Here is a 132,551-nt window from a genome sequence, read left to right on the forward strand (position 1 = left end):
GACGTGTGTGGAGAGATGTATGCGTTTGCGCAAAGAATGGATCAGGGCGGCAGGTCATTGTAAAAAAAAACTCGTCTATAGCGGCATACGCGTGTGCTGCCGCGGAGACCTGTGCAGCAGGTATATCTGCCTTAGTCCTTCAGAGGCGGAGGAGGCAAAATACTCTGGCGGGCGGCATTCCGGCGCACAGGCGCAAAAACGGTGGCGCGTACTGGATTCATGTTTTGTTGAGTCGCTTTCTTTGAACTTGTATTCTCGCGGTATATAGATGTTTTTCGCCGCGAAAGTAGCTGTGCGAGTTCTCATGATCAGCCATTTCAGTTTCCCGTTTCCAAGTGGGGTGGGGGGCGCCTTCACGTTGCTTTCCTGTTCCGTGTGCGTTCAATGGTGGTGCATGCAGGGCCGTCAGCTGGGGCGCGGCGGCGCCTCTGTTGGCTCCTCGACTTCCAGTCCCCCGGCCTAGGATCGGCGCAGAGAGCGTGCGGCCGAAAGTGCACATGCGTCTCTGCCAGCCTGCGGCGAGAGCCTGCGGGTGGGAAACGAGAAGGCCGAGTCGGTTTGCGGATGTCCGTGCCTGGTCTTTCGAGTTTCTGCCGCTTTGTTGATTCGGAGAAGACACAAGGCCTGACAGGTCCTGCACGCAGGTCTGTCGTCCGTTTTTATGTATATGGGAATTTGGGTGCCGCACACACATGTGGGACTCGGGGATTTGCAGGCTTGGGTGGTGTGTTGGAGGCGACAGGGTTTTTCTCTCTGAGGCTGTCGTGTTTTTCCGGCACCGTGGGTGTGTTGTTTTCGCCGAGCGGCTCGCCTCTCACGTGCCTTTCCACAGGAACGGGTTTACTGGCAGTTCGCTCCGCCCGCCGCGTTTCATCTCGGCCCTCGCGATCCTTGCATCCGCGAACTCCTTCCTTCTGGCCCGCTCCCAGCAGCCGTCTGATTGCCAGCAAGTGTGTGAACGTGTTTGCAGAAAAAGACGTTTCTCATTTCGTTCACGTTTCTCTCTCGGTGGCCGCGTTTTGACCTTCCAGGCACGCACGGCTACCGGGGTTTCTGCATGTGTGCGAACGGGACGCGCAGGAGACACTGGCGCATGCCTTTGCGCACGACGCCCCCTCGGGACTAGGGGGGAAGGTAGTTAAGGGTTCGGCGCGCCTGGCTGGTGCCGCGTTTCTTTTTTATGTGTATGTGCGAATGTGAATGTATATGTGCATGGGAAGGGAACCGCGTCCACGCGAGGAGTAGCTACAGTCGAGGAAAGCCCCTCCCAGCAGGCGGTACCCTGCGGGGCACCAAGGGGAGGTTGCGAGCAGAGGTTCAGTGGATTCGTCTCCTCGCCGCTGGCTTTTTTCGTTTCAGCGCTGTGTGTTTTTTCTGTGAGGTGTGCCAAACGACCGTCCCGCACAGGCCCTCTCTCCGCTCCGTGTGTGTCTCCGCCCTGTCGCCGTGTTTCCGTCCATCTCGCGTCTTGCGCTCCCTCCTTAGTGGAACGCCCCGCCTGCTGCCGGTCGTGATCAGGGACAGGCGACGCCTCGTGGCGAGCGAGGCGCGTCGGAGCCGAGGGGGCCACACAAGAAAAAGGAAGAGAGCGAGCGGGAAGGGGACGAGACCGGCGGAGAGGGCGAGAGGCGCGACCAGGAGAGGGCGAGAGAGTTCGTCGGTTTCCGCTTTTCCACGCGAACCATGAGGGAGAACAGAACTGCCGATCGGAACACCCACCCAAGATCAAGGCTGACACAGCACACCGTCGCGGGTTCTGGGAGGTGGCCGAGACCGCACTCGGAGGCGCTTGAGGGCGACAGACACACAGGGACACACGCGCGTCTTTCCCTCTTGCTTTCGTTTGACGCCTGTGAGGCGCCTAGGTTGCGCCTCGCAGTCTCACCGCCTCTCTGCCGTGTCGTCCAGCATGCGCCAGTCACAGAGAAGGAGTCACCTCTCTCGGACGTGGCCTTTTCTATGGAGACACAACCGCACACGCACCGGCACGCACTGCTGCGGGGGTCGGACGTCGACAGTTTTCGCCTTCACGTGGATGCGACTCTAGCCTCGCTCTCGAAAACTTTGTCAAAACAAGCGCGCTTGGCCACACGCGAGAGCGTGGCGTCCTCGCTTTGGTGAGAAGCGCGGAACGCAAGCAACGCACATACCGAACGGCTTCAGTCTCGAGGGGGGAACTCGCCCCGGCACGGGTTTCAGTTTTCACGACAGCGGCGTCACGCACCAATGTAGTAGAGGTTGCCAGCCTTGCGTTGCACGATATTGCGACCGCTGGAGGAGGCATTCTGCGCAATCGCGCGTCTTCACACAAGAAAAGGCTGAGCTCTGCTCCCTGTAGAGCCGCTGCATGCGTTTGGGGTCGCAACTTGAAAGAAGAAGGGATGTTCACGCTCTGCGCGCTGCAGGAAGCCGTAAGTGCTTCCTGTCTGCCTAGGACGCCGGCGACACAGGTTCGTCTCTCTACAGCGTTGCTTCCACTTCCGCGCTCTCCTGCCGTGCAGTCTAAAACCTACATCAACCTATAGGTATATATCTATGTATCTGACGCCTATACAGCTCAAACTCTATGTAAAGAACTATGTGCATGTATTTTGGCGCACCTCTTGCCTCCCCCCCCTCCTGCAGAGCCTGCGGATCAGTGAGCGTGCACTGCAGGATCCATCGGGCGCAGGGCCTTTGTGTTCGTGTGCCCGTCGAATCGACCTAGATGTGAGGGTAATCGAAAACCGAAACGATTTGATACAGAAGACCACATCGAAGTCTGCGGGAGCCTGTCTGCTAGCGAGAGAGACATCCAATGACGTGGCGCCGAGAACGCCCAGTCGCCTCGTTGTCACACGCACACAAATTCGGTTGCACATTCCCGTTCAACACCATCGGCAGCAGCCTCATCCGGCTGCTTGCCTTGCGTGTGTCTCCTCGCCCCTCCCGCCTTCCCCGTTTCGGGGCGAGTCTCGGCACTGCGGCGCCCGGTAACGAGACACAAGGAGAGCAACGGAAAACTAGGACGAAGTGAAGCGGCGAGGAAAGGAAGGAAAAGAATCGGATGGCGGCAACAAATGGGAGAAGCGCGAGTCGCAATTCACACGCGAGAGGCACGCCCGCTAGAGTCAGATAGATCTGCCACAAGACACGCCGCAGCGAGGACGAAAACCGAAAGGCCTCAGCCTTCCATCGTTTCGCCTTCTGCGTTGAACACGCTTCCATGCATCGACCGTCCCTCGGTTCTCTTTGGACTTGATCATCTTTTCTAAGGACACACTCGCGACGTTCAATCTCCCGCCTTCCCGTTCTCTTCGCCTTCCTTGAACGCCGAGAAGATAGACGAGACGCGCAAGGGACGAACGCGGTCGCGACAGACACGTGCAGAGTCGGGCGTAAGCAGGGGCGGGTGTCCTTGAAAGGCTCGGCAATTCTCCCATGCTGTCGAGTGAAAGCCGCGTCATCGTTCGGGGCTTGTGAAACAGGAGACGGATCGTCTTCGCCTCTCGTCGCCCTGTATCGCTCTTTCCCCACAGGAATTCCCGGGCCGTTTTCGTTCGCCTTATCTGTCCTCGAGTCCTGTCTCTTATCGTTTGCCTTATCTCTCGACCACAACACGACTGGAAAGCGCAGGACCTCGTTTACCGTCCTGGTTTTTCGTTTGCGCCTTGGCGTCGTTCTTTCACCATCTTGCGTCTGTCGTTTTTCCATATTTTGCGCGCTTCTTCCTGTTCGCCGCATGCGTGCGCCGTGCAAAAAGGTCGCGTCTGAAGAGGCGCTCGCGCGCCTTCTTCTCCACCTTGAGCCTGTCTCTCTGACATTTAGGCCATGTGGATCGGCTTATCGTAGCACGCCATGCAGGCTTCCTTGACAGCCTCCGACAGCGTCGGATGCGACACACAGGTGCGCCCGAGGTCCTCCGCTGCAGCGCCGTACTCCATTCCCAAAACCAACTGCCCGATCAACTCGCCTGAAAACAGTTTCCACAACACAAGAAAACACGCGCCTTACAAGACAAAAAGTGCTACACTGCCACACACAAATGCATGTATACCTATGCGTATCGAGACACGTTGTCAGCAGGCGTCAAAATACGTGCATGCTTGCATGCACACACATACACGTATATATATATATATATATATATATATATAGGTATGTATCCCCATCTGTCTATATATCGATTCAGTCGTGTGCCAAGTGGATGATACAATGGGGAAAAGGTTTGCCGTTAGTAGAGCATGGCCGGCATTTCTTGATTCGGAAACCCGGGGGGTTTGTGGGACTTTCGGTGACGGCGCGAGAGTTGCGGGGACAAGCATCGAAGGAGAGCACGGTGCAGTCGCGGCGATTTGGCCGCTTTCCATGCCCGCATATGCAAGTATAAGCCGAATGGATTTGATGAAAAGAGAGTTTCTCCCAGAGTGACGCACCTGCCTCGGGACCCATGATCCACGCGCCAAGGATTTTGTCCGATTCCTTGTGCGCCAAGACTTTGACGAAGCCTAGAAAAAGAAGACGAACGCATAAGATCATGGAATATAACCGCGTGCGCCTGAATGTAACGGTACAGGCTATAAACAAAGGACTGCTTAACTTAAAATGAGGAGTCAAGTACGTACAAAAACCGTCCAACGAGGAATTATGTCCATCTGTGCATCTAGGTTGATACTCGGTTATATGTTGTAGATGCAAACTTCCCGGCTAAACTTTGAGCTATGACACCAGCCTGGGAACCGCAGAGTCAAACCAAAAAAAGACATGGAAACGCATTTTAAAGATGGAGAATCCCTAACGAAGAATCTGAGAAAGGACAGAAAGAAGTGGAAGCGAGAAGGACAGGAACGAGGAGAGACACGAATGGAAGAGAGATAAACAACACGGAAGCGGAAAAAGATTCACAAGAAGAGCGACAGTGCTCACAGAGAGATAGCGCAGACGCGTGAATGTGTGCAGGGAGAGATCACGACAAAAGCACCGATGCGAACGCGACGAAGAGAAGACACCGAGACAGAAGAGAGGGATGAGGATGCTTCAGCCACAGGGAAGAGAGGGGGTGCCGGAAAAGAGAAGAATGCGGGGAAGAAAACAACCGACAACACGATTTCGCACCTGTGGCGACGTCGTTGGCTCGTGCGCGGCTGTTTGCTGCGAAGGGGAAGGCGCCCTTGTTGTAGGGAACTCCGCTGGCCTTAAGCTGACACAAAACACACAGGCGTGCTTCTCTGGTGTACATACACCGAACGCGCTTCCACTGCTCAGTCCACAACTGGCGAAACTTGGTTCACATCCGGTTCACGAGAAGCACAGTTTGGGAGCCAGAACTGCCAAACTCGCGAGATTGGGGAAGGACACGCGCTCGGCCGCTCCTGGTGGAAAATCGTGTGGACCGGTCGTCAAAACGCGAGGCATTTGCGATGTCCGTTTCAAACTCAACACGCACACCCCCATCCCGTGTGCTCCAAAAACTCAGAAACACAGGAGGGAGCCGGGGACGCGCCTGCCACTGACGAAGAGAACGACTTTCGGTTAATTTAAAAAGACAACTAAGACGGCGGTTTTCACCTTGGGACAAAGAAAGCGCTACCCGAGAAGAGGATGTGTCCCAAAAAAAGCTGCAGAAGACTTTGAAACGTTCTCCTTTTCTTTGCGGCACAGGGCAGAGACACCTTTCCGGGCGCAGCAGCCGATCCGGTTTGCCCCTGCTTTCCCCCGCGGTCGCCTCACTTCTTCTTCGGTTTTCCCAACCCCAGCAATTTCGGGATGCGTGTAAATCACGGAGGGGATGGTGTCGTAGTTCACGTGGCCCTCGCCGACGCCAGCAATCATCTCAACGCATGCAATGCCTTCTTCTTCGGCTTTGTGAGCGAGCATAGGCTGCGCGAAAAGCGACAGAAAACGGCGGTTTCCGCTGTCGCTCAAACGCTCGACCGCGAGGCGGAGCAGCGATAGACCGCAGCCAGGCAGAAAAAAAGAAGAGAAAAGGTGCGCGGACTGCAGAGCACGGATGCGCCCAGTGACGGACAGCCTCGCCAGGAACCGCGAGAAAGAGAGAGAAGGAGAAAGAGAAGGACAGAAGAAAAAGAGAAGGAGAGAAGGCAGCGGAGGAATAGAGAGAGAATGCGAGAGGGATGGAGAGAAAGGAGAGCGCAGCAGATGCGGAAAACGTGAGAGAAGCGGGACAAAAAGCGAGCGAATGAGAGAGAACGAGAACGAGAGAGAACAAGAATGAGGCAGGAAGCGAATGAGAGACCAGGAGAGAACGAATCAACGAGACAAAAAAGGGAAGAAATGGGGAAGACGCAAAGCCGGTAGGAGAGAGGTACAAACAGGGGAACAGTCGAGAGTCCTTGAGAGACGAAAAAGGTCGCGACCGATAATCGCCTGACGCTTTACCAACAAAACCTGAGTGTGACGCACAACGGCCACAAGGTCTACGAACGAGTCGACAAACCTCTGCATCGCCGCGAAAGGGATTACACACGCCCACACCCAATGCATGCAGGTATATGTACATACATGTATGCATGTAAATGTGTATATTTAAGGAGACAAACGGTTTCCGAATCTTACGCCTCTGATGATATCGCCGATCGCGCGGATGTTGGGGTAATTTGGGACGCAGAAGTGATCATCGACAACAACTCGGCCAACCTGCAGCAGGACAAAGCGCGCGAGATAGAGAATCTCATAGGCTCAGCAAGACAGGATACATGCACAGAGATTGAAACGTGCATACCCATATGCGCATTTCGTTCTGGCCTACACGTAATATGTATGTATATATACATATATATATGAATGTAGAGTTACAGATGCACACAAAGAACAGCATAGACCAGACCCCAATGGAACAAGTATGTACGTGGCCGTTTCGCTGGATCGGGGAAAAACGTTCAGATGCATGCGCCTGAGCGAGTTTTCGCTCCCATCGCCGTCTTCACTTCTGCCCACGTTCCAGGTTCCTTTCCATTTGAAGATTCCCCTGAACGAAGTCATCCTGCCCTGAAACCCACGAAGACATTCGTCGAAATCTCTCCCTATCTCTGCCTCTAGCTTCATTTTTTTATATCTCCAAAACAAGCTACACATAGACATATAAGCTTAAACAAATGAATGCGCGTGTACCTGTGTGTAAACCCCAGACAGCGATGTGCAGGTGTATGCACACCCGATTTTAAAATCGATAAAGACACAGAAATACATATATACATATATATAGAGAGAGTACACAGAGAGAATACACAGATATATATATATATATATATATATATATATATATCATAGAGAGGGAAAAAAAGTGACACAAAGCAAAGACATACGCGATCGGTTTCAATTCCGAGTTCCTCCAAGCCGAGGTTTTTCGTGTACGGGCGCCGGCCAACGGCAACGAGGACAACGTCCGCTTCCATCTGAAAACCCATGAGAAAAAGGAACCAGTCTTGCCTCTCCGAAGAGAACAGCCAAAAGCAATCCCTGCGATATCGTTTCATCTAAAAAGGCTTTGTGCATAAGCTAACGTCGCCAGTTGCATTCATACAGCCATGCACACACCCTGTATGTATCAGGCACAGATATAGCATATATATATATATATATATATGCATATGTAGGAATGGACGAGCATCTTTGTTTCTTTGTTGCAAACGAAGAACAGTCAAGAAACACAGATGAAGGTAAATTGCTGCCTATCTATCTACCTATGTACCTTCATGTGTATACCTATCTCCATCTATGAATATATATATATATATATATATACACGGGTGTGTGTATCGATGGCAGACGAGAGGAAGAGAGACTCACGTCGAAGGGATTGCCTCCTTTTGCCGGCTCTGAAGGAGAAGGGAAAAAGATACAGCAAAACAGATATGAAGAACAGGACATGCACAACAAAGACGTTCCACCATTCCACAAGACGATATACGCTTCGTACTCGCACTGCCCGCTTTGTCATGTCGGTTTCCAGTGATACATAAATACCTTTACCGATATCTATCTCTGTGTACGTACATAGAGACATACACGTATATATGCGTATGACTATATAAATATATATGTGAAAGCACCTCGAAACAAATTTGTCTGGAAAAAGCCGAGGTTTGCTCTGTCTCACCAACGTGAAGAGTTGCAGAAGACTCGCGCACGTCGGCGCCGACAACTTTCGTCCCTAGTTGAAATTTGATTCCCGTTTTTTCCATCTCCTTCTGGAAGGCCTTCGCCACCTCTCCGTCCTACGCGAAACGCACCGGCTTGACAAAATGAGACATGTTTCACGTGCTTCGATTCCGGTACACACCAGAAAGAAAAAATGTGCACAGATCCGCATAATGAATACCTAGATATATAAATTTACAGATATAAAGAGACACAATGTCCACATATGCCTAGAAATACAAGTATATATATGCACGTATATACACATGCATGCTGGACTATCCTTGGCTCCTTGCCCACGCAGATATGTACAACAAAATGTAATTTTAACTATGGCTCCACGGACATAGATCTGCTTCTCTAAATATAAAAGCGATATGCATATACATATATATATGTGTATATGTATATATCTATGTATGGTGAAGCGCGTTGACGGTATGTGAAGTCGAGAGGCTTACAACGGGGGGAAGGAGGCGGTCGAGGAACTCGACGACGGTCACTTCTGCGCCTAGGTTTCGCCACACAGAGCCGAGCTCGAGGCCAATGACCCCACCGCCAATCACAGCCATCCGCTTCGGGACGCTCTCCAGGGCGAGGGCTCCTGGGAAAACCAGTTGCAAAACCCGATATAAAAATGCACATGCGAATCGACAAGAGCATATACGCATGCAGGGCAACACAGAAAAGAGCCGCAATATATATATATATATATATATATATACATACATCCATACATACATACATACAAACATACATGTGAGTGCCCAAACACAGGCAACTACGCACACATCAAACTGCAAGAAAATGGAGATAGTATATAGACGCGCAGTCGAGGAAGTCCATGATTGTCCTTTGTATGTGGGTAGGCGGCTAGACATGTGGACGCCACGTGCAGCAGCTGTGGAGAGTGCTTCAGTCGCCTTTGAGACCAGGAGGCGAAATCGACAGAGACACGGAGACACAGGTTTGCACGCAGGAGGAACCGAGAAAGACAGATGCCTATGTTTAGAAAGACAGAGAAAGGTTGCAGGCGGTATCTATGTAGAGCTGCGGAGACGGAGAGAGCTAGGTAGAAGACGGTGAAGCACAGTGCTGAGGTATGGGTCTGAGTGTGTGTCGCCTTGCCTGTGGAACTGATGATGACTTTCTCGTCGATGGGCACGACATTTCCTGGGAGCGGCGAGGCTTCGGAGCCTGTCGCGAGGATGATGTGTCCGGCGTCGAGAGTTCGTTTCTCGGATTTGTCGTTCGGCGTCACGACGACGGCATTGCTTCCGTCCAGCTTTCCTTCTCCCTGAAATGTGGACAAAGAGAAAAGGGGGGGGGGGGGTTACACCCGCGCACGCGTCACAGAAAGAGGCGAAGGCCACACGTTCAAAGGAAGCGACTGCTCGGCTCTCGACCTCGTAGCCTCACTGAAGCAGAGACACACACGAAAACGCCCAGAACCTCATTGCCTACAAATCTACTTGATCTCAGAGGAAGACAGGAAGAGAGGGGGAGAAACAGAGAGAAAGAAAGGGGGAAAGAGAAAGAAAGGGAGAAAGAGAAAGAAAGGGAGAAAGAGAAAGAAAGGGAGAAAAAGAAAGAAAGGGAGAAAAAGAAAGGGGGAGAAAACGAAAGAAAGGGAGAAAAAGAAAGAGGGAGAAAAAGAAAGAAAGGGAGGAAGAGAAAGAAAGGGAGAAAGAGAAAGACAGGGAGAGAGAAAGACAGGTAGGGAGGAGAGAAGCGAGAGGGATAAACAGAGGTAGAGAGAAGGAGAGACGAGAGAGGGAGAAACAGAGGTAGAGAGAAGGAGAGAAGAGAGAGGGGGACCGGCAGGTGAAAGTGACGGCCCATTCTCCCTTTCTGTCCTCGTTGGTTGCGGGTTTTGCGTACCACGTAGTAGTCGACGCCATTTCTGCGGAAGAGATGCTCAATGCCTTGCGTGAGCGTGGAGACGACTTTCTGCTTTTGTTTTTGCATCTTGCCCACGTCGACGCTCAAGCCGTCGATCTTGATTCCGAGTTTCTCAAAGTGGTCGCGTGCGTCCTAGAGAAGAAAGACATACGCGAGAGCACGGTGAGGCACGAGCCACGGGGGAAGTGCGGAAGAGCGTCTGGCCAGTTGGAGGAAACTAAGGGAGGCGCAGGAGACCAAAGGAGAAAGTACAGCAGACACACAGCGGAGAAGAAGAGACAGCTGAGGCGCGAACAAAAAACGCGGCTGTTCCTCGAAAGGAAGTTCCAAAGGAAAGTTTATGGCTTCGCAGATCCATTTCTTCCGCATGTGTCCAAGTCTGTCGAGATCCGCTTCTTCGTTTCCCTGTGTGTGTTTCCCAGTCCGTCTTCTCTCCGCTCTCAGGCTTGCTCGATTTCGCAGCGCCCAATTCTTCTCTCGCCTGGCGCCTTTCTTCCACTGTCTCCACTCCCCTCCAGCTCTCGTCGCCCCTCTTTGCCCCAGACTTTGGACGCAGGAACGGCTGTCTCTCTTCCAGTCTCCCCCGCGACCTCGCTCTCCACCTCTACAGTCTCTCGTCCCTGTCGTCTTCTCTTCTAGTCGTGCCCGTTTCCTTCTTCTCTGCGGCGTGAACCTGTGGACCTACGACGTATTTGTTGCTGATGTTTAGGACTGCCTTGGAGGGGATGCAGCCGACGTTGAGGCACGTTCCGCCAAGAGTGCCGCGCTTTTCCACGCATGCAGTTTTCAGCCCCAACTGCGCGGCTTTAATCGCAGCCACGTAGCCGCCTGGGCCGCCACCGACAACGACGACATCGTACTTCCCGCCGGAAGTTCCAAAGCCTCTTCGCTGCGAAGCGAGGGGCGCCTGCGAGGCTGCAGAGAAGAGAGCAAGAGTTCCGTTTTTCTGGAAGGGAAGAACGGGCGAGCCAGCAGACTGCCTCCAGGCAGAGGCCAGAAACCGGGACACAGCAATCTGCTTCATGGTGCTTCGCTGAGAGAGACAAAAACAAGTGGAGGACGGGAAAGAGAGGCGAAACGGGAAAAAGCCAAGAGACGGACAGAGAGGAAGTCGAGAAGCGAACTGGAGCGAAGAAAGGCGGTGTACGGACGGCGGCAAGAGAGGGCCGATGAGTGCAGTGGAGAGAGGAGGGAGAGGCCGTTGGCGGGAGAAGCTGGGGACGAAGTGGACACCAAACGTGTTTCACGGAAAAGAATCTCGATTTGAAAATTTTGAAACGCGCGTTTCCTGGCCTTACGAGACAGTGCCCTGGGAGAGGCTCAAGCTGTCGCACAGTCAACGCTCGCCGTTGTGACCTGTGCCGCAATGTCGAGCAGCTGTCGAAAAAGCCTAGCGCACAGCATGGAGAGCGAGACGGGAACAGGACTCGCACATAACGGCTCTGCACATACACGGCTCTTACACACCTCTATACTTTGCGGCGCATATGCTGAAAGGCGGCGTTGTACACGCCAAAGCGCGTGCACAGTCGCTTCACTACAGTCAAAGATAAAGTGTGCATTTGCAAGAATTCACGCGCAGATACTTTTTTCAGGCACGGTTTTTGTTCACTTGAGGCAGGTCGAGAAAAACCGGCGCATGTGCGCATCCGAGGGAGGTAGGGAGGCCAGCTGCGGCGTCTTTTCGCAGAAAAGGCTGGCGGCTTTGCGGCGCAAACGCTGGTGGAGTTGCCTGGTTGAGAAAACCGGGCGGCAGCGAGATACACATGTCAACGCCCAACGATCCCGGGGGAAGCAAAGAAGCAAGCGACATGCGGCCTATCGATGCGGATGATGAATTTGGTTTTGTTCACTTAACAGTGAAATGCGGACAAGCAAGGCACCAACCGACGCGAGGCAGATTCCTCAGGCGGGAGACGAAAACACGCGAGTTCATTGTCAGCCGGGATTGTTTGCCCGGCCTTCTTGAGTCTTTTCGGCCTCCCTTTCCCGACGGAAAGACACTTTCGAGGCAGGAGAAAGAGAATTTCGGGATACATGCCCTGAGGGTTATCTGGGCGACAGACGTTTGAAAGGTCCAGTTGCGTTTTGCCTCGCGCTGAGCGTCCTGACAACACGGACAGGCGGGCGAAAAGCCATCAAGGAAGAGACAGCGCGGGAAAATCCTCGTTTTCTTCCAAGGCTCTTCCAACGGGGATTGGTGATCGCTTGGACTCCAAGGCCGGCAAATCTGTGCCAACGCAACCGTTTTTCGGCGGCACGCGGTGTATGTGCACCTGAGAAGTCGGTGCTCCGACTGTGCGCACCAAAGCAGGGGAGTGGGAAGCCTTCTCAAAGGCAACGTGAGGCGGTTTGTTTGTGCTTTTCGTTTGCTTTTCTCTCCTTTTCCGCGTTTCTGTTCTTTGGCCTTCTCGGATGCTTTGTACGCCATGGCGTCCTCCGGTCTCGCGCTCCTGGCCGCGTCGCGAGCAGCCAAGGCTCCGTCGGTCTTCTCGACGACTCGATTCTTTTCCTCCTGTCTTCCCCGGCCGTTGCCTTCCTCTCTCGCTTCCCGAGCGTCTCCCTCTTTTTCTGGAATCTCTCCTCTCTCAAGATGCAGTCTCGTCTCTCCCGGCCTCGCAAGAAGCATCTCGCCGTGCTTCTCAATGCAAAGGCGCTTCCTCGGCAACAGAGCCACCGGACCGCAATTCGATCTCCTCCACCCCAAAAGCATAAATGTGCGGAAAACCCCGAGCAACGCCAGCTACGCGTACATCCATACGTACATAACAGAGTATCAACTTAGATGCGCAGACAGCCGTAATCAATCTTTGCTGGGCTTGTTCCTCCTGGGTAGCCACAGGGGAGTAAGGTGTGAACAGTCCAGTCTGTTCTCTCTACGCAGTTGTATAGTACATATATATATATATATATATATATAGTTGCAGGGAATGCAGGAGAGCATCTGTCTGTGCAAATATGGATCTTCACCACGCGCCCTTTTGCATGCAGATGTATGCATATTTGCTCCACGGTTGCTGTTCCGCATGCTTTGCATGTTTCCATGTGGGTGTGCTGAGCGTATTGAGCAGCGTCAACATGCTCACTGCTCGCTCACCACCTGCGCGACTGCAACAGTGGACGGGGGAACTTTCCGCCGTTTCTGCATGTTTTTTTCTTTCGTGCCGTCGCTTTTTTGCTCGGTTTTCTCCTGGCTTCCGACAAGCGTTCGCTTCGGCTGTCCGTTTGTCTTCAGCTGCGGGAGGAGGCGCGCTTCTGTTGTCGACTGTTCTCCGTCCCGGCCTTGAACTACCTCGACTTCAAGCAAGGCTGCTGCTCTCTGCGCGTCTTTCTCTTTCTCGGCATGCTCGCCGGCGTTTCTCTCGATCTGCTGCTCGTCCATCCGCCGAGGTCGTCCTTCTGGAGCAGGTAAAAACTCACGTGCAGCCGACGGCTTGCTGCATCTCGCCCTCGAGGTGGACCCCCAGGAATCGATAGCCAACACGGGATCAACTCCAGAGAAGTTCAGCTCTACGAAAGCATATATATATATATATATAAATGCACCTATATGTGGCTTAGCGCGCTTGTACACATAGCACAAGATGGACATATATATAGTTTTACGATATATATATATATATATATATATATATATATATATATATAGGTACAGATATAGATACTGTATGTACTTGCGTCTGTCTATGGATATATATATATATATATATATATATGTTTGCCTCTCTCTGGAATACATGAATGAAACGTCTTGTGACACTAGTGCCTCATGGTTCTCGAAAAAAAATACCGTGTACCCCCGTACGCGTACGTCTGCTGACATCCATCTATGTACACCATCGACAGAAATCTATATATATATATGTATTTATATATATATATATATATATATATATATTATTTGATGGGGTATGTATCGGCGCATGTGTAGGTAGTTCTTTTTATGGGATATGTTTTTGTTTTTAGGTTTCACGTCCACCGCTGGCCTCTGAACGCCGAGCGTATGTTGTTTCCCGGAAAAGGCAGCGTCTTTGATTACACGAAAGAAGGCGAAAGAGTGAACCCGCAAACGGGCTGCGTCCAAACAGAAGCCTGCGCCTCCTTCTTGAAGCTGATGTACGACGTTGACGCGTAGACGATCCGCAGAGAGGAAAAAGGCGATGAAAAGAGAGACAAGAACACCGGCGAAGATTGAAGATGCGCCGTTCAAAGGACAGGTGGAGAGAGAGGCAGCGTCTCGACGACGGTCTGCGACGGGGCGAGAAAGAAAATCAGCAGTCGCGACGTGGCGTGGAACGGGCAGGGAGCGAAGGCAAACGAGAAAACGTGCAAGACGAACTCGAGAGCCGAGAAGCAGACCCACGAAAAGAGAATAAACAGACGGGGAAAAGGCTAAAAGGAACGCAAATGTGGAGTAACGGGGAGGCGAGACAGAGCGATCCGAATTTGTGGATGTGGCGGGTGCGATAAATGCTTGCGATTTCAGAATCACTTTTCCCTTTTCCTCTAACAGAATCTCGTTTTGTTCGGCAAATTGCGCTACAACAACAGCGGCGACTGATCGCGTTTTGTCGTTCTTTCCCTAGGCTGTCCTGTGTCTCATCTTCTCTGACGGCCTAAACGTGAGGCCCTCGGCTGCGATTGGGCTGCAGCTTTCTATGCACATCGAAAAAAAAACTTTCACTTGTTTCTCCAGGAATCCGGCAGTCCGCCGTCTCGACATCGTGCACACGGGCAGTTGCGCGAATGTACAAATACGTTTGTACGTCTATATTGTTATCTGTTCCGACGCCGAGTATCTGCTTTCCCAGCATCAAGTGGCGCTTTGCATTTGTGGATATTTTAAAGTCATCTCAGGCCCACACTAGGGAACCTAGGATAGAGATGCAACCCATTGCTAGAATCATAGATTGGCCACTGAAGACCGCTCTGCATGAATACATAGAGTTTGGGGAGAGACATCCTAGACAACTGTTCACTCTCTGTAGGCTGAACTGTGGGGATACAAAGAGAAAGGCAGAAAAGACGATCCGGTCAGGCTGTCTGTTCTTCGAAGCAGATTGAAAAGTCTTAAAACGCCTGCGGCGACACATCCGTTCACGTTATGGCCTCAGGTCAGTCGTTGTCTCGGCGCCCAAGCCGCGAGGAAAGAGAGAGACCGAGAGAACACGAGAGTCAAGCATGAAGCACGAGACCAGAACTAGATAACACCCTCTGTCCTTCGGGTGTCTCCTTCTCTCGTCTCGTCTGTTTGTGCTCTAGAGGAAGGGGCGTAGTCTAGAGGTTGTGTACAGCGTTTCCTCTGCCATGGCACGTTTTCGAATACTTTTTGCCGCACCCACTGGCTCTGTCCGAGAGGCGATCTGCGCCAGAGACAGCTTGCCAGATTTGGCGACGTCTGCAGACTTCCAGGGCCTTGCTGCTGCCCACGCAGGTTCCACGGGGTTCTGCCCGTTTCAGAGTCTACCAGGTTTTCTCCTAATATAAGACGAACCTGTGTGGAAGCGTCGCGAAGAGCGGTGAGTGTACGGTTTCCTGTTTTCTTGCTCGACTGCTGTCGGCCCAGACACACTCAGATGTGTTTTTGCGTGTGTTAAGACATTTAAGAACGCAGGTCCGCTGACAACAAAAAACTGTCAAACAGCCCGCTTCAAATCTTTCCCTGACCGTCACACACTGGGGCTGAGGCGAGAGGCGAGGCGGCAAGCTCTCGCCTCTGTTCTCTCTGCGTTTGTCTAACGACCTTTCGCTTTGTGTTTCACGAAACGCAGGACTACCGAGAAGTCAGAACAGAGACTGTCTAGGGAGCCTGCGACTTCGCTAGGCTCGTTCGCGCACGCTTCGCTGCTGCGCGCTTTCTCCTGTCTGTTTTGGTTGATCCCCGCAGACGACGGCGACGCTCTCTCGGGGCCGCCTCTCGCCGCTCTGCGCCCCGACGGCGTAGTCGCTCGCTCGCGTTTGCTGTCGATTCTGCGACACTCGCGTCGGCGGCATTGCGTCGCTCAGTCGTTCAGCAGCGAGCCGACCAGGAGCCCCGTCGCCAAGCCGGCTCCGGCTAGAAGCATGACGTCGCCGATGCCGGCGCCCGGTCTGCCGCGGGCCTCTGCGCCGGCAGGCAGCGCCTTCCGACGGCGGCGAATCTGTCTCCCGAGCACTTTGTTCTGGTTTGGGATGACGTCCGCCAGGCTACAAGACAGAGAGAAGTCAGACAGCAGAGAAAAGGGCGTGGGGACAGGCACGGTGGAGCGACACGCGAGGGGGGGACGGGGGGGGACGGGGGGTGGCGGGGACTGTCCCCGGGCGAAACAGCAAGCAGACGAGGCGGCACAGACGAGACAGCAAGCAAACAGCAGACATTCGGCTTATAGTCGGAGACAAAGGCAACCCTTTACAGGCGGTCTCTCACTTGAAGGGCCTGTTGAAGTCGAATTTCTGAGACGACGTCAGTTGGGGCCGCTGCGACAAGCCTCGGGCGACCATGCTGTCGGTGAGTCCCTGAGACGCCGAAAGCCAGAGAAATGCGGGAAGGCAACAGCAGGCGCGGAATAGAGGCGGTGCACGAGATGGGGAGAACTGGGAGCGCACGCAGGAGGGAAGAAAACGGGCACGGCACAGAAACGAGTGAACAGAGAGTCTGCGCGCTGCGTGAGGAGGTGAGAACCAGACAGGATCAAGAAGAACGAGATTGGCGATTCAAAAGGGAAGAAAGCGAAAGTGCCAATCGGCAAGGGAAGAACACAGAGAGAAACTGGGTGTGGAAAAGGCCGAAACGATGAAGCGACATGCAAAGAACAAGCCAGGCCGAAGCAAGCCAGAGCACAGTATGTCGAGAGACGAATGTTCACGCGTCCTTTTATCTCGGCCGGGCGCACGCCGCCCGCCTTCCACGTAGAGAGAAGCCGACCCCGGCAAAGCAGTCTGTCGCTTCTATCCAGCGCACAGCGCGGAGCTTCTGTCTGCCTCGTCCCGCTTCGTTTCGGTTGCTTTTCGGCTCGTCTGTCTCTTGCACACCTGCATTAAAGAGGGGTAAGAATGGCCAAAGGGCCTGAGAGTCAGCACGGCAATGAACGCCGTGGTCATCGCACCTCCCGGCGCGCGGTCTTCGTGGCCAGCCAAGTCTGCGGAAGTCTGGTCGTCTTGGCACCTGAAAAAGCGCCACGGAAAAGTGTGGGATAGTCGCGTCGCCTCGCCAAAACCGAGACGCAAAACTGTAATTGGGTACGCTAGCTCCCCTGGGACTCGGCGAGGGAGGCGAGAGACAGTCCACATGCGGCCAGGCCACGCTTGGTTCTCTTTGTAAGGATGCCGTAAATATAGGCCAGGGGAGAACCCGCGTCGAAGAAGGAAGAAATGGGCCGTTTACAATGACGAAAAACGCGACGGATCCGGAGTCACGGCACCCCAACGGGAAGCACGAGAATGTCGCCAGTACCCACTGGCCGCTGATCTACCGTGGATGCGCTCAAGGCGATGATGGTTTCCGTCTCAAGCTCAGAATCCAACACACGATCGACAGGACGCCGCGAAACACACGCAATCGCTCCTTGCCATTCCAAACCATTCTATCAACATCCACCACATGAATAGATATATGTATATATATATGTATATAGTATATTCTCTTGGCATACATACACATATTCATATATATGCACAAATGCATGCGTAATCAGTCATACGTCTACGTGTGTATACAACGACAAGTACCTATCTCTAGACGTATACACCTATATATATACATATTTAAAGATGTGTACAAGTATATGCACATATAGATTTGAATCCGCGTATACATACGTTGGGTGTGATTACCCGGAAAACATCTGGACGTCTCCGAGGACGTAGAACGGATTCGTTTCTTCTTCCCACCGCCACTTGGGAGTGTTCCAGGTGAAGGGGAGGTCGAGGCCAGTGCCGCTATGGCAACAATCCATCACAGCCGTCAGCCTGCAGCCGCTCTGCAGCGGTTGGACCAGAAACGCGTGCAGCTGCAAGCGCGCAACAGGGAAAAAGAGGAGATTTCAGGGACAGAGGAGAAGAGCAGGGCGAACGGAGACAAAGAAGGGGACGAGAAAAAGAGACAAAGAAAGAGAGTGAAATCGGACAGAAGGGGCGAGAGCCACCTCTAGTCACCAGGCACACGTGATCGAGCGCGGTACACCCAAACACAACAAAAGAGAAAACCAGAAAGAGGACCGACAAATTCTTCAAAGATCTATCGACCAATGCACATCACGTGTATATATATATATATATATGTATACAGAGCCTAGGTTGTTTGACAGAGTTTCTGTGGTTAGGGATGTGTGTAGACATATGGCTTTCGATGTCTAACTCTAACGGGGTCATAACGAACCTCGTCGTCGAGGATTTGTCCCGCAGTGTCGAAATCGACAGGAAGAATCGTTTCGTCGTAGCCGTCTTCTTCAATGCCGCTCCGATCGATTTGTCTCCCGCCATGTCCAGAGTAATGGAAAAAAAGAGAGTCGCCTGGTCGGTTATCGATCGTCAGCCATCGCATCGCCTACGTACAAAACAGAAAAAATAGCGAACCTTGTAGCCTCACCCAGTGTCCCAACGTATACAGTATCGAACTTTATATATATATATATATATACATATACGTATGCAATACGTAATTGACATGTCACTCAGCATCTATATATAAACTTGATAAGCGCACACATCTACAACTTGAAACAAAATATGCATTTATAATCATTCACGTATATATACGTATGATTGTGCACATGGATATGAGATCTACCTCGCAAATGGCGTCAAGGCTCGATTTCTTGTCTCCACAAGAACCGCCTCGCCACAGGCATCCACAGGTTCCTGGCCCCCCCATCCACATGTTGTTGCCTGCGCATCAGCCGCTCTTTCTCCACAAGAAAAGGTACATAAATAAGTAGATATGCACGGATATATATATACGCATGCTTAGATATGTGTACAGATATGGAGAGATGTACAGACAGACGAAACACTTAAAATGTTTCTTCATCGATAGGCAGAGAGCTCGTGCAAGCAGGTAGATCTCAGGAGATACCAGTACACGGAGATTCGCCACCTGGCGTAGGTGTCGGGAGCCTAGAGGTCCAGTGCAACTAGAATCAAATTGGTATTTGCCTGTGTTTCCACCTGGAGGTTCGAACCTTTAGGATGTTGTTGCGGGTAGGGCGGTACAGGCTGTTTGGGTTGTCGTCTGTAAGCGCCACGAGAGTCGTTGAGGAGTCGTGGAAACCGTAAACCGCGCAGAGCAAAGTTCTCATCCGGTAAACGTCGTTCACGCAGCCGCGGAGTTCCGCCCGCGTCGCTCGGTAGTTAATGCCAATCAGCAGAGCCTTTCGGCGACCTAAACAGCGAAGAATGGGCAAAGGCCTACATACAGCATACAATACGTAGGTATCTCGGATACGTATATATATATATATACATATACATATACATATATGGATATATATACGGTTGGAGCGTTCGGGCGTGAAGCGAGACAGAGCGTTCGTGCCGGTAAAAAGCATCTTTTGATTTTTTCAGTGCTCTACAGAGAGGGGTTTGCCTCTTTGTGCACCCACCCTTGAGTGTAGATACACACAAAGGAAAAGCATCCGAAACCACACAGGTGGCGCTCTCTCTACAACTGAGGTCGCCGAGCCTGGCTATGGCAACACGTGTTGAGTGCCGGACCCCGAATGCGTTCGCCAGTCAAACGCCTCTGAGATTTCTGTCGCCCTTTTCCCCCGAGAACGGGTTTCTTCAACTCCACCACACAGCTTTGGAACCAGGCGACCGCCCAAACGGCCCTTTTTTTTTACCTTCCCGCTCTAAAAAAACTAACATCTGATGCAAATAATCATGTATACTCTGTGTCCATACGCATACCCGCAACTACATATACATACATATACATGTAGATGTATATATATACATATATGTACATATATATACATATATATACATATATATATATATATATATATATATATATATGTATACAAATGTGTATGTGGATGTGCCCGAGGGTGTTTTGCTGTGTATTGCGGAAATGGATTCGTTTTTTGGTGCTTGCCTGATGAAGGTATTTTCCCGACTTGCGAGTACAAGGGTGCAGGCGTGAATCCAAACTGCTGCGGGGCCTGCGGGGGCGGCGCCGCAGGCAACATTGCGCCTGCCAGAGGCGCTGCGTGGGGCGCTGGAGCTGTCGAATACTGAGTCCAGGAGACGGCAGGTTGGGCTGCCTCAGCTGCCTCAAGAAAAAAAACAAAATAAAAACACAAGACAGACGCATTGGGCGCCTCAGACTCAGGGGCGAGAAATGCTTCTGACCGTCGTGTGTTAGTCTCGCTTGTCGCCTTACCTGGTGCTCGAGCTCGTGTACTTGGTTCTCATTTTCCTCCGCTGAATGCGCCACCAAACGCTTCAGGAGAATGTCAACAGCTTTCTCCCTGTCGCCGCCTGCCTCGGACAAGGCCCTGGAAAAGACGCGGAAACCCGCACATGCCACAGCAAAGTGCAGAGCCTTCTACGTGGGAAACTCGCAGGGTGGAAGCTGGGAACGTCCACGCCAAAATAGCCCTCCATTTCTCACACCGTGCAGAGAAGCGACAGTGGGAACAAATGATACATATATCTATGCATGTATCTACCTATATATATATATATCAATATGCCTATCTAAATGTATGTATGTATGTATGTATGTATGTATCTATATATATATATATATATATATATATATATATTGGAGAGATGGAAGGAGACGTGTTGACTGGTTGACGTCGCGGCACGGTCGAAGTTGGCAGACTGCGGCGCGGAACACGTTTTCGCTCAAACTGTTGAAGTCAATCGCGTGGCAAGAATGTGTGAGCGCATGCATCTCGGCGGACGGCGCGCTTCGGCGCCTACCCTTCAATTTCTTTTCGGGAACACTGCGGGAGGATGTTTTTTATATACTTGATCGCCTCCTCGTCCCAGTGCCCCGACGGCGTCACCGAAGCTGCGTGGAGAAACGCAAAGAGGTAAGCGCCAGAGTGCGGATGAGAGACGGTCCAAGCACGTGCACGCACCAGGTGATCTACAGAGAGGGAGGAGGATGCGCATAGGACGAAGCTGGAGAGCGCAGAGAGAACGAGAAACGGGAGACGGCCGCCCTGCGTTTCAACGGCTCTTGCAACTGGCGTCTCTCTGTCTCCATTCAGAAAAGCTTTCCATATCACCATCGGGTGTGGGAGATGCTTCCTCTGTCTCATGATCCCTTCCGGTCCTCGGTCTTGTTTTCGTTCAAGTTCCGGTCTCTTTCGAGGGGACTTCCGCGGATCGCGTCCTCTCGCTCTACCTACGCAGTCGCCTTTCCTCTGCTTCGCATTTTCGCCTCTATGCCTCTCATTCCCTTTTTCAACTGTGTCTTTTCTACGCGTCGTGTCACCTTCCACCTGTCATCTCTCTTCTTCCTGTCTTTATCACGCCTTTTCCTTTCGCCCCTCTCTCTCTCTCCGTTCCTGTCTCTCGTCTTCGGTTCGCTTCTCTCACCCTGTTGCTGCTGAGGCGGCGGGGCCTGCGGGAGCACAGGCACGCACACGGGCTGTTGCGGAGTTGCCCATCCGTACTGAGGAGGGTAGGCGTGTCCGGGTGCGCTTTGCGCCGCGCTGTACGGCGCGTGAGGCGCTGGAAACCCCGCGTTCGGCGTGTACGCCGGGTAGGCCTGCGGCTGCGGCAAGGCGTTGGCGACGCCTCCTGCATTCGGGGGAGCGCCCGAGGGCGCGCCAGGGTAGTACGGGTAGTTCGGGTACGCCCCTGGAGCCGCCGGATGCGCCTGCGTCGGCGGCGACGGGGCTGTGGGGCAGGTGGGACCGTACCCGGCGCAGGGCGGGGGGGACGGCGCGTAGCCAGGCGCTGCGTACGGCGGCGGGGAAGAGACAGACGGAGGCGGCCGGCCAGCCAGGAGTCGCTGCTCCAGCACTGTTTGCTGTCGCTCGAATTCCCGTTTCTTCCGCTGCTCGTCTGCGTGTTGCTGCAGCCGGCGCTGGAGCTCGGCGTTGCTCGCCGCCTGGTCGAAACTTTGCGCCTGCAGCGCCAGAACGAGGACTGGAGCCGCGCCGAGACGCCGACCTTCAGGAACCAGGGGAAAGGAGAACTGAGCGCTGCCTGTCTGCATTCAAACCGGAACGAGACACGGAGACCGAGGAAGGAGAGAGTGATGGAGACAGGAAGAGAGGAAGCCGACACAGAAACAGAGGCAGCGAGAGAGAAGGGACAAAGAGAGACAGAGAGAGAGACAGAGAGAGAGACAGAGAGAGAGACAGAGAGAGAGACAGAGAGAGAGGCAGAGAGAGAGAGACACAGAGAGAGAGACAGAGAAAGAGACAGAGAGAGAGACAGAGAGAGAGACAGAGAGAGAGACAGAGAGAGAGACAGAGAGAGAGAGAGCGACAGCAGGAGACAGCAAGAGAAGCGAAACCGAGAACGACGCAGCACGTCCATGGAGGCTAGCGACGCGAGGTGAGCAGGGAGACACACAAACCTAGCGCACCGAGGCACACATGCGCCCACGCTCATGTCGGATGAGAAGCTGGCACCGTGAAAAGAACAAACAGTTTCAACTTTGCGGCACGAGAAGCGGCGGCAGGTCCCCTCGCCGAAGGGCCAGGGTCAAGAGACAGAGACCACGCCCACGCCCCTGTGTGGTGTTTTCTGTCCTCTAACGCTGTTCGCGATCGGTGCCTCGCCTGTGTCCGTCTCCTGCTTTTCGCTGTGTCGTGATTTTCTCTCTTTGCGCGTTTTACCGTTGGGGCCTTTGTCAAGTCGACGGTTGTCTCGGCAATCTTTTTGTGGGAGAACGTGGAGGTGGACCAAAGCTGGACGACGAGGGAGTTGGGGTCTACGTCGCTCTCGAAGGGGAGGATGGCGGTGAAGGCAAACTGCATACGGCTGCCTTCGCGTTTCTTCGGCTCCGTTTTGTATTTTTCGCCCCGCCAGCGGAACTTTACGTAGCAGCCTTGGTTGGCGCTGAGCCCCGCGCCGTCAAGACCTTCGACGCACAAGACGTTGATTTTCAGACGCTGTTTGAGATGCGACATTTCCGCTTGACAGGATGGAGGGGCAGAAGCGAACAGTCCGGGAGAGAAGAAAGCGAACAGTCAGGTAGAGAAGAAAGCGAACAGTCAGGGAGAGAAGAAAGCGAACAGTCAGGGAGAGAAGAAAGCGAACAGTCAGGGAGAGAAGAAAGCGAACAGTCAGGGAGAGAAGAAAGCGACGAAGGCGAAAGAAGAAAGCGACGAAAGGGAGAGAAACAGTGGAAGAGGTTCCTGCGGAGAGGAAAGGATTTTTAAGGCGAGCACGCGGGAAGGCGAGAGAGAAAGAGAGGGGAGTACTAATATGTGAAGGGAGAGAGAGAGTTTGAAACCGAGACACGGGCGGAGAGCAGAGACGAGCGGGAACACAAGCAAGAAAGGAAGAGGAGGAAAAGGAGGGGAAGGAGGCCGAGGTAAAAGGAGAAAGAACAAACGCAGAGAACGTGAAGAAAAGAGCGTGAAGATTGATGCGGCAGACGGCTCAGTGCGGAGAACAAATGGGGAAGAGAGGGTGAGACCCGGAGAGACAGCAGCGAGCTTGGCAGTCATGGATGAAGAGAGGCGGAGAAAGGAACAGCAAGGAAACGATGGAAATGGAGAACGGGAAGGAAACAAAAGTGGAAACACAAGGGAATGCGGCAGATCTACCAGACCGAGTGTGAGCACGGAGGAGCGAAGAGGCGGATAAGAGGCCCGAGGCCGGGCTGCGGACACGGAGGTGACACGGGTAAAAAAGAGAGGAGAAAAGCACGATATCTCTGGGAGGCAGAGAAAAACCATCGAAATTCCCCAAAGACTTGGTCTTGAAAAGACGATCAAACGCGTATAGGGCTGCGTGTATATACAGTGGGATCTACAACAGGACACGGGAGACACGGGAAAAGCTGCGCGGGGCGGCAACGCGAGAGTCGAGTTGAAACTAGCAGCCGGGAGAAAGAAGAGGAGACCCGCGACAGCAGGATATTTCTGACAAGCTCATCTAAAGATTCCGTTTCTTCCGGCAGCTTTTGAGAGAAACACACGCCCGGTGTTCCCGAGACAAACCGGGCGCTGCGCTCGCCGTGGTGAGAAAAAAGGCGCTTCAACCAGGTATGTCCACGAAAAGAGAGGCGGCACAGAGACAAACGCGCAGAATCCTAACAACAACGGAGAAAGACTTTCCGGTGAACGGTCCTCCTCTCTTTGGAGTTCACGGAAAACCCCCCAAGTTGGGAGTCGCCTCAAAGGCCAACGGGGAAAACGTTGTTCGCACTAGCCAGGCTCGTTTTGCACGGGACAGAGGGCGAACGCCTGCAAAAAAAGACAGCAAAACGCGGAAAGCCTCCTTTCCTCTCCGTCTTCGGAGACGGTTTGGGCGAGGCATCGACGCCGACCTAAAGGATCAGCAAGTTGAAAGAGAAGAACGCGCAGAGGAAACGAAATCGCCGTGTCTCTCCACGGAGGAGCGGTTGACGGTCGCCTCTCCGACGGGGCTCCTCTCGGGAACGCGTCCATGCAGGTCTGTCTGGCTGTCGGAAAAGTCGGATATATGCCTTTCTGCCCAACAGTTCCTGTTTTTCGCGCGTTGGAGGGACATCCTCTTGACCCGAGAGAAAGAGCAGAGAAAACACCACGAAAATCCGAATCAACACATCGCGGTAGGTTCACGGTACTCCCCCGGTTCGAGCGGAAGTCGGGAGGGGGTTGCGGATTTTCAGACGACAGAAAGACGACGAACCGTCTCCGCCTTTTTGCCACACGCAAGAAGAGGAACAACACGTGCCTGTTTCCCAAACTACAGGCCAGACGCTTGTGCAGTACCGCACACAGTTCCCCGGTACGACAGTTCTGTATAGGGACAGGGTACCCCCTGCCGCGTAAGACAATGTGTACAGGTCAGAATGATTCCACGGATTTCGTTAAACGCGTTATGTGGTCACCGGTAGCTTTTTTCGTCCGTCCAGATTCCGCAAGTTTCCCATAGCCCGCAGTTGGAGGGAAACGCCGTTGTTAGCCACGCGACACGCGCAGCCCAGCAAAGCATCTTGGCAGCCGAGTAGCCCGTTTTCAGGATCTTACCGTATAACCACATGTCAGCTTCGAAACCGCAGGCCTCAGTCAAAATGTTAACGCATTTCGTTTCCGAAAGTTTAACGAAAAGAGGGCGAGGACTGCTGGCAAATCAGCCGGTCGCCTGCGGAACTGCAAATCTCAAGTTTCTGAGATTCAGCCTCCAGATACATCAAGCCGTTGACACCAAACAAGCCGTACATCTGCGTCGGTACTCCCCATGTATCGGCAGAGATCCTGTGTTTTTGACTAGATTCACAAAAAACCGCGACACCCGCAGCCGGTTTCGGAACACTCAAGGTGATATAGAGCGGGTCTGTGGAAAGCAGTCATACAGTCAAGCGCCACGGGGAGAGAAGCTTCTCTACAGGCACGTTCCACTTTTTTCGGAAAGCTTCACTCTTCCACGATTTGTTTCTGATGCTGCTTGAAGGACTGCGCTACGATTCTTTGTCGGTGTCCCCGCACAGTGATTTTCCCCTCAGATACGATGCGCCTGGAGAAGCGCAGTATCTTGCAGAAGAATCTGCTATCGAGAGTGTGGGTGTGGGGAACATGCCGCGATAAGTCTCCTCAAAAACGATACTCGGAGCGGCAATCTACGCTGGCTGGTACGGGAATTGCCCGGACGGGCGTGACGGAATTACGGGGGAAAGCTGTGCTGCAGAGAAACAGAATGGTTTGGCAAGTCGCGTCGGGCCACTCAGACAAAGGAAAGGCGGCCTTGGGATGTGACGGTATCGGACTAAGAGTGTTCTTGCGCCGATTCTATCAATACAGAACCACCAAAGTTCTGTACGTTGCACGATTCTCCTGAACATTTCGTAGCTACGTGGAACCCCGCCAAAAGAAGAAACCAGCTGTGCAGGCCGACACACATTCCTCGCCAGCAGCGTATACAAATGGGTGAAAAAAGGGTGTCCCCAAATACCTTTCTGTCTACCTATGCATAGACACGCATGTCTGTGCGCGTGTAACAGAGACATTCCTACGCACTGCGCCAGCAGAGTCTCCGTCTTCAAGGGGAATGGATCAAAGCCGAGACTTAATTCTTCCTAAGGGGGCCTGGAGCGACAGACGATGCCGCGATAAGTATTGACGCTGGACTTCTCTGCTGGAGACAAGCTAGGCCCAGCCGTCGGACAGAACGGTCACGAACGTCGAGCCGACGGCGAAATGACGCAGTCGCAGCGACTCGGCAGAATGGAAGAATAGATAAAGGCACACAATGAAGCGAAGACGGGAAAACCTGCGGAAAGGAAGAAGGAAAAGCGCCAACCTGAAAGCGGAACAGAGATTTCCACTGTGGACAAAATTTGCGAGTTCAAAAGAGGTGTGCGCATGCAGCTGTACCCGTTTTCGCCGGCTTTTCATGCAGGACTCAATTCGCGCGACTGAACAACATGAGAAAACGACGGCCGCCTGAGCACAACCAAATGCATTTGCCTTTCCCCCTTCCTCATTTCGTTAGCTCCGTTTTCTCTGGTGATAGTTCACCATGATGCAGGCCGTCGAGGCAATGGTGTTGCCGTTGTGTCAGCCGATCGCCCTTCTTCCCTCAGACCCGCCGATCGCATGCAGTCCGTCGGCTTCCATTCGCTCGGCTTTCCGCGATTCGACACACAAAACGCAAGACCTCTGACTTCTTCCTTCCTGTTTCGCAGAACTCTCCTCTCTTCAACTGCGCCGCTCCCAAAAAGGGTGGTACGGGGCTGAAGGTTTTTCTTGTCCTTTTCCTGGAAATCTCTGTTGCGGAATGGCCGGAGTCAAGTCCGTTCACGCGTGCCGTCGCGCGGCCTTAACCCTTTTCCTCTCCGTGCGCAAAGGCCTGGAGCCAGTGCTTGTGCGTGAACTGCGAACGTCTCCGTCCCTGCGAGATCTGTGCGGAGGGGGTAACGAACCCGCGTCGAGAGACTCAGACTCTCAGGACAGACGGACACTCTCCAAAGGAGCACACTCTCCGCAAACCGCAGACACAAGGCGCGTCAGACTGCAGCGCGTCCAGGGAGGCGTGGTGGTTTATGGAGCAGACTGGGAAGTTGCGTCCCGGGTGTGTACGTACACCCGAATTGCCGAGACTGTTTGGCTCCGACTCGCGCACTCCGGCGGCTGCACTTCGGAAGAGCGCCTGGAAAACGCCCTTAAGAAAGTCAAGTGGAAAGAGGTAAGTCTCCCCACTTCGCAGCGGACCCACCAGACATTCAGTTACACAAATACATATATATATATATATATGTATACGTATATACGCTTGTGCGCATATGTGCGTGTACGTTGAGTGTGAACGCGCTGACGAGGGAAGGGCGTTTCTTGTCACTTACAATTCGTGCAGATTCCACTGTTTTGAGTGTGTGAATGCAGATAGGGACGTCACGTCCAACCTCAGTACGTCTTTTTGCCCGTCGTGTATCCATGTGCCGGTGTCGCGGCTGGATGTGCGATGTGCGTCTTCTCATTCCTTCTCTTTGTCTCTGCTGTACCCGTAATATCTCTTCGAGCCCAGTTTTTCCCAGATCTGTCTCTCCTACCTTTGGTTCCCCTACGCGTCGCTTCCTTCTCGTCCACCCTCTGCAATGAGAGGCGCATTCGCCAGGTCGTCGAGAATGCACTTCAGAGTGTGATAGCGGACCAGACCCCAAAAGCTAGCGAGAACAAGGAAATCCCGACCTCGCAAGCAGGCGCAGCTTCTTTTCTCGCTCCTCCCTCCGCCCAGTCAGACTTTGTGAAGGCAATGGAGCCTGCACGGCGTTTGCTGGAGGCGCTCAATTTCCGCCTTTCACTTGCGCTGGCCTCAGACTCGCTCTTTGTCGACGTACAGCTCTCCCCTCGGCTCAGCCCGCGCCCGTACCTTTACCTTTCCCGCTTTATCTCTGCGTCTCCGAATTGGTTCGCTTCTTCGCATTTGCCTTCTCTCGCGTTTCCCCCCTCATTCTCAGCGAATCCTCTCGGGGATCCCCCGTCGCTAGCGCCGAGCACGTGTGCCGACGCAGTGGAAAACGAGGCTGAAAAGGACGACGGGACGCCGAGCGATTCCCCGGTACACTTTGCCCGCGACGCGCGGTCTCGCGCGCCTTCGGACTCCTTTCCAAGCCGCTCTGAACAGTCGCCTCCGCGCCCCTCCGCCTTTCCTGTCCTGGCGGAGCTGCTGCGCGAGAATCGAAGTCCACCTTCTGGCGACGTCTGTGGCGTCGGAAGTCCAGAACAATATCCAGCTTGTTCAGGGTCTTCTGATTCGGCTTCTCCGTCCACGCTTTCGTCCTCTTCCCCGTCGTCTGTCTTTTTTCCCTGGTCGCTTGCGGAAACGTCTCGGGCCATTAGGCAGGAAGCGAAGCTTCGTCTATTGCGCGAACGCTTCGCCTCTGAACAGAACCGGGGAGAGGAAGAAGCAGACAGCAAACGCATGTCAGCTGAGGCCTTCGACGAGAACGAAGTTGCCTCTGCCTCGGACGCTTGCTCTGTACTTCCGTGGGCAGGAAAGATGCCTGACGTGAGAGTCAGCGAGGCTAGAAGGGAGATGCAGAGACGCGGCGCTGCCTGGCAACCTTCAGCGCGACGCCCGGCGCACGCAGCGAGCGCACCAGCCAGCAAACCGCGGTGGCAAAGAAGTGCATTTGAGAAACTTTTGGACTCAGTCGCAAAGGCGGAGGAGATGGCGAAGGCCACTGCACAGCGACAGGAGACGCAAGGCGCCGAGAGCGCAGAGACCGACGACACAGTGAAGAACGAGGAGAAACCCCACAGCTCTCCTCAGGCCGGTCAGGCGTTCAATAGAGCAGACGAGTCGTGCGGAACCCCTCAGCGTAGAGATGGAAGCCCTGCACAGAACACGCCTTCCGCATTCTCGCGGTCTCCTTATGCTCAGTCTGTCTCTTCCTCTGCTCCGGCATCTTCGTCTTCTTCGCCTTCACCTTTTTCGCCGTCCCTTAACTCTGCATCTTCGTCGTTGTCTTCGACTTCACCCCTGTCGTCGACGCCCAGCCTGCCTCTCCGCCTGCCTGTCGAGGTGGAGCTTTTGCGACTTCAGCAGCTTCACTTCGGGAGACGCCGAGCAGGTGTCCAGGCTGCGGGTCTCCTGCCGCCTTCCGCGCTTCCGTCCTCGGCCGGCCTCGTCGAGGCCTTTGAGTCTGACGACGCCATGGCTGCTGCCGTGGCGCTGGCGAGTGGAATCAAGCGCGCATGCAAGCGAGAGAAAGACGTCGTGGTAAGCTCGCCACTGCGCAGATTCCGCAAGAGACAAAGGAGAAAACGAACGCGAAATATCAAGACGAAGGCCTGAGAAGAAGAAAGAACCCACTCGAACCATACACAGGTGGACGAAACGGAGGACTCATCTATATGTATGTATATATATATAGAGAGAGAGAGGGAGAGAAATAGATCAATAGAAAGGTATAAAGGTGGAAGGATAGACGTGTAAAGGAGGTGTTTCTGGTTCTTTGAGACGCCGTTTGAAAGTTACGATTGGGGCGCGGGCGTCAGCGAGAGAGGCATCTGCAGACTACTCGCTCGACTTCCTCACCCTCGAGGATTCGTCGCTCGGCTATATGGCCGTCGCCGGCTCTTTCTTTGTGAGCAAAACAACTGCTGCCTGTACCACCACAAACGGGAACGGAAGGGTTCAATCTTAAGAACACCCAGCGGCGTTTGATGGCTTTCCTTGTCTAGCGCAAGGCCCCATCCCTTCTCTGGTGGCTTCGATGGCCTAAACGGCTGGAAGCTGGGGCAGGCGCCGCTGGGAGAGCTCCTTGCGCGTTCGTCTCTTCTTCGCAAAGGTGTGCGCTTCTTCTGTTTTCCCCACGTTCCTCCGTCGACACCGCGTTTTGTCCTCGCGTGTTGCTTCTCTCTTTCGCGTGCGCTGCAGATCTGGGATCCCTTCTGCGGCGACGGCGGTCTCCTGCTCGAAGTGGCGCTCTTAATAAAAGACGATTTCCCTGTGTGTCCGTCTCACATTCCTTCTCCTCTCTCGCTCCTCTCACGGGTGCACGAGGCGGAACCTGCGCATCCTTCAAGTTCTTCCTTTCCTCCCTCATCGCCTTCGTCCTCCCCTTTGTCTTCTCTCGCTTCCTCGTTGCCGACTGGTTCTAGCCACGCCCCAGGTGTCGTTACATTGGTGGGGTCGGACGAGCGGGCGTTGCTCCTGCGAGCTGCGCGACAGAGGCTGGGCAGTTTTCACTCCTTTTACTCTCGGTCTGAGAGCCGTGCCGTTCAGCGGTCTTTGGGAAGCGAAAGCGAGGAAGAAGCGCAGCGACCCGAGTCGTTGCCAGAGCGAGAGAGACCAACCGAAGCGGGCGGGGACGGTGAAGGCGCGAGACGCAGAGATCGCGGCCAACTCCGGGTGGGTCAGCGTGGCACTGGGGACGGCATCGGAGGCGCGGAGTCGCGCATTTGCGGAGCAACCGAGGGAGAAAAGCTCGAACCGAAAGACACACTACGCGCGACAGGCCCAGACAGTGGAACGGAAGAGGTGCACAGAGAAGAAGACAGCGAAGAAGACAGCGACAAAGACAGCGAAGAAGACGCCATCACAGCTGTTCGCCGTCGCGCGTCGCTCCCGATGTTCACTGTCGGCCCTCAAATTGTGAGTCCCTCGTCGCCTGCGTCGCCGCTTCGTCCCCAGCTGGACGGAGAAGCGCGGCGAACGTTCTCGTTCGACGAGCTCATGCATGGGGCCCGAGACAGACACTCGGATGAGGAGCGAGACACGCGAGGCCGCTCGCAAACGCCCACCGCCTACCCCGACAGGCAGACAGAGACTGAAACAAAAGGAGCGAAGAAGGAAGAGGAGAGAGCGGGCGATGAACACGTGAACGAAGGACGAAGGCAGACGCGCGGAGACGTAGAAAATGCGATACTGACAGAGAAGATTTACGTCCCCGATGAGGGCACAAATTGGGGAACCGCGTGAGTCTTCTGTCACGAATCGCAGGCGGCAGGCCGAGGCACGGTGGTGCAGTTGCTCAGCAGCTCGAGCCTTGAGATGCCTAACGGAGGAGAGATGAAAAGCCGTGAAAGGACAGGGCAGTGAGCAAACAGCAAAGCAGACTCGGATACGCTGACACGCGTGCGGTCGAAATCGAAAGTGTAACTCGATACGCATATATATATATATATATATATATATTCATATTCATTCAGTTCTCGTTAGGCATAGATAGACGAGAGGGAGAGATGTACAGCGACGCAGGTAGATGTACAAAGATTTCGTTTTCGTGTAGTTAGGTATAGATGTAGAGAAATGCAGATCGGTAGATATAAATAGCTGTAGAGAGATAGATACATGTCAATAGATGCAGGTGGAGAGTATCCGTGATCGCATTTGGGTGACACCATTGTCGTTTCGTTTATAGACCGTGATGTGCGGCAGAGTCTTCTGTTCCACTCATTATACATGCGTGTGCGTGTCTCGACTTCCTGAACGCGAACGCGTCGAATGCATCCAGAGAGTGGTGTGCTCCGCACTGCACGTCTCTACCGCCTGCTTTCCTTTTTATGGCTTCAGGGCCCTCCCTTTCCGGGTCGCCCTTCTTCACGCTGCTCACCACCACGTCGCGCCTTTCCTGCGAGGCGCCTTTGTGTTGACGAGAATGCCGGGACGGCGCGAAGGCGAGGTCCGTCGAATCTTAGATTCGTCTTTAGGGGGGACAGGTCTCGCTTGCGCAGTGTGAGCGTCTGTTGTGTCCACACGCCTGGGTTCGCGTTTCCCGTCCTCTTCTCTTGAAGCGTTACGCTGTTCGTGTTTTTTTCTGTGGAGTCGGCCTTCCACGGCGGGCCAGGTAGGTGGGGGTTTGTGTGTCGCAAGGAGCGTTTCAACGTGGTGGCTTGAGGCAAATCGAGCGTGGCGAGATTGGGAGTTTTACTCGACAGCCCAGAGCTTACGATACGAACACATGCTCTGTGCGTTTCACGGGCCACCGGCTAGAAAGCAAAACCGCATGCGACTGACAACTTTGCACCCGCCGGTTTCGGGCTCTCCTGCTGGTTGCGCCAATGTCTGTTGTCCCTTTCTCTTTTTCGTGTTTTCAGTTCATGGGTTCCGCGCACAAGAAGGCCGTTCTGCTGTACGAACGCTTCGGTCACCTCATCGCCTCTCGCGACGACTGGCGAGCTGTCTACGTCTTGACAAAGGTCCGTATACGAGAAGAAAGAAGCAAAGCCGGAGGAAAGAGACAGAAAACACTCTAGATGTCGCCCCTCGTGCCCCAGCGCCTTGTGTGTCTCGGACAGCAGACGGACCCTCTCGGTGGGCGTCGCGAGCTCTTTGGACTGGCACGGGGCGGCGTGGGATTTTGTCGTCTCTGTGTCCCGGCAGCAGTTGTCCTGAAGCCGTCGGTGTGGTCAAAATTTAAGTGCTTCTTCTAGTTTCGGGTATGTGCTTGCAGTGGCCTTTGCATTCCAAAGGTATTCACAGGGATCGCTCTAGCGTCGGGACACACTTTAGAAGCATCTTGTGATTTTGCGTTCACTGCTGGAGACGTATCATACTCAACCGGTTGTTCACCGCGAGGGACTGGACCTAGGCGGAGGCTACGATGGTTGGCACGGGGATGGGCGCCGCGGAGGCCTGTGGCTTCGCCGGACGCCGCGCGTTCTGTGTGTGGATCGTTTTGTCCTTCCGCATTTCGCCTCGGGTGATAATATGTGGACGGTTTCCCATCTCCCGACGAGTTCAGAGCATTGGGCGTGTTCGTCAATTACATTCTGCCGCAGGGATCGGCCTTCCAGCACTACTCTCGACTAGACTGGGAGCGAGTCATCACTTGGCGAGATGTCAGTGACCAGCCGCTCCAACTGCTGAGGTGGGCAGCCGCGGGGTAGTCTGCTTCTCAGGGTCTCGACAAAAATACAAATGGAAGCACATTTCGTGCAGACACAAATACATGCATACCTATACGTACATGCACATACACATACATACATACACACATACATATACATGCATATACATATATATATATATATATATATCATGTACACGATCGCAGCTGTCTGCGGACGCGTTTATGTCGGTGTAATAGAAATGAGCGGAAAACACGGGAGGACTGGTATTTCTTTATGGCGACTGCTGTGCGAAACCTTAGCGTCTCGAAGTCGCTGAAAACTTCAAACAAGGCATGTTACGCCTGGCAACAATCCCTGTCGCTCTTCGGTTCACGTTTGTAGATATGCATAAAAGTGATGGGATATCCGAATTTTCGAATAAGCATTTTGTAGAGATGCAACATCTGTTTGGTTTTCTCGGCATCGCCTCCGTTATGCACCAGCGACGGCCCGCGTGTAATTCCCTCTTTTTCGCAGGACGCAGTGGTGTTCGCTGGTCACCTTTTCTTCTGTCCCTGTGTTTTACCTGCCTCAGGTGGACAGGAAGAAAGCGAGCGCTGTACGCGTCCACAACGAAAGCGGAGAGGGAGAGCGCTCTGGAGGAAATCGACATGCGTCTAGATGCGGCAGAAGCGTGAAGAATCGTTTTCTGTCGTCATTTTTTCAAAGGCGCCCACGGATGTCCCCGCAAAAGTGGATGGGGATTTAGTTAGCCATCGCTTTTTAAAAACACGTCACACGCTCAGAGCGGTGATGAATATGTGTTCTCATAGTCCATATGCGCACAAAACACATACATGCACTGTTTCATACGCATGCATATCTAGGTGCATGCACCTACATGAATGTTATTTGACAGCCTGCTGCTCGCTTCTTCGTTTATGCGCTCTGGGACGGTTAAGGGACCTCGGGTTCGGTGCGGAGTCTCGACGGCGACAGTTCTGTTGCAGGCAAGCTGGAACGGCAGATGTTGCTGGAATGGGGGATCAAGAGAGGCAGCCAAGAGAGTAGGTAACATTATAGGAGATAACACCCAGAAAGGAAGGGGAAAAGAGGGAAGATGGGACAAAAACCGAATTGTTGGAGCTAGAAGAGCCAGAGAGGCTGGTCAGTTGGCGCATCGCCGGAGGGACGCTCTCGAAAGAAGGGAGTGGTTTTAACCATCCATGAATCAAGAGACCCCGCGAACTTTTGCGCTGCTGCGAAACAGGGAATTCGTTTTCCACGCACGTCACGTCTGACAGACGACGGAAAACGTTGTAATGTCACGGCGCCAGGAACCTTCATTCCAAAGAGAAACACGGAAATCGTCTCTCCACGGGTTCAAGCAGGATTGCGAAAGCCAATCTTATTCGCCTGCAAAACAAAAGGAACACTCATTTTGCTCAGGGGTTTGAGTAGCATGGCCGAGCGACCAGAACACAAAAGCCAAGTGATTTCATTTCTGTCCTCTCTCCTCGTTGTGGTGACTTCCCTCCCAATCCACCAGCTCTGTGTGACACACTCCGTCATTCCCTCTTCTTGTCCATGGTTTCGTACTCCCCGCCTCTCCTCTCTTTTTTCTGTCTTTAGCCCCTCTAGTTCTTTGGCAAGCCCTGTCGACTTTTGCCGCTTAGCTCCCTGACGGGGCGACCAGCTGGCCCCCCACCACTCACTGAAGGAGCCGCCCCGGAAAATAGAGAAGATATTGACCGCACACGGACTGTGCTCGAGAGTACACTGCCTATCTGGATGTTCAAAACCCGTGCGGAACCTCTGTATACATACACTCGTTCCTACGTACACTGTGTTTCCTTACCAAATTTTGTATGCATATATCGAGATACAGCACGCACACGCGAAGCCATTCGAATGATGAATCTGGACAACACGATATAGGACGTTGAGGCAAAAGACAGATGCGAACTGCATGCGCGTTTGTCCGTTCCGTGTACCCCAGCTTCGTCCACAGATTTAGTGCCTATGTGGTTCGTAAAAGAGTCTTAACAGCGCCTCGGAAGGCCTCGGACACTTGGGCGAAGGAACGGAGTGGAACGGTCCTCGCGTAGCTTGGTGGACCTTGGCGGTAAGACGTCGGTAACATGCATCCAACTGCCGATTTAACCGGCGGCGCAGTCGACCGTTGGAGTCAAATTGCCGGCCGCTGGAAACACCAGGAACAGCAAAGCAGCACATGCCCCCAGGGCGATGCCCTTTTTACGCTCCATGACTCCCCATGTTCTTCAACAGCAGTACAGACTAGCTCCAACCGGCTAAATCCAGCAGCTCGTAGGGTGCAGTCAACGCCGTTGTCTGAGTGTACCGCTCGGCGATTACACACACGGAGGGAGGTTCCCATCGCGACACGGAGGATCCCAGGGCTTCTTTGATGTTGAGCACACTGTCAGACGGCAGCTTCACCCTTCTGCCAACGTTTCCTCGCTGCCTGAAAAGAACGTTGCTGCGGTGGTTCAGGCCTTATACATAGACAGGAGCTACCCCCGCGCTCGCGTCAGTTTGCAAACGAGTACCAACGCAACAGTCGACTTCACACAGACACCGCCTGCGCAGACTAATTTCAAGAAAACAGAGCAGTGTGCGCGTTGGTTCCGGGTTTGTGGGATAGCAACACTCATGTGTATGCGCCCCCCCTGGCAGAATTGTGGTCTTGCCCTGTCTGTCCCACAGAGAAGACCTCAATCTCCTCAGACAGGGCCGCGTGGCACCACCTGTACGTTTCAGTATTGCGTCCGTTCCTTCCTGTTGACTCGCTTTTCCGGCACACTAAACACGCTCGCTGAAAATCAGATTTTCAAACACGAGAAAGGGAACCTAACTTAGTGTGCTTTCTCAAAAAATAAAAAATAGGTTCAGATGGCCCGACGATAAGACTGCTCACATGAAGGATTCGGCCCGTCCGTGATTTGCAGTTTCGGTTACAGACACACGCCACCCGCTGAGTCGGCGTTTTTTCCCGAGTTGCCATTTCCGGTTTCTGCCGTTTCGTCATATGACCTGTCCACTGGGAACATCCCAGCGGCCGTCGAGAGACACTCAGTCTCGCGTGCGCAACTACTCTCACGGACACGTCGCAGTACAGCTCTCCCACGAATGAATCGACTCGTTTGACCCCGACACCCCAGAAGCGCGCCTCTCACTGAGACGTGGAGCGGCAAATTGCCAATACCATTTCTGATTCCTGTCAAGCCCCCGGCAGCGTACACCGTATCCAAGGTCGATGGACTGGTTCACCCTGAATACGAGACACCGTCGCTCGGTCACCCTTGTGGTTTCCCGATATCCGTCCCAAAGGGAAACCCGCAGTTTAGAAACAACACCTCGGGAACGGATGAGAGCGCCGCATTAAAATCAACCGGTTGATGCTCAGGTGGACAGTCGGCAGGATCTACGATGTGACCATCGGCCTCATGCGAAAATTCCAGAGCGCGTATTGCGAACCAGCCGTGCCACTAACCGGGTGCGTCACGTTTCATGATTTGAGAGATCAGTGGAAAGGAAAATGTGATGTCGCTTTGTTACGTGATGAGCCTACACATGGTTTCTATATAAACGGACTTGTACGGCGGTGGATAGGGACCGACACAGCAGCTAGGAGCGCCAGTGTCGCAGCGATCAGCTGTGACCGGATGCGATCCGACACCGCAGAGAAAAGGTGTGAAGACAAGGTATCGAACCTGTGCTTCCTCGGAAGTGTTTGCCATCTCCACAAATATTTCACAGTGCTTGATTATCTCCAGAATTTTCTGTGAATCCCCGCGCCGCGAACAGCGCGGGAAATCCAGTCTCACGTGAAAGGTTGCTGCGGTTTCGGAATCCTCGACAAGGTTCAAACGCTTGGAGGTTCTCTGCCGCTTGAATAATCAGCAGATAGCAGGGAATGGGAAACTGAAGCTCTTGGGCATAACTGAACAGCACACACGGTGTCACGAGCTGGACCCGTACAAAGAAGGGACGACTACTTTTCAGGAGGAACGGAGGAAGAGACGAACACAAAAAGGGAAGCAGACAGGATAACCAACGTGACGGCAAAACGGGAAAGCGACTTCGCTTTCACGAGGAAGACAAAGCATCCACAAAGACACCTGAAAAATGATACCTAATCTGGGATAAAGAGAAAGTACCCAAATACTTCCCGCGATCGCCATTGCCTTCACAGTGGATTCTTTTGCTGTGTACTGAACGAAATCACCGACACAATGTTTACATTAAAAGTGCACTACGACTTGTCGCATCACGTCATGTGGAAGGGCCGCAAGCACCTCTTTCTCAACTGCCAAAAAAAAGATGAACGGCTTCGCGTACAAACGCCCGAGCAGGCGTACGTATACTCGAATTCATCTACAAATCACATTGCTGCAGTTTTGTGAAACAACGGGAAAAACAGACATCCGGTTTCTCCGAGCCACCGTCTCTCCCTACTCCGTCCTCGGCACGCCTCACCGTGTCGCGAAGGCTAAATTTAGATCTTACGCACAACTCTATATACATAATATATGCATAATATATATATATATATATGTATATATATGTATATATGTATATATATAACAAATCAACCATCATAAGCGGTTCCGCCTCGTTGTATGCCCGCGGTCACAAGCTGCGTCGAAACGGGTGACGGAGAGAGGAGACAGTGTGTCCTCTCCCCCTGGGACTCTAAGCGTCGCACAGACCCCGAAACAGAGCTGCGTGGCGCTTTAGCCCTGCTACGGAAATCTCTCCAGGTACCGAGATACACACCTAGCCGGACGAATGACCAACCACCACTTTGCAAAAACAGACTTTCTTGCTGCATTCGATTCCGAGCCTTTTGCATTTGCTGCACGAGGACCCGGCGCGAACTAGAGAACCAAGTTCCAAATGTTCCGCCCACTTCCTTTTCTGCATTCGCTCCGTTGCCTTCTTCCTCTGCTTCACCCTTTCTTCTCACTCTGCCGGACCCACACGTCATGCCGCAGCCACCGGAGCGGTCGGCTGTATGACGGCCGGGGTCGCCGACGCCCCAGCAGCCACTGGTGCCGGCGCGCCGGGAGAGACGGCCTGCGGGGACGGAGGCTGAGAGGCAACTGCAGGCTGAGCAGCAGGCGCTTGGAAGTTCGCCGCCGCAGCGACCACACGAGGCACTCCCGACACAGTCGCCTGCACAAGGGGCGACTCCGACAGCTCACCGCCTGCCGGTGCAGTCGCGGCAAGGCCAGCCTGAAACGCCGGAGACAGCGCGAGAGGAGCAGCCGCAGACACCGGAGCAGCCAGCGCGGGACTTGGCGCAGACACCGGAGCAGCCGCAGACACCGGCGCAGCCGCAGACACCGGAGCAGCCGCAGACACCGGAGCAGCCGCAGACACCGGAGCAGCCGCAGGCACCGGAGCAGCCGCAGACACCGGAGCAGCCGCAGGCACCGGAGCAGCCGCAGGCACCGGAGCAGCCGCAGACACCGGAGCAGCCAGCGCGGGACTTGGCGCTGCAGAGACGCCGCTGACACTCGACAGGCCTGGTGCGGCGACACCTACGCCGAGTCCAGGAACCTGCTCGGGAATCTGCGGAACTGCGGCAACAGCAACCGGAGAAGCCGCAACGGGAGACGCCGCGACGGCGGGCGACGCGGCAACGGGAGACGCCGCGACGGCGGGCGGCGCGTTGGGGGCGGTCGTTGCGGGCACAGAGATGGCCTGATTTGCCGCTATGGTGCGCGAAGACGAGCCGAGGTAAGGCGACGAAGGGACAGAAGCCACGGCCGGCGCCGCCACGTACTCGACGGGTCGGATGGCCTGGCCCGGCGCAGCGCCCCAGCTGGGAACAGTTGAGGCAGGAGTGCTTGCATTTGACGGGGGCTCTGCGCGGAGTTGGTTCCTCAGCTCAGCTTGCCGTTGGAGGAGCGCCTGTTCTCTCCATCGCAGGGTGTCGAGGGTTCTCTTGAACGCCAGCGGATCGGCCGCGTGGTGGAGCGAAGAGGGCGAGCGCAGGCGGCCCTGCACGCCCTGAGGCGACGGCAGCCCGTGGGTCGTGGCGCCGAGCGCAGACACTGCGGCGACCGGAAAGGCCCCGGAGCTCGCGCCTTTGCCGCCTCCCACGTCCCGGATGCCCCTGCGCTGCGGCGCCAACCAGGTGTTGAAGATCGTCGTGGGCCGAGTGCCGTACTGCTTCATCGCGTCCAGGCGCTGCTTCAGGAGCTGCGCACGCTGCGCGATGGTCTGCAATTCCAGGCGCGTGAGCCGGGCTTCGAGGAGCGACTTTTCCTGCTCCAGGCGTCGCTGCTTGGCGCTCTGGCGAAGGCGGAGTTCCTCCGTCTCAGCCGCGGAGGCGTCCTCGAGATCGGCCGCGCGCGCCGCCTGATCAGGTTCCTGCGCCGCGCCGGCGGCTCCAGCTGCCGCCGCAGACGGCGGCGCCTCCTCGCTGGTGGGAGGGACCGCTGCGAGGGTGGGCGGGATGCTCGGCTGACCGACACTCGGCTGCTCCGGAGAGACAAGCGGCACGGCGTCCATCTCGGCTTCGCGGATGGAACCGCATACTTCTTCTGCCTTCGCGATGGTGCTCGTGCGAATGCTGCACGACTCAGCGCGGGTGTAACTCAGCCAGAGTGGAGAGGCCGCAGCCGCAGTGGGCGGCGCAGACCCCGACGAATTCAGCTTTGCGCCGAGCTTCTCCAGAATGACGCGACGCGCCTCATCCGGATCCGTGAAAAAATTGTCGACGACAATCCTAAAGAACACGGAACGGGGTGAGAAGAGATTCCAGACAACATCTAACACTTGAAACGCACATTCGAGGATTCGAATCGGAAGCAAACCTTCGCACCTGCGCGACATGTTCCCGTCGAGAAAACAGCCCCACTTCATCTCTCTGTCTCTACACATCGCCTCTGCGAAGGAGGCTCAAAACTGGCCGTAATGATATTTCGTTTTTCGTCGTGTTGCCTCCGCGCATGTCTTACCTCTTCCCATCCGCTGCAGCCTTTTGGTCTTCTTCGCATCGCTCGAGGATGTGGGGCATGATTTGCTTGGCGAGAGGCAAGAACTCGATAGGGACGTCGCCTTCTTCCGCCTGGCCTTCGACATCGGACACGATTTCCGTGATTTCCAGTCCAGGTGTCTCCGTGGGTTCCTGGGATCTTCCCTTTCGATTCTTCGACGCGGAAGGCTCCGCGACAGCTGCACTGGGCGCCTGCGAGTGTCCTTCCGCTTTTCGGCTGCCGAGTACGGGCTTCGCGTGCTCACTCTGAGTCGAAATGCGTGCGTCGACCTGAATCAGGGAGAGCGCCTCTTCGTCGTCGCCGAGGGTGAAGATGGGGGATGCGAAATCCGTCTTGATTCGGTTGCTTTTGAACACATTGTGAGACCCAAGAAGACTGCCGTAGCTCCGGCGCTCGTTCACAGGAGCCTTCGCTCCCCTCGACTCTTCCCCAACTCCCAGGAGAGACACGACCCGTCCCGCCAGGTGCTCGGCTTCTGCGCCGTCCTTGTGCGACGAACCTAACGACGACGCACTCGATGTCCTGGTCTGATCCCCCGTCTTTGCTTGCCCCTTGACATTCGCGGACGAGGAAGAAGATTCCGAAGTCTCCGTTTCCCTTTGAGAGCGGCCGTCGTGCTTAGCGACAGCCCGCGGCACAACCGCCGGCGTCAGCGTAGACAGAGAAGGCGACTGACGTACCTCGGCCGAAGCCGAGGCGGACGAAGACAGACTGGGAAGGGAACAGCGACTAGGCAAGGCCGCAGAAGACAGCGGCTGGTTCTCTGTCGCCCTCGTGGATCCAGAGGCAGCCTCCGCGCTCGGCGTGTTGCCTTCAATCTGCATGCAGAGGAAACGAGGAACCAAACAGACATATCCGCGAATCGGTGGGAGCAGCAGGGGCGGGAAAACCACGGACAAAGAAAGCAGAGACAGACGTTGCAACGAGAAAGACAGTAAGAGTTCCAGGAGGGGAGACTCCGACGCTTTCTGCGGCATTCGCCAGAGGACCTCAAGAGACTACACAACGGTGCGAGACTGAGAGACAGCGACAGAGAACTAGAAAGAGTTAATTCATAAAAGCATTGCTGCAACGTAAACAAATGTCCCTCGACGTTTCTGTCTCATCTGCTTAGACAGATATATATATATATATATACACATGTAGACGTATGGACATTCGCATACAGGATACAGCTGCGGACATATTTTAAAAGACAAATAGCGACACTGCAAATCTTTTCAAAGTGATGGTCGCCCCGTCGCTCCAGCTAAAGGGGCCCGGACCGGCAGTCAGAGAGACAAACGAAACATTTTCGTACCTTGACGGCGATGCGTTTTCGGTTCGCGCGGTCGACCAACGCATTCATGTAGTGCTTGAGAATCGCGGGACAGTTGAGGAACTGCTCCGTAGCCAACCTCGCGAGCTGAATGCCAAACCGGAAACAAAAGGAAACAAAACGTGAAAGCACAGTGACGCCCCCATATATATAAACACATAGGACGAGACATTTTCAAACAGATGGACACACAAAATAACATATATATATATTTAATATACAGGGGTGCGTGCCCGTTCTACGGATGTGCGATTCTGGCAATTGCCATCGCGTTACGGGCTGTGCGCAGGGGAGTTGTTTCCCCTCACTCTCGGGAGGCAGACAGGCGCGTCACTCTTTTTCGTCTCTCTTTTCTAAGAAGAATACACAGACGCATTGAGACGCACACCGAAGGAGCGACAGAGAAGCTGACATCAGACGGTCCGAAGTGAAACACAAGGCGATGGCAACTGGAAAAATGGGAAAAAACCTCCTTTACCTGCTCTCGAATGAAGCAGAAGTTGCGCGAAGCAATTTGGGATGTCACCCTGAAGAGAACAGACGGACACCAAGACAGCTGTTAGGAAAAGGGTTCGCCACAAAGAAGAGGAGGGAATCCCCTAGAGCGCGAATCCCAACAGAAATGCTGGCAAGCGTGTCGACGAGTCGAAAACGAACAGCCGCAAGTTGGAGATAGACCACCGCATGTGTTTGCATAACATGCGTCGTTCCAACGTCTTCCTCATTCGAAACTAGGGAACCGTACGCCTGCTGGAGACTCTGTCTTGCGGAAAAGGAAACCACATGCCTCATTCTAGAGTTCGATCTCAAGACCCCTACAAGAAACGTAGTCTCAACCGCCAGTCAGACTGGCTCGGTCGCGCGTCCACGAAGAAAAGAGAGGCAAGACCCTCTGCATTTACATACCTATTCTTTTTCACTGGACTGCAGTCTTTCACTGTGTTGAACAGATCTAGTACGCAAAAGGTACAAATAGATCTAGAGTTTACGGGTTCTACATATATATATATATATACGTATATATATATATATATGTATATCTACGTATATGTGTATATCTACGTATACGTATATATGCATATGCAAACGCGCCTGTGTGTTTATGACGTGAAGATAATGCATGGGGGCGCCTCGGAAAGAACGGCTGGGAAGTCTCTCTCGCTGTCTTACTCGCCAAAGTAGTCGCTGAAGCTCGTGGCACTTCTGTGGAACTTGCTGCTGCTGAGCCAGCGGAGACGCTCCAGGAAAGTTTCGGTGGTCATGGAAGTTCCGATGTTGTCTTGCATCTCGGCTAAGAAGGCACATACGTGCCTCTCGAGTTCATCGGGTTTCCGTTTCGAGCCCTGAAGACGAGAAGCAGAGACGCACCTCAGAGCACCCCAGCGCCATCACGAAACGCTCTGAAAAAAGCGACGAAACCCGCGACCCATTTACACAAAAGAGCTTTTGCATGCGTTCCTCGCGGCTTCGTCCTCTTTCAGTGGGGTACGGGTTCGCGGTTGCGTCGAAAACTTGAACGCGCCCCCGAGCGAAGCACGGCAATGGGGGGGTGCACGAAGCGTGTGCGACTCTCCAAGGGACCGGTGTATGTGTGCGTGTATGTGTGTGTGTGAGGGGAGTCCCATCCTAGCAACGGAGAAATAAACTTGTCTGCTTGGCGTTTCGCTCTCATTTCCCCGTTGTTTGTTCCGCTCTGCCTCGCCCTGTTATCTTTTTTTCTGATCTTGAGCCTCCCCATTTCTTCCCTTCTCACTTGGACGATCGTGGCGAGGGTCATCGCTGGGGGGACTTCGCGGACAGCTGCTGCGGCGACATAGCCGTCCATCCAGTGCGTGCGGATGGTGTCGAAGAAAGGCGAACTTATCACTTCTCCAATCAGGGAATAAATGACCATTTCCATCATGTCCGGTGGCGGATGTGTCACGTAGAGAGACACGTACGCGTTCGTTGCGTCTTCTGGAATAGGGTTCGGAAACCGAATCTCAATGTCCTCCGCGACATTCAAGATCTGAGAGAAAACACACGCAAGGCAGACGCGCATACATGCATATACACACCATAGAGACACAGCCAGGATGATGGCCGCCTCGTCGCAAACGCTCTTCGCAAACTGGAACTTTCACAGTCTACACAGACGCATCTCGACACACTCAAAGCAGAGACGTAGGACAAGAAACTCAAAGCAGAGACGTAGGACAAGAAACGTTTCGCCTCCTTGGCACCTCTCTTGAAAAACGGACATGTCGCCGACACGTCCCGAACAGACGTCGCCAGAAGGCATACTTCCCTCCCCGTGTCGCTGTCTCCTTTGGCCCTTCCCTCTCTGTCTCTCGCTCGTTGTTTCTTCATGTTGCTTCCCGTCCCCCTTCCGCCTCGTTTGTCTCGTTTGTTTTCCCCGTCCTTCCCTCTTTCTTCCTCGCCCCAGAGCGTCTCTCTGCCTCCCCGCTCGTTTCCTCTCTTGCGCTGTTTCCCCCGGCCTTTGCTGTTCGTCCCGTGCACCTTCTCCGCTGGGACAGCGCACCTCGTTGCCTGCGCTCTGGGCGAAGGGCAGCGGCTGCTCGGACAAGGCAGCTCGGAATTCCTCCGCAAGTTCCCGCGCGGCATCGTAGTCGATGTCGCCCATGATGAAGACATCCAGAGCGTTTCTCGTCAAGGCGTTTCGAACAAAGTTCTGGAACTCCTCGAACTGCGACGCGGAAGAGGACTCTGTCGCGGCACGCCGCAAGTCCAACTGAGAGAACCGGTTTCGGCGGATGACGCTGAGGGCGACATCCATCGCCATTTCGAATGGGGTGACGGCGGAGAAGTCGGAGAGTTGCAGTTCCAGCTGGAAAGAGGAGACAAAAGGCAGCGGCGGCGACAAGGCAGCGTGAATCAACAAGGGGGTGTCTTTGCGTGCAGACAAGATGCAAGGACCAGCGACGAAGGCGAACGAAAAAGCACCCAAAAGAGACAAAAACGAGAGAAGAGACCAAGACCAAAAGAAGAAACCTTGACCACGAGAACAGCAAGAGCGGCTGAGAACCAGAACCCAACCCGCGGACCCACCGTATTGAAAACCTTGGTGAAGTCCGCCTCTTTCACGCTTTCTCGTGTCTCCTTCAACACGGCGATCAGCTGCTGCAAGACCGACGCGAAGAGTTCCGAGAAGGCCTGCGAAGAGAAATGCAGCAAAATGCAGCACCCATTTTACAACACACTCAATCGAACCCGCGTGTCGACGCAAGGCAGTTGCCGACGAAAAACGACCGCTACTCATATACGGAGCTGTAACAGTACGCAAAAAGCTCAACTGCATATCCGCAATCACAGACGCACGTCCAAACGTGAAAAACGCATGCATGTGCATGCGTGTAAAAACTGATAAATTCATATGCATGCAAATCGTTTCGTGAAAACCCTACGGGAATCGATTTGTGGGAGGGCGTTATGTGTTCTCGGCAAGAACGCGGAACGCTGAGCGGTCCCCGCATGCACACGCTTCCAGGAGTCTCCGCAGTCAGCTCCAGCCGTAACTCCAATCTCGCCACCCCATATAGCCCCTTTTAAATCGCCGACCTTACACTCACTGTCTAAATCCCCAACCGGATACAGTTTGAACGTTAAATAACAGCGGTTGTTTGTGAAACTATAAAGTTTCCATGGACACTCGAAACGTCTCTTTCCTTGCCTGTATCTCCAGAACGAGGGCGCCGTTTGTGAAGGACATGAGAAGGTCCACGCCGCATCCTTCGAAGGTGGCGAGAGCGGTGCGCGCGCGTTCGCCTGCGATCGTCGTGAAGATTTTTCCGTACAGGGTGTTTTTGCCTGTCGCGTCTTCCGCCGAGATCCGCAGTTTGAAGTACGCCCTGACGACAGGCTTGTTGAAAGGCTCGGCGTTCTTCCAGAAGACCGAGAAGCTCTCCTCCGTCACCAACACACAGGGCGGTCCGGAGGCTTCCAGTTTCTTTTGTTCGTTATCATCGTCCTCTGCATCCGCGTCGCGAACACCCGCTCTTGCACCCGTCGAAAAGCCCGCTCGCTTTGCCGCGCCCTCCCCTTCGTTCCTCTCCGCTTGGATGGGAAACTGAATCGGCGACAGGGACTGACAGACATCCGGCACGGGACGCCGCTGGAGCTTCACCTCCGCAGCCAGCTTGCAACTCAGAACCGGAGGCAGCGAGAAGACAGTCTCTTGAACGGAAACCAGGGACTGGGTACGCAGCTGCACTGACTCCGCCGCCTCGCGCACAGCCTCCAGCTTTTCCGCGGCTGATCTGCCGATCTTCGCTCCCACTTGCCTCGCAACCTCCGGAGCCGGGAGCTCCGTGACGGTGTACTGGACGGCGTAGGGCGCAAACACATGCACGTCTTGTCCGGCGTCGCGTGCGCGGCCTTCGGGAAGGATGACGAAGGCAGACGCGCGCGAGGAGTCGAAGCTCTGCAGCTCTTCCCGCAACACTCGGACGAGAACGGACCGATCTTCAGGCAAGGCCACGTACTCGCCACCTGCAACCACGAGGTCTGGACGCTGCGGAAACACAGCCAGTTTCTCGGCTGCGCCGATCACTGCGCTCACTGCATCTTCCGGGTCTTTGTAGGTCCAGGACCGGTTCGCCACCCCTGCAAACTCCTCAAAGAAATCGAGGATGTACGCGTCGTCCACAGACGTCCGGAGTGTGTCGGCGTAAGCCAGCGTCGCGGCAATCACCTGCTCGTGGTTCTTCTCGCCCTCGTCCGTCAACTCGAACAGCAAACCGATAAACGCCTTCTGACTCGTCGTGTAGTCCACGTACTCGCCGTCGGCAATCAACCCTAGAAACAAGGAGACCCAATGCGTGAAGACCAATTAGCAAAAACGAGGGTGACGACAGGAGAAAAGGTGGGAAGGATACGAGATGAAACACGTGAAGAAACGACGAAAGAAGGAGGCATGCAGAAATGAACAAGGGAATCGAAGGATGACGCCGTTCATGGCTCGGGGACTCTGGTCCCCACGCAAGGGCGGCTCTCGTTCGACCGAACCCGTGTTTTGCCTGGCCGTACACTCGAACAGCCGCTTCCGCCAAATGACACGAGTTGGACACCAGAAATAGTGTGGGGGGAAAAATTTGTCTATAGACATTTGCCTCTCGAAGGCACGGCGTACCTTGGACCTTGAGACGGTTTAAAAGAGCGGTTTCGCCTGGATACTCCAGCAGATACTCAAGGAGTGCGGTGGGCTGAAACTCTTCGTCGAAGCCTCGAACTGCCCAGCTTGTTCTTCTCTCCCAGACAAGCAAAAGACGCTTTCCCCAGCCATGCTGACGGAAGACGCGGTAGACTTTACCGGCTGTCGCAAAACAAAGGACAGCACAGAGAAAACAATGAAAAAGAGAAAACAACGAGAGAGCCAGACACCTGACGACATAGCTCCCGACAGGCGGGTTCCGCAACCGCGTCGAAAACGCACCACTCCTAGCCATCCGCCTGCCTCATGGCGCGACCTACATCTCGACACCTCCACAAGAATACACCCATACAGGCCTCAACACGTGATATATACATATATATATATATATATCACCATATATACACATACAGAGATATACATCTATATACACGAACGTGTCTGTACAGGTGCACATACGCGTGCACGCATACACGCACATACGTTCCGTCACCATGTCGCTAGTATATCGACTTGTAGATCGATGAAAGGCTGTACGATTCGTACGAGTGTTCATGATACACCGACACAAGCAATTATATATATATATATATTTATATGATTGTTTGATGCTAGATTCGAGTGATTCATTTACTTGAGGTGCTGGAAGTTGCGTCTGCCTGAATGGAATCCTCCTCCGCGAGCTCTGTATCGTCTTCAAGCGTCGACGCGTGCTCCTCTGGTGTCACTTCAAGGAATGAAGCGGCGTCCTGCGCGCCTGTTTTCTCCTTTTCCTCTGCATGCAGACGAACGGTCTTCAAAACCGCCTTTCTCCTCTTTGCGTCAGCAGTTGTACTGGCTTTCGCCTTCGCTCCAGATCGCGAAGCTGAAGACGCAGAAGAAGACGCCTTGTGTGGCCTTGGCGTCAGTGACGCCGACGGCGGGTCCGAAGGCGACGCACCCGCGTCTTCGTTGTCAGCACGGTGCGCGTCCGATTCTGCTTCCTCAGTGGGCGGGAAATACTTTGTCAAAATCCGAGCGACTACCTCTCCAATCTCCTTCGGCGTATAGACGGAGTATTTTTCTGCCTGTCGCTCTGCCTCAGCTTGAACCTCGGCGGGGATGGGGCGCGGCCGCCCTGCGGAGTCGAAAGAGCCTTCGATGACGACGGGGACGGATCGGCGCCCCATGCTGAGAGAACGCGGGTTTAAACGACGCACACGGAGCGCAAAGAAGTGACATGCAGGCACACATGAAGTGGAATAAAAAATCTCTTCATTCTCCTAGATCGGCTGTTAGAGGGAGTCTCTTGCATCTGCCGCCTTTCGAAAACGTCTCTCTTGCCGCCGCCAAAGCCCACAAACCCGCCTCAGCCTCCCGGCTTGGTTTTTGTCTATCAGCCCGATGTCTTGTTCTTTTTCTCCTTCCATTTACGCTTCCCTCCTTTCTGCTCGTTGGTTTCGCTTGCGTCTTGTCCCTGAAGCCTCACCGCACAGCGATGGTCATGTTTTCGGGTCTGTAGCATTTCCTGTGGAATGCCCTCAGAGCCTTGAGCACATCCAAGCCTTGCTCGATAGGTGCTTGGCAGAGAGTCTCGTAGTCGCCAGTTCCGAACTTCTGCGCGACTTCAGGGCGGTAAAAAGACGGGGGCAGATCCTCGCGAGAAGTCGAGGTTGGGGAACCAACCGCTGGCGTCGCAGCCATCGCCAGTTCGAGGAGCACTCTTGCGATGTCCGGTTGATTTTTCTCGTGCTCGAATTGCACTGCCATCACCTAGAAAAACATGCACGCGCCACATGCATCTCGTAGCGCGCTCGCCTTCCTTCTCCCTTTCATCGCAGACTCAAAAAAAGGGGGCGTCAAGCACGCACGATCTTCCGTTTCTCGCGCGCAACCCACCGGCCTCAAATGAAAGGGGAACACTAAACGCCTCATCGCCGCCCAAGTCACACCGATGTGGCAAGCAGGGGCACAGGAGCTGCCGTTCCAGCTTCCGGCGTCTCGTGTTTTCCTTCTCTCGCCCACGGACTTCCAATACGGGCGTCGCCAATGCCTCACGGGTGACGGGCAACTGCAGGACGGAAGTATCACCTTCACACCACCGGGAGCGTTGTTTTGTTTTGTGGGGAAAAACACTCACCGAACAGTCGATCCTATCTATACCAACCATACGTAATTACACCTGTACCACCGGAACTCTTTATGCACGCGTAGGAGGTGTATAGGCATTCAGATGATGTCCTTTCTCGTATCTGCGTGTAGGCAGCCTGTGGATCGGGTCTTACTTCGGAGGCGAACTGGTCAGCAGCGAGGAGAGGACGGAAGAGGTGTTGAAGGAATCTGTCGAGGAGTTCGGGGAGAGTGTCCGTCGGGGCTGCGACGAAGAAGGTGGTCAACTCCGCCGTGGTGTGCGCGTTGTGCGTGCCCCCGCGCGCACTGACGAATTCGTCCCAGGACGTCGCGTTCGTTTCTCCTTCGGCGCCTAGGAAAATCAAATGCTCCAGCTGATGAGCGATTCCGGGGATGGCCGGAGGGTCGTGGAAGAACCCACAACCCACGGAAATTGCAAAGGACGCGGTTGCCTCTTCTTTGTCTGCGATCGCCACACCCTCGAGACGCAGAGAAGGCACGGAGAAGACCGAGTACGCGCTCTTGTCCCTCGGCGGTTTGCGCACGTGCTTTCGGTCGCCATTCTCGTCATTCGCGTCTTCGCCATGTTCCGCATCGGAGAGGCGACGGGACGAACGCTCCTGCGCAATGCGCGATGCCAGGCTGGCGTGGACCTCAGCCAGCGTCGGGAGAGAGTCTGGAGCTTCGCGGGAAGACGCAGAGGCGGCGGAAGCCCGCGACGTTGGCGACGAAGAGACGAAAGACGATGGCGAGGGATCGGAGGCGCCCTCCGACGAGGAGAGAGGGACAGTTTCTGGCGACGAAGAGGCGCTCTCGAGCTCCTGCTGAAGCGCGTCTTCGAGGTCGGGGAGATGAGAGGACGCGTTTTCGACAGCGTCAGCCTCTTCCTCCAGAGACGAACGGGCGTCTGGGCTGCGCTCTTCGGATCTGGAAAGGAACGACCGCGCCAGGTCGTTGTCGGCGTGCAACGCATGCGCCGCTGAGTCACGGAGTGTATGCGACGCAGACGCTCGGGAGATAGCCTCGGAGAAAAGGGAGGTGAAGGGAAGGAAAGAAAGGAGAAAGAGGAGGGGAAGAGAAGACCGGCTGGGAGCCTTCATCTTGCTGGAGGGTTTGGGAGGCGACAAAACGATACGGAAGACAGGGCAAAGGCCGCCGGTGAGGCGCCGTTCCTTCTTAGTGAAGATGCATACGTAAATCTAACAATGCAGATGTAGGATTGAAAGGTTGAGACAGGTACGCGGTTTTGCGCGGGGGAAGACTACGGCGATGATGAACGAAAAGAGAGCAGACCAACACTACGGACATGGCCGGACGGCCTCGATACCTCGTTTTGTCTAGCCGGAAGAGAAGCAAGAAACGGCCGGGGGAAGACTCACATTTGCGACGGAGGGAATCATCAGACTCAAGTGCCTTGACACAACGACGGGAAGAGACGAACGACAAAAAGTGGGTAGATTTTAAATTTTTTATCTGTTCTTAGACCGAAGAAAACCCAGGCCCCGGCCGGCGGCACCCCGGCGACAAGAAGGGAACGGAACGCCCGAAATTCTCTCACATAGGGGGTTTCTGGCAGATGGAAAAAGCATGAACATGCAGCATGAGACGAAAAAGAACGGGGAAATCCCCTCTTTCTTTGGGAGTACGGGGGGAAGTTCGAGCCTCGGGCCCCCGCCAGTTGCGCCTCTCTTCCGTTTTCGTAGCCCAGGTGGCCGGCGCTCTTCCGCTTTTCTGGAGACGAAACGCGACGCGTCCCTTTGCTTTTCTCAGCGAAAATACCCGAAACCGACCTCCCTGATTCGCCTTTCAAAATCTTCCAAACAAATCGCTCTTGCGCCACAATCGACGCAATCGACGCACGCGGCCGAGTGTACGTACACCGCACAGGCAGCTAGCCAGTCTCCCGTCTGGCTTCTTGTGCGCGCACCTCCAGCGACGAGGCACACGCCGCATTCACCAGCATGTTAACAGGGTGCATCGAGGTTGGCGCTCGCTCTAGGCTGCTCTGTCTGAACAGGTTCGCAGCACGTTGCCTAACCAGGTGGGGAGACGGCAAAGCAGCCTACGCACTGTGTCTCTACTCCCCGTATAAAGAGAGGCAAACCGTTGACAACCTTTTGTAGGGAAGGAAATCTCTGGTTGCGCGGCGCTTCACCCTCCTCGCGAAGGTGCTGAAAAGCAGCCCAGGAGTCGTCGAGTTGGGCCCTGGCATGGCGAGCGCGCGCGAAAGTGACACACAGGCATGCGATAGCACTCACAATATTGGTGTCCTCGTTGAGAGTCAATATTTTTGTACCTTCTGTTTTCACAAGGCCCGTGGGAGCTCCCAAGTTTGGTGGTGTGTACTCGCACAGCTGTGGGCGTTTGCCACTGGACAGCCAGAACACGTCTCCGGAAAGTTCCGTCCGCCGAGGCACGTTTGGCAGCGATGCCCGAGAGAGGGACGGAGCGGCGAGCTTGACGGAGACAGCCCGAGTCAGAGAGGTGGGAAAAAGGGGCTGGGGAGAACCTTTCGTCAGGTACTTTTTAGTCCAATGCGACGGGGGAAAACGGGAGGCATACTCCTTTTGTACGCCTTGGCGACTCTCTCAGTCGATTTTGCGCTACCGGCCGTCCAATGGGATTTTGGATCCTGGCGCTCCAGCATCCAGAGGTTTCGCGGGGCGTCACGCCACAGCTTGTCGGTTGCTTCAATCGAGCAAACGTCTCTTTAAGAGCTTGAAGCTTTCTGTGCTTTCTCCAAGGATCGTTTCTTAGCCCCTCCTTTTTAGAGCCCGCAATGGACGAAAATCGGAGACACACAAGGTCGAGCGGTCTCGCTGGCGACGCGGGGACGATGCCTTGCGCTTTCGCGCGGAATCGATGATGAGTCGACGCGTGAGATTGCGCTCTTCCGGGGCACGCCACCGCGTTCCTGAGACTGCTGCCTGCGGGGGAAAAGCCGTGTTTGGCGCTTCGGAAGGAAGAAGAGAAGAGAGGGATGCAAAACATGGAAAAACACGACAGAGAGACGCCATTGTCGTCTGGGGTGTCCGGGGCGCAGTGGCGGGGCGGGAGCAGATGTGCAGTCGGGCAGGAATCGGAGTTTTTCTAGACAACAGAGAAGCAGAGATCTGCAGTTTTTGGCTCTCCTATTTTTTCTTCCTACAGCATCTCTCGTTTTTCTCTGTCTTTCCTTCCTTTCCTGGATCCTCTCTCACGCTGTACGCGCGCGGCGCCTCCCGCTACGTCTGCTCGGCCTCCGCGAAAACACCCTCTGCGATCCCGCCCTTCCGGCTTTCCCAGCTCTCGCCTCTTTCTGGTCTGTCGCAAGGTCGTTCCCCTTCATCTCCCGGGAGCTTTATCGCTCGTCGCTCTTCTTTCTCCCCCGCTTCTTCAGTCCGTCCTGTCTCCGGCGTCTCCCCGCGCCCCCGGATTCCGTCTGCATGGCGTTTTTCGTGACGCGGAAACCCTGTTAAATCTCTCCATTCCGTCGCTCTCTCACCATGGCGCCGCGCTCGACGCAAACCGTCGTGGATCCACCTGGCGCTGCGCCTTGGTCGGGCGTCCGCGACGAGATCTCTGCGGCTGACGCCGGCCAGTCTGTCGACGGCAGTCGTGTCTTCCGCCTTTCCACGAGTTCGTTCGCCTCTGTCCTGCGTCACTTCTCGACGTCAACCCCTTCCAATCCTTCCTTCTCCATGCCGTCTCCCTTATCCTTCTCTTCCACTTTCGGTTTCTCGCCGTCGCCGTCGCCGCCGCGCACGGCTTTCGTCCGACAAGCTACTCTCTGCTGTGTCTACACCGGCTGTTACCTCTTCCTCCTCGGCGCGACTCTCCACCCCTCCTTCTTTCGCTCGCCGACTCTGAAGAGCGAAGGAAGTGCAAACAGACCAGAGGCTCCTTCTGTCTTGGCATCTCCCACGCCGGCGTCTTCCTCGCTGTTTTATCTCTGCGTCTCGTACTTTGTTGCTGGCGCACCGTTTGTGCTCCTTTTCCCCCTCTCCGTAGTGTGGCTTCTGAACGCGGCGTGCGCCGGCTTGGCGACGTTTTACTTCCGGCGCATGTGTGGTGGCATCGTGGTCGCGTCGACGCTCCTGGATGTCCGGTTCCCCCGACCTTCTGCCGCTCTGTCTGAGTCACGCGAGACGAACTCGACCTGTCGCTTGCTCCCCCCCTCCTGGGGGAACGAGGGCTCGGACCGCCCTAAACTGAGAGAAGACGGAGGAAAAGGAGCGCGTCACGACCGCGCGTCGGTCGTCTCCGGTGTCTACAGTGACGCCTGGTCCTCGTCCTACGGCCCTCCCGACGTCGGCGAAAAGCAGAACGAATGGGGGAAAGACGCAGAGCCTCCCGCCGCATCCCCCCCTAGCGCCTGCCCAGTGCGGGGCGCGCCTTCTGGCGACTCGCCTCTGGGGATTGCGGCTGTCGCTCTTCCGACGTCGCCTGGGAGGAGGCCGGAAGATCGCGCCTCACCGCCTCGCTCGTCCATCGAGTGGGGCAGGGAGGCCCTCGCCCTCAAGGCAGACGCGAAAAGGAAGGCTGAAAGCGGCGAAAACGGCCCGGGAGACAGACGCGAAAATCGAGACGTGGAACAGGGAGCGGACGAGGATGCGCGTGCATCGGAGAGGCATTCGGCCACGCCGAGAGGCTCGTGCGTTTCGCGAGAACGGGGTCCATCCTTCTTGGGCCAAGGCACAATCTGCAGCGTCTCCTCCCTCGTCAGAAGTCGTCAGGGAAGTATCGTCGGCGTCGACTCCTCGGGGTCCGTCCCAGATAGCGAGTACGATCACCGCGCGTTCCTCGCGTCCCTCGGCCTCTTCCCTTCCTCGTCGAGTTCGGACAGCCAGCGCGCGGGACAGCGGAACGCGAGTGCGAAGCGCGAAGACCGACGAGAGGGAGCGCGACGACGAGACAGCCCAGGAGATACCTCGGAACCGGTATGAACTATGAGCGACTCGCAGTGTGTGTGCCACAAATGCGGAGAGTGAGAGAGGAAAAAGCAGTTCTTCGATTCCGCGAATCGCCTGCTTCCTCAACCCTTCAGAGGGCTTCCTGGATGCTCGCGTTGTCTTCCTGGTGATGTTCGCCATGCCTGCTTTGGACAGAGGATAGGTTCACTTCTCTGTACGCATCTTTGTTGAGGGTTCAGCTGTCGCTGAGGCCTTTCGCTGATGTGTCCGGTGACTGTGCAGCGCTACTCTGAGCCGCCGGCGTTCGTCCTTCGTCGCTTTCTTTGCACACGGGGGGCGGCTGGGGCACGCGCCTGTTCGCGGCAGCTTGCCTCATGGCGTCGTCGCTTTTCGAGGTAAAACGACGTTTCCATCCTCCGTCTCGCTCTCGTCGTCGACATGGGCAGCGGCGTGCGCACCCCCATTGTTCGCTACGTCTTCCTTGTGCACGTAACGTTCAGAAAATCTCGGCGCATTCCCTTTGTTCACTGCTTTACCTGGGAAGAAAGCTGTCCGACGTGTCCGCATGTATCTGGATGCTTTCACGTCCGAAGCCAGATGTCACCGCCTGTTTTCCTGGAGCCGCGCTGCGTGTCTCGATCTTAAACGTCTGCCGGCTCGTTCGGTTGCTGCTGGCACCCCTGCCGTTCTGTGCAGCATCGCAACCGACGACGATCTTCCCACCCTCGTGGCAGCAGAGTGCGCATGCCTCGAAGCAACCGCGGTTTTTTTTGTGGCATCTGCGCGCGTGTGGATTGCGCATGCAGCGAGATTTCCGGCCCGCTCGCCAGGCGTTTGGTGTCCGTCTCGGTGGTTTCGCTGGCGATTTTCGGCAGCGTCTTTGCGTGCTTGCACGAGCTGCTTCTTCTCCTCGCCTTCAGAGTGGAAGGCGAGAAACGCGTTGCGACCTGGCCCGTCGTCACTTCGGTGAGTTTCCGCTGAAATCTGACTGCCTCCTAGGTCCACATTCTCTTCGTCCTCTGCCCGTCGCACCCTAAACGCCTGTTCGCTCCGTAAAGGAAGGAGACGTGGCTCTTCCGCCTTCTGACCGAGTGGTCATTCCCTGGCTCTTCTGTCTCTGCTTTTCTCCCCAGGTCGCCTACGCTGAGCTCCCCTTTCTTCTCCTCTTCACCTCATTGTTTCGATGGTGGCGACCGTGTCTCTCCGTCTCCCGAACGGTCGGCGTCTTGCTCCTGCTCGGCGCGAACGCCCTGCTGTGCTTCTCGCCACTCTTCTTTTCACCGTTGCCTTTCGCGAGGGTCAGCGACGGGCTATTCATTCTGTCCAACTCGTATGCTTCGCTTACTTCCTTCACGAGTTCCTTTGCTTTCGGTGCTGTCCCTTGCTCGTCGCTGTCACCCTCGCCCGTCGAGGAGGACGCGTTCCCGGCGCCGGATCTCGCTGCCACCGGGCTCTGGGCACCTCCGTTTCCCTCCCCCTTGACCCAACCTTCATTTGAAGCCTCGCTCTCTTCCTCCGCCCCATTCGCGTTCTCGTCCGCCCCTTTGGCGGCGCTCTCTGAATCCTCGACGTCCACCACCACCTCTACGGCGTCTCCTTGGTCTCCGCGTCCGAGCGAATCTGCGTCGTCGTCAGACGAACCCCCTTCCAAGTCTTCTGAGGCTGCTTTGGCGTCCGCGCCTTCCAACCCGCCTCGGAGAGACGCGGCAACGGCACCCACGTCCCTGCCTTCCCCTGACCAAGTCGAGACCGCCTTGCTCCTGCGTCGCAACGCACAGAACAGCGCGAAGAGCGACCCGCGACATCCCTCGTCAGATGGCGAGGCCTCCGGGCACCGCGGGCACGCAGCCACTGAAGACAAACGCGAAGCAACCGTCGGGAAAGTGTCCTCTGCCGCGAGCGCGGAGAAACTCAGTGACGGACATCGGCGAGTTGAGGCGCATGCAGCAGCGATGATGCTTGCTGTCGGCGCTTTGTTCGCTTCGCTCGTGGCGAGTAAGCTGTCTGGCCAATGCTTCCAGAGACGAGAGACCGTTAGGAGTGAACGCAGTCCGGGGGGTACCTTCCACGAGTTTCTTCGACTTTTCTTCGGCGTCTTCGCGTCCTCGTTGGAGGCGAAACCACTCACGTTTCGTGTGTTTTGTGTTTCGTGTGCTTTCTCCTTGTGTCTCTCCTTAGGTCTCTCGCTGGCTCTGGCGCTCCACGCAGGCCTGTCGGTGTTGACGGCGTGCATTCTGCGCTTCTTCACCCAGGGCCTTATCGGCAGCCTCGGCCTCGTCTATGGAGTAGGGCGCTTCACGTCTTGCAGACCCGTTTCAAATCGGGGTGTCGTCGAGAACTCGCAGCACGCATTCGCTGCGGCCAACTGCGGCACACCGAATTCTATTCGATGTCCTGTGGAGATGTGCGTGGAGCCCCTCGCCTGATCTGTCTCGCAATCTGTAGAGCGACACACAGGAGGCGACATCTCCGTTCCACTGCGTCCCGTGTGCCGCTCTGTCTCGGGTTTGTCTTTCCTCGTCTTCTTCCCACAGTTCCCGTTCCGTCCCTCCGTGTGCTCGTGAGATGTGCCTGCCCCGCTGCGGGACACGTCGCTGGGCGTTTCCGGCCTGCCGCCGTTGCCGCACCCCAACCCGCGTCCGCCTCGCCTCACATCGTCTTTCGCGTCCCTCTGGTTTCTGCTTGTTCCCTAGATCGCGTGGGGTCACTCGGTAGACAGCGCAGGCCTTGCATCCGCCGTGCACCCGGCGTCGCCGCTGGCAACGGCCGCCTCATGCGTCGGCGCATGCGTTCTTGGCGTGCTTGCCACTGTCTCGTTCTTCAAGGTGAGGACTGTGTTCCCGTGCATTTCGCCGCATGCAGGCCTCAAACGTACAGAGGGTGAGGGGTTTCGGTGGCACATGCGCCGCGTTGCGAACAAGAATCTTTTAAATCCTTTTCGCTGGGGAGACGCCCTCGCATTAGGATTTCTCGGTGGTCTAAAGGGGGAGGAGGGGGGGATAGACTTAACCGTTTTTTGAGATATCACCATCCCTGCTGTAGAGCGAAAGCCGCTCTCGGCAAGGTGCGTAGGCTCCTGGGGTTCCGGTCGGTGTCCCCACGAAAAGAGGGCGCGCTTTCTCCTCCCGTCGCCCTTGGGGAAAAAGGCGTCTTCACCTGCAGGCCTTGTCGGGCTCGATGGCAGCTACGAGCGTTTCGACGCACAGAGGCCTGCGTGTGTGTCTCGATATTCAACTGCATGCGTACGTCGAGTATGCAAGATCAGGTGTATCCAGATATACAAGGGCCAGTGTACAAACAAATGCGTTTATGCGGATGGTGGTGGTAGGAAGGGACGAAGGGGTGTTTGCCGACTGTATGGCGTGCCGGGCTTGCGTTCCGCCTGTGTGCGTTGCATCTCCTGAGGAGCCGTGATTCTTGGCTTCACAGTGGGGTTTCTTTTTGTGGCGGTTCTTTCAGAGTGTCTCCCTTTCGTCGCTTCCATTGAGCAGCGACATCCGTGGCGGCTGCTGGGCAGTTGTCGCGCTCCTCGCGCTTGCCGTCAACCACTCAGTTCTGCCGGCGTCGGTCTCGTTTCTTCTTCTGCTGGCGTTGTCGGGCTCGCTTCTCTTCTGCTGGGGCTGCGTGGGTAGGCATGTCCACAACGAGAGCGCGTGCGTCCGTCCCCTTGGAGCAGCGGAGTTGCCGCCGCGGATTTTCCGAATTCCGCCGTCCGACGACGAGTTCTCGAGCGCGCTGTGTGAAAGCTTACTCCCGGAAGAAGGCGACGAAACTGCGCGAGAAGAGCGCCACGCGGCAGCCGTCGGAGAAGAGAGGGAAGAGGACCGCGGAGTCTCAGACGAAGACAGCGAACAGGGGTGGTGTCGCCGAGGACGCTGCGGAGAAGAACAAAGACAGATCAGAGATGACGAGTACTGCGCTGATGACGAGGGCGAAAGCGCCGGTAGGGTGAGGGCCGTGAAGAGCATCCGACACGTGCCTGCACACGTTTTTGGTCCTTGAGGAGGAACGGAAAAAGATGTGTATTTTACGCGGGCTTGGCCCCTCTTTTCATCAAGCAGCGCTTCATGTTGGTTTCCATCTTCGGTGTTGCCTCTCTTTCGGTCCACATATCGTGCTTCCCCGGTGGGGTCCGCCCTTTTCCCTTTTCAACCTCTTTCCAGTCTCTCGCTCTTTACAGCAGCCACGTTCGCCGTTTTCGCGTCCTCGCTACCCCCCCTTTTCCCGCTCCTCCTCCGTTCTTTGCTTTCTTCTCTCTTGTCTGCTGAGGCCCACGGTGTCGACGCGCCTCGGGTTTCTCTCTCTCTCCACGGTGTTTGTGTGTCTTTCCTCGGTGTTTTTGGGGTGCCCATGTCCACCCCGTTCGGTGTCGACGCCCACAGTTTGAGGCGCTCTTTTCATCTCTTTTTCGGTTTTCAGACCCTTTGGCTGAGCGGTGCGACACGTGCGGCGAGGCGCAACAGATAGAGGCTCTGCTGGACAGGAGCCGCTCGCGAGTTCCCGTCGGCTACTCGGGAGACGTGGGACGCGTCAGAGTGCTCGGTGGAGGTGAGCGTTGCGAGGCGGGGGAAGGCGGATGCAGCGGTGCGCGGGCCTGGATGTGATTCGCTTGAGAGGCTGAGAACGGCGCATGAAAAAGGGTTTTTTTACTGCGTAACAACGTCGGCAAGCGATGTAACGACGGAAGTGAGTGGTCAAACCGCGTATCCCGACGCAGCATCCCCGCCTCAGCGAAAAAAAAGACAAAGAAGGTAGACGGCGAAGAGGAGAGACGCTTCATCGATAGGACCGAGCACAGACAGACCGGCCTGATTCCGTGGGACACGTGGGCCTTGGTGAAAAGGAAGAAACGCCCGGTCGATCTCTACGTAACACATGCACATCGCATAGGGCTTGGCAGGCTTCTCTCTCGGTCTCGTATTGGCGTTGTCTCATTTGCTTCGCCCTGTTTTATTTCTCATTGGCCTTCGGGAAGAACCTGTCATCACGTGCGTCTTCCGGAAGCAACGGCCCTAGTCGGATTTGAGGTAGAAAATCCAAGGCGGAATCCCGTCCGCTGTGACGATGAGACGGCCTGTGGTAATCCAGCAACCCCGCAAAACAGCGAGACGGCACTGGGGAAGAGAGCATGCGTTTCAGTTTATAGCTTAGAGCGTGTTTAAACTCGGACACAGGCACTACGTTTCCTTGATCACAGGTCCAAACCAGAAAGAGACAGCCATCGTAGGCGGACGGCCCGCCGGGGGCATCGCCACGCTGTAGGAAGGGCGCCCGCCCCTTCTTTACGGGACGGCAGACGCTCGAGAGAAACTTAAGAGAACCGAGGGAAATCAGGAAGGACAGCGCACGAGGGGGTGACGTCTGAAGCGGCCGCACTCACGCGATACACAGGCAGTGCTACCCCCCCCCCCCCCCCGCGTGGGCTGGCCAGATGTGTCATTTTATGCTGTTTTCACCCGACAGAGACACCCCGCAGCCGACACAGAAGTTTGTCGTGCTTCTCGCCGCGCGCGCGCAGACGTGAATGCACACGTGGCGTCGTGTGATGCTCAGTTTTCTGCTGCTCGCGGGCCTGCGCGTTCACGTGGACTGGGACACGAAACTCCATGGGTGGGGGGGTCGGGGCTGCGGAACGATGTTTTCTTCGCTGCGTTTTGGGGTTAGGCACCACTCACCTGCCTCGCGCGCGTCGGGTTTGACCATAACGCTGATTGTCGTGGCCTTTCTTGCTTCCAGTTTCAACGTCTTCTTCTCCACGGAGAAGCACGGGCGGTCGACCTGCGCAGGAGGAATCCAGGCAGCGACTTCATGGAACGCGTTTTCGACGGTGAAAAGAAAGCGGAGACTTTGTGGAGACAGCGCATGCAGTTTAGGGACACACGTGTCGGATCCACCGCGGAAAGGTGCTTCACAGGTTTTTCGGCTCAGTGGAACATGTTCAAAGGGCGCCCGAAACCATCGGCAACACATTTCGAATTCGAACAAACATTTCTCTACACAATTCGCGGCCACGTGTGTGTGTTTATCACCACGTATCAGCATACTCTGTCACACGCAAACATATATATATATATATATATTCATATGTATAGATATACATGCTTACTTGGAGACTGAATTCAGTTTGCGTCTCAAAGGGATTCTTGAAGTCGATATTGATGGCCTTTCCCTTCCCCAGTCGAAACGGGCCTTGGGGTTGAGGCGGTTGCCCTCGGCCGACGAGGAGAGCCTGGCACGCATCGGCCCCGTTCCGCAGATTTTCCGTATTCGAAAGAAAGCTTCAAACGGTCCGTTCTGGGCGTTAAGTGTGGCGCCATTGGACGAGCGCAATCGAGCGTCGCATCCAGTTTCTGCCCGACCCGCTTCGGACCACACGGTATCCGTGTGTTTCACTCGGTCTTCTACTCGCTCATATATCGGCTGATGTGCCTGTCGACCGTTCTGTCGATGCTCCACTCCACCTCTCTCTCTGCCTCTGCATCTCCCTCTCAAGATATATATATATATATATATGGATGTATTTATACTTATATACACTGGATGCTCGGCAGGACAGGATCTAGGCAATGGAGAGTGTGCAGAAACGACGGAAGCTGTGGTTTTTTGAAGGGTCACCGGAAACGGTTTTTTCGCCGATGTCAGCGACGTGGAGGGGGGCTCATTCGAGCTACGCGGGGCCGCCAAAGAATAAACGGCGCCTCCAGTTAAATACGGACATGCCCAGAACGCGAGAGCGATGCAGTTCATTCACCGTGCGGGCGGTATATCTGCGTTTCCAAAGTCGTGTCAGCTGCGTATCCTCTCGACCCAAATGGAAGACTCGTGCGTTGTGTTTGCTTCGTCCCCGTATACTCTGAGCACCTTCCTTTCTGAGACGCGCCCTTTTTCGTGAAATCGCTCCGTGTTCCTCTGACCTTATATTCGAATCCTTCGGAACTCCTCAGCACGAGCGTCGCCTTGACTTCGGCGAGTCTGGACGGCGTGAAGCGTACAGTGACGGGAAGCTCAGTGCCCGTGTTCTCCAGGTCCGCAGGGGCAACGACGCTTTTGCTCTCCAGCGAAAAGTTCTCCACGTTCGCGCTCGTTTTGCTGCGAGAGGCGGTTCGCGCCTCCTCGGGCGGTGAGTCGATGGTCGCCTGGTACGTCGTCGATTTCTTCGCATAGTGGCGGAAGCGAAGCGTCTGTGTCACGTCCTTCCCCAGCGGTGCGTGGAAGGCTGCGTGCGTGTCGATTTCAGCCGGGGCCACCGAGTATTTCAGCAGGAATTTGTAGGTTCCCAACTCGTCGCTGGTGAGGACAACTGCGCCCTCGCCCGCGCCCGCGAGGTTCGGGCGCAGCCACACTTCCAGCTCGCCGGTCGCCCCCGGGAGGACCTCCAGCGGGGAGGGCGAAAAGAAGACGTCGGGCACGTTGCTGTGACACTGAAACACCGCCTGCTTCGTCGAGGGATTGTCGATCGCCAGCTTCGACTTGGCGAGCCGACGAACCGACGTCTCGAGGGCGATCGTGCCCATCGTCTCTGGGTCTGTGAACGTCAGCCGCGCCTCGGCGAGGTAGAAATCGGCCTTTTCGCGGCTCGAAAACCGGAACTGGATCGCAGCTGTGCACGGTTTGAAAGCCAAGGCGAAAAAGCGATAGTCGCGGGCCTGCGACGGAGGCAAGTCGAACCGCGCTGGGGCCTGCCACGACAGCAGACGCCAAAACGCCCAAGACCCCTTGGACACAGAGGAGCGCGCACCGACCGCAGGGGGACGGACAGCGGCGGAATTCCTCGCGCACGCGCCGGCAGAACTGAAAAGCGAAAAGGCGGTGGAAAACGCGCATGTGTCTAACGCAGGACGCGCGCAACGCAACGACGGGGTCAGTCTCGGCGAGCCAGCAAACAGTCAGAAGCAGTCAGAAGCACAGAGGTACTCTCGCATTGTTCTCCTACCTGGATCTGAGGCAGTGAATCACCTGTACACTGCGTGACGGTGTACGCGACGTCAAAGTTCTGCTTGACTGGTAACCAGTTCCGAATTTTAATCAGCTGAAGGTGCTTCGATCTACACAGGACTGCAGCGTCCACAACTTGCTCCACGGTTGGCTCAGTTGCGTAGCCGACAAATCTGGAGGGGTACAGACGGGGAACGAACTCGGTCAACACACACGTTCCTCCCGGACAAGGCAAACGGCGAAACCAATAACAGCGACAAGTCTACGCCTTGTGGAAAAACGAGAAACCCCAATGAGGAAAGCAAGAGAGAGAACGCACCTCGAGCGCCTCATCACACCGTAAGCCGCATGCCCGTGGCTGACTCGCATTTCACATACATGCACATCAGCAGGTCTATCTATCTATCTATCTATCTATCTAGATATCTAGATAGAGATATATATAGATATATAGATATCGATATATATAGATATACATGCTTGTATACTGCTGTCTGTTTATAAGTGGCCACGTGCCAGAGTTTGCCTGTAAATGATTGACTCAGGTATGTGCGCAAGTGGCCTAGCTTCTCAGCTGTGCATCCACCTCCTTGAACATGCACCCAGGCAGGAGCAGAGCAGTGTTGGAAAGTGCCGTCATCGGGAACGGGCGGAGGGTGTCTGAAGCGAGTGGGGAACACGGTTTGATGGCGGAGGCGAAGTACCACCCTACGGTCGATGCACTCTCCAGGGAGAGCACAGGTGCGTAAAAACGGTGCCGCCACAGCGTAAAAAAGGCCTAGCGACACACATCCGTGCTCTCGTAGGTCATGCGCAACTTTGTAGACGCCTGTGAACGTCGGCAGAGCACTGGAATCTCAAACCGTTTCCTAGATACCGCTTCACCTACGCGCGTATATATACATGCATACATTTGTCTAGTATTTATATTCATCAAGTAGTACTTGGGGCGTGCCGATATATGTTCTCAGATCCATTTCGTCTCCCTCTTTGTCCATCTCTCCAAAACCTCACGGCTCATCGCCTCGTGACTGGATGCATTATAAACACAAGTCACAGGGAAGTAGATGTCTCTCGCGAATCCCAAACGAAAACAAGCGTATCAGAAATACCCAGAGCTCCATATTCGTTTATTGTCACGTCTATAGCGATGCATGTAGCTGTGTGTCTCTGGCAGCAGACGCCCGAGAAATAGGGTGGTGAGTCCTGCGATGTGGAGTTCTGTCTTGGCCGCGTGTGCGATTTCCTTGCTTTTTCGGGCGCGCGTTTCCCACGTCGCTAACCTGCATGTGGCGGCTTCGCCGTCCGGGAGAGGAACGAAAACTGAGGCGGCATGGAACGGGGCTAGATGCGCATGAGGGTGGCCCGCAGCCTTGGGGTGCACGTCCTTTCCAGATGTACAGACGCCAAAAGGGCCTTCACCCTTTTCTTTTTCGTCTTTCTTCTTCGGTCCTGCAGCCTCCTCTGCACTTCCCAGCCCGTCGCCCCGCGTCTCCGGCTTCGCCTCACGGGTCATGGTCAGCGGTTTGTACGTGATTTGGAAGGTGAGTTTTTGGTTCGCAGGAATCGTGATTCTTCCGCTGGGCGAGCAGAAGAAGTACATGGCGTCTTTCGGACTCTCTCCTGAGACGAGCGGCGTGATGCTCCAGTCATACTTCTTCGGATTTTTGACCTGGAAAGTCTTGGTCTGCTGCGTACGGACAGGCGTGGAAAACGTGAGCGTCTGTACAGAGTCCATGGGTTGCGCAACGCCTTGGCCTGTGACGGTGAGGAGCAGAGACGAGAGGTCTCCAGTCGACGGTGCCGAGGCTTTGATGAAGCACGCAATGTCGTCAATCACGACTTCTTTCTCTGTCACCTGGAGGCAGAAGCACGGACTACAGAACGAAATAGACCACGCAGCGATGGAAACGACGAAGCGTCGGAAGAACGACTCTAAGCGCAAAGCAGTTTCTGTTGCCATGGGGGGAACGGAGTGCATTTCTCGTGACTTCAAAACCCGTTAGGGAGGCGACTGAGCCTTGACGCGTGAAGCCGAAGTTTTCCGCTCGCATTCGACGCCTTTCTCACGTCGGTGGGCCGGAAGGTGACCTCGATAGGGACGTCGGCGTGGGGATGCAGAAGGCCCTCCGAGGGAGACAGCGAGACGAGCCGAGCGAACTTGGTCGAATTCTTGAACTTAAAATGCATGTAGAGCTCGCCGATGTTGGTCAGTTTGACGACTTGGGTCGCCCACGAATTCACCACAATCTGTCCGAAGGACAGAGACGGCTGACTCAAACGAACCTAGAAAAAAACAGCGTAAAGCGGTAAAGACAACAGCCGCTCTCCTCGTGGACGCAGCCAACTGGAATATGTACACAAAGGTATACGAGAATAACGTGAATTTTAAATCCGTATACATATATATATATACATATATACATATCCGTGTTCCAAGTGTATATATATATATATATATATATATATATGTATATACACAACGGCGAGGGTCGTATACTTGACCCCCGGGGAAGAGACAGATGCAATTGCACGTGAAGAGATTCATCAGGTTCTTTTTCGTGGCGTCTTTTGAGACAGCCTCCAAAAGGAAAACGCTGAAGATGTGTGACAGCCCGTATATCCACAGGTACAACCACGACCCTAAGCACGTGCAGGTGTATTTCTAGATTGATGCATAGGGCGAGAGCGAGAAACGCTTAGATGAGGCAGAAAGGAGGGCCCCACCTCCGTTTCGAAGGACTTGGCAGCAACGTGGCAGAGAAGAGCCGGAAATCGATACTCCAGTCCTCCTCTCTTCACCAGACACTCGGCAAACAGAGGGAGAGAGAAGTCGGGGATAGAGAAGGCGGGTTTGAAGAAGACTTCCAGAGGCAGTTCTTGGCGAGGGTGGAGCGAGAAGGCCTTCGCCTCGGAGGACAGCGGCCTCCAGCTGATCCCGCGAGAGCTGAAAAGACGGGCCAGAAGCGCCGCAGAAATCCAGCCAGTGACGGGGAGCGGTCTGTACCGGAAAGGAGCGATCCACGGGAAAGCACATCCGACTCAGAAGCAGCATCGAGAACGACAGCCCTCACCACATGCTCAAAGCTGAAAGTGTTGTTTCTCGCGGAGGGTGCGGGTATCCCCTTTCCTGCTGGGGCCAAGGCGTTCTTTGTTCCTTCGCTGACTCTCGCCCCCCTGTTCTCCGCCGCCTCCCCTCCCTTCCCCTCACGTGCTCCCGTCGCGTCTCCAGGAATTCTTTGAACTGGAGTCGACAGTTATCACACCTCAAGTTTGGGGAGGCCGGAAGGTAAAACTCCAGGCTGGCCTCGGAGCGATTGACAATTCGCACGTGCTTGACGGCGGATTCGCCTTTTATCAAGGGGGCAAACCGAATCTCGTCGGGCGTGGGAGCTATCTCGAGCCTTGCAACGAAACACACGAGGCAAACAGCTGACAAACAGCAAGATCAAACTCGAAATCAACTGTCGCCCCATACATAGATGTATACATGTATATTGATAAAGGCTTATACTGATATAGTTATACATCGTTCTACACGGATATATGCATATATGCAAGCCGGCGCCTACTGCTGGTGGAGATACACCCCCACTCCCAATTCTGTATCCCTACCCCTCGAGTTTGGTCTGTATGCTTGTGGAGGGACACAAGCGGATCTAAAAGCTTAGAGAGGCATCTTCGGCACTCACCCAATGTATATATATATATATATATATATATATAAGTGGACACGTACATGGATTGAGAGGCGGAAGGGGGTCTGTCGTCAACGTGTGGGATGGTACGCATTGCTTTGCGTCTTTGGTTGCGAGATTCAGTGTCGCCGTGGAGGCTTCACGGGATGCACACAGGAAATCGTGGATAAGGCAAAGCAGTGCGCCCCTACTCTCTGTGTACGGTGTTTGTTCTCGCGTAAGTAGATGCACATGCGCAGAAAAGAAATGCATCCTTGGTTACCTCGCGAGGATGCCTTTGCCGGAGACGGTGACGTATGCGGTAGTCCGATCGTTGATGGAGAAGGGGATTTTGAATTTGTAGTTTTTGGGCTGTTTCGGAGTGAAGACGACTGGGACGGAAATCTTTTCTCCTGGGCCGATGCTGCAGGGGACGAGTTGGACGTCGAGAACGTTGCTTTGTTCGAACGGCGTGGAGATGAAGCAGTCGTGGAGTGTATCCAAGTTTGTGATTTTCAGCTCCACGCGGTCGATGATGGCACCGCCGATGTGGTGTCCTATCGAAAGCGGCGAGACGTCCTGACTTGCTGGGAGAGAAGGCGGAAGAATAAAGGTGCCGAAATCGTAACTCGAAAAGGAAAAGGCGACTCTGGGAGACGAGCACGACCCGTGAGCGCGAATCCGGTAAGGGTCGCCGCCGCTGATGGTGCACTGCAGAAGGTGCTCTTCGTGCTTGCTGATCTCCGTGGGGGCATACGTCAGAATAACCTCGAAGTTTTTCCCCTTCTCGACCACTCCTGCAACCAGGGGAAGTCGGCGTAGAAAAACGCAGAGCACGCGCGAAAAAGGCACAGCAGAGAATAATATAATGCTTTCAGCGACCGCTGCACGAACTCGCATAACCACCAGAGATACACACATATATATATATATATATATGCATATGTGTATATATGTAGGTTTATAAAACGTAGTCGTGTATGCATGTGTGTGCCTGCATACACGTTCGCGTATCCAAATGAGTACTTTGGGGGAGAGACACAGATTCTGAAGGGCTACACGGGCGTGGAGAGTGCACCGTGTTGTTGAGGCGGAAGACGAAGTGCAGTGGGGAGGCGAGAAGGCAAAGCGGGGAAACAACTCACCATTTTTGGGGGAGAGAGAGAGACTCGGGGAAAAGGATGCACCACTCACGCTCTGAACGGTCCAGTGGAAGCTGAAGTCGAAGGTGCCTGCATTCTGAAGCTGAAGAACGTGGCGGCGGCTCTGCCCAATCAGCAGAGGCCCAAAGTCGAGCACAGATGCAGTCTGTGTGCCGGGCGCAAGCTCCCGGATGCTTCCATCTGCGAAAGAAGCAAGACAGAGGCGCAGGACCGAATCAGGAAACGCCTCGAAAGTACACCCGAAAGCCTCAACGCGGCCACAGCGCTGCCACGCGCACTCGTTTTCGCGCATATACCCAAGGATGAATCGAGACTTTTTGTAAAGCTCAACTATATACCCAACGAGCATGTATCGGCATATACCAGGGGCGACCTAGGGGTATTTATTCACACATGTGGCACGTGTGCCGTGATGTATGCGTCTCTCTTTCGGCGGTGTAGAGGCAGATAGCCCCTCGCAGATATGGCGGTTTTCGCATGCGCGTCACCTTCATTTAAGAGAATCATGCTGTGCTTGACGGAGTATCCGGCTCCTTTGACATTCAGCGCGAGGGCGCGAGATTTTTGTCGGACTCGACAGAGAAGATTGCAGTTGAAAGGCTTCTCGTCTTCAGGCGTGAAGCTGAGGCGCACAGGCGTCACGGAATTCGGCGGAAGAATCCCGTTCGCCGGCGAGACAACGAGGCACGGCGGCAGAGGGCTGCGCTCGGAGTCCAGCTGCTTGCTGAGAGGCAGAAACACCAACAGAGAACAAGACAGCGAGAGTGAAAAGGAGACGCGAGGTTAGCAGGGACGCATGCAGACACGGACGCACAGATTCAAAACAAATGAGGGACGTTTTCTGCAGAGACATAAAGAAATAGATACCAATGCACAGCTCGGCCTCGAGTTTGCTGTCTGGGGGGGAGACTCTCGTCTGTTCCACAGCGGGGGACACCTGGAACTGAACCTTGGGATTGACAGAAAATGGAAACCTGAAGCCGCCGTGCACATCCTGAGAGAGAACGGCGTGTATGCGTACCGGGCGAAGACAAACGAGAGAGGAATGTCTTCGCGATTGTGGATGTTGACGACTTCGTCGACTTTGCCCCCGAGAAGGACCGGACTGAAGCATACGGAAGAGCGGTCGAGCGCCACATGCGGCTCTTTGACGAGGCCGACAAAGAGAAACTGCTTCTCCAGTTTTTTGCCTGACCCAAAGAGCGAAACCGACAGGAATCAACTAGGCGACGTTAGGAAAACCGGGAAACCGAGAAATCCACCCCTGCATGCGCGTTACATGGACGCCGAGGACTGACGCACCGGTGGAAACCGGGGGAGTCCGCCTGCCGCCAGCCTCAACCGCATTATCCAGGGAGGCTTCATGAAAGGAGGAAACACACGAGACAAACGCGACACCAATCCTAAGGTGGTCAACATGAAGCACGAGCGAACGCATATATATATATATATATATATCTACGTATAACTAAATCTACATATATATGTATGTATATTTATGTATATATGTATGTTTATGCTGAGAGGAAAGGTAGCGAGACAGATGCAAGTGGCGATGAGGAAGTTTGGGATTTGTCCAGCAGGTGCGTTTACTCATCTTACTGGGGAGGGAAAACTTCCAGAAGCTTTCTCGGGTGTCCGGGTGGAAGGGGAGGAACTCGACGACGACTTCCGTTCGTTTCCCAGCTGCAATTCGGCCTCGCAGATTCACGCATCGAATCCCTTCGAACTGAGCAGGCAGGCCTTTGAGAGACGTGGCGCGTCCAGACGGGGAGGCCCCAGAGGGTGCAATCTGTCCGCGGTCTGGTCCTGCGGCGGCGAGAACTCCCCTCGCCTCAGCCTTCGGCAGGCGCGGGGCCGAATCAGAGGGAACCGGGAGGCGATGCCACTCGAACTCCAGATCGGACGAAGTTGGATTCAAGACAAAGAAACGCTTCGTGTTCTTCACTCCGATTCCCACGCTGGTGATTTCCACAACCTAGAACGCGCAGCACAGAACATAGGAAAACGACAGAGACTCCAAAGACGTCGCGCCGCGTTCAGCCGGTCTCCAGGCACCTTCGGCCCCCGTGGCTGACGTAGGTGAAAGAACTGCCTCAGCGGTAAGGAGGACAAGTGAAAACTGAAGAGTGAGAAAAAGGAAGTTGGGGGCAAGCTTAAGAAAACCAAGCGTTCACACCCGTCTCAAAAGTACATGTACCTATATATATATATATATATATTTACGCGGAGCGAGCGCAGCAAACATACATAACTTTAAATATATATATATATATACATACATACTGTCACACATTGATATGTACGCTGATCTCGATACAGTATACATGTATGTATGTGTACGTTTCACTGGGGCCTCGAGTTCAGGCCGTCGCTTTGTACACTTGTTTCCGCAAACCGGCTTTTCTCCGTTCCTTCCTTGTGTTTACTGTCTCCTAGTGTTTTTCTTCTTTCTTTCTCTCATGTTTGTTTCACCTGTATCTCGGGATCGAGGGCGGGTAGGTTCAATTGCTCACGCCTGTCTCGGTAGTCAGACGGCGGCAAGTCAAAGTGGCAAATGGGGCGGATGGCTGTGGCGTCGACGGTCATTCTTCTTGTTTCCATCCCGGAAGACAAGGTGGGGAACGTACAGACAAGCGAGCGCTTGAAACTAGTCAGCTCTGAGGGTGCGAATTCCAGAACGATGTCCTGATTGCGGCGAGAGAGAGAAGACGCCGAGCACAACGAAAACAGTCCCGCGTGGGACACGAGTCGCTGGCTGCTGCCCCAAGGCTGGGCCACGGCGACGGCGCTCAGAACACTCGAGAATCCCCGCACCCTCCACAGCTTCGCAGCCCGTTTGCCCGAAAATAAATGCCCAAGTATCTATCCCTTTGGGAATAACTACAGACGCGCCGTATATATACAGGTCGCCTCTCCCCAAAGCGCACATACCTCGACATAACACTTATGTACCAACGCAGATTTGTGTATCTTTACTCCAGTTTATGTACTCCGCGAAACAAATATCCGGATATACAGTTTCATCGAGAAGCAGGCGAGCAGGCGCATGCAGGTGGTGGGGATAGGCATGTAGAGGCAGATGCACACTTCTAGACAGGGACGGCCACCACACCTAGTGACGATTAGCGGAGCAGAATGCCGCGAAGCCTCTCTCGCTCCAGAACACTGAGATGTGCATCAGAAGGATGGGGAGCGCAAAGACATCAGCAGCGCATACGAACATTGGAGGCTAACGGCAGAGTGGTACTGCCAGAGTTCGATTTAGCGTATCCGGTGAAAGTTCCGAAACGAATCGACTAACATTCTTTGACGCAGGAGGCACAACCCCTCGCTGAGGCGAGAGAACGTAGAAGGAGGGACTGTCGAGCAGCCGGTCCATGTCTTCCCAGTGGAACTCAAAAGGCAGCGTCACCTTCGCAGGATTCGTCTGCAGACGCAAAGACAGCGGAAACGCAGCAGCGAAAGTGGAATAACGGCGACATCTCGTCCAAAAGAGCGAAAAACCATGAAGGTCACTGCACTTACTCGCCGCACACGAAACAGCCAAACTTGAAACTGCAGACAGACATACCCCTCCATTCCTATCTGTAGCACCCTACATATATATATATATATATATATATATAATTCTATACATATATATATATATATATATGGGAGCGTGATCTTGTGCATCTATATATATATATATATATATATATATATATGGGCAAGAGTGTGAATGCACGGTGCTGCGATACACCGTTGCCGTTGTTGATTCTTTCTCCCACCTCTAGACGCCGTTTTTCTTCCTTTTGAACATACACAAATGCGTATATATCTATACATGCAGAGGCGAGGTATCACTCAGTACAGGCATCCGTCCACGCTCCATATCCCCCACTGAGCAAGCATCTCTTCCTCTTCGTCTGAGCAAATGCATGCGCTAGAAGTAGGGACCAAAGAAGACAGGTTTTGGCGAGGACGGTCAACGTGGTGGTGTGTCAGGTCTTCGATGCCAAGTTGCCATCCAAAGTTCCGCGCCACATGCCTTTGCTTTCTCGCCGGTTCGTCTTTCGAGACTTACGAGAGTGAAGACGACCTTCCTGGACTTGAACAGCATGGTGTCTTCGAACACGATGTCCCTGCACTCTAACTCGCACTGGCGGGAGTCGCATCGTACCGAAATGAAGAGGGGCAATTCGACGTCTTTTCCAGACTCCATTTGGTAGAAACGTCCATCGATTTCTTCGATGCGCTCTGGATCCGAAGCGGACGATTTCGCTCGAGGCTTCGCCTTAGAACTGGTGGGAGCCGCTGTGGGGTCAATCTCCTTGAGGCGCCAGGCCCGACAGGAGACGGGGACAGAAGAGACACCTACCGACTCCTTGGAGGCAAAGATGGCTGTGACTTCCTGGGCGCCTCGCGGCGGTAAAATGCCGGTGGTGGGTGAAAGCTGAAGCACCTTTCTGACATCCGGAGGAAGCGGCGAGGCGATCTCAAACTTCATAAAGCTGTCCGTCTTATTCTCGAGAAACAAAGACTTCCTGGCCGTTTCGTCCAGCGCAACATCGCCGAAATCCACAGCAGACGCGGACTCAGCTCCTCGCTGGGGCTTCCGAGTAGACAGGGTCACATCAGGAGAGACCGCCTCTGCCCCCGAGCTACTTCCGCCGGCTCCAGCGGCGGCCGCAGCCGAGCCGCCGACACCGCTAGTTGGGCTCGACGGACCCGAGGACGTTTGGAGACCAGAGGGAAGGCAGATGGCAGATGCGAGAAGAGGCGACGTGGTCCACCGACACTCTTCAATGTGGCAAGTCCCTCGCACACGGCAAACCACATCTTCGTAGGGGTTAGAGACGGTGTAGATTCGGAACGCGGCGTCGACCTCGCCCGGGGTTTTGGCAACGAGGTGAACCTGCGGAGTTGGAAAACCCCATTCGAAACGACGAATGCGGGTTCAGTGGACAACTCAACCGAAAGGGAGTAACAAGCCTTTCGGGGGCTGGCCGCACGTCGCTTTCTCTACTTACCCTACATCAGCTCTCTAGGTTTTGCAGCCGTCGTTGCCTCTAGTAAACACATTTCTGTCTCCATCTCCTCTCTGCCTACCGCCAACATCTCTGTGGGTATAGACCGACGAGTTGACGTGGCTGTGCTGATACATATATGCATACATAAACATGTATGAAAAAAATATATACATAGACATGTGTATGTGTTTATGGATATTTTTGTAGAAGTGCACAAACGTATATGCATTGGGTGAAGCCCGCTTTAGGGAGAGCCAAAGAACGAACGAGCCCCGCGAACTGGTTGAAGAGTCTTACCGCAAATGTTTTTGTTTCATTGGGGGCGAGAGTTACCGCTGGCGGAAGCTCCACGACAATGCTCTCGGATGCAGCGCACTCGCACCGTGCTGTCGCGGCGATCGTGCCGTAGTTCTTCAGGACACAGACAGCAGTTGCAGTTGTCCCCACAGCGACTCTGCCCATGGCGATGGACGGAACGAAGCTCTTTTCGCCTGTCAGTCGAACCCCGTATATCGAGAAAAGCGAGAACAGAGGGGAATCGCCATTGTTTCTGCCCGGAGTGGTTACGCGCACTGACCAGACTCTCCTCGTAGGTAAGGAAAGGAACAGCTGTTGAGGGAGGTGGGGTTGTGCTTCTGAGGTCTCCGCATCCTGCCTTGCGTGCGTTGTCAGAGCCTCCCGTGCTTACCTGGGACACTTGCTGACGCTGAAGGGGTTGCGCCTGGGTGACCGGAAGCAGGCTCGGACGGGGCGATCCCGATGGGAGGGGCCACCTCCAGCGAGACTGTGGGGAGAGTCCCCTCGCCCTTGACATCGAACGAAAGAGCCGCATGCGTCCCATCCGCACCGGCGCGATTTACGAATGCCTTGAAAGTGGCGCAGTAGCGTTGAATCGCATTGGGATGGAAACTAAGGGTGACCGTCTTCGTCTCGTGAGGCCCGAGAGAGACGTGCTTGGGCTGAACTTCGAACACGGTCTCCAAGTCCGAGGCCTGCCGCAGGAGAGGCGGATTAGAGACGTAGGAGAAGAAAACGCCGCGGGACCAGCGCAGCCAAACGGTCACGAAAGGGAAGGAAAAGAACAGGGAGGTCGGATTGTAAAACCCCGAGAAGGCCAAGGAAAGGCAGAGAGACAGGGGACGCACACGGAAAAAAAGCGAGTCCAAGCCCGTGAGGAACAGGTGGGCGCCAACAAGGGGTGTCGAAGTCTCCGAGAACAAACGAGGAGCGGCGGGAAAAACAGAACAAAAACAATACAGAGACGAACGGGGCACTGTTGCATACAACACCCCACGAGCGTCGGAGGGATATAACGAAAGGCACAGAAGCAAAAAGCATGTATGAGGACACACGGATAGGGAAACGCGTTGCAAGTGTCTCGTTCGGTGTGGAAAGCGACGGTGCGACATCTGAAGTTGAAATGAGTTTCTGTCCATTGCCGAGCTGCGGGTTCCCTTCACGCCGGCGTGCTCAAGGCCAGCCTCTTCACACGGAAAGAACAGACCTGGCTAACACTCCCCGATCAAGTCGTCCTCCACCACCAAAAACAACAGAAACTCAATATCAATACCATGGAATTCTCCACATGTAGCTGCGCAGGCGCCGCACCTATATGCAGGTGCACATATATATATATATATATATATGAATATGCGTGTCAGTGTAAAGCATGCAAAGGATCTCACCACAGAGCTTTTGTCAGTTTCTTTGGCGAGCTTGAGTTCGAATGAGACTGTCGCCGGGACTGACTTGGGGTTTCCGATGCGGAGTCGTTCCTGGACTCCCGCCTTGTTCGTTTCCCCACTGGGAATGACAGTGCCAAAATAGAGACACTTTTCCTCCAGAAGGTACATGGGCGTGCGCCGGAGGCCGACCCAGACGGCTGCCTCTTCAGCGTTGGAGACGAGAAACTGCTCCTCGAAGACCCAGTCTGGCTGCAGTCGAGAGGACGGAAAAACAGACTCAAGACAAGCTGGAGCCAGTCGCCGAGGCTTCCTTGCAATACGGGCTCTGGAAATATACGTCTATAATTCGACCGTCATGTTACCCAGTGGTGGTCATGTATATATATATATATATATATATATATATGTATAGTTGTATGTGTGAGACGATATATATGTATATATATGAGGATATATGGTGTGTGCAGATTTGCTTACATCGGTGATAATGGCAGGCACGCAGCTTTGCGCCTGTACAATGTATTCCGCTGCAGGTATGGGCGTTCCCGAGGGACTGGCTGTCTCGCGAGAGCCTTTCTCATTTTTCGCGTCCACCGCCGCCGCCTCTGATCCGTCGACACCCACACTGCCGAGACTCCCGAGACTGCTTATAACGATTTCGTCTCCTCGCTCCACCTTCGCACCTTGAACCTGAACGCAGGTTCGAGACCGGCCAGATCCAGAGGCACCGTCGTGGGGCTGAGTACCCAGGGCAGCGCATGCATCGTGTCCACGCATCGGCCTTTGCTCAGATTCAAAGCTGAGGCGCCACAGACGACGCCAGTCATCCATACGAGTATGGTGGTCGGCGTCTGACGTGCACGACCCAACACGCACATCTATATAGATGTATACATATCTATCAACCTCTAATACGTGTCTATATCTATCTATATACGTATGCATGTGTACTTACAGAAATGCACTGGCACATGGCCGCGCTTTGGTGAACGTAAATATGCAGAGCAGCGTCTGCTCTCGGTGAGCACCTGTCGAGATATAGGCGCCTCTCCGTCCCGTGATTCTAGCGTTTGGCTCGCTACCTGTTTCTTCAGCCTCTCGTCCTACAGCATGCGCTGACTGAGGCCTATCCTCGGCATCTCAAGCGCATACCCGCACCGAGAAAATTCATATATATATATATATGTATATATATGTATATATATGTATATATGTGTACAGCTGCATGCAGAGAGAGTTGAGTAGAGACAAAAGAAAGGAACGTCAGCCCGCTCACCAGCAAAGCAAGTTTGAGAGAGTGGTTTGCGTCGCCCTGTGCGTTGTATTGCGCCTCGACAGTAACTTTGCTTCCAGGGTCCAACTGGCCTTTGACGGGGGCAATGCGGAAGGCGCCGAACTGGCCAAAGGCATTTATTTGCCCGCGATTCCCCTGGGCACTCTTGGCCTTTCCTGCTGTCCCCGGCTTGGCGCCTCCGCCCGCACTCGCCCCTCCTCGTTCGCCCCTTTCGCCTGCCTTGTTCGCCCGTGTCTCCTTCGAAGAAACAGGAGCGGTTGGAGACTCGGCGTCGGTCAGCGCCTTCGCAGCACTCTCAGGCGATGGCGAAGACAGGCTAGACAGCTGGTCGGAGTCGTGCAGCAGCCAGTCAAAGGGAAACCGGCCGTCGTTCCGGATTTCAAATTGCCTGGGAAACGGAACGTGCGAGGCAGGCAGGCGCAAAGCAGCCAGAAACAGACAGGCGCATCAATCGCGCGGCTCGCCCAGAGCCAGGGCGCGACCAGATGTCCACACATACGAACGCGGACGTACAGATGCGTCCCCACTCATACTAAAAAGAAAATTCAAATATATATGCAGACACACAAACATACACAAATATATACAAATCTATACATGCATATTATGTATATTATGCTTTTGTATGCATGCACAAGGGTGTGGGGGATTCTCGGTCCTGGCACACGTCGCCTCTGATGCGGACTGGGGACCTGACGTCGGCACCCCCTCGACTCTCGAGAAGAGAGGATCAAACCCCACCGGATCAGAAGCAGGCGCGCTTCAGGCGAGTTTACTGGGCCGCGTGGAGCAGTGCGACATGCCTCGAACCTCTTGAAAAGCAACTGCGGCATCGGCATGTACTGAGGCGTCCCCCACGTACGCATATATCGATATCAATTTTCAATGATGTATATAAATATGGATATTCGTATGCTTGTATATCCTTGCGTGGGGGTTGTGAATGGGGGGGTTGCAGAACGTGCTGTGGACAGCCGTAAATCAAAGTTGGTTCCCCTCTTTGCTTTTCGCCTTTGCGCTCACAGAGAGTGCGTTTTGCCACTTTCGGTCGGGCCGAAGTTGATTCCGCGTGCGGGGACTAGACACACGTAGTTGAAGTCCGCATGCAAGGAGAGAAGGAAAGGCGGCAAGGGCGGCTCGAGGAAGGTTCCGCTTTCGGCATCTTGCAGATCGAGGAAGATTTCCTCTGCCTCACAGAGGTTCATTTCCCTCTGCGGAGTGCACCGCAGCGACAGGCGCCGATGCTCAGCGGGCTTCAACTCCTCCGTTGGCCCGTGGAAAGCGAGGACGCCGCGCACGGCCTTGGACTTCACCCTGTAAGCCAGCGCCAGGGAATGCAGCAGACGAACCGTCTGTCCTTTGCCGAACACTTGACCGCCTTCCAGAGGTCGCGGGGAATACCAGGTGCCCGCAGCCGGGACCAGTGCACCCCAGATTTGTGCATCTTCCCCTTGCGGGTGGTTGTGTTCATACGTGGTGTCCATACATGGAACTCGACAGACGAACTCAAATGCTCACATAGAGGCCAAACCTTTTGCATGCAAATAAATAAATTTATACATATACATTCATACATAGACGACCATACCGGCATACGGCTATAGTTTGATAGACACACAGGATGTCGGTATGGTGCATCCGCCTGTCTTGCGTTCCTCGCCTTTCAACGGTTCTCGCCGTCTGCGGTTCCCCTTCGGCTTTCTGCGTTGTCACGCCGACGATGCTTGCGGCATCTACATATCTCTATTCATATATATAAATATATGAATATATCTGAGTATATGCATATAGACTTCGGCACAGATAGGCGTGTGAACGCATGTGCATGTGCCACGACCCGACGAAATCGCATTCTGGCGTTTGTGCCTTTCGACATGCAGATGCGTAAGAAGGCTGGAGACTAGATGCTTACATGAATGCACTTCGTTCACCCGTAAGCACGTCTAAACGCGTCACGTTAGGCTTTTCACATGTCTCTACGTGCGTGGAACGAAGATAAGTGGGAACTCTAGAACGGATTTCGAGTCAGCAAAATCGGCGTGTGTTGAAGGGAGGCAGCTGCTCGAGCTGGCGCCTCTGTTCTCAAAAGAAGTAGAGTCTCTTTGAACGATTGAGCAGGTTACGCTCCACAGATACACACAGACGGACCAACATCTACATACGTTTATGCACGTCGGGGTCTGTAGTAGGGGGAGATACCTGAACGCATATTTGACGGGGAATTTTCCTTTGTTGGTGATGCTGAGAGGAAGCTCAGCCGTCTCGCCCACGCGCACATTTCCGATGTCGACGACTTTTCCCTTGCCTCCGAAGTCCGTTGCCACGTCAATGAAATACGCGTCGGCATCCACTGCAGCATGCCGAGTCGCACCCAAACGTGGAGAAAGACCAATTAAAAGACGAAGGCCGAGCGAAGGGAGAACCGCGGGGGAGATGCCCATCGCAGAGACTGAGAGACGAAGAACTACGGCCGCGTTTCCAGAGTCGTCGTGTCCCTGAAAATGAAGGGTGTCTTCCGAACGCGACGACGCCCTTTGCGGAAAACGAAAACTCGCACACACCGTGCGCCTCGCAAGACTCCTCGTCGGTCGAGTTGCACAACGCTGGCACATTTTACTCTACGCTTCCTTCACCTTTCCTCCAGTCGCCAACTTGCCGGCGACGCCCTCGGTGGTCTGTGTGCGAGCGCAGCTCGTGTGTTCCGCGAGAGACGAACGGGGACCTATCCTGCGAGGTGTCCTAGCCGGTTTCTTCGTTCTGTCGGCCTAGGGGTAGTTCTGTGCTGCCCCCGTATTCCCGCTCTCACCTGCAAGGGTTTTCGTTTCTTGGGCTATGCCCATGCCTTCGACGTCGGCGATGCGGATCGACACGCGCGTTTGAAGATTCGCGGATTTTTGCGCGGGCGAAAAAGAGATGAAAAGTTGGCATTCCCCGAAGGCCTCGAGAGTCCCCTCAGTCTCAGGGCCAACTTTCAAGAGCTTTTGAAGCGAGTCGAGATTCAGCACGGTCCACCTCGCCGGAAGCGGCGACACGTTCTTCAGAGTGACGGCTCTCCAGACGCAAGGGGTGAGACGAACAGAGGAAAAGAGACAGAGCGCGTGAGGAGGCGAGAAACACAAACCTGGAACCAAACGGCTGCCGCGCGAAGCAACGCGCGACAGCGAGGCCGAACGTGTCCAGAAAAAGGGTCGCACAGTGGAAGGCTTCCGCGCATGTGCACACCTGCGAAACTCTGCCGGCAAGAAGGGGGTGCCGAAAGCGGCAGCTTACTTGTTCACAGTCTGCCCGACGAGAACCCTGCCGAACTGGATGTGGTCAGTGTCCACGAGGACTCTGGGCACGGCGCCACGCGCGACGAGTGGAATCTCGACGGGGATCGGGTTGTCTTTGATCCAGAAAACGAGGACGTCGCGCACTTCGCCTTCGGTTTTGGGAAAACACCAAACATGTACCTCGCGGGAACCGTTGCTGCCGAGGCAAACCTCAGACGGATAGACGAGAAACGGATTCTCACGGACGCTTGCAGCCTTGTTCGGGCCCTTCTTCCTGCTCGTCTGGTCTCCTGGAAAGCCCCCAACTGACCCTGGACAGAGACAGTCACACCGCCAGCCACAGAGAGGTCCAAGACGTCTCCATCTCACCCACGCCTCCCCGCCACGCAACGCAGACGCGCCCCTGCGTATACACCTTTTTACAAACAGCAAATATCTATCTATCTGCCTGCATATAGAGATGTATATATATATATATATATATGTTTACGTGTTTACGAATATGTGTGTATACAGATAAATACGTACACGTGGCGGTGCCCGACGTGTGTGTAGAAACCTTCGAAAGGCTTCTGACACGCAGACTGACCCCGTGAGGAGAGAGAGAGCGGCGCGTCGACGAGACGTTCGAGCGCCCGCGTTCCACCGGCCTAGAGCGTTTTAGAATGAACAGAACCTGGAGGAAAGATGTATCCCCTCACCGGTCTCGGGGACAGTTCCAGAGCTCTGAAGCGTACACCGGACTGTCGTCTCAAAGGGCGAAACGTTGCAAAGAGTAATGGAATCCTGATACTTTTGGAGGTCGCCGGGAACCTTCACTGCCTCGACGCCCTCGCCGTCGCCGAGTTTCGCGTAGAGCGCCCTCGCGCTGGAGAACTGGTGACCCAGGAGAAGCGGTCCAAAGTCGTAGACGCCCTGAAAGAGGGGCAAACTCCGCACGGAAGACGGGTCGTGGAGAAGGGAACAGAGGGGAGCCCGGTGACTGAACCCGGACGCCGCCCGAGAAATAGAGCTATGCGCCGAAGCAATCGAAATGTATTTTACGCATGGGTGCCGTGTGCACGCATTTTCCATCATGGACGAATAACAACACGACAGTGGAGAAATGTAAATCGCCCCATCTCAACCTCTCTGCGTCTCCCTTGTTGAGGTATCTACCCAAGTACGAACGTCGATACAGACCGCACGCCCATGGCCTCACTACATACATACATACATACATACATACATACATACATACATACATACAACACATACATACATACATACAAACATACATACATACATACATATTTACATACATACGAACAACAGCTATATATATATATATATACATACATATATGTATGTATGTATGTATGTATGTATGTATGTATGTATGTATGTGGGCGGGCTCAGGTACGTCCGTCAACACCTTCAAGCGCGTCTCTCTAGAGCCGACACCAGATGTGATGCGCTGCTTGCATGCCCCTGTCGTATTTGTGAACAGCCAACAGGGCCCTCACCATTCGTAGGGCCAGTGGCAAGGTCAAGGCGAAACACGCCTAGACGCAGGTCGAAGGTGAGGCATCAGTATACACCTAGCTGTCCTTTCGTCTGCGTGTTCGGCCTACCTCGCTGACAATGAACTGCTTTTTTGCCAGACTTGACTTGTCAGTCGGTCTGCTCCGAAGAACCTCTCGAAAGAGGTGGTTTGGATTCGCCGAGAGTTTCGGCAGACTGCATGTGGCCCGAAGGCCGACGTGCGTCAGAGCGTGGCTGTCGCCGACGACGCTGAAGGCGAGAGACGACTCGTACACGCCGGTCTGGTCCACACAGAATTTGACAAGCACTTTCTGCTCTTCCTGCGGCGCGAGAATCCAGCGCGTCGCGCGCACATACCCCGGCTCGCTTCCCAGACTCTTCGCTGAGGCGGACTCGTCTTCCCTGAAAACGGGGAAACCGACGAGCGCAGAAACACCCCCCATGTGCACATCCTGACCCATCCAAGGAGACTCCGAGCGGCCATGTCAAATCTGCCTTCGCGCACGGGGGAAGAAACACCGACGGCCCACCGCACCCCCGTAGTTCATCTGTCCATTCAGACACACATATATATATATATATATATATATATACCTTCCACGGGAGCTATGTATGAATAAATCGATCTCCGGTGTGATTTACATATACAGATTTACAATCATGGAGACGCACGTGGTCAGAGGGCGATGGGAACGCATGAGAGACTGGGCGGCTTCCGGTGGCTTCATCTGTTGGCTGTTAGCGCCCTGTCGTGTTCTGCAGCGCATGTTTGCGAGGCACTCGCGTGCCGTCCACCTAGGCAAATTCCCCTTCGCGTTGCACCGTTCTTTCTCTCCTTTTCTTTCCCCTTCCTCGAGTGCGCCTGGGCCCAGCGGTCCTTTCCTTTCCTCTTTGTCCCCGTAGCTTCTGCTTCCACCTTCTGCGTCTCGCTGTGGAGCCCGCGTGGATGCCGCGACTGCACAATGCTCCGGGGCAAGCTCTGCAAACTGCATGCGGGTCGTTAGAAAGTCCCCCTCTAGCGGTTTCTGCCGGCGTTCATCCTGAGAGAGGGTCATTCGCGTTTTACTCTTCACCTCGTCTCTTCAGCGACAACTCTCTGGTGCTTCCCCGTTGTTCAGGCCGATCGCTCCCGTCTTCCTCCCACAGTGCGTAACCTACATCTTCTCGCCTCGGGTTCGCCGGGGGTATGCCGCGTCTTTCGCCTTCTTCGCGGCGACTTTCTGGCCTCGAGTCTCGTCCTCTGGAGATGCAGAGACGGCCTGGCCAGGCACGCCGGCGCTCTCGTCTGCGCCTGAGGCTGCGGGCACGAAGAGCGAGAAGTGCACGGGGGGCGTTCGCTTGTGCGGAGCACTCGGAGACGTCGCCGATCCTCCCGCCAAGACCGGCCAGACGGCGCCCGAGGCACCAGAGGCTGGCTGGGGTCTCCGAGCGATTTCGTGGACTTCCGGCGCGGGAATCGGCGGCTCGGCTGGGATGGCGGGGGCCAGAAGATTCCGCTGGGCCTCGGCCTGCAGGTCGGCGAGCGACGTCAGGGAGTTGACGAACAAGCTGACGAGGGAGCGCTGAGAAGTTGGAGCTGAGGCGAGCGGGGCGGACGCAGTTGAGGCACTAGGGTTGGCGAGCGACGGGGCGACCGCGCCTGACCCTTCACGAGGGCGAGCAGGCGAAGAAGCAGGAGGATACCGACGGCCCGCCCCGCCACGTGGAACGTTCATCCCAACTGGCGACGAGGAAGAGGAACATGAGGAAGAAGAAGATGGAGCCGAGGAAGAAGCTGAAGACGAGGGAGGCGGAGGGGACGGACGAGGTCGAGAGAAGGAGTGTTTGTCAGAGGAACGGACTTGGGCCTCACTCGTAGCCTGTGCGACCGGAGAAGACGGCAGAAAGGACTGCGCGGCTTCGTTCTCAAGCGCCGAGTCGCGGGAGGCTTGCTCCGTCAAGACGAAGTGCGAAAAAGACGCGGGAGCGAGGACTGCCTTCTCCACCTTCTCCGCGAGGGCGATTTGTTCTGCAACAAACAGCTGGGCAGCCTTGGCAGGCGCGACTGCTTCAAGTTTCTGGCGCAGTGTCTGGACACTGGCCAACTCGCGTCTCAGATCGTCAACGTCGACCTCGCTGAACGGCGCGTTTCCCGCCGCACCGTTGCCTCGCTCTTTGACGCCTGCTGGAGCCGCACCCGTCTCGGGGACACCCCACGAGGAACAGGAAGGCGCGTCGTGGGAATCTGGGGTCGCGCCGCTTTCAGCTGCTTGCCCCGGCCGTCGGCGGCCAGCGTCGACGCAGCGCCCCGGGCCCTCTGCCGCGTGCGCGTCCCATTGATCTTGCAAACGTTTCTCTTGCGCTTGAAGCGCCGACGACAAGTTCTTGTAAAACTGGACTCCACAGGCGACGGTTGCCTCGTTCAGCGTTTCCGGCGGCCCCGCCGCGTCTTCGACGTCGTCTGGCTCACCAAACTGGAAACGCGAACCAACGCGAGGCCCGACACGCGAACAGAAAACGAATTTGAAGTGTGCCAACGCGAACGCCACGACGCCGCGTTCGCCTCCACAGACGGAGCCTCGTTGCGAGACGCTGCTGCTTTTTCTACGCTTCTCCACCTCTCGACAGTCGAAAACGCAGTGACATTCGGCAATGTGCATCCCGGGATGCCGCCTGCTTGTGCACTTTCAACAAACTGCACCGGAAAGTGTATATCCCTGTCTGTGTGTCACCGTGTATGGGCAGCAGCAGCTGTATATACACCGTGGCAGACTGTGGGCATGTGTGGACGTCGGCAGAGGACACTTTCTCTCGAGAGAAGTGCAGACGCGACACAAGACGAACGGGCGCGAAGAGGAAGCGGCCGACGAAACACCCGAACCAAAGAGCCGCGTGGAGGCGTCAGAACTCCGGGCACAGTGCGAGCAGGAATCAGGAAGGATTCCCAAGCGTTTAAATTCGTTCGTGCCTGGGGGCTACCCCGTTTCTGCCCGAGAGCGACGGCGATGAGGGACACGAGACTGGAAGGGAGTCCAAGGCTCCTATGCCTCCATTTGCCAATTTGAACAGAGAAAGGAGACGTGCGATCGGGGAAACGCGCAACCGATCGAGGAAGGAGGAAATGGTGAGAGATGGCGAGCAAGCCAGGAAGGGAGAAAAAGACAAACGCTGAAAGCGTGCCAACAAAACTAAATGCGAATGTTCATATCTGCAAATAGATATAGGTGTCCATGCGCATGTGTCTGCCTACTTATTGCCATGAACATGTTTACGTATACGCGCAATCACGAGATGCGTATCTGTCGCTCTGTGTATCCTTGCGGACGGCGTGAAATGTGGCGCACAAAAAGAGCAGCGAAGAAACCAGTCGACGCGAGAGCGGTGGAAAGCGATCCTCACTCTGATGGACATCACGACGAGCTGCTCCGGCTCAAGGGCTTCGGCAATACACTGCGCAAGAACTGTCGGCTCCGCGTTCACAAGCGACGAGAGACAGCCGTCAAACACTGTCCCCGCAAAGCAGTCGGGCATCGCCGTCCGGTAGCGGAGACAGGAGACCAGCAGTTCGGCAGGGACCGACGCGCGCGTCTCCGGGTGCGTTCTCGCCTCGATCTTCCTCGCCTTGTTGCCTGCATGTACAGCCGGAGAAGAAAACGCGGAGAGAAGGAGAAGAGCGCACTCGAGAGACGCAAGGGCTAGCGACGGCTTAGCGTTTAGGCTGGCGACATTCCTGTCGCCTCGCGGGCCTCTGTCCCCGTGTCGTCCCGTATCCCTCTGGTCGACTCCGCGGCGAAGCCAGGAATGCGGAGGAGACAAGTCAGGCGGACAGGGCGACGAAACAGAGCGGTCAGAGAGGGCCTGGAAGGACGCCCAAGAGAGAACGGGGAGCGACAGAGAACGGCGAGCGACAGAGAATGTGCACTACGAAGACGCGCGCAGATCACCTGCGGCTTTGCTGTCTCCGCCTCGCTTTCTGCGGTCAGCGGTATGCGGTGTCTTCGCCAGGTTGGACCCTTCTCGTTTTTTCCCGGTGTAAATTCAACTTTTCGGCCGGGTCGCACCAGCCCCAATCCTTGTGTGCTTGCGTTGGATCGCCTACCCTTCTTCGGCAGCTGCTCGGGTTCGGCATCCCGACTCGCCATCGCCTTCCTCACTTTCGCCGCGAGCGCGCAAAACGCCTCGTCGTCCCTCAACTTCCGAAACTTCTGTCGCTCCTCCGCCACGAGCCAGTCGAGGCAGGCGTCGACCGTCAAGCATTTCCGCCGACTTGTCTTCGCCAGGAACTGCGCAACTGAGGATTTCCCCACCCCAGCGGGGCCCAGCACAAGCGCGTTGACTCTACACAAACAGACAGCGGCCGAGACAAATTCTCAATCGCGCGGGCTGCCGTCGCCAGCCCCGCCACATACCTGGCACACTCTAAAAAACGCATGCACCGAATATCCATGCCTGCAAACACTTCTTCATACACCCCAACCAACTCACCTGCTTACAGATTACCGTGCACTAGATGTACGCGCACACAACATCGCATGCGCATTTACGCAAACATATATATATATATATATATATCAACACATCCACACGCGCGCAGGTAGAGTAAACGCCTCCTCCCGACGTGTACACTGGCGTCTACAGCTTGTGTCGTTTGTGTTAACACGCCGTATCGCGACTTTCTGAAACGGTTCCTGGCATCCCTTCCTGGCCGCGATTCTGGCAGAATCCGATAAACGCGTTGCGTGTGGAGCGGCGTCATTGTCGCGCCTCACCGCTTCTCCGTTGGGACCCGATACGGAAAGGTCTCCTCTTCCTTCTCCGACTCGCTCTCGCTCCACGGCAGGTTGTCGGGTTCGAGAATCTCGCAGAGAGTCGCTTCTGTCGGCAGCCTCTGCAGCGTCGCCAGGCCCAGGCCGGGCGAGAGGCTGTGAGGACTTGCGCCGTGACTGGAGGCCCCGAAAGGTTTCGTTTGAGGAGCTGTCGAATTCACGTTGCCGTGGGAAGCCATCGCCACATGCACAGCGTCAGGCACTCCAGCAAGACCACTGGGTTCTGGGTCTTCACGCTTCTCCGTCTCGTGGAGAGAAGAGTCCGCGTCCTCGGCGGCGACCTCAGTCGCCTCTGTTTGCAGCAGCCCAGAGGCAGGCTCGTGGTGTAGGGCTCGGCGCAGCACCCGCCGCCAGAAAGGCTTTCCAGGCTTCCTAGAGAGGCGCGAAAAGACGCGAAACAACCCAAACGCCACAGGGGTGATTCAGTACGACGCTCCTGTCGAGTGCGTGCGTTCGTCCAAAGATCCCGCGACAGATGGCTGACAGCTCTACCGCGCAAAGAGTCGTATCGCTTCGCGCATACACCCCGACACACAGAGATGTGTTTTCGACTGTGAGTTGTGTGCATTTTGGTCTGCAAGTCCCTAGTAGAGAACAAGAAAAAGAACCAAGTGTCGATGCAGCCGCTCTAGCTGGGGGCGTCAGGAAAGGACCAATCATTTCCCCCGGTGGAACTCGCGTCGGAACCTCACGCGGCTTCGTCCCCAGAGAGGGCCACACGGCGGGAGGATCAACGTTTTCAAATTTCCTCTGCGGTGGCCTTTGGCTCGTGGTCCTCTGCGAGGCTCACCGGACGGGGAGGAAAGCGACGCCGCTCGCGTCGAAGTCCGGGTAGTCTCTCAGCGCCTGTTCAAAGATTTGGTGTTGCTCGTCAAAGTCGACTGCGCAGACCTCACAGGGCGTGGAGCCGAGATTCGCGATTGAGATTTCTCTCTTTGCCGGCTGAAGCGGGAGGCAGCTGTCAAACTCCAGGACACCCGACGGCGAGACGCGCAGCAGCGTCACTTGCGTGCGGCCCCGCAGAAAAATGCTCCTCCACTTCGGGTTGTCCTCCAACTGAAGAAACAGCTTCGTCGTCGCTTCCTGCTCACAGGCAGCTGCGTAATAGAAGAGCTTCACGTCCACAAACTCCCCTGACAAAAACAACAAATCCGCAAAAGGCCCACTTCCCAGTTCGCAAACACGCAAATGCATCGATTCAGAGAGATGCACATATGCCTTGGTGTCGCGGTAGAGATACATCCGTCGGGATCTGGTTATACAGGCGCTGTAGGAGTTAGACTTCCTAATCTGCAGGTGCCGAAGACCTAAATTTCTTACGAAAACGTTGTATATTCTCTTCCCAACTGGTACAGAGATAAATGCGTGCCCCGATATGCGTAGATACTTCCTGTGTCTCTTTGCTGTTGGGAGAATGCCGCGAACCCGAAACGAGCTGACCGGCTTCTCGGTGGCACCGGTGTTTACTCTCGTTTACGCGGTCGTCTCCAGAAGCGTCTACCTGGGTTGAGGGTTCCTTGCGTGGGATCGACGCCAAAGGCCTGGCCACTTTCGGGCGGTTTCCGTTTGTCGATTCTGTCGCGTAGCCGCCAGGCGACCGGTACTGCTACCGTGTTTTTGAAGCGAACAAAAACGGTTTTCCTCTGGTCTATTCACACGGGAGAGCAAACGCAATTCATGAAACCACGCGTTGTCCAAACTGTTGCTGAGCCGACCAGGCTCCCACTCGCGCTCCAAGACAACGCCTACAAAGGCCGGCGCTGCTAGGCAACAACGATAACAAGTTTCCTGCGCCTTTCGCCAACCCGAAAGGACACCAGCGTCGCCGATCCATATATATATATATATATATAAGTAATATACATATAAATAGCAGCGAATATCGCCGAGTCAGTCTCAAGAGTTGAGTAGGTGGGTCTCTACACATGGACAGAAGGCAGAGGTATGGCAGCGGGATGTGCATGCGCTCGAGACGGGCGAGCATTGGGAGGCAGAGGTTCGCGGCAACGTTGTGGAACCGCCAGGGTTTTCCTCTTTGCGCTGTGATGCTCCCCGGACCTCGCTTGACTGTTCCAAAGTCGACCTTGTCTGTCGAAATGGTCAGATCTGGAACGACAAAGGAGGCCCGCAGATGCACCGTATAGAGAGTCCCCTCTGCGGACTGGAGCTGGAGGACGCCGGAAACAGAGCCCTCTTTGTCGCTGGCTGTTGACACAGTCAGAGTCGCTTCTTCGCCAGGGACGAGGCGATGAATGATTTCGGGTTCGACGCTGAAGCGCAGACTCGCCATGGCCTGGCGAAGAGACAGAAACGGAGACGAGAGAGACAGACACAATCGGCACACACGAAGTACTCCCCTGAAGATCGGGCCCAGCAACGCCCGGCGCCGCGCCGCCATCCAGGGATTCTCGCTTCAAACCGCGCACGCTGCCCCGGTTCCAGCTACTTCTTTTCCACGCGGATCTTTTAGACGAGCACGCGACCTCGCCTCGATTGCACTGAGCAGTTGGCGTCGCCTTCGTTTGTCCTTTGTGTGAGGGTTTCCCCACTCTAAAAAGGCGGTATGGTTTCCAGGTTCCGACTCGCGAACTTCCAAAACACTCGGAAGCGCACCGGAACCATTTTATGCGCCGCCGTGTTTTTTCCTCGACTCACGCGTTTGTTGGTGCGCAACGAGATGGGCGCAGAAGAGCGATTCGTGATGCGAATGGCCTTCCTTCTGTTCTGGCCGACGACGATGTTTCCAAAATCGTAGACGTACTGCGCCGCTGTCACGCGCACGCCCTCGAGAAGCGTCTTCGCCTTCGTCGCCAAGGCCTCCCCGCTCGCCGTCTACGAGGGACAACCACAACGGCACGGAGTGAGAAAAGGGGAGAACTGCATCAGCTGTATCTCGAGCAAACCGATGGTCAACGCAAACGTTTCTCCAGCGTCGTCCTCGTGTGTCGCGAAAAAGCGACGCATCACGGAAAGCCTGACAGAGGCAGGCCGTAAGACTCACAGACGCATCCACTGATATACGAGCATTTTTCTCCGGATGTTACGACTTCGGTACAAGGAGAGAGAGAGAACGCGCGGGAGTGAGACGAAGCGTAACATTTGCAGGGCGGCCAATATCTTGACAAAGCACGTCGGCCCACTCTCTGAGCAACACGGAAGTCACCAGTGGACAACAAACACCTACCTTTACATATATATATATATATATATATATATTTGAATAGACATTCAGCCAGCATGGCGTTTGTGCATCAGAGGGCCCCCATGCTCGTTCGCGGCTGTGTGATCGCTGATGTCGCCTTTTCATTGACGCATGCAGAGGGTTCGCGGGCGCAGTTGGGATGCGGCTTACTGAGAAGGAGAGATTCGAGGCCTGCCTCTCAGGCAAGGCGCCGGAGTCTGCCGCACGACTTTCACTCTTCTTTCCGTTCTCAGTGGCGAGGCTGGGGACCAGCAGCTGAAGAAGGAAAGGCACATCCCGTGCGCGACAGCCGTTTCCAGATGCATGCAGTCCACATTCGCCTCTTCTCCGAACGCGTGGAGACCCCAACTGGCCGTTCAGCTCCACTTACGGAGAGATACTGAGACTGAATATTCTCGCAAACGTTCAGACGGTCCACCTCCCGCTCAGCTCGTTCTTCCAGGGATAGCACGGCCCGTCGAGGCCGCGCGGCCTTCGCGTCGTCCCCGTCGAGGGCGCCCTGGCGCGACTCGCCTGCTGAAAAAGCGAGGGAAAACGCTCCCACGTGCACGAATGGGCCAGCGAAGACGGAGACAAGGATCAGATATATACCGGTTTTTACAGGCGTGCGGAGCAGAGAAAGAATCGAACGAAAGACGGATATGCGGCTGCCGTCCACATACGACCTCCCGTGAAAGTCTAGAGGCCGCAGTGCCGATGTGTGTCTCCTTTCATGAGGGGAAGGTTCACTGTCTCGAAAGAACGCCGAGGTTTGCGAGAAGGGAGGGTCGGCACTGCTGTCTCTTTATACGCGTGGCTGCGTTTGAAGCGCTCTCTACAGCCATACGTGTACCTATATATATGTATATATATACATATATATATATATATATATAGGTAGATAGATAGATAGATAGATAGACAGATAGACAAATAGATAGATACAGATAGAGAGATACAGACAGATAGATAGATAGATAGATAGATAGACAGATAGACAAATAGATAGATACAGATAGAGAGATACAGATAGATAGATAGATAGATAGATAGATAGATAGGTAGACAAATGGATAGATACAGATAGAGAGATACAGATATATAGATAAATAGATGGATAGATAGATAGATATGCGCATAGCAAGGGATAGATCGAGATGTGGCTGTATGTACGAGATGTATTTACGTGCATACGTAACTTGTTTTTTGTCTCGTGTTTTTGTTTCGTGCGCATCGGTGTGACAGGGGCTGCGGTCAGTTGTGACGCACGCTCAGCGGTGGAGAGTTTCTGCATCATTTCCGCTTTTCGGGACTGGTGGGATGCGTCGTCTCTTCTCGGCAGGTTGAGGGAGATACTGGGAAACGTGCCCACGCCGCGAATGAAAATCGGCACTGACTCAAAGTGTCCGATCTCGAGGAAAATCGTCTGGTGAAACTCCATTGGCATGCCTGCATAGCCGGCACACAACGATCGGGGTGGTACCACTCTTCATTCTCGCTTTTGCTTCCTTTCCTCCCTCGTTCAAGAAGCGCATGAATCTCTCTCTCAATATATATAGATACGGATATACATTGTTTCGTCAGCATGCACTTTGGTAGGTGCGCCAGCGTAAATGTAGAAACATCTGTATTATATGGGCTAGCATATACACACACGTGCTCGCACGCATTTCCTGTCGTTGCATGCGTTCGTGGCTGAGTCGCTATTTCCCCTGACAGGGACTGAACAGCTGCAGGTGTACAAAAAAAGCTGTATCTGTATCTCCCCATGGTCGCCGTTTGTCCTGCTGGAGCTACAGTCGCTTGGCAGTACAGCGCAGGCAAAAACTTGTGTTTGTTCATTTTCTTCCTCACCTGGTCGGACGCGAATTACCACTTTTTGCTTGTTTCTAGAGGGCACCTTCCCGGCCTTTTTGCTCACGTCCACCAGCCAGGGGAAGGCAAGTTTGGAGAGATCCACGAAGAACTGGAAGTCGACGAGACCGGTGTTGTGAATCGTCAACTCGCTCTCGGCGACGCGGCTGTAGGGAACTTCTCCGAAGTCGAATTCGCTCGGGGTCACGCGGAAGGTCGGAAGAGAAGCTTGGCCTGCGGAAACGGCGACGCGAGCTTGTGGAAAGTCTTCTTCCCCGCGAGGCGCAGCGACCGGGACGGAAATGAACGTCATGCGCTCAGGGACCGAGTGGTCGAGAACCAAACCAGAAATGCGACAGAAGACGGGAACGAGAAACGAGTGAAAACGAGCATTCTGAACAGAGCGACAGTTGAGGCGCGCCCCGAGCGGCGAAGCGACACCGAGCCGATCTCCATTCGCGAGCGGAATCTCAAGGTGGTTTCCAGAGAAATAGGCAAACACATGAAGAGCATCGCCAGTTCCACCCGTCTCTCGCTATAGAACGATCGTTTGCAGACGTCTACACGCGCATGCATGTATGCATGCATTCAGTGAACATGCACAGACATGCACGAATATATACCATTTGCATGCACGCACATGCATAGAATCCTGTCGATGTATGCGTGTAAATACACATGTCGCATATCCACGCAGATGAAAAGATGCAATTAGGCACAAACCGCTACATGCCCGCATGTTTCACACACACGCAGGAGGCGTTTCCCGTTCGCTGCTGACCTCGGAGACTGAGACAAAATTCGGGGCCGTTCTCGATGACGCAGAGAGCTGTGGCTGTTACGCGAACATCCGGCACGCCGAAGAATGTCGCACAAATCGTCTCTGTTTCTCCAGGCTCGATGGACCCAGTGAAGGGGAGGAAATCGAAGACTTTGTTGATCGGGGGAGGTGGGGCGGTATTCACGAGGGCGAGAGGCACGTCGTTGTCGCCTGGACGAACGGAAACGAGACGACCTCGTGCCGTATGGAAGCCGCCGGACCGAGAAAATGAACGGCGGCTCTTGCCGGCGCCATGCACGTCGCCCTCGGGCCCTCATCGTGAACCCAACTGGCGACGCTGCATTCCCCCTTCTCTGAGCCGCTCTGTGTTGCTTGTATGTTATGTATGTTTATATATGGATGCGTGCATGTAGGTATGCATGGTTTTATGTAGGGCACGTCTGTATGCATGGTTGTATATATGCATGGTTGCATGCGTCTGTGTTTATCTCCGACCATGTCTCTCTCTTTTCTCTCGTGTCTTTACTGGCTCCGGATACCCTCAGGACGCTCGTTCTCCCTCGGCTCACCAGACGCATAGCGGAAATCGTATTGCTGGGTCAAGTACCAGTGATACACCACTGGCAATTCTGTTGGATTCTTCAGGGTGATGGGGAGGCGGCGACTCGTCTCGTTGAAAATGCAGCCGAAATCCACTTCCTTTGTGTCGATTTCAACTGCGGGGTACACAACCTCGGCCCGGAGCTCCACAGTCTCTGTTTTTGAATGCCCCTCGTAAGTCACGTCCAGCTTCTCCCTGAGATGCAGCGGAACCGCAGGAAAGCCCAAGAGAAATCGGAAACGCGAAACAGACTGGTTGACCAGGCACCCGCTGCGTGTGTTCGACAGCTTCAATCCCAACTGCGTAACAGTCTGCAGACGCTCATAGTGTACATAACGGCACACCTTTGTCCTCCAACTAATTACAGGTATGGTACTATAATGTCTCTGTTCATTCGATTCGAGTTATACAGTTCTGGATCGCGTATCATTTGTACAGAGACAACATCTACTTATAAAACGCCGATTTCTAAAAAGGTAGCCAACGTTCCAGGCCGACGGCGCTCATGTGTGCACAGGGCTAACACGGATGCGTGTGATCCGCATATATATATATATATATACATATATATATACATATATATATATATATATATATATATGTTAGGCTACGGGCACGTATGCACAGGTGCAAAAAAAGAGTAAGGCTCAACAGCTGTACCCGTACATGACGAGGTATTTCGAATCTCGGAGGCTTGGTCCACCCCCCGCCTCCTTCTTCTTACTTTAGTTTGGAGCAGACGCGCCCATTGAATCGCGGATCGAAACTGACCGTCAAAGTGCTCGTCGACTTCCCTCTCAGCCTCAATTTGCTCGGCGACACTGAGAAGGGGGCTGGAGCTTTGAAGGCGCATGCAGCTGCCAGCGGCGTTTCATTGCTGCAGAGAATTTCCTGTGTCATGTGGTCTACGGAGACTCCTTCCTTCCAAACGTAACTGAAAAGTGCAAGCAGATATCACAGAGCGCGTCATGCTAAAACATACCTATGATTCACAAACAAAGTTGTAAAGGGAACGCGAGTCGTCCCCTGTGGGCAGCGCCAGACTTTCAAGGCTTCCCTGTTGCCTTGCCGCCTTCTTCTCCCCTGCTGTCTCCCTCTTGCTCACCAGCTGCTCCGATTCCCGGTTAAACTGCTTTGCTAGCTACAGAGGCGTGGTCGATCCCTGTGTGCACTGGCTGTGGCTTTCCTAGTTGTTTTTATGCGCAGAAACCCACGCTCTGGGCATTTCCCCCGTCGCTGCAGCTCCTCTCTGCTTCGGCTGCTGCGCCGCTCTGCAACTCACCGGAAGGAAACAGCGTTGGAAGAGAAGGACACCGACGGAACGAAAAAGTGCGCTTCTGCCGTAGTTTTCAAAACTGGAACCGACTTTGTTCCGAATCCCGAGAGCTCCGTACACACCAGCGCATGCGAGAGATGCCCCGGCGACTGACTTAAGGCTCGGTACTCGAACTGAAACAAACAACCAAGCAAGCAACGAAAGAGGGAGACACCAACCGAAACCTGGGTGTCGTGACGGCAGCCGCTGGACGTACACAACTGAACGGAGAGCCATCAACGCTTGAATTCTCCGGTTCGCCTCTAGGCGAAGGCCGTCTGGGCATCGAATCGCAAGCGCTCGCAGGCGTGCTCAGTGGGTGTCGAGCACATCGAGCGAGAAGAGGCAGAAGCACGACTGCTCTGCTCGATTGAGTTTTTTCGATGTCTTGACACACACTCCTTGTTGGCGTCCGAGAAAAAGCGTCAGAGGACGACGTCTCCTTAGACTCCGTCCTGCCACGCGTAAAAGACGTGCGGCCTCCCCCGACATAGAAATGTATACTTACATACATTCACATGCATACACACATTCACGAATATGTGTCCGAGCTCATAGCCGCTGGACGAAGAAGACCGTTGCATGCAGGGATTTATATACGCGCTGGCCAATTCTAAGATCCATTATTTGAAACGAATAATCGAGGCCCGTGGCGCGTACACGCTTCCTGAGCTTTTCCAAAGGGGTGCACAGGAATTTGTTCACACCTGTCCCGCAGCGTTTGCATGCAGTGTGCAAACTGCAGGGGGCGAATGCCTCCCACCACAAATGCACCAGTATGCATAGGAATGGAATAAATGAAGACATCTACATACCGCTGCAGATTCTCGTGCATATATGTTTTTATAGAAATGCCAACAAATATTATGTTTCCACCTAGGAAGCGGGACGTCCTCGTCGTCAGCAAAGCCCCTTGTCGGTTCACACTTGCAAATATCCGTACACTTGGATATATATATATATATATATATACTTATATATATACATATATATATATATACTCAAATCGAGAGACTGTGAAAGAAAGATACACACGGTCAAACGTACTCATGTACGTATATGTACATGTATAGAACTATGTGTGTATGCATTTGTGCAAGACGATTCCTGTGCACATGGGGTGCGTCCCGTGGATCGTTGCCTTTGTGTAGCGAGCGGCCGTCGATCGAAGGCGCTTTCCGCGCGTGTGGAGATCCTGAATGACACGGGTCCCTTCCCGGTTGTCGATTCTGTGTCTAAAGCGTTTTCCCTTTCTTGCGTCCTTCGTCCACGGTGAACCTACGGCCGCCGAGGCATTGGGCTCCAGTACGACGGTCTCCGGCCACACGGTGAAGGCGTCTTCCTTGGGGTGCAATTGTTTCTCGGCTCTGCGTGCATCCAGCCAAGACAGTTTCCGAGCGCGTCGCCCTCGATTTTCCACTGTGAAGCTGAAGGTCTTGAGTTGCCCCGTGTAAAGCATTCCGAAGTCAACCAAGGAAAGATCGCGAGAAAAGACCACGGGCGTCTGAGTCCCCTGGAGAACACAGCGGCAGGACATAAGTCGACTGGAGGCTCGGGGAAGTTCCGGCACGTCAACCAGATGCATGCAGGCAAATAACGGTTTAGACACGAACGCGTAACCACTCCCTCATACATCTATATACATATACATACATTTATCGATACATATATCAACCGTGAGTCCCAGGAGGGGGTCACTCTGATGCTGTGCCTCAGTGTGTTTGTGCCTGCCGTAACACATGCAATAGCAAGTGCAGAACCCCCCAGCAACAGTCAGAGCGTCCACTGAACGGCCACAAGCCGACCGCGGACGCTACAAGCTATATATATATATATATATATATATATATATACATATATATATATATATGCATATAGATAGATATATCTAGATATATAGATATCTATATATAGATCTATATTGAGGTGGTCGCCTAGGTTGTCGTGCCCATGCACGAGATGTGACGGGAAGCTCGGACGGGTCAGCGACAGCACACACGAGGACTCCGTCATCGTCGTGTTCAGGCTCGGGATGAGCATCCCAACAGAACTGTCTGGCGATTTAGCCAGACGCAAGCACGCATGGGCGCTGGGTCTCCTTTCGTACCAGGCCGCGAAGAACGACGGGAATTTCTGCGCCGTCGGCAACAGAGAGAACCAGGAGCTCTTGCGCCTGCACAGGTTCTGGAAAGGCGCCGATCACTTCGAGCATCTCGCTGCTCCCAGGGGCTACGGTGAGGACTTGGCACTTCAACCTGAAGCATCCGTCTTTTCCCCGCAGACTGCATGTTACCTCGGCCGCAATGGGGCACGCGTTTGTCACCTTCACGAACCGGGGTGCCTCCTCGAGACAGGTCACCTGGGAGAAGGCAGTGGCTCGGGCCCACAGCGAAAAGGGAGATGAAAAGCGAGAGACAAACAGACAAGTGTGGACATTGCGCAAGAGAGCGGAGCGTTGCGCGGCGCATATTTGACGAACACAAAACAGCTGTGGACAGCCGACGAACGGACAAGACTCGCTGCGATGGGAGACACGGCCGGGAAGAAAAAAGAGACGCCAGACGGGGGCGAGTGTACAGAGCAGTGGCAAAGCAAAACGGATGTTACACGCCGAAGTTCCGAGTGCATATATCATAACTGGTGTATCAAAATTGAAAGACGTCTCACAGCCGCTCAGTGCGTGCACCGATACTTGCATATGCACACATGCTGCTGCCTACATCCATACATCCATCCATACATACATCCATACATCCATATATATATATATATATATATATATATATATATATGTATATATATATATATATATGTATAAATGTGTATGCATGTATGCCTTCTATAGGCCACGAATCGAGGCAGTTGACTGCATCCCTCGACTGTCGGCTGCCTAGCTAGGGATGCGCCTTCCAGCGCGTGCCAGGTAGCGGCACAATTTAAACAGGCTAAAGAGGCATTTGGGACTTTCCAGTGGTAGTTTACCTTTCCCCAGTCAAGTTCCCTCGGTTCCGCCCGCACGCGCGGCCCGCACGCCGTCGCTCGCAGCCTCAGCCAGGTTGTCTCGTTGGCGCCCGCAACGAACAGCTTCAAAGAGGCGGCAACGTGCCCCGTTTTCTTTGCGCAGAGGTGAACAGAAACACTCCGCATTTCGAAGGCGTCAATTGCTCCTGCAGCGTCTTCAACATCGAGAGTCACCTGGCCTGCCTCGATAGCCTGCAAAACGCGAAGCCGTCTTAGATCCACACCGCCCGAGACGTGTCGCGGAAAGGACAACAAATGTGCCGCTAGGAAAACAGCGATGGCGTGTACATCGTTACTCGTCCCTCTGTGTACGTATATATATACATATATATATATATATATATATATATATATATGCGCCTACATATTGAAAGACACCTGGAAGCGCTAAGCCGCCCTTGGAATCGTAGACTTTACAGATCTATTCGTGCCTTGTGTGCATGTAGATCTCTATCAATCAGGTGAATATGGTTAAAGCGTATTTCAAATGATGTCCACGGCGACTTCAGAGGAGCGTGAAGTACCTTCAGTTGTCTCCCTTGTGTCCCCGTTCCCTTTTGTCGACACCCCCGTGGCATCGTCCCGAGCAAGACGGCTCTGGAATTCTTTTTCTTTCTGGGCCTCGCCTCCGTAGTGGGCCTTGGGAGAGAGACTGACCTGGACAGCGACTTCGTACCTCGCAGGCAAGGTCGAGGAGTTGTGAATCAGAATCTTCTGCGTGTAGGGATGCCCCACGAAAACCTCGCCGAACTGGAGAACATCGTCTGGTTCGAACTTCACCGTCGGCAGCTCACAGGTTGCCTTCACGGGCACGGAAAGCAAGTGCGGCGTGAGGGAACCCAAGTCGACAACTAGACTCGCGGCGTACCTTTTTGCCTGGGACGGGGTGAGCACGAGAGAGATCTCGCGCGAGCCTCTCGCGTCCAGCACACCCGTGACCGGAGATATCTCAAATTCGTTTGGATCCAGAGGCGTCTCTTCGGCCTCGGCGTCGGGGTCCCGCTTTGGGGCTTCGAGGCGAAGGACAAACGGCTGCGAGGCACAAGAAGCGTTTTTCAGAGTCACGCGTCGCGTCTCCGGAAAACCAAGAGAGAGCCGTCCAAAGTCGACGGCGTCCACGTCGAAGGTCAGCGCTGGAGGCAAAACTTCTCCCTGGGCGAAACAGACGCAAGAGAGAACGAGCAAGAGGAGAGAAACGGGACTCAATTCACAGGCGGTCCCACCGAATAGATCGCACGCCACGCAGTCACACTGTCAACTCAACATGATCCTAGGCACGTAACGGAAGCCTACAGGTCTGTAAATATATCTGCAAGCAATATATATCTATATATATATATATAGATATATATATACCTATATATATACCTATATATATATATATATATATATATATATGTATATAGTCATAGTTGCGCCCCCTCATATATACACTGGCTATAGACATACACTCATGTTCGTGCATAGACAGCCGGGACGAGGCTTTAACCTCTCACGCATTCAAAGAGTCGACAGAATAAAGAAACACTTGGACACTGACCGCTTTCTGGTTTCCTTGTGTGTTTGGTGTTGTCTGGACCGTCTGAACGTTTCGCGCCTTCGTTTTCCCCTTTTCTTTTCTCACCCTGTAGGTTGTTTGTAAAGGGCGGGGCAAGTCGTTAATACACCAGTCAAACGTTTCCTCAAATGCCCCGAGGGCGTGCGCTCGAAAACGAATTTTGATTTTCACCGTCTCGCCAACAGCCAGGTGGCCTTCCTCAGGGGTGAATGTGAACAAGTTCTGCGCGGGCGACGACGCTTTCCTGAGGGAAAAGGTCGCGCCGATGTCTCCCTGCTCGCAATCGGCAAAAAACAAAACACGAAGAGGGAACGGCGGAAGGCCCCTAGACACCGGAGACTGGGAGTCGGCAAAAACGTGGATCCAGTCGGTGTCTCCGGCGCATGCACCTGAAACGAAAACCTCGCGTGGGAGTCGCAAACGCCACGACGAAAAAGGAAACCCGACGGCTTTTTTGTGTGCCGTCGGGGAACGCCCGGCGGAACGTTTCGAGTGCGTCGTTCTCCCAGAGGTGTCCGCGTGCTCCTCGAAGCCACGGCGTGTGCGTCGTCGTGCCTGCATGTGGTTTCCTTCTGTTCGCGTCCAGAGTGCGTTTGCCAACAAGTCTGGAAACGGCGTCGGTATCTTGTGAAAGGTTTGCACTGGACGTCGGTGCGTCTCGCACAACTCGCCAATGATCCATCTCGGTGGCGCAGCCCCAAAGTTTCGGGGGTTTTCCTGACGAAAGCGAGGCGCCTGTTCGTCTTGAGTCGTTCTCGCCTCGAGGGAGGACTGCACACGCCTGTATCTTTCTGTCGGTGCGCCCTGGGGAGGCGCTCACCTGGTTCACCAATTCGTTTTCCGTTGATGTTTCAGTATTGACCACAATCCGACCTAGATCCATGTCGGTCTCCAGAAACTGCGCCTTCGGCCCAGTCCCAGTTCCTTCCACCTCAAGCAAGAGGGGCGTTTCTCTGTCACGAACGGACGGACACACCAGATGACGAAAGGCCAAAACAAGTGAGGCCAGGGAGGCAAGACTATTGGCCGACAGCCAACACGGACACAGCTGCCTTGGCGTCCTTCGTCATGTGGTGAAACGTGCCCTTCAAATGCGTAGAAATCAGATCGCCGACCGAATGGGGGGAGGGGGGGGGAGTGAAGCCTCCAAGGGGACAGTCCGTCTCACGTTCCCTCGATGCTTCCCTCTCGTCTCTGTTTCGCGATCTCTTTGTCTCAACTGTTCCCGCTTTCTCTTTCTCCTTGGTGCCCAGCCCTTTCTTTTGAACGCCAGTGGAATGGCCTTCTCTTGTTCTATCGGCGTATCACGGGTTGTTCTGTCCAGTGTCCGGCGTCTCGTCTGTGAAGTCGTGTCGTCCCCCTTCTTTCTCTCTCAGTTTTCTCCGGAAGACGCACCTTCCCGCAACGGCACATCTTGCAGTCCCCCTGTACCGCGCGGCGAGCACGGGCCGAAACGTGACTGTTACGGCCAGTGACGTGTTTGCCCAGACTCTTCCCGCGGCGGGCACAATCTGAAATATGGGGCAGTCTTGCCACGTTCCTCCCGGATCCGAGCTTGTCGCTTTGAGGAGATTCTTCTCTTCACAGGGTCCGCTTTTCCTAGGCGAAACGGCACGCGATCCCTGGTTGGACTCCGAGGACTCCGGCAGGAGGCTCCACGAGAAATCGAGGTGATCATCGGAGTTGTTATGGAGGTACACAGTCTTCTCGTTCAGCAGTGCGACAGAAGTGTTCTCCATTTTCAGAACCACAGACGAGAGCTTCACGTCGGCGTTGATCCCCTGGCCTGTGAGGTCTGTGGAAAACTCGAGACCCTGGGGAGACAGGAGCGAAAGGAGGTGTACGGACAGGAGTAGATGCCGAGCAAAAGGCACACCGTCGAGACGCGCACGTGCCGATGAACTGGCGACGAGAAATCTCGGAAAGGACATGCGCACCAAGGGCGGCCGATCAAAGGTCGGCTACTCACACAAACATGTACGCACGGCACCGACACACACAGACACCGAGGTCGGAGAGTTTACCCTAACGCGAGGACAAAAAGACCGACATACCTCGGTTGTGCGCAGAGTCGCAACAGACGAGTACCAGCCGACTCGGAGAGGCTCGAGGGAGAAAGTCACCTGGGAGATGACGGCGACTCACAGACCCCCGGGCACTCTCAGCTTTCCCTCGCGGCACGGAACGGTTCATTCCCGAACAGAACAAATAGAGCCGACAAGAGGTCGGCTCGCGTCGCTTCGGCGAAAAATGCACAGATTCAGAGCTTGCTCGTAGATGCCTACACTATGCCCCCACGTATACGCGGCGGCGTTGGGTGTCCTGTACATAAATCTACATATGAGGGTGCGGGTTGGCATGTGTGAAAACCGCAAGAGGTATCCGCGATGCAGTATATACCCGCTGCCTCTTTCGTACACTCTTGTGTACTTCAATTCACATGACTCGAGGACTGCATAACTGGATTTATCGTTATTTAGCTACCGCGTTTCTGGAGTGCTACAGTGATTGCAAACCTCCTGGACGTGGCATTTGCCACCATAGGTTTTTCTCAGGAGATGCATGTCCTTGCGGGGTGTAAAGAGGGAAGCAGCGCCTGGCTGCTGTTCGCCCCAAGCGAGGTAAAATCGTCCTTGGCTGACCTGCGTCGAATCGCCGACGCCGAGGAAGCAACGAGTCGAGACGGCGGAAAATGGGCGGGACGTGTGGATCGTAAACACCATGGCCTTGGTCCCCGTGTTTCGAATAAGAATCGTTTTCTCGCGTTTTACTTTCACGGGAGTTGGGCCGAACGCGACGCCTGGGGGCAAGTCTAAGAACCCGATACCGCTGATGGCGCGAAGAGGAACGACAAACTTCTCTCGCTGGACGAGACAGGGGCGCAAAGAGCAGAAGGCAACGCGGAAACGGTCTCGCTCGTACCAGTAGTGCACGAGGGGAGACGATACGTTATCTTTAACGCCGGTGAGGCACGCGACTACGTCCTCGAATAGAGGGAAAGGATCCGCAGAGTCAGCGCTATGCACGGGTGCACAGAGTGACAAACAGAAACATCACTCTAGGTCGGAAGCTTTGAACTCTTTCCGGAGGATTTTCTACGAGCAGGAAAAAAAGATTGGACGAAGAACAGAAACACCCGAGAATGCCGGAGTGCTCCGCCGACCGAGACGCGAGAGAGACGAAAAAGGAAATCACGGTGAAAGCAAAAGTGGAGGAGACAGGAAGCCAAGCAAAGCGAGTGCCTTGTCCAAATGAGACTTTAGCAACGCACCTCAAGAGATGCAAAACGGTGGAAACACGAGAAGTCGTGAAGCATCATTTTTGCTCGGGTTTCGCCCACCTTTCAGTATACACTCCCATATTGATGTCGACCCTCAGCTACTTTGCAGTTAGAGGGTTTATGTCGACTTGCGCGTATCCCTTTGTCCTTTGCTTAAAAGGAGGAAGAAAGTATACTCCCATGTGGTATGGTGATTCAACGACGCTTTTCGTCTCCTACTTCTGTAACGACGATCAGCTCTGAAATGTAATCTTCACGCGCATCTGGGCTGAACTTAACCTGTATCCACGAGGAGGCATTACACCAACTCAGACACGGTCTCTGTCTCGCTCTGTACAAATATAATCCTTATTCATACTTGCACGCATACAGGCATACTCGTTTTCTTATACTTGTACTTCCCTGCAAGCATGCACACGTATGTATATGTATATATCTACATGCTTTTTCGAGATCAAGCACAACGCTGTCTTCGCTGTCCGCAACATCCATGACCGTCAGGAACACTCCGCAACTGACGAAAACAGTTCGCCTTCCTCTCGGGTTCACAAATTCTCTTTTAGTGATAGTATTGTCTATGCTCATCATTGCTTGGTGTCTCCTTTAATGGGCGTGTGATGTTCCGAGGTTGAACTTATATGCATGCGAGTGCGTTGTTATTTTTAATGGCGCTTTTCGATATCCATTGTTTTCCGGGACGCTCGATTTACAGATCGTGTGCAACAACAGATGGAGCAGTTGCATGATGGAGAGTGGAACTTCAGAACGTGTAGTTTACTCGAGGCACGAGGCCACCACTGCGAGGGTCTCCGCATACATTCTCCGTGTTTTCTATCAAGTTCTTGCAAACCTGTGACCCCGTCCGGGGCCAAAGAAGAGACTCGCTTCATATTTTACAGAAATTTCATAAGTATCCACCGAGAACCAAAGGCTGTTCCACGGAGACAGTTGCACAGAGGGTACGACGCGTTGGGCCGTTGGAGATAGGTTTCCTGATTGTTGGAAGACGGACTGAAGCGAGGCAACTCGCCTTTTGCAATTTCCTTACTGTGAAGCATGTTGTCATCCCGGGTGCAACCTGGAGTGTACGTGAGACACGGAAACAGGCAAAAAACAGCATGCATGTACATCGGTCTCCGCACCGCCCGCTTACACGCATCCCCCTCAGATTACCCTAATTATCTTTGCTATGTTAATACATGGTTTTCAATTGGTTCAATTGCCACGATAGGTATCATCTTAATTATCTCTAGCTAGATGTTGAACGCTTGCAAATGCACACGACTTTCTCTCGCGCTCAATACGAGTGACAACAGTAATCCATATATGACGCCTATAAGGTTAGCTCCGCCTCTGCCTGCGCAGGTACACATATGTGCGTGCATGTGTCTCCCATCCCGAATGTACATAACACCTGCATGTGATCCAGAGAGGCTTCAACGTTTACTGACACAGCAAGTTGCTCCCAGATTGCTCAGAAAGCGTACCTTGGGAGATGCTGGACCAATCCCCCCCTTGCCTGGAAGAATCTCAAACGCGCGTGCTTCTGGCTGCAAAACCTGGACTCTCCGAGCCACAGAGTCCCGGTTCCTACCAGAAATGAAATGAGATGATGAACGGGAAAAGGAGGAAATGATTGGGCCTGTCTCGTCTAGCTCTAAAAGTAAACAACTGTGGGTGGCGATGCAACAAGAAAGTTTACCTCGCTGTGCAAAAGTACATGCATGCATACATACGCTTGTGTCCTGCGCAAGCATCCATTCATATGAACTTCCAAACACAAAAGTGCTCATACGTCAACCTCGAAATTACATATATATATATATATATATATATATCGGTACACACATGTGGGCGGAGAAACCTACGTGGGTTGTAAGTGTTTGTAATGAATAGGCGCGGTACCTCCCATTGTGCCGACGAAAGGAGCGGCGCTTCCTTTCAGTGTTTCCTACCTCAGCCTCAAGACACACTCATATGTTTTGAAAGGCGCGAAGTCGACGAAAAATATGACTTGCGGCTCGGGCTCAAAGAGAAGCTCTCCAGGAGTCAGCGACGAGTTTCGGATTCGGGGTTCCATGTCGCTGATGTCTAGAACTCGATTCGGATTGTCCTTCAGTTCTGGAAAACATTGTTGGAGGCGGAAGAGTTTCTCACTTTCCGCGGGAGCAGAACCACTTTGTGCATCCTGCACGCCGGAAAACGCGCCCCAAACGCGTGGTCCATCGCCGTGTCACAAAACATACATTCGAATGCGTGTGTCATTTTCTCGTCATTTCTCTCCTCCAAGTGAAAGGGTTTAAAAAGAGTTGCTGAATGGGCCTGACTCCGAGAGGGCTGTCTCGCGGAGTTATTTCTCGCAGAAAACATCTGGATGCCTCACAGCGTAGAGCCATCATTTCACGTGTGGAAAAACTGTTGATGTGCGCATGCAGACCTTTCCTACAGGCTCTCGATTGTTACCTTGCGTTACCACTTCAATCACATTTGTCCACAGGATGTGCCATGATTGATTCGCGGGAACAAACCCTCCTCCTGGTCACGTTTTCAGACCATGTCCACCTCATGTAGCGTCGCGTGCGCCCCTATCTCTACGTATACGTAAGGACAAACGCGCTCGGTATCTCCTGTGTACCTTATGAGCATGTAGAAGACAACGTGGAAACGGAAGAGTCTGAAAGTAAGGTGAAAGGCAGGTCGGCTCATGCAGGGCCCTACCCCGCCGGAACCGCTCGCCTCATCTCTCCCTCATATCTGCAGACGAATTCTATCTCTCCACGTATACTCCTATTTCCAAGTATGTAGGAATATATGCATTCAGACACGTCCAAGAATGTATATCGTATATCCGCCTGGATGTAAACCGGCATGTAACTGTAGACACAAACGAATATAAGGAGCTGTCCCTCTAAAGGGTCTCGAGGCCTGTGAATGTGTTGTAGGTTGTGTCTATCACACTACGTGCCTTGAAGGGAGAAAGAGGGAACAGAAGGGAATTGAAACGGCGGAGTTTTGTCGTCTTTTCCACACGTGGTTTCGTCCTTTCGGCCAGTTTTGTTCCATGGGAAACGAACCTTTTTCAGCTGTGACCCTCGTCGCGGCAGGAGTCGGCTGCTGGATCGTCTCCTTTTTGAGATCTCAGGACTTCCCAGCAATCCCTTGTCAGACATGTGTATCATTTTTGGTTCGTTTGCGTCATCCGGCAGCCTCGTATGAGGATAGCATTCTTCTCTGCTCAAACATTTTGCCATTTTGCTGGGCCTCGCTCTCGTCTCTCCTCCAGCATCCCAGTGTCCCTTGTCCAGATGCTCAGCTGAGCAGCGACGTTCCTTCGCATTCATATCCCCCTCCTTTGTCCCAGTTTCCCGCGACCTTCCATTGCTTCTTTTCTTCAGAGCGTTTTCCTCTGATGGCAGCTTTCTCCCGAAAAGCCGAGAGACAGAAACAGACGATTTTCGTTCGAAAAGACTTCCTTTTTCGGCCCTGCGAGAAGGATGCGTGAATCCCTCGGAGGAGACACTTGATGCAGTGGGAAGAGGGGAGGCGGTAGACGAACCGGAGTTTTTCTCATTCTCAGTTTCCATCTTCCTTGGTCGCTTGCAAGAAAGAAAAAGAGTGAGAGGAAGCAAGCGTGGAAACCCTCCCTCAATCAAGACTGCCGAGGGTTCTTTTTGGTAAGGGCACAGAAAACCCAACCGCCTACAGATGCAGTGGACTCTGTGCGGAAGCGACAGAGTCCTGTATGAAACACGAACCAGCGAAAACTGAGAGTCGACCTAAAACGTGGCTGTTTTCATCGACACAACCGCAAGAACAAACGCTCGACCCTTGGGGAATGTCTATTCCGTTGTTACTCCACAAAGACTCTTTCCAGAGGCCTGGAAAAAACTTCTTAGTTGCACACAGGTACAGACAAGAGAAACATTGGATGAGAGGATTTTAACCTAAGCAGTCTGGGAGATGCAAAGAGATGAACGTACAGCCCGCATGCCCCCTAGACAGTGGCATCGCTTGTTCTCTGTGGGAGGCCTTGGAGACGACCTGGGCACTTTTCCCTGTTCACGAGATCCTCGACGCGCCTGTTTGTATTGCGGCCGGAACAGGATCAGAACGAATAAAGATGGATATATCTTGTTTTGTCATTAAACGGCCACACAGCCAGTTTTGAAGCACACACGTTCACAGTTGGACAGTAATGGAATGCCGAATAAGGCACAGCTTGTGCTGGACAGTTTCGCCAAGAGCCCGCATCGCTTGTTACCGAAGGGATATTGCAAATGGATCAAGCCCACCCTATGCACGAATAAATAAGCTGGCTGAAAACGTATAGAAAGATGGTTACATTGATACGACGTATGCTTATCCAGACACATTCAGATATCCATATGCATGCAGCTAGTTGGCATTGCTTCACTTACTATGCGGATGGGATGATCAAACAGGCTAAGTGATTCTGCTGGTTTCCTGGTCATCTCCTGGAAATCGATTGTGCTTCCCCTGACGACTCGAACGCAGAACGAAACCCAGATTGGTGGATGATGATTCCCGTCGTCCGGGTGATTTGCCGTAATACATTTCTGATGATGTTGAGGAAGAGGCGCTGTTCAAGGGGCATTAAACACTATGCAAGAGGAATACATAGGCTTTGACTAAGTTCGGAAGCGTTTGGAAGCTTCTCGTCCTGGTGTCATCTGTAAACATACGGAGATGAGAAAGAGGACTGGCGTATCTTCACTCTTGGCAAATCCTGGAGGCAGCTGTCTGTGTCTTTCTGCTCTGCGAACAAGGGAAAATTATACCAGTACATATCTCAGATGAAGCCGGTGGTTCCTGGCTTGTTGTGTCATTCTCGTTGTTTCTACATGAAATGGCAAACCAGTTCGCATCGCTGTGTCCTTTTCTCAGTTCAGGAGGGAAATGATGTAACAAAGTGAGATTCTGCTCGACACCTCCATGACCTAAGAGGTTGGATCATTCAAGACCTTTAATCCGTCACGGGGTAAGCAATCTGATGGTCGCGTGTCCGCATTTTTTCCCGATCGGCACTTTGCCCCAAGCAGGGCGCTGCGAACGAAGAAGCTGTCGGGTTTTTGAGGGGCCCGCAAGCTGTCTAGAAAGCCTGTTTTCGTGTATCGCTTGAGGGTTCTTGGAAAATCAGAGGAGAGAACGACCTGAAGTACAGAGAACAGCTTTTTATTGCACGAAATCACCACGGAGAGGGGAAAGGGTGTTCCGGTTTCCTTGGGCCCTTTCCCACTCTCTGTTGGCATCCCTCCTTTTTCCCGTGTGTATACCACCTACGAACGCACAGCCGTAACAGCGGAGTTTTGCCGCAAATTTGTTGGGCGGTCCAATCTCAGCCGTGGACTTCGACGGGGAATACCGAGGCATTGGCGGTCCTCGCGGTTTCAGATAGACGTTCCCTTGAATGCTTTGGAATTTCGCGAAGAGCCAGGGACAAAATAACTGGTAAGTCCAGTCCCGTGCTTCTCGTTTCGACTCCAGTCCGAACGAACAGAAGCGAGCAGTTAAACGCTCTCTGCGATGCTCTTCCTTGTACAGGAAATCCAGAGAAAAACCGAATAAGCACCAATATGTCTGTTTACACATATAGCTTATTTATCTACGGAAGACAAACACGAGGACGGGCTGACGGAGGGTTGTCACATGGTGAAAAGACTGATTGTGGCGCTGGCGCGGCTTTCAGCTTTCTTGATATTGCTGGTCTTCAAAACAGTCGTGCGCAAGGGCTGCGGAGACCTGATATTCTGCACAAATATACATGTTTTTCCGACTGCCAGATAGAAAACGCAAACAAAATGTCACCAACCGCCCCCCTCGATTTGGAGAATGCAGGCCAGCCGACACCCGTAGAGCTCGAGGCCCTGCGGCGTGTCTTCAACTGGATAGATTCCGACAAAGATGGAAAACTAAGTCTGCAGGAAATCAGCAACGCCCTTACCTCCCTTGGCCACAAAATGCCCAAAGTGAGCGTGTTCACGGTAATCTTCATTAGCCTGAGCCGGTCAGTTGGGGCTCGTGTGTACGGCGAAGGGGGGGCTTCCGGAAAATGGAGGATTCCGCAGATGGAGAGAATATCTTGGAAATGCAGCGGAAGACACAAGAACATGCAAAGCGGGAGACTCTTGAAAAACACCAGTGTCTCAGATTATTTTCGATGACGGATCGTCACACAGGCAAGCGCCTCCAGGCTTGTTCCCGGTCTCATAAAAAAAAGGGGCTTCTCTCCTGCAGAGGGGCGCTGACGGGTCCAGAGAGGAAATGTGTCCGTGTGACGAGAAATCCAACGGCATAGTGAAGATAGAGCTTCCCGCTGTTTGTTCTTTTTCATCCTGAAGCAAGAGATTGAAGTGATCATATGGGAGCTAGACGAGGACCTAGACCAGCATATAAGCTGGGACGAATTCCTCGTTATGTACCAAAGAAGCATTAATGACCCCACAGGTACGTTCCAGAAACAGGAAAAACGGCGGGGAAAATTCAGCGCGAAATCCGATGCAGAGCAGAGGCCGTTAGCATCGTCATTGGGCAAACTCTCGATGGAGACATATCGACTCTCGCAGAAATGCGTTTCTTCAAAAACAATGACGTACACTGCGAGAGAAGCATTTAATGCATTCATATATATATAAATATATACATACAGGAATGTGTGTCGTTGTGCGTATGTAGCTGGTGTGAACTCCCGGGTCCGTGTTCGATGTAGTTTGCCGCCTCGTCGTTCCAGGGAAAAGGGACAAAATTTAGGAAAGGAAGAAATACGGCAAACAAACGTCTTTCTCCTATTTGCGTCCAGGCTTGGAGCCCCGCTCTTTCTTTAATCTTGTTCAATTTCTCATGTACGACACAAACTTTTCCGGAGAAATCAGTGTCGAGCAAACGCTTCAGATTCTCTTTGTCCGTTTCGGAAGAGAGTTGCTCGACCAGGTACGCATCCTACAAGATGTCCACCTCGTACGAGGACGCCCCCACCTATACACATATATATATATATATATATATGCTTACGCGTGAAGCAAGCGTATATCAGGATTTCATGCATGCATGACATCACTGACGGTTCTTCATAACCGCGCCATGAGTTTGATGGAATGCTTGGTTCGTGGGTTTCGCCTCGGTATGCGGATCAAAGGCACGTTTCCACCTACAACATATAGAGATATGGGTTTTCCGCATTCTGTCTCGTACTTCATCCCCAGATCGCTTCGGTAAAAAGGTATAACGTGCTTTTCCGTCTTCTGCAGGAAATCCAGGCGATTTTCGGAGAAGAAGAGAAGGGACCTGGGGGACAGGAAAAGCGAATCACTCTTTCAGAGTACCTAGAGAGAGTCCAGGGACGGCTCAATAAGCAACGGTACGGGGGATGTGTGAGTTGTTGCTTTGGGGTTCAATTGAAGTCCATGTCTACAGTGGTCATTTCCAGCATGACAGCTGTAGACATTTGAAGCTTCAGAACACGCGGGTCGCATGCCACACGCACCACACACACGCGGCAGCGAACAGCACTGTCGGAGTCCAACTACCCCCGCATTGGCCGAGCTGCTTCCTTGTGCCATTCGATTTTCAGAAAAGCGCGGAAGGGAATAAACTATCCAAGAATCAACACGAGGCGGCGGCCGCATGCGTAGAGAAAGACATCTCCAACAACCCCATGAAACCGAGAAAGCAGTGCAGGATCCTGGCATTCGCGTCTTCTTTCTGCATCTTTGTGTCAGGTTCTTCTGTTGTGTATCGCAGCTTGAGGAGCACTCGGTGGAGGAAAAGAGCACTCCTCCCTCGTTTGCAAATACGTTTTCTTTGTAGCTGTACATGGTGTCTTTAGATTCGCCTCGCCGGACTCCTCTTTCATTTGAGGAATCTGATCTACTTTTCAAATGCCCCTTTCGCGCTGCAGACTGCTTCTGCGGTCACCGGTGAACCGAACCATGACGCGGCACAAACACACTGCGGATACGCTTGCCAATATACACAAACAGATATACAGGCAAACACGACTATCACCGTACAGCTCAGTAACCTTATCTCTCTTTATAGATGTATACATGTTTCTATTTGCAGAGAGAGAGAGGAAGGGTTATTGCTAATTATCCCGCTGGCGGTGCACATTCATTTACCAGAGGCGACCTTAAACAGGCAGTGCTGTACAGTCAAAGTTAAGAACTGTGGGCCGATCATCCTGTGTTGAAGCGGAACACTAATCAAAATGAAGCACAATTTCAAATGCCCTCAGTTTACAGAAGGAGTAGAGTCTCTGGTTCACCAGATTGTCTTTTTTAAAATCTATTAATCAAGCGCTCGGAGAAGGAAGAGGCAACCGGTTGGCTGAACAGGACAAACGGAAGACTGTTCGCTCATGCAGACACAGATAACAATGACAGAGGAATGACCTACATTTCTGGACCCGAATAAAAGAGATGTGATGTGAAACAGTCCAACAAGGGATAGCCTCTTACCCACACGACTCGAATTTCACATGGCTGGGGTGTTCATCATGCTGCAATTGCTGGATAGATGAGAAACGTTGGATCAAATTAAAGCAGGCCTCTAAATAATCAACTTTAGAGGAACGCACGGTGGGTTAGAAATAGGTATATATGCATATATATGTATATGTACGACTCCCTCACCGTTCCTCATGTACATATGTACACAGACACATATGTTTATGGCTGAGTAAGTACACTTGCTGTACAGGCAACACGAGACACCGGAAGTTGACAAGACATTGACAAGACATGCGCACGTTACACCTCAGTTGGATTTCGACATAAGTTCCGACCACTGGCAGATCGTCATGAGGAAGTGTCGAAGGGTGATACTCGCCGCTGTATTGGAAGCAGCTTTCTTGTGAATATTTGGATACATGGATGGACATTTGTGCCTCCACGCTTCACTATTCGTGTACTCAGCGAGGGGGAGGAATGGGTTTATCTTAACCGATTGCACTGCATTGTAAGTGTCCTCTACCAGAGGGGAACGTGACACAGCACTCCTGTACCCTCAACGTCGAAAAATGAGGATAAATGAGTGACGCAATATATCCGTTGTACGGTGCCTAGCATGTTATCACCTTCGTTGGTACATTCAATACATTGTGTCCTTTCTAAGCGTTACGTGTTGTCGTCTCCACGTATCTGATGAGGCGAAGTTGCGCTCTAGAGTGCTGCCGGCTGGTGTCTATTTTGGTAGACGAATCCTACGTTTTGCTTCCTGCATTCCTCCGCATTTACAGCTTTGCTTCTTTGTATCGCTGAGAGGCAAAGTGTGACTAAGCCTACATGTGGCTCACACGCCCATTTTCGGCACTGCGTATGATTGCCGAGATTTCCTCTTGGTGCACCTTTACTTTCGCCTCTGTGTTTCCTCATGTTGGAGAAGCATTTGTACCCCACTGTGTAACTGCCTTATGTGCTCGTCTTGACACCTTATATATGCCTCCAAACCAGTCTTTTCTTCCTGTTCTGCACCGTCTTTTTCGAGCAGCTGCAGGACCTTTTCCCACAGCCAGAGAGTTTCATTTGCTTTCTCACATGGGATGTCAACGTCTCCGTCCAATGGTTTCTTTTCCACTTTTCGCGTGTGTTTCTTTCGAAACTCGTCGTCTTTTCTAACGGCTTGTCTGAGGCATTCTGTTTTCAGCCGCCGATGACACACAAAAGGAAATTGAAACTCGTGTGGTTCTCGCGTTGGAGACGCCCTATCATTCACAGATCCTGTTGTGGTACGCTCTTGTTTCTTTGGCTCCTTCACAGCAACCGAGCGTCGTGAAGCTTGGCGTTCGATTCCTTCGTCTTTCTCTTCGTCTTCCACAATAAACGACAACGGAAATGGGGGTTGCTCCCTGTCTTCAACTTCGTCCTTTGTCTCAATCGGAAGAAGTGTTTGATCGTTTAACATTTCTTCTGTCTCTCGTTCAGATCTCGTTCCCGTATTTGCTGCTAGGAAATCGCTCGTCTTTTTCTTCTGGATGTTTCCTTTCGTCTCCTGTTGGCACAAACAGGGTTCGTGCTGCAGTGTCCTGTTCGATAAATATTTTTTCTTAAACGTCAGCATCGCACTTTCAATGTGAGAGGTTCTTTCGGATGACACTTTCTGCGCCTCTGAGCAACCTGAATGGACTGCTTGGAGTTCCGAAGGAAGGGCAGAACTTGGAGAAATGACGTCGCCGAGAGTAAGAAAACGAGCGTGCGTTTGCCTACGGTGGAAGTCTTGACGAAGGCGCACATATGCCTCAATCTCGTCTTCGAGGTTCCGGAGTATAACTCCGTGGCCGTCTCGTACACGCGCTTCTGAGCCACGGGATTCCCCAGGTTGGATAACGTTTCTTATGCGAGAGGAAAAGGTGGACGCATCCTCTTCGGCCCACAGACTGAGGTAGTTCACATCTTCATTTTCTTCATGTGTCATTTCTTCAGTTTTTCCTTCTCCGTCGTCTGTGGAGAACACGCGTGCGGAGGTTGTTTCCTTGTGTGAACTGCGGGCGCAGCCAGTCTTCTTGGCAGGATCGTCGTTTGCTCCTCTTTCGCACTTGTCTTCCGTTTCCCTTTCGTCTTCCTCTTTCTCCTCACTGTCTTTGCTCTGGGGCCTGGGGCGAGGCTCTGCATCGTTGCGCACCTCCTGCCCATCCCCAGAGAGTATGCAGTTCACATTTTGCCTTAGATTGTCGAGAAATTCTTTTTGGTTGAAAGATCCTGAAGGAAGGGACACTGATGGTTTTGGCATTGCTGAAAAGACCTCCACAATGTCCGACCAAAGACTTTCAGTCTGTTCTTCTGGCTTTCCGAACATCGTCGAATCCAAATGTGTGCGGCCTTCTTGACAGAAGGCGATTACCCGACTTTTGGTTTTGTCTCGAGAGCGGGGAAGACGGTTTCCTTGTCTGTTTGGGACCATTGCCTCATTTCGACAAGGAGACAAAGCCGAGGAGAAGGAACACGAGGTGGCCGGAGGCTGCGCAGAAGAGCGTCGGAGACGTACTTGAGTTCGAGCAAATTTAAGAACGGTGAAATGAGCCCAGCTCATCACATTGGAGACGAATGCTTGATACTCCGACTGCAGCTGCTGGTGTCGCTTTTCGTACCGAAATTCCTCCTCCTCGTACGCCTTTTTCAGATTCATTTTCGGGGAGTTCTTGACGCACATTGCGCGCTGTCCAAACCTGAGTGTCGAGATGCTTTCACTCAAGTGTACGGCGTCTTGAGAGCAAGTGAGGATGAGACAAGTATTTGAGTTGCCGCCCAACGCATCCTGTAACACCCGTGTGAGCTTCGAATCTCTGTAAGGCACAAACGAGGAACCGTTCGTGGAAGATCCTACAGTTGGCTGCTGATATTGCGACGAAGGAAGAGAAGAAGAGGGAAGGGATGACGCGGTGGAAGGGCGAGAAGCGCTCTGGGAAGGCCCGGTGTCGTGGGTCTTCTCTGCAAGCGCAGCCAAAGCGTAAATCACTTTTCCCAGACAAGTTAAACTTTTGTTTATCATCGTCCCTTCATGGAGCGTCGCACCCATACTGCCGGTTTTGGCGACTCGCTCGCTGCCTGCGAGGTCCACGACAGTCAGTCGGCCCACTGTCGAATCGCCTTGTAAAGACACGACACAGAAGAAGACACAAAGAATCTGCCAGTGACCCTAGCCGCTGGAACGCAGCCAAGCCAAAACAGAAAGGGACAGAAAACTGGCCTTGGGGGGGGGCCGCTGCGGTTGCAGGGGGCCCGGTGAGCCAGAGAAAAACACAGCACAAGGATTTATTTCGATTTGGACGGGTTTAGATCTTGAACGCCTTTGTTTACCGGATTCACGTTGTTGTCTGCGTTAGCATGGTTTCGAGACCACGTTCAAACGCATACGGACACGTTGGTCCAAGTGTTTACCTACACCATACTTCCCGCAACCGTTGTCCACATCAATATATCTTTGTGGACATAGATAGATTAGATAGATACGAACAAATTTGTACCTACGTCTGGCTAGATAAAAAAGCGCTACAGGGGAGTAAACGCGATCAAGTTGTGTCGAGACCAATGAACTCCCACAGAGCTATTTTCAAAGTACCGACCGGGTAAAACGTGTTCGCTGCATACCTGTGTCCAGCACGGTTTCTTGGAGTGTAATACAAAAAATGAAGTGCGATCGGCTGGATGCAGCGTTCATGCGTGTGGCGGCAGCCCGTCTTGCCTTGATTGCTTTCTCGAGTACACCGAAAGCTTCAGAGGGCTCGCTAACTATTTTCTCTTCTAATCCAGCAATGGCAACAACTCCTTGTGCGCTTTTGCGCGGTTTTTGTCTCTGTATCTTAAGTCCACATCTTCCGCTGTTAAGGTCCCTTATAGTCTCGTTATAGATCTCAATAGCTGCTGTGCGGATGCACCGCCGAACTGCTGGATTTTCGTTCGTTTTCGTCCAAGCAAAGAGTCCATTTATCATCCTGGGTAATAGGCCATCACCTTCCCTTACTCTTCTGTCCGCCCATTTCTCGTCTGCCTCGCCTCTTCTGCCGCATCCATTTTTGTCACCTAACCCTTCTCTATGACGAGTTGACGTGAACTGATGTGTTTGTTTCTCTTCCGCCTCGACGCCTGCATTTTCTTTTTGTTCCCCTCGTTCCTCCTTTTCTCCTTCGTTGTGTTTGTCCCCATGATGTAGGACCTCTTCCTGATCTCGGTCGCCTATAATTGTGTAGGTTTTCCCGCTCGAACTTTGTCCATAAGCTAACAGAGTCGCATTGAAACCGGAGCACACAGAGTGTACAAGAGGTTTGCCTATTCTCTCAAAGATCGCTTCCTGGGAGCTGTGCTCGCCAAACACATAATCGAATGTAAAATCCTGTGATCCTCTGCCGCCTATTGCGCTGCCTACGCCTCCAGAAGAGGAGACAGACGGTGGAGAGCGGACATGGATACTGTTGCCTTGTAAGGAAAAAGCGCCGTTCGCCTTGCAGGCGGGGGAGAGTCCGACTGCCTGCTCGCAATTCGGAAGAATGGAAAGGTCACCTGTCTCGTTTTGTATCGGGCGCAGACGACAGACCACCTGAATATTCTTGCTCGGTGCAGAGGCACAAGGAGTCTCGTTCGTTTTTGACTCGGCACTTGGAGGAAGACAGTGAAGACTGAGGAGAACGGGTTCGCTGGAACACACCGAGTCAAGTTCACTGTCAGGTGCCGCTATCTTTTTCGGCGACAAAGACAAAGAGGGAACGAGGGGGACAGAAGCCGAAGCAAGTTGAGGAAACTCACAAGACGCACCAGCAGGCAAAGGGAAAAGAGCAGACGGCTGCGAAGACGAAGAAGGCGAAGAAGGCCCTTGTGCTAACGAACAGGGGGAGGCAGACGGAGAAGGCCGCGAAGGAAAAGGACAAGAAGTGGAAAGACGGAATGGAGCGGATGCGCTCATCTCGACCGGAGTGGTGACGTAGCGAAAGACAGCCAAGCTGTTGCATTGCGGGGCTCAGCAACACGGATACATTCTCGAATCGTGTTCGGGTTGGCTGACAGTGCACAAAACTCCGCCGCACTAGGGATGACCTACCACACTGAGTCTTCAGAACAGTCAGAGATTATAGACGTATCTCACTGATGCTACGCATTTGTATAGCTTCTGGGGATCCAGAGAAGATACAGTAATGTCGACGTTTGGACGGCATGTACAAAACGGTGCAAAAACGCACAACAATGATCCCCGAAAAACACGTACGCCTGGATATATGACGGCTGAAAAACGACAAAGCGATATGTAGGTTTAGATACGGAAAGCGGGAGAAAGAGAGGAAGTCACTGATATGACTACACACCGCTGAATCCTGGGATGACACGCAGATGCATTCGAGACTTTGGATATTCATGCGGGAGAGTGGAGGAAACAGCGGGGATATGATTTCCCTCCCAACTCGAGGCTGTGTGCATCGTTGGTTGAGAAGAGCAAGCATCATTAACGCTGTTCCTCGGGCCCCGAGTTCCGCTTGTCTCTTTCCGGCGGTTTGTCCATTTCGTCAACAACGCAGGAGTCGACCGTGTCTGCCGCATGCTGCAGGGGAAAGGGCCATGTCAGTGCGTTGGAAACTCGGCGTGACTTCTCTGCTGAGCTCGCACCGTGGGAGAGGGGAAGTTCTGCATAACCTCGCAGAGCCTTTGTGAGTAAAATGTTTGCGACATCCACTAGTACCATTTTAAAGCGTGCACTCACGAATAGCGAGGAAGACACAGGCGTCCTCGACTGCCGATGGATAGATTCTTGCTACTTCAAAAGCTTAAAGGTTATGCCTTTCGGCAGTGTGAACGATCATTCAGCGAACCGTTCCTTCTCCATTAAGATGTTTACACTGCTTGGCAAAAAGCCAAGGAGTCTGCGTCAGTGGCGAAGTGCTAAGAAAGAAGTGGGAAACACCCGGCAAAACAGTTCTGTCAGGATGCCATCTCTTTGCCGATGATTTCGAATATCTAAAAGAATCAGTATGTCGTTCGTCGTGCAGCCCAGAACGCTTTCAGCCCTGCTCCTTGCGAAAGCAAATGAGGATCCCGGGCGCAAGCCACGCGGGTGCTCAACCTGCACGGCCAGCAAACTACCGACGTACCCCTCGTTTCCCGGTTCTGTCGCTTCTCGCCAAAGCCTTTTCCACTCGAGTCGTTCAGAACGACGCCGACAGACCAGCAAAGTGCACCTGAGGTTCGCTCCTCAGACACTGCACGCCCGCTCTACGTTCAGCTTTGAATCCACTGTGGAGCTCTGATATACCTACATGTATGCGTGCGTGGATAGATATTTTGGAAATGTGTGGAGAAGGAATGCACTTTTTCATATGTGTAAGTACGAGGCACAGCTATATCGCACATATACAGGCGGCATTCACTTTCGTTATGCGAACAGCGTTCTTGCCACGCTGGTTCCGCGGCTCTGGGATGAGGAGAGAGGTCTGCCGCACGCTGCAGCGGAAAAAGAACGGTGTGCAGAATCCTGACGATTTATACACCCATCCAGACACAAAACAGCCTCCATTTCTTTATATGCCTTCGAAGCGCCGAAAAGCATACCATTCCTAAAAGCGGCGACATATATCTGGATATTCCTGTCTGAATCTGCATGGAGGCGAAGCGAGAGAGAGGGACAGATGCACATGGACACAGGCCGTGAAAGGTCCTTCCCGACATTGGGGAAATCGGCCCTCCTCGACAGAGTTGAATCACGTGCTATGCACCCGATGGCCGAATGTGGTTTTCCGATCGCTCGCCTAGCGGACAACCACGGGAGAACGGCCGGGGCAAATCCGACCCCCGGCCACCACACGGTAGACGGTGACGCAGAAAAGAAACGCGTCAACGAGGGGAAGAAGCGGAACACTTGATAGCCGCTCACTCGCCTACAGGCCCTCATTCGGCGGAGGCAGTGGTCTCGCAGGGGAACTGTGCGGCGCCTTCGCGCTCGTGGGGGCCTTCGCGTTAGCTCCACTGGAGCCCAACGGCTGCTTAGAGACAATTGGCGGCGGCGGGCGCCTTGGGCGACAGACGATTGGGCGCCGCTGGCACGCGGGGGCGCGAGACCCAGCCGCGTGCCCCACGACTCCCCCGCCCTCCCAGCAGAAGACAGGCGTCGAGGGGAAAACCTTGACCTCCAGGAGATTCACGGCTCCTGGACCCGATTGACTCTTCTGCAGTTTGTTCGCGCCTGCAGACGCAGGCTCGGAAGACACCGGCGCCACGGGCCCTGCCGTCCGGCCTCCTGCTGTGCCGACGTGAGTAGCCTCGTTCGAGAGAGACGCCTGCGCGCTCTGAATGACTTCGTCTCTTGCTCCTGAGGGCGCCGAAGCCTCCCCGGCGTGCGCCACGTTCCGGGCGTCTGCAGGGAAATCCCGCTCCGAGAGCAGTGAAGCGTTCCTGCCGACTTGTTGTGGAGAAGGGTCGGCCCCCGTCGCTTCTGCGAAGACGGGACTATCGTCGCTCGGCACAAAGGAGACAGGCCCCGTGCGCACTGCCAGGCCGTTCCCCTTAGACTGCGCGCGCCGGTCTGCACCCATCGCCGCAGCTGGCGCCTCCGCGCTCGCGAGATGTCCCCCGTCGCCGGGAAAAGGAGTCGCGGGGCGCGACCTCGCGGAAGGGAAATGGTGAGGCGCGCTGACCGCTGGAGCGGCAGCGGAGGCCCCAGCCAGAGCGTCTCCCTCGCGCTCATTGGGAAAGAGCGACAAGCCGCACGCGGAGAAGAGGGCGTGCGTGGGGGTCGGCCCAGGGGTGCCCCCGCCGCCTGGCGACTCCAAGTCCATGTCATCTGCGAACAGCGCCTTGTTGATACTGGCGGCCAGGGCCATATCCGAGAACGCGGGCTGAAGAGCGTCCAGCGGAGACAGAGAAGGATTCGCCGCCGCGCTGTTCGAGAAGAGACGCGTAGCCCTTCCGTCTGAGCCCGCAGGTACGGCACCGCCTCTTGTCGCTCGAGGCGAGTGATCCGGAGGCGACGCGCCGCGGGGGAGAGTCTCCAGCCTGGACGGACTGCGGGCAAGGTGATTCTCGCGTGCAGACGATGCCGCGCCACCCTCATCTGCCTGCCTTTTTGCCTCCTCGCTCATCAACTGCGCACGACGGCTCTCGCTACGGCACGCCACGTCCTCGCCCCCGAGGCCCGTGTCGCTTTCCGCTCCTCGCTTGCCTCTCAGAGGCAGTTGGCGGGGGCTGAGCGCCCTTGGGAGACTTGACGACTCCGCCGCACCTGCGCCAGAAGCGCCGTCCCCAGCATCCTCTCTCTCTGCCGCACCTGCGGCGACGCCACGAGCCGGCGGGCTGCGATCCCCACCGAGGGCCAAGTGCCCCCCAGCTTCCGGCCGAGGCGACGCCTCGGAGGTCCCGTCGCCGGGCGAGCCGTCCCCCGACGCAGAGCTGGCTGAAATGCCTGCAGCGAACTGAGACGCCTGGCGCTGAAGGAGCGCCTGGACGCCCTTTTGGCGCCCAGGCGCCGCTTTCCACTCTCCCGCGGGACACCCTGTGCGCGTTTTCCCGGCCTGCGTTTTCCCATCGGCCTTTGTCACGAGGCTGGCGCAGCTCTTGGAAGTCCGGAAGGCGTAGTTGCGGGCCCCAGGCAGACTCTCTGACGTGCTGCCTCTCTCGCGGCCGCTCGCCGCAGACCAGCGCCGGCTCGGACTCTCCTCGCCTGAATGCGGAGACACCGAGCCCCGTCGGGCCTTCGCCTGCGGGTCCCCAGCGATCCCGGTCTCAAATGGAGACGATTTGAAGCGCGCAATCATGCCAGGGGCCTTGCCGCCGCCCACCTGGCTCCTGGACCGGATCGCTGCGCTTCGGCGGACGTCGCTCGCGCCCGACCCGAGTCGCCCTCTCGCCGACGCGTTCCGCTCTGCGGATCGCGGAGTGCCGAGCGCTTCTTCGTCGCCACTGGCGCCTCTGCCGAGCCTTCGGCTCTCTCTAAACGAGCCGTCGTCGCTCTTCTGCGGCGCTCTGCGCGGCGCTGCCCCAGTCTCCGGGCCCTGCCGCGCAGCGAGCAGCTTCTTCCCGTCGCGCGAGGAGACGCTTCCACGCGGCGTCGTGCGGGGCGAAGACGCGCCGGAGCAGCCGACTCCGTCGGCTCGCGGGCGCCCAGTGTCCTGGTCCGCGTCGCTGTCCCGGCGGTCCGGCAGCCGCTTGCGGTTCGACAGCGAGTTGTCGATGTGGAACTTGAGCAGTCTCCACTTCTCTTCTTCCGAGGCAAAGCGGCCCACGAGGAGAATCGCGTACTTGCGCGGATTCGCTTGCACGTCCCGCAGACCCTGGCGGCACGTCGTCAGGATGCTGGACAAGAGCTCAAAAGGCGACTGGTCGAGAAGCCCCGTTTCCCACTCGCCCATCACCCCACCGGTCGGCGCTGCCCCGGTGTCGATAGAGACATCCGAACCCTTCGCCTTGGGCTTCCCCCCGCTCGGTTTCTTCGGCCCGTCTTCGCCGTAGAACCGCGCGACCTCGCCTATCACCTCTTTGCAGTTCAAATACTTCTCCCGCAGGCGCTCCATCGCCAGCACCATCTCGCCGTGGAGTTTCTGGAGTCGCGTCAACTCGGCGTGCAGCGCCTCGTCCACCTGGGCGTCCCCGCCCCCGGCCCGGCCCGCAGTCCCCGCTTGCTTGAGCGCGTGGATTTGAGACAAAATGAACGCCGCTTCGTTGCGCAAGAAGGAAATCGACGCGTCGATCGCTTCGTCTGACACGCGCGCAGCCGCGTCCAAGGAAGGCATGTCCGAGGCCAGGTCAGCAATGTCCAACTCGGGGAGCGAGACGATCTGAGGGGAGCACGCCAAACGGCCCAGAGAGACAAAGACCATGGAAAGATCCGCGACCCCAGAGGCGCGCGCAGTGAACGCGAGAGAACCCCTACACCGCTTGAATCAACGCATAAACTAGATGCATGTCCAGGTGGAAAGAGACCAGGCAGAGATAATGAAGTCTCTGTGGTTCGCCAGATGCGCGCGATGGACACATATCTCTGCGAGTACACAAGCAAAGATGTATGTTCGAAGTCCAGCGCAGAACGCGGATACCGCGTGTGACATCCCTATAGCGTGGGTAAACAGACACCAGTCAGAAGGTTCATTTTCTCAAGCAGCCTCAGTACTGGAGAGCCCCGCAGATCAACACCTTTTCTTCCCCTTCGGCTTCAACTCGCAGTCCAAGAAGGGACGCCTGCTGCTAACACGCAGGATGGCCCCAACCAATGCGCATGTTCCCTCTCATGCGAACCGACTGGCGTGTAAAGCTGCTTTCGGGTTTTGTCTCGTCCAGACGCCGAGGGCTCTGAGCCTGTGTCCGGGCATAATGCAGCTGTACAGGCGTAGGCGCGGCACGCATCGAGCCGCTGATGCCACCAAGACAACTGACGAGGAACGTCAGTTCTCACCAGATTCGAAATGATAAAATGGAGGGAGCAGATCGACTTGTCGATCGTCGTCTTGAACTCCATCAGCTTGGTGAGTGACGCGAGTTTGAACCCTTTTGTCGGCAGTTCCTTGACGAGCAGAACGGGCGGCAGCTGCTGGAGACCTTGGCGGTTCTCGCCGCCTCTCGGGGACGCCGGCGGATCTGGCTGTCTCGCCTCCGACTCACAGGACACCTGTCCCTGGGGCGCCTTCTTCACGCCGTGGTTCACGTAGTTGCCCCACTGGAGCACGGCCTGGAGAAGGCTGCGGAACTTCCGGCTGTTGTGGGCCTGAAGAGGGACAGAGAGGGGAGGGAAGAACGTTTGCGCAGGATCCAATCTCGAGTCCCTCGACGCTTCACGGTCCTCCACAAAGAGATCTGCCGCAGCGCCCAGTAGACATTGTCCGCAGGCAGAAAACACGGACGAGACCCGCCCCCCAGAAAGGGGGAGACGCGGCACCGAATGTGTTCCGTCTCGGCGGTCGCACGCGTAGGTACAGGCTGAATGACGCCCGAACAATCCAGAAACGCCCACAACACTCGACACATAAGGTCCACAGACATAGCCTCGTAGTCCACCCAGTGGAAAGCGAACAGGATACAAAAGGACCTCCATAGAAATAGACGCGAAGCTTCACTTTTCACTTCCGCAGCAGAGAGACAGAAGGATGACAAAAACGACTAACGCCACTTCACGTCCTTCAGGAAAGTAGCGAGACGAACAACTCTCGTGACAGCGATCAAAGCGAAGGCGTCTACGGTTTCGCGTTCAGCCCCGATTCGGGACACACGCATCGCCAGACAGGAGCGAAAGAAGCGAGGTGAAGCGATTTCTTAATGCCACCCGCTTGGGTCTCCCTCCCGTTTTTGCGAGGAATCTTACTTCATCGGCTGCTGTGCAGAGGAGTTCCAATTGCTTCTCAATTTCTTCGACAATTTTCTCCCACTGCAGAGCCGTCTGCATAATCCGGACCCGCGAGGAGAGGCGCGTGAGGGGGAGCAAGGCGGTCATTTTCTTCTCCACATCGCGCAGTTCGGGAGTGTTCGCCGGGTCCGCCTTCTTCATCTCCTCGTACTCGCGGAACTTCACGAGCTCCTCGGGCGTGGGCGCCGCCTGCTCGGCCTTCTGCAAAATGTCGAGGTTCAGGCCCTCGGTGTCCAACGAAAGCAGCTTCTTGGCCAGCACCTGGAGAAAGCGAGCGAGAGCGAAAAAATTCACACGTGACGTCACGCGCAGGGACGGACACGTGGACAACTACGCGGAGTGACAAATCATCCGGCGCAACGCAGAGTCCGGCACAGACCTTACCCCAACGCATTTTCGAGATGCAAGTGCCCAGACACATGGAAAGAGATCCATACAGGCGTAACGATGCACATTCACATGAATATATATATATATATATATATACATACATATATTTAAAGGAGTGTGCTTGTGTATGCAGAAACGTTTGTGCGCGCCGCCGAGCGTGTAAACCATGTGTTACCTGTGACAGAAACGCGCATCGACTCGGACACGCACCCAAAATTTCCCATTTGCACGGAACGCGTCAGAGTACCGGCATCCTGGAGTGTACCTCGCACTCGCCTCTGGACACGCACACAATAGTTGCAAGCACGGAAACACACAGCTGCCTTTCGCTTACGTCTAGAGTGAGAGGAAGCCTGGCAAGGACAATGGCGACGTTTTGCGCCCGCTTGTTGTCGAGGATGGAGTGCTTCTTTTCTTCCGGCTTCTTCGGCGCAGCCTTCGCGGCAGCCTCCTCGCCCTTCCCTGACAGCGTTGCGGAAAAGAGCCGCGAAATCGCCTCCGGATCGAACATGTCGGGGATTGCCGGATCACCTTCGAGTTCCTTGAAGACGGTCCCCTGAAGAGAAACACCGGGCGGCGGGGGAAAGCACGCGACAGTCAGAAAGAGGTAACAGCTCCATACGCACACGAGAGCAGACGCGCACAAGAGCAGACGCGCACGAGAGCAGACGCGCACGAGAGCAGACGCGCACGAGAGCAGACGCATGTTTGATCCGTTACCATTTCAATCTGTTCGGAGACCAAGCCTGCCGCAAGTCGCGGCGCTGTGCGCAGCGGAGAGAGAATGGAAAGCGATGCAAGTGGCAAATGGATGTCTGCGGCGGCACTCCTTTTGGCTGTCATCCAAAACCACCAGAAGATTCCTCGGCCATTGCGTTCCTCGCAGGCCAGTTCACCCCTATATCTCTTTTGTCCCTCTGTCGTGTGACCCATCCGCTGTCCGCTACCTCTGCGCCTTTTCCTAACTCCTCGAAGCGCTACCCTTCGCGTCCCGTCGTTTCGCCATGTCCGTGGTCAAACCCGCTTCTCTGACTGCGTCCTCCCTTGGAGTCTGACCGAATCGCGACTTTCACTCTCTCCAGTCGACTCATCCCTCTCTCCTCTTCCGTCACTTGCGTGTTTCCTTCCGGTTTCCCTCACCCCTGTCGCCGCCCGTCTCGCTGGTTCCTCGCGCACCCTTACCTCGATTTGTTCTTGCCCGAGAGTTTTCCAGTGGATTTTTCTCCTCAGCGGAAGCGTTTTCGGGTCCACGCCCTCAGCCTTCTTCGGCGGAGCCCCCGGCTTCGGCGCCTTCCCCAGCATCGGAGGTTTCTTAGCCTTCGGCGGGAGCGGCGGGGCTTTCCCTTTCCCCGGCGGCCCGCCCGGCGCCTTGGGCGCACCGGAGGTCTTGCCCGGAAGCGGGGGCGCAGCCTTCTTCTTCGGGGCGACCGCAGGCCCAGCCGAGGCGCTCCCTGCGGTCGTCGGCCCGCACGGAGCGCCTGCCACATCGGAGGTCTGCTGGGCCTTCTCAGAGGCCCCAGGCGCGGACGCGCTGGGCGGCGAAGAGCCCGGAGGCGTCGAGTCTGCATTCGCTGTCGATGGCCATGGCAACTGAGCGTCGGCTGCGTCGACAGAAGAACCAGGGCGGCTGACAGTGGAGGCGACCCCACATGGAATAGCCGGCGCCTGCGCTGATGAAGCCGAAGCGGCGCCTCCGCTACCTGCCTCGGGGCCTTGTGTGCCTGGCGCACCAGCCAAAACACCAACGCCAAGTCCGCATCCGCGAAGAAGTCCACCGCCCTCCGGCGGCACGGTAGGCGACACAACAGTCCCCTCATACCCTGCACCAGTTCCTTGTGTTCCAACGCCCTTGGCCGTTCCATCTCCGTCTTGGGTTCCTACGCGAGCTGGACCAGGGACGCCTATGCCACTCTGAAAAGCTGGCCCGCTACCAGCTGGGGCGCCGACAGCCTGGAGCGGCGCTGTTTCCCCACCCCCTGGAGGGAATCCCGCTCCGCCGGTCGTACATGCAGGCTCGAGGCCACGTGCCCCAGCAGGAGCCTGGGGCGCGAGGCCCGATGCAGGGACAGCGTCGCCGCTGCCGGTCGTCTGCCTGGAGCCGCTCTGTGCTCGCTGGACGCCCACACGACACATCGGCGCTGCCTCTTCACGCCGGGGGACAGGTAAATCTCGGTCGAAAGCCGAACTCCCCGCAGTGTCGGCGTCGGCAGAGGCGAGCTTCCCCCGGGCGCTCGCTCCGTCAGACTGTCCACTGCTATCGCCGCCTGGCTCGAGTTGTGGCGACGCCCATCCGCCCGCGTCTGTCTGTCCAGGCAGACCTGGCACAGCAGGGCACATCACCCCCGCGGTCGCGCCTCCGTCTCCAGTTGGGGCTCCAGATACCCCCCCTGCGGGCGCTGAGGTGACGTGGGATGCATGCAGCACGATGTCTTGGCCGTCAGCGACTTTGCGCTGGTCAACCGAGAAGCGAACAACACGACCAGAAGGCAGCTTCACAGTATACACTTCTTTCCCTTCATGGCTGGCACCGACGAGTTGGACAGCTGGGCTTTCTTCCTCTTTCTGTCCTCTTTCGGTGTTGTCGGAGAGGGCGACGCCGCCTCCAGGCTCACCAGCTGCGCGCCCCACAGCCCTCCTGTCCTCGCCGCTCGCACCTGCATCGCATGAGACCATCCCTGGGCCTGCTGTCCCCGCACTCGCCGGAAACATTCTCTCTCCAGGCACAGACGAGAGAGTGCGGTTTGAGGGACAGGCGCCGGGATGCCCCACGGGGTCAGGCAAAGGCCCCGCGCCACGGCCCACGTCAGCCGATCCCCGCGCAGCCTCTTCGAAACTCGCCGGAGTCGCCAGTCCAGCAGGCGCCGCACCTGGGAAAAGATGGGACAGTTCCGGGGCGCCTCCCACGGTGTGAGACCGTCGAATCGGCAGCGGCATTCCGCCCACGAGGGCGCGGCTTGGCAGGCTTGCCCCTGGCGTGGGGATCCTCGGCGCCTGTTGCGCAGTCGACGCACAAGATGGCGTCTGACGAGGCTTCAGCTGGCCGGGTCTCTGGGGCACCGGGGCCATGCGGCGCTGGCGCCGCCAACCACCGAACGGTTCTACGGTTCCTTCGGGCTCCAGACCGCTTTCACTCCCGCCCGCAGTCGGAGTGCTCGGCGCACTGGTGCCCGATCCAAAGGCGTCCTCGATGCCGAAACCTAAGCTGTGGTCGGCGAGGCCAACGGCGGCTCGGGTCCGCAGATAAGCCGAAGAGGCGCCCGCGTTGCCGAACCCGAACGCGTTGCCGAGCCCAGACGCGTTGCCGGCGGGCACGCGAGAGGAGGGCAGCAGCGTCCGATACTCCCCAGATGAGCACTCGACGCCGTCGCCGAACGGACCTGGGAAGCCCCGCGCGGATGCCGCGACTCCGGTCGCTGTCTCTCCAGACGAGTCCCAAGAGCCCTCTCCAGTCTCGCGATCTCCGGCCACCTTGGCCTGTGAACAGGAACCCGCCTCAGAGCAGGAAGCATTGGACGTGGCCAGCGAGGCAAGCTCACCCGCCGAAGCGCCGCCACTGGCCACCGGGTCCGAGACACTGCCGCGGCCTTCAGCCCGTTGCCTTCGGGGCGAGTCGCCCGAGGCAGACGCAGGTTGTGCCTCAACTGCAGCCGCAGGTTTGGCGGCAGAGGCAGTCGGAACCCTCGAGCCTACAGGCGGGGTTGCGAGCGGTACCACAGCCATGGGACCGCTCTCTGTCTCCCCTGAGTCCTTGCTGACGGTGTTCCCTGGGAGCGCTGGACGGCCGGCTCCTAGGGGGTCAAGAGCGGACGCGTTTGCGACGGGTCTGGACCCGCTGAGGTCCGTCGCCGTCGACGGCGGGAGGCCGCCTTGCCGCAGGCGGAAGCTTGGGTCCGACGGAGGCAGTGGCACGGAGAGAGGAGGAAAGAGGTGGACGAGGAGAGGGCATGGCGTCGAGGCAAAGTACAGGGAAAGGAACATCAGCGCATCTGCCACGTCGTTGCAGCACACCTTGAGCGCCACTAAGCAGTTGTCTCTGCCGCACCCCGTCAACTTTGAGAGCCGCCAGAGCTGGACTTCCTCGACAGGGCCGACGTGGCGTCTCCAGAATTCCCGGCGGTCCGGTTTGGGCTGTCCTACCCACTGCTGAGCGCGCCAGAGAATGTAGTTCTTCCACTGGTTCCAGTCCGCGTCTCCTCTGCAGATCTGTGTGGCTTTCTGTCTCTCTGCATCCCGGAGCTTGTGCCTTTCCTGTTGCTCATGCATCATCTTCAGCAGTCTGCGTTGTTCGTGCGTCATCTTACTCGAAGGCGAAACGGCGCCGCACGCCTCTCTCAGAGTTCGTCCCGCGCTGCTTCCAGCGGACTTCGTCCTCTGGTCGCGTCTCTTGTCTCTGCCTCCGCCTTTCTCGGACGCGCCTGTGTCGCCGTCCTTCCGCCGCCTGTCTCCCTCCGGGCCGCCAAGGTCGCCCGCGGACGGACGCGACGACGCGCCGCCTGGAAAGCCCAGCCACGACGCCAAGGCCCCAAGCCCCGTCCCCGCTCCGTACCCGCCTCGCTCACTCTCGGGGCCCACTCGCTTGGTTCGCTCCTGCTCGCCCTTCTCTGTTCGATCCCCCGAGCCGTGCTCCTCGGTGCACTTCTTCCCGTCGTCGCTCGGCGCATCCGACACGGCGCTGGCTTGGACGGACGGAGGGGAAGATCTGGGAAACGCCGCCTGGCTCTCCCCGCACGTGGACGGCGCGAAGACGCTCTCGCCTCCGACCGCGGTCGTCTTCGCCTCCGGGCTCGTCGTCGCCCGCTCGTCCAAAGCGACAACGCCGCTTTTCGCGGTGGGCGAGCCTGGGGCGCTGGCAGGCGGCGTGGCCGACGCGAAGTCCGGAGGAGACGGCGACACGGCGCGGGCCGGCCGGCGAACCGATGGCCCCGTCTCAAAGAGAGAGGGCCGCACAGGCTCGAAAATCAGAGACACTCGGAGACCGTCGGGAATCAGATCCCGGTGAGACGAGTCGTAGGTGTCGAGGTCTTCCTTGGTCAGCTGCTGCACGTCGGTCGCGCCCTGAACCATGAATCCTGCAAACAAAGAAGACAAACGGGAGACGGGAAACCCAAGTAGGTACCCAGGTGTCCCCGCGTCGACAGCGGATCTCCCGAGTCCCCCACAGAAGAAGCGGGAAACGAAAAACGTCCCTGTCAAACGTGAGACGCCTCTGCAAGGCATCGCCGTCCGAGCAGGGAGCACGTATCACCCAGCGACGACGCGTGACTCTATGGGCAGTCCGTGAGTCATTTGCCGCGTTGTCCTAATCAGCCCAGACGCGCTCTGGTGCCTGACGTGAAACCCAAAGGCGAGACGAGACAAACGGAGCGCTTCTACCCTCTTGGATCTTCTCACCTGTGTGAAAGGAGAACGTGGCGAACACTTGTTGCCCCGTGCCCCACTCCATTTTCTTCGCCCTTTCTTTGAGGCTGCCGACGCGGGACTTCTCTCGCTCGCCTGCGCCCGTGTCCTCTTTCGCCGGCGGGCCCTCGGCGTCGTCCGGAGATGTCGAGTGCTGCGGAATCGCGGCCAGCTGGCGAAAGGCAAAGAGCACGTCTCCGGAGAGAACGAGGTACTGATCGTCGCCGTCCCGATTGTGGGAGAAGTCGAACACGAGGGACGTCTCCCCGCCCTCCATGGTGTCCGCCGCCATCAGCTGGTAGTTGTTCACACAAGCGCGAAGAACGAACTGCTCCCTGACCACATCCCTCGACAGGAGCGGCGAGTGTCCAGCCGCCAGGGCGCCTCCCGCACTTGGGCGTTTCGCTGGGCGCGTCTCCGGAAAGGCCGCCCCCGGGCCTTCGTGGTACCGGCCTCGGTCCACGCAGCACATCGGACAGCAGAGGGCGCCTCGCCCGAGCTCGTCCTCTGCACCAGCTGCCGGAGTCTCCGGCGCGCCGCTGAGGGCCGTCAGGCGCTCTCTCGGCGGCGCCTCCTCCGCCGGAGACTGGAGGGAGGAAGCGGCGTCAGCAAGGCCCAGGTCTGAATCGCCTGGGCTTCCCGCCTGGTTCTCGCCCGTGGGTCCACCCTTTCGTCTCGCCGTTGCATCGGGCCTCTCCAAGCTCCGGCCGAACTCGCCGCTGGACACAGGCACTGGCGGCGCGGACGTCGCCACGCAGCAGGACACCAGGTGGCCCAGCGGGCCCGCGGGCTCCAACAGCAGCGGGACACGGTCGGGAAGGTCTGTGCCGGCTCCAGTCTTCCGCGAAGAGAGAAGTTCTTGCTGCCGGAGCGCCTTGATATACGGATGGGCGTACAAACTCGAGTGCATCGTCACGGTTCCCGTGGAGGAAGCCAAGCAGGAGGAACCACTTTGGGCGTTGCCTCCTTCGTTCCTCGCCTGCTCTTTCTCGTCTTCTGCCTTCGCACCCGGCGACGCGCCGCGTTTCTTGAAAACGTTTCTCGGCAGCTTCAGTCGCGGAGAAAGCAGCGTACCTACAGACACCCCCGTGCCTTCTTTCTGGACGCCAAGGCTGGCCGACGCGGTCGTCGATCCACCGGAACTGAGAGAAGGCGGCCGCGGAGAGCTGCATCCCTCCGCAGGCGAACTCTCTGTGTCGAGCCGAGCCTGCTCGAGCGCCGCTCGCGGCTTCGCCGACGCCTCAGCTCCGCTCCCTTCGCGTGGCAGGCGCGTCTCTGCCCCGGGGGGCGCCGCTGACCGAGTCGGGCCCGCCGAGGGCGCATGCGGGGAAGTCGAACGGCACCGGCAGCCGAAGCATAGGGTCACTTCGTAGACTTCCACGCAAACGAGCTCCGCGGGCGGCGTGAAGTTCTCCATGATGATGTTTTTCAAGCGATACGGAGTGGACGGAATGCCGAGTTTCTTGTTTGCCGGACGGTCCCGCCCAAAGTTGGAGGGCGACGGAGTGCTGGACGGACACGGAGACGTCTCGCCGCCACCCTGGAGCTCCGACAGAAACAGCGGGCTCGGCGGCGACGCTGAGTTACCCCCGGCCTCGTCCGCGTCAGCCGACGCGTCTCGCCCCGGGGAGCGCGGGACAGTGAACTGTGAGCCGGACACGCAGACGGTCAAGCACAGACAGCCAACAGATTGATGAAGCCCCAGAAGAACGGAATCAAAGGGGAAATCAGACACTGGAGACGTGGAGAGTCGGGAGGAGACTGAGAATCCGCCAGTCCTTCGCTGAAGCAATCCGTGAAAAGGCCGAGAGTCGAGCACTGTTTCCGCACACTGTTCCCCTGCGAGGTGCGACAGCCGACAGAAACAATAATGCATGCGTGGGCGAGCGCGCGTCTGGTCTGTTTCTGCGGATGCCGCCCGCTCTCGCTTCCCCTCTCCCGCAGGGCGAAACGGGTTGCCTGGCCCGGTGCGCCGACCCAGTCCGCCTTTGCACAGGTGCGTCTTTGGCTGTTTCGACTTACTTCCACGCCGCCTCGCTTGACCAGACGCGCAAAGTAGTGTAGATACCGCCTGCAGCTCGGTGGCCAGTCCTCAGCGTCTTGCCAGCAGATGACGCCCCACGTCTTCTTGGCTCGGCCAGAGCGCGCCCTGTCTCCGGCCAGGCGCCGGGACGTGGCCCAGCCTCCAGCTGAGACGCCCGACGCCTGTCGCCCTCGTCCCGCGCCGCTCGCCCCGTCTCCGTCTCGATGGGTCGCGTACCCCGGCCCGGCGCCCGCGCGGAGCCGGCGCTCCAGCACGCCCCCATCCTGGGCTGCGATCGACGAGCGCCGAAGCGTCTCAAGGACTTCAGCGGCGGTCCATTTGGAGCGAACCAGCGCGGAGCACGCGAGCAGCAGGAGGCCTTGAAAGCCGCACCGCGGGTGGAGGTTGATGACCCCAAAGTGCTGGTGGCGGTCGAGCTGCAGCCAGAAGGCGATCGACGAGCAGAAGTGCACGAGCAGCTGGAGGGTCGGCGCTCCGACTTCGCTGGTCTGGTACCGCAACACCTGGTCTCGAAACAGTCTGTAAAAGTCCTCGAAGCCCGTCGGCGCGACCGCGGGGCCCGAGAGGGACGGCGTGTCTCCTGGGCCGAGTGCGTGGCTGGAGCCGCATTCGCTTCGGAGGTGCGGGGCTCCGGGCACGTCCCCGGGAACTGCAGCGCCACTTGAAGCTTCAGCGAGGCGCGGCGCGCGCGCTGCGGTTCCGCCTGCGCTCGAGGCAGCCCAGGAGACGCCGGAGACAGACCCCGAGCTGGCCCCGCCTACGCGGGAACTGTACGAGCCAGCAGATGGAGTGTCCGAGGAGACGCTCGGCAGCGACGCCCCTCGGTGTGGAGGCTGCGCGCCGAGGGCGCCTCCGGCGTGCGGCGAGAAGGCTGCAGCGGGTGGGACGACATCCCAGATGATGAACACGGGGGGGGAAGGATACAAGACAGAGAGGACATCTGCCAGGCCCAACGCGTTTCCGTCTTCCCGGCGACTCGCGGTCTTCTCGCCGCCCGTCCACGCCGCATGGAAGCCTTGCGTTTCCTCCTCCAGCAGGTTCATGAGCCCGGCGGTCGCCTCCGAGACTGTCTTCACCGACTGGTCCCAGGAGACGTCCCCGCAGGCTCCCTGGGGCCCCTGCGCCTCTCCAGGCATCACCTTGTCTCCAGCGGTCAGATCCGCGACCTGCACGGCCCGCGTCACAAGCTGCAGCGCCGCCTCGACCTCCGTCGGACTCATCGTAGCGCCCGTGCGAGAGCCACCGGGCTCGTCCGAGAGACTCGAGGACGAAGAGGAGCCCAAGGCGCGCCGGTCGGCGCCGACAGGCGGTCGGGCCCGCGCAGTGTCTTCGCCCCAGAGCGTCCCGAAGCCTTCGGCGCGCCCGTGCGTCCTCCGCTGGGGCGTGTCGTCGAGCTGAGACAGCAAGAACTGCATGGAGGCGCCGAGCGGCTGGTCGTCTTCGGAGTCGTGCAAGAGCGCGTTGTCCATGCCGGACCCGTCTTTGCTCATGCGCGCGTAAAAGTCCACGAGTGAGCAGCCTCTCTTGCGGCGGATGTACGCGTAGAGAATGTTGAACTCGACGAGGCCCGAACAGCCGCTCGTCGGCGACGGCGTCATCTGGAGAATCCGCCGGACGAGTTGTTGCTGCTGTGAGGGCAGCACGTACGGCGAGTCGGTCAGCAGCGGGAGGTCGACCGGCTCGAACTGCCGCTGCTGGCGGCGCACCAGTTCCGTTCGGGCCATCTCGACATCTTCCTGATCCAGCACGGCCGTGAGGAAGTCGAACTCACCCGCTGCCTTCGTCGCCTGTCCATCGTCGCGTTCTCCCTCGGCCGTCTCGTTCTGCTCTCGGCTGGCGGCGTCTCCGCCTTTCCCCGACGGCTGGGCCGCGGCTACCGGTTCCGGCAACGCGCGTTGTCGGTCGGGGCCTGCCACCGACGCAGACACGTCCTGCGCCGCGTACTCCTCCCGAAGCTTCGCCATCAGGCGGCCCATCCGCTTTCGCCTTTCCACACGGTCCATCAGCTCCTCGTGTCTCGGCCCGGGGCCCCGAAACAGGTTCTGGAGCGTCGCGAGGTACAGGACAATGTCCATAATGTTGTTGCGCTTCAAAATCGAAGTCGTCGGAAGCCGCCATGGCGTCCGCATCGCCACCAGTCTCTCCGCCACGAGGCACGTCTGGACGAGGGGACTGGGCGGCACGGGCCCGCAAGCCGGCGGCGGCGGAGACACCGCTTGCAGTCCGCACGTCGGAGAACCCAGTCCCAAAGTCCTGGCGGCGAGCGCCTTGGAGCTCTGAGTCGACGGGAAAACGTCCGCGGCCGAGGCATCCGCGGAGCCGAGGGGAAGACGCGGCACCGCCGCTGCGCCGGCGCGACGGGCCGACGAGAGAGCGCCCGAGGGCGCGCGCGTCTCCAGAGCTGGGAGACGCGCTTCCTGAGCGACGGAGTTTGTCGCCTCGCTCGCGCGGTCGCTGCTCCCCCGTGGCGGCCAGGCTCGTGTCAGGCTTCGCCGGCTCGCCTCGGTTCTCTTCAGCATTCCCTCCACTTCTGCCAGAGTCTCTTCCACCGAGTCGTACAAAACCCCCGGTCCCCTCTTGGCAGCAGTCGGAATGGAGACAGGATCCCCGTGCGCTGAATCGGAGTCCCACCTCCCCGATCCAAGCCTCCCTCTGTCTCCGCCTTCTCTCGCCCCCCGACGCGCCCCGCCTGAGGCCGGACAGCAGTCCGTGCCCGGAGTCGGAGACCCGCCAGTCGCCTCTTCACCTGAGCCTACCGCACCTCCCAGACGCGCCGCACAAGTCTGCGTCAAAACCGGCTGAGGCGATACGCAAAGCGGCGTCGCCGAGGCGTGCAAATCCACCTCCTCGCGTCCAGCTTTTCCGAGCCGAAGCTGTGGCCCAGACGGGCTCGCGCGGGCCCCGGGGAGCTGCCACTGCGGGTGAGGCCGCCCTGACTCCAGCGAGGCGGCCCGCGCCTGTCGCCCTCCAGGCGGAGACACCGCCGGGGGCGACGGGGGCTGCGGCGTGTGCAAGGCGTACAGCGTGGACTGTCTGGGGGGGAACGTGGACATCGCCTTCCCCCCCAGAGGCCCGGAGACTGTCTCCGCCCGCCTCAACGACCCTCCGCCAACGGCGCGCCGCTCCACTGGCGTGGGGTCTTGAGACGAAGCCGACTCTCTGGAACGCAACTCCTCGTGGCTGAGCGACGGCGAGGCGTTCCCATGTCTTGCTTCTACATCCCTTGCAAGAGGCGCCTCGAACTTTCCCGTGCGGGGGTTGAACCGCAAAGGACGGCTCCGGCTCTCGACGGCTGGCGTCGCCCCGGACCCGGAGACTGCAGTGGGTACTGCCGAGTTTTCTCCTCCCGGCTCAGCCGCGGAACTGCGCCGACGGACGGAGGCGACATCCGCTCCAGGCACAGGCGACGGGGCGAAGGAAGGTGGATCCGCGTCGCGAGGTGGTCGCCTGGGATCTTCCTGGCACGAACCAGCTTCGTCATTTGCCGGCAAAAAAGGCGCGGAGACAAGATGAGGGACAAACTGAGGCGCGGCATTTGCATGTTCAAGGTCGACGGGTGCGGTACTCGGGACAGGCGTTGACGCAGGCGCCCTGCCTTCACGTGAAGGCGACGCACCCGTGGCGCGTGCTGCCAGAGAAGCGACAGCGGTCTGGATTCCGCTCCGGTGTGGCGAAGGCGCATCTCGATCGGGACAGGCGCGCGGCTGTCCATCTTCCAAAATGGGATTCCTCGCGCCCGTATCCTCAATTCTGGTTTCTGAAGGGGAGGGAAATTCAGAGAACAGCGGTCGGCGTGGATGCGAGAGAGGGACAGCCGACGGCGGGCACGCGGGGTGCGCTGCCAGCCCCCAGGAGACGCCAGCGCCGTCACTGTGTTCGCCCAGCTGCTCAACCGTAAGCGCGGCCGTCTGGGAGGCGTCTCTCGCCTCCGCAGTCTCTCCTCGCCGGCAAAGCGAGGCCGCGGCCACTGGTGTGGCGCGAGGTGGACGCGAGGCGTCGGAGTCTCTTCCTCGAGGCGCCGGAAACAGGGCGGAGCCCGACGAACCGCATACCCGCTGTTCTGCGTCGCCGTCGGCGCTGCGTATCGAACCTTCTCTTCCCGGCGAGACGTCGGGCCGGCTGTGCCTCGAGGGCGGCAAAGCAAACACCGACGGGGCGTCAAAAAAAGAGGGAACGCACCTCCGCGCCTCAACATCTGCGAGAGCGTGCAAGAGACAGGCGCAGTCGTCCCCCTCGGCGGCTGACGTCTCCGCTGGGGAAAAGGGCGGGGAGCTGGGAAGGACAGGCGCCGACAGAGGCCTTGCCCTGAGATATGGCGTCAGTAAGCCGTCCTTCAGTGTCGAAGGAGGCGACGGGAAACCAGAACCAGACTGTTTACAGGGAGATTCCGACGAGGCGAGACCCGCCGAAGCCGACGCGGCGGGGACGGAGAGACATCCAGTCAACGGTGGCATTGCGGTGTGCATAGCGCACGCGACAGACACAGAAGGCAACGGAGAGGCGTTTCGCGAAGCGAGGATCGGCCGCTGACCGAAGAGCTCCGCGCGTCGTGGCGAGCGCGTCTTCCGTCGGAATTCCTCCATGGGCCCTAGCGACTCTTGACTCGCGCGTTTATCGCCTGAGACCTAAGGAGCTGTAGAGGTGAGGAAGAGACTGGGTCAGCAAGGAAGGCAAAGACATGAGGGCTGCGGGTGAGGACGTGTGGTGTGGAAAGAATGGAACCGAAGAAGACACCATGGTCGGATCAGGAGATGGGTGAAAGGACCAGCAGGCTGGTCTGGCGAGTCGGGAGGCAAGACGAAACGACCGACTTGTCGCGGGGATGCGACGAAAGAGGATAAGCAACGCCGCTCCGGAAACACACAAACGAAACCACCCGGAGGACAGATTACGGCTGCGAGAGACCAGAATCTTCAACAAGCAAGTCTGCGTGAGTGGGAGCGACGAGGTCGAATGCGAGTGAAACCAAAAGACCGGGAAACGGCCGGGCGGGGGCGTCCGCAAATTTGGGAGGAAAAGTCCCGACTTACTGGGAAACGCCCAAAGACAGAGACCTCGGAGGGTAGCAGAGAAAACGACGGGTCTATATCGCGGCAAAGCAGATCAATCACGACCTGAAGAGAGGACGAATTTCCGCTGTGTCCCAGGATGCCTGCTTTAGTGTGCTGGCAAAAAACGAAAGTTTGCAACGAGGGGCGAGGTCGCCCGCATCAACTCTGGAAAAAGTTACTCGTACGAATCACCTGAACAGGAAATTCGGAAGTGGAGAGACGGCGAAAGACGGAAGAATCAGGCAGAAGACTGAAGGTGGAAACGCGAGACGCGTTGACCTGCCGAGGCTGGAACGAAAGCGCGTGTTTGCAAGTGTAAGACTGCTCGAGAAATTTGGTACGCGTCGAAAAAGAACATGAGACTACGGACGATGGACAGATTAGCCAACCAGGAAAAACCAACGCGAGAGCAGTGAAACACTGTTTCCTATGCCCAGTTCAACGTCCTGTGGAAGGTAGGTATACAC

General features: G+C 55.3%; 9 protein-coding genes across 9 annotated transcripts; 3 read left to right on the plus strand and 6 right to left on the minus strand.

Moving 5' to 3' along the window:
• Window positions 1-3,803: 3,803 nt before the first annotated feature.
• On the minus strand, window positions 3,804-13,423 carry NCLIV_044200 (hypothetical protein; the record flags this gene model as incomplete). The annotated part of the gene is made up of 13 exons (XM_003881340.1): window positions 3,804-3,952; window positions 4,416-4,487; window positions 5,095-5,179; window positions 5,710-5,859; window positions 6,556-6,636; window positions 7,305-7,394; window positions 7,789-7,817; window positions 8,099-8,216; window positions 8,601-8,743; window positions 9,277-9,436; window positions 10,021-10,173; window positions 10,727-11,074; window positions 13,139-13,423. The coding sequence occupies 13 exons, from the start codon at window positions 13,421-13,423 to the stop codon at window positions 3,804-3,806; spliced, it is 1,863 nt and encodes a 620-aa protein (XP_003881389.1).
• A 2,620-nt stretch (window positions 13,424-16,043) lies between these two features.
• Window positions 16,044-23,120, minus strand: NCLIV_044210 (hypothetical protein; the record flags this gene model as incomplete). Its single annotated transcript, XM_003881341.1, has 11 exons — window positions 16,044-16,227; window positions 16,448-16,536; window positions 17,053-17,185; window positions 17,854-18,029; window positions 18,398-18,565; window positions 19,200-19,399; window positions 19,860-19,884; window positions 20,402-20,516; window positions 20,950-21,040; window positions 21,574-22,192; window positions 22,827-23,120. The coding sequence occupies 11 exons, from the start codon at window positions 23,118-23,120 to the stop codon at window positions 16,044-16,046; spliced, it is 2,094 nt and encodes a 697-aa protein (XP_003881390.1).
• A 3,799-nt stretch (window positions 23,121-26,919) lies between these two features.
• Window positions 26,920-33,619, plus strand: NCLIV_044220 (conserved hypothetical protein; the record flags this gene model as incomplete). The annotated part of the gene is made up of 7 exons (XM_003881342.1): window positions 26,920-27,327; window positions 27,667-29,364; window positions 30,025-31,064; window positions 31,663-31,771; window positions 32,187-32,288; window positions 32,871-32,959; window positions 33,517-33,619. 7 exons carry the CDS (start codon window positions 26,920-26,922, stop codon window positions 33,617-33,619), a joined length of 3,549 nt encoding a protein of 1,182 aa, XP_003881391.1.
• Window positions 33,620-37,928: 4,309 nt separating this feature from the next.
• NCLIV_044230 (putative peptidase M16 domain containing protein) lies at window positions 37,929-49,628 on the minus strand (the record flags this gene model as incomplete). Its single annotated transcript, XM_003881343.1, has 13 exons — window positions 37,929-39,681; window positions 39,914-40,770; window positions 41,253-41,357; window positions 41,749-41,797; window positions 42,441-42,613; window positions 43,024-43,278; window positions 43,792-44,097; window positions 44,319-44,423; window positions 44,920-46,064; window positions 46,399-46,581; window positions 47,054-47,589; window positions 47,888-48,171; window positions 48,684-49,628. The coding sequence occupies 13 exons, from the start codon at window positions 49,626-49,628 to the stop codon at window positions 37,929-37,931; spliced, it is 6,696 nt and encodes a 2,231-aa protein (XP_003881392.1).
• Window positions 49,629-52,013: 2,385 nt separating this feature from the next.
• Window positions 52,014-58,024, plus strand: NCLIV_044240 (conserved hypothetical protein; the record flags this gene model as incomplete). Its single annotated transcript, XM_003881344.1, has 8 exons — window positions 52,014-53,447; window positions 53,703-53,815; window positions 54,227-54,386; window positions 54,554-55,415; window positions 55,599-55,705; window positions 56,114-56,245; window positions 56,880-57,363; window positions 57,840-58,024. 8 exons carry the CDS (start codon window positions 52,014-52,016, stop codon window positions 58,022-58,024), a joined length of 3,477 nt encoding a protein of 1,158 aa, XP_003881393.1.
• A 408-nt stretch (window positions 58,025-58,432) lies between these two features.
• On the minus strand, window positions 58,433-101,461 carry NCLIV_044250 (conserved hypothetical protein; the record flags this gene model as incomplete). Its single annotated transcript, XM_003881345.1, has 56 exons — window positions 58,433-58,494; window positions 59,096-59,198; window positions 59,527-59,649; window positions 60,335-61,099; window positions 61,354-61,528; window positions 62,639-63,213; window positions 63,426-63,641; window positions 64,083-64,302; window positions 64,622-64,759; window positions 65,316-65,829; window positions 66,178-66,375; window positions 66,684-66,919; window positions 67,217-67,385; window positions 67,798-68,173; window positions 69,500-69,625; window positions 70,265-71,095; window positions 71,508-71,701; window positions 71,899-72,202; window positions 72,896-73,144; window positions 73,373-73,633; window positions 74,172-74,577; window positions 75,213-75,503; window positions 76,389-76,539; window positions 76,996-77,324; window positions 77,460-77,772; window positions 78,163-78,376; window positions 79,075-79,387; window positions 80,144-81,438; window positions 82,364-82,593; window positions 83,064-83,302; window positions 83,734-84,162; window positions 84,581-84,923; window positions 85,292-85,438; window positions 85,849-86,083; window positions 86,446-86,622; window positions 87,143-87,247; window positions 87,363-87,508; window positions 88,241-88,420; window positions 88,826-89,059; window positions 89,607-89,816; window positions 90,176-90,402; window positions 90,932-91,141; window positions 91,490-91,656; window positions 92,805-93,035; window positions 93,630-93,881; window positions 94,505-94,735; window positions 95,201-95,695; window positions 96,168-96,374; window positions 96,922-97,054; window positions 97,497-97,915; window positions 98,156-98,224; window positions 98,744-98,965; window positions 99,601-99,660; window positions 100,430-100,459; window positions 100,869-100,971; window positions 101,337-101,461. The coding sequence occupies 56 exons, from the start codon at window positions 101,459-101,461 to the stop codon at window positions 58,433-58,435; spliced, it is 15,003 nt and encodes a 5,000-aa protein (XP_003881394.1).
• Window positions 101,462-105,200: 3,739 nt separating this feature from the next.
• On the plus strand, window positions 105,201-106,847 carry NCLIV_044251 (uncharacterized protein; the record flags this gene model as incomplete). Its single annotated transcript, XM_003881346.1, has 4 exons — window positions 105,201-105,383; window positions 105,741-105,846; window positions 106,199-106,329; window positions 106,647-106,847. 4 exons carry the CDS (start codon window positions 105,201-105,203, stop codon window positions 106,845-106,847), a joined length of 621 nt encoding a protein of 206 aa, XP_003881395.1.
• Window positions 106,848-108,744: 1,897 nt separating this feature from the next.
• NCLIV_044255 (uncharacterized protein) lies at window positions 108,745-112,791 on the minus strand (the record flags this gene model as incomplete). Its single annotated transcript, XM_003881347.1, has 2 exons — window positions 108,745-110,888; window positions 111,483-112,791. The coding sequence occupies 2 exons, from the start codon at window positions 112,789-112,791 to the stop codon at window positions 108,745-108,747; spliced, it is 3,453 nt and encodes a 1,150-aa protein (XP_003881396.1).
• A 1,960-nt stretch (window positions 112,792-114,751) lies between these two features.
• Window positions 114,752-131,616, minus strand: NCLIV_044260 (afh1, related; the record flags this gene model as incomplete). The annotated part of the gene is made up of 7 exons (XM_003881348.1): window positions 114,752-117,643; window positions 118,258-118,566; window positions 119,161-119,463; window positions 119,927-120,148; window positions 120,775-124,661; window positions 124,984-126,634; window positions 127,012-131,616. The coding sequence occupies 7 exons, from the start codon at window positions 131,614-131,616 to the stop codon at window positions 114,752-114,754; spliced, it is 13,869 nt and encodes a 4,622-aa protein (XP_003881397.1).
• Window positions 131,617-132,551: the final 935 nt, after the last annotated feature.

The sequence above is a fragment of the Neospora caninum genome, chromosome IX (assembly GCF_000208865.1).
Source record: "Neospora caninum Liverpool complete genome, chromosome IX".
NCBI lineage: Eukaryota > Apicomplexa > Conoidasida > Eucoccidiorida > Sarcocystidae > Neospora > Neospora caninum.